Here is a 103,451-nt window from a genome sequence, read left to right as displayed (position 1 = left end):
GGGGAAAAGGCTGGAAAAATAGAAAAAAAAGAGAAAATAACTATAACGTATTCACCACAGCCCTATTGCCACACCATGAACTGTTTATCATCAAATCACCCGGTGTTAAAAGGTGCACCGGATAATTGTAAATAGTTTTTGATACCTTATATAAGGAGACAATCTGAATCCATTTCATCGAAGCAAGTCATTCACAACAGCACACAAAAACACAGAGCCAGTTTGACTTGTTTGCATTTTTGCTATTCAGGTTCTAGACATTCTCACGAGAGTCTATCACTCCGCCTCAACCTTTCCTGCTCACAAATACAAACATGGCAGGCGTGCTTGGGGAATGGGTAGCACCTCAGGGTGCCAGGATTCTGTACATGTACACTATATTGCCGAAAGTATTCGCTCACCTGCCTGCACATGCATATGAACTTGAGTTCATCCTGAAAAGCTTACCATATAGAAGCACTTTGTAGTTCTACAATTACTGACTGGAGTCCATCTGTTTCTTTACATACTTTTTCATGCTGTTCTTCAATGATCAGGACCACCACAGAGCAGGTATTATTTAGGTGGTGGATCATTCTCAGCACTGCACTGACACTGACATGGTGGTGGTGTGTTAGTGTGTGTTGTGCTGGTACGAGCGGATCAGACACAGCAGCGCTGCTGGAGTTCTTAAACGCCTCACTGTCACTGCTGGACTGAGAATCGTCCACCAACCAAAAACATCCAGCCAACAGCGCCCCGTGGGAAGCGTCCTGTGACCACCGATGAAGGTCTAGAGAGTCGTCATCTTCTAGACCGTTGAAGAACAGGGTGAAAGCAGGTTAAAAAGTATGTAGAGGAACAGATGGACTACAGTCAGTAATTGTAGAACTACAAAGTGCTCCTATATGGTAAGTTTTTCAGGATGAATTTAAGTTCATATGTGTGAAGGCAGGCGAGAGAATACTTTTGGAAATATAGTGTATGTATAGGTGGAGCCAAAACGTTCTTACTAAATTCCTGACTCATTACTACAATATTTGTATTTTTATTGATTGTTTCCCAGCAATGGAGTCAAAACTCCACTTAAACACACCTACGACGAACCAGCAACACAAATCCAAGCTTTATTTATTTATTTATTCATGTTATGGATGCCAGAAATGACCTTGTGAAGCTTGTAAGTCTTAGAGGACGTTTGTTCCAGTCAGGTCAGGTCCTTTTGTTCTTGTATATTGTGTAAACACTATGTGCCTCACACGGAGAACCACCACCTCGTCCTCGCAAGAATTTCCTTCCTACCGGACTTTCCATTAGCTGAGCGATCGTGACCAGCTGCATGATGGGTGAGGTGGCACGATTCAGACCCCTCTTTGAAACCAGTGTGACATGTTCGTGATGGCCGAGCTTATATGCACTTTAAGATGTATGACTTGTGTACGTTCGCCACTACTCTACAGTCAGAGTGCAGGATCACTGATGAATTCAAATCTGCTGAGTACGACACGAGGGGTAACGTGGACGTTTGTAAAGTCCCTAATGAATCACTGTTCAGCACAACGAGCCTGAATCTGTCAATGTGGGTCAAATAAATATTTTCGGAGCACACCGGCATGTTGGAGACGTGTGATTATTTCAGAGCAGAACTGCTGACCTCGGCAGGTTTACTGGTGCTCGGCATGTCCGTGATAAATGAGGCAAAGCGAGGTCAGGGTGGCACAGCTGTTCATTACGGGTCCGGGTCCTTTCTGTGCGGAGTTTGCATGTTCTCCCCGTGTCTGCGTGGGTTTCCTCCGGTTTCCTCCCACAGTCCAAAAACATGCAGCCAGGCTAATTGGAGACACTGAATTGTCCTATAGAGAGCAGCCGAGGTACCTAAGAGGAGTCACCGTTGAGCAGATATTTGACTTGTGGATCGTTCTCTGATGTAACTTCAAAAGACATCAGTTTGAACTCTGACCAGGTTGAGACGAACAGTTTGATATGACAAGCTTATATGACAAGCTTTGCGTGACTTATTGTAGTAAAACAGCGAGTGATGAATGTGATTAGTGGAGGAACTTATGAGCAGTAATAATGAAGAGGAGTTTAGTGCTCCTGTTTCCTTCTTTTACTACATTAAACCACGTTAAGCTTTATTTTGGGACTCTGGGAGAAGCTGATTCTGATTCTCACAACTTCTCAGAAGCTCGAGCTGTAACACCAGTTTAAAAGTGAAACGGAGGAATATCCAGATAAACACAGATATTATTCAGTTTGATGACGTTTTACTGCACCGCTCAAGCCAAGCGCTGAACAAAGCCAAGCGCTGAACAAAGCGGCAATTTACGCATCCTTACTTTTAGGTTAAAGTATTCACCAACCAAAAAGGACCAATTTACTAATTAATAATTATTAATAACATTTATTTAATGAATATTAATTAATTAATATCTCAATTAGTTAATTAATTAATGCTGAATTTCATTGCCTTGTACCTGTACTGAGCAATGACAAAGTTGAATCTATCTATCTATCTATATGTATGTCTATCTAGCTACATAACTATCTATATCTATCTATCTATCTATCTATCTATATATCTGTATGTATGTATATCTATCTACATAACTATCTATCTCTCTCTATCTATCTATCTATCTATCTATCTATCTATCTATCTATCTATCTATCTATCTATCTATATATCTGTATGCATGTATATCTATCTACATAACTATCTATCTATCTATCTATCTATCTACAGTACATAACTGTCTATCTATATCTATCTATCTAGCTACATATCTGTCTATCGATCTATAGATCCATCGATCTATAGATCCATCTATCTACTAAAGTGCATCGTCAGTCAATACCAATCATGCCTGTGTTGATGCCCAGCTGGCCAAAAGCACTGCTGAGACTCAAACCCAGATCTTATGGTGGGGTAGAGTAATAACCCACTCCGCCACCCGAGCACCCAGTTAATCAGAGTCGTATAGAAAGAATTCATCAAAGCTGCACATACCAAATACCTTTTATTTAGTGTATTACTGAACATGCTGACATCACTTGGATTTAACATCATTTCGCCTCCGGCGGCTCTTTCAAACACAGAAGCAGCTCGAGTCGGTGTGAGTAATACTACAGTTTTCATTCCAGCCGTCTTTTTAATCTGCCGTTTGCGAAGCTTCCCGGCTCTTAAACGTACATGCACGAACGTCTTATTAGCTTTACTCGTCTGATTGTCGAAAGGAATCAGTAGTGTCACAATTTGAAACGATAAAGCGGAGATGGATGAGCGACGGTACGAACGATCACTGACGTTTCTGATCGAGAAGCATCACGACGAAGCTAAGATTACATTTTTTTTTTTATTTTAGATTAATGAAGGAATAAAAAAAGCAGTGCTGGCTGTATCTAATACTACTTCGATCCGACGTTAACGTCGCTCATATTGAGCATTCTGGTCTCTCGGGTTGAAGTCTTTGGAATGGAAACCCTGTTTTCTAACTGTGAGAAGCACCAAACGCGACGTTTTCTGGGATTTTCTGCGACTTGACAGCACGACCACTAGGTCAGGATTCGTTAGCTCCCTTAATTCTTGCATTAAGAGAAGAAAAGATGTGTAGAAATGAATCATATTTCAGTCTGACAAATAAATACAGAACGATTTACAAAAATAAACATGAAGAAATTAAAAACTCATGTATTATATACAACAAATCTTAACAGCATTCGGGCAGCGAGGACGGTTCGTCCTGCGCATCGACCACATCACAGGACGGACGGCAGAAAGTCTCATCCTGCAGCTCTTACAATCGTCCACTCATCAACCAGCAATATGAAACAGCAACGCAATATGTGTGAGTAGCAGAATGTAAGATTATGAACCCGTCCACACGCCCCTTTCCTCTTGCCAACAGATCAAGGGCGCTTTCGTTCCTGATTAGTGAGGCTTGGCGCCGCCGGAACTGGGGGGAGCTGCGTTTTCGCCGGCACCTCTCGGCCCGTGTCCTCTCGCGTGGCCGAGGATGCAGTGTGCGCTGCCGCAGCCTTCGTCATCCTCTCCCTCGCTCTCTGTGGAGGACTCGCCGAACTGCTTGGGCTTTTCGTAAATGCAACAACCTGATGAGATGAGAAAGTGCCATAATAAAGCATTAAGACTTAGGATTTACCCTAGTTTACTCTAATTTTTCTAGCCATTTAAAGGTAACCCCCCCCACACACACACACACCTTTATGCCTATTTCAATGCATATTTGTCAATAATATTTCAATAATATCAAGAAGAAAGGAGAATTAGAGTAATAACACTGTAATCAACATGTGCTGTGCAGAAAATGAATACATTAAAAAATCTAAAGCATTAGAAGCTTACACTTCGATGACCTCCGGCCCAAGTGCTCGTTGTCCACCGTGTCACTGGACCACTCGACCTTCTTGTCGGTCTTCCTTTTTCGGAGCTTAATGGTCAAGCTTCTGCCCTCCTACAGAACAGAGAGGATCCACAAACAAGATTCATACAGGACATGAAGAAAATCTAAACTATTACGAGTTACTGGTAATGATTCGGCTTTGGGTATTTCACCCTTGCAGACCACACAGGGCAAGTTACACAGTTGCCCCCTTTCAACAGTTTTTACATTTGCGGCATTTAGTGGACGCTTTTATCCAGAGCGACTTACAGTCGTGACGGTATACAATCTAAGCAAATGCGGCTCAGCAGTGGCAACCTGGCAGTGGTGGGGCTTGAACCGGCAACTTTCTGATTACTGAACCAGTACCTTAACCACTAGGCTACACTTTTTAACCACCACTTTGTCCTGGTCAGGGTTGCGGTGTGTCTTCTGGTTTCCCCAGAAACACGGAGCGCAAGGCAGGACTACACCTCAGACAGGACGCCAATCCATTGCAAGGCGTTGGCCATCCCTCCTCCTTAAAAATAGGCAATTGTATTTGTATAGGCGCCTGGCCGGCCGATAGCACCTGCTGGGGTTTGAACCCCAGATCCAGCCTTTCACCTAGTACAGCATCAGATGGGTCTTTTAATGGTAAATTAGCAAAGTGATTAATATGAATATTGTCTTCGAACAGGGTTTCAGTTGATTTGTGTTCTAAGACCGTTGTGCATTTGTACTGGAGTGAGGACATGTTTACTGAAAGAAGGCAGCATTTCTGGAAGAGGCTAAATGAGGATTCTCTTGATGCATGCTCAATAATCCAGGTACACAAATCCACACAGTTAAAGCAGTACACCTGAGAGTACATCTCTCACCATCTTACAACGCCGTGATTGCAGCTATACCCCAATCATATGTGAAAGGCACACATGGCAATTTTACTTAATGGTCATTGTGATTTGCATATGGACCTGATCGCCTGTTCCATCGTTATGCAAAACAACTGCATATAAGGTTGGGCTATTCACCACCCGCTCAGACTGAAGAAGTCACCTGGATGAGGGACGAAACGTATCTCTACAACCAACTTGTGTCCAGATGAACTGATTCAACTTCGCGGACTAAATGAGGATTGTTTCCAGATTTATTGCCATTTATTCCTCAGCCTCATTAAGCGCAAGAAGGTCCTGGGTTCGATCCTGAGGTGGAGCGGTCCGGGTCCTCTCTGTGTGGAGTTCGCATGTTCTCCCCGTGTCTGTGTGGGTGTCCTCCGGGAGCTCCTGTTTCCTCCCACAGTCCAAAGACGTGCAAGTGAGGTGAACTGGAGACACTAAATTGTCCAGGACTGTGTTTGATATAAACTTGTGAACTGATGAATCGTGTGTAACGAGTAACTACCGTTCCTGTCGTGAATGTTAAAATCCTAATAAACAAACTGATATTTTCTTTGAACAGGGTTTATTTATTAGAATTTTAATGTCATGCTTTACACTTCTGGTTACATTCATGACAGAAACTGTCACAAGTCTTTAATGTCACACAGTTAGAGACAATTTTGTATCCCCAATTTACCTCACTTGCACGTCTTTGGACTGGAAACCGGAGCACCCGGAGGAAAACCACCGCCCTACCTGGGAATCAAACCAAGGGCCTTCTTGCTGTGAGGCGACAGTGCTACCCACCGAGCCACCGTGCCGTACGTAACAGGGTTTCAGATGATCTGTGTTCTGTATGTAACTAAATGAGGATTGTTTACAGATTTATTGCCATTTATTCTCCAGCCTCATTAAGAAGCAATTTTCTTCTTCTGCTAAATAAAGTATAACGGGAATATAAAGAGATATCAAAAAGATTGTGACTCACAGATGTAAGGGAGGTATCATGACACATTTTGGGTTTATTTTTGGATAGGGGGTGTCATTATACTCCCAAAACTGGAGATTTTTGTTCATACTTTGAATGAAGGATCAAAATGATAAGCAATAAATCATTTTCCAGGGGCGTCAGTATTTGTGGAGGAGACTTTACTGTTACACAGTGGAATGTAATGATGTGTTATGTCTTAAAAAGCAAATCCTATGGGTAAAAGTCTGATAAATTCACTGTTATCTTGTTTATTTCATTATTGCAGGAAGTCTGATGCTCTTGGATGTAGGTGGGACAGGCTAGGTATGCTATTAGCTAATTAGCTAGCCCGACTAATAGACTGTGCTGCAAAATCTATAACGACAAAAACACATATTATAACATTTCAGAAACATTTACAGATATAATAATTACCTGCTGTGGTGGTGGAGGCGTCCCGGTCTGAACTGTCTCTGTAATGGTCTCACTGGACGGACCCGCTACCTCCGCCATAGCAAACCTAGCGTACTACGCTATGCTAAGCTAAGCTAAGCTAACTGATGTTTACCGCCCTGTTTAGTAATAAAATAATAATTGTATTTATCGCAGTGCTGCTCGGTATACCGCACTAATGTAGTAAAACAAACAAACTGAACTGACCAGCAGCGTTAGACCGTTTCAATCAATCTGCACTCTGACCGCAGATCGGGGGGAAACTATTTGCAGACGGACCACTCCCGGGCTGCGTCCCAATCCGCGCACTACAGTGCTAAGTAGTGCACTACTAAAAGGCGTCCCTGATATATACGTTATACACTATCTAGTGGAGAAGTGTGTGATTTGGGACACATCCCTGATTTTTTACTGTTATCCGCTTGAGCTGGATGATTCCAGAACCGAATTCATTTCAAAATCGAATCCAATGTATCGACCCCTCAAAAACACATGGTAGGGAATACATGGTCCAGGTCCAAGATCTGCACGCATTTGTAAGTGACTGTATGCCATGGCCGTCTTGGGATCTTAATAATTTATGCAGCTTTCTTATTTTGAGGCTGATTTATTACCACAATTTTTATCCAAGTACGAAGAATCGACTCTTTGAAATCCACTCACAGCCAAGAACTTGTGTTATAGTGTATTATTTCGTACAGTTAAATAAATAAAACACATTACATTACACTAGGCATACGCATTATTTTTAAATAAAAATGCATCACACTAAACATTGTAGTTTAGGTTTATAAACTATTATAGATGCGAAAGTCCTATTGAATACATAATGCTTTATTCAAGAACTACCACAGTTATTGCACACAAGAGTTTCCGAATTAGAAGTAGTACCAAGACTTTCCTTCTATTACAAACTAAGTAAATAATGTGTGTAGTTTTTGATCAATGTGAAGTCTTTGGTCAAACCAAAAATTAAATCATTTGTAGAATTAAAGCATTAAATGTTAATCATAGAGCATCTAAATACAGTTTACGTTTAGAACATTAGACCGATTTGATCGTAGATTCTGGCTTTTATCTGTAGCTGGTTGCGTTATGTAAATTATACCATATGCTATAACATTATATAATAATATGTAATATATATCTAATAATTAAACAGAATTAAATGTTAATAAGTGTTTCGACTTTCTGAGATGCATGCATTCGCAGGGCACTTGAAGGTAGCACCAAAAGCTATTTCGCTTTCCAACATGTCTGCGCCCTGAGTAACAATCTCTCACTAACCAAAGGTAAATATTCATATTATTAATCTGTCCAATTTTAGACGTGAATTTTATGCCTCATGTTTATAAAAGTGATGCGTGTTGTGGGTCCTTAAAATAAAAATAAAATATCTCCATTGCTTGTCCTTAGTTTCATCACCTGATGTCCAAGCAACATGATTATTATGATCATTTGAATGTAAATGAGACAGTGAAGTTGTTTATACACTGAATTATGTACAAAACAATAAATACACATACAGCTGAGGATTAAAATAAATACACACAGCTGTGGGACATTATGTCATGCTTGCAATTAAAAAATAAACAATTATTTACTTATTTATTTGGTCTAGCAGGTTCTAAATGATCATTTTACTCTTGAGATAATATTTGACTAATATTGTGATATTGTGACTACAACTGGCTTATATAAATAAGGCTAGTTTGACACATCTATTAGGCAGCACGGTGGCTCGGTGGGTAGCACTGTCGCCTTACAGCAAGAAGGTCCTGGGTTCGGTCCCCAGGTGGAGCGGTCCTGTGGGTTTCCTCCAGGAGCTCCGGTTTCCTCCCACAGTACAAAGACGTGCAAATGAGGTGAACTGGAGATACAAAATTATATTATTATGTAACAAAAATGTGTAAAAAGTGTGGGACAGTAGTGGCCTAGTGGGTAGAGCGTTGGGCTATCAACTGAAAGGTTGAGAGTTTGAATTCCAGCTCTACCATGCAGTCACTGTTGGGCCCTTGAGCAAGACCCTTAACTCTCTCTGCTCCAGGGGTGTCGAATGATGGCTGACCCTGCACTCTGACCCCAGCTTCAAAACTATATATATATATATATATATATGTGTGCGTGTGTGTGTGTGTGTGTGTGTACATATGACATATAAAGGCGATCTTCTTCTTAGTTTGCGTTTCTCACACATCGTCTCTTTGTTTCCAGGCAATGTTGAGGCCCACTTGGCCCAGATGTTTAGGTCCGGGAGTTTTAACATGGAGAACCTGGAGACGTTCCTCTTCTTCATCATCGTCGCAGCCTTCACAGTCGCTCAGGTCTCAATCAGAAAAGGCAAAACGGAAAAAGAAAAGGGAAACGGCTATACTCAGCAGTGTACGTCACTCACACCGTGAACATTAACTTCAGCATGTATTCCTGTACTGAGAAAAGAACAGAAAACATGTTGATTTAAGGTTTAATGATAGTCAACGGCCAGGACTGATGCTCACTGGATGTTTATAGTTTCTCACACTCTTATTTAAAATCTTAAGACACGGTTGTGCATGAAAACCACAGAAGATTGGCAGATTTAAATTACTTTTTAATTAGTCAACCTAAAATCCTAATAAAATAAGTAAACCTTTGACCTTCTGGTCGACGATTCAGTAGTAACCAGTGCTACAATATGTAATTACACATATCAGGCTTACATTAATAGTAGAGACAATTAAACAAGAACTCATTAATAGTTGTTCGTCTGATCTTTACAGGATGTTGAAAACACTGGGGTGAAATGGTCAGTAAAAGAAAAAGTAACCTACTCTGCTCCTACCCTGCCTGGAGAAAAGAAAGGTACATCGTGTTGCTCTTATTACACTGTAATAACACTGGTGTGGTCTCTTATCCTACACTTGCTAATGTACGTCCTTTTTCTCCTAATCAGACACCACCGTGCCCCTTCCGCAGTCCTACAGCTCAGAATATGTGGAGTCGTGCTGGTATCAGTGGTGGGAGAAGCAGGGATTCTTCAGTCCGGAGAAGCATGTATGTAAAAGAGGCCGTCATCTCATTATTCATTCCTGAATCAGAGAGAGAGAGCTGATAAGTATCGAGTGTTAATTCATAAATTCAAAGCCCTTTTTCTTATCTGTAAAAATAATTCAGGCACTCTGAATCCAGGGTTAGAATCCCCACTGGTGCTATCATTTGGTCAGACATCTACATTCAGACATTATTGACTGTGTCTGTGCGGGTCGGGTGTCCAAGGCCCTCTGATGGGTTGGTGTCCTGTCCTGGGTGTGTCACTTTCATGAAAACCGGACCCACTGCAACCCTGACCAGGATAAAACAAGAAAATAAGTCAAGGAAAAATGACTTCACTTTTACCTTCAAAGCAGCTGATCATGTTTCGCGATCGTTTGTAAATGATCGAATAGTTTTGCTCTAGACCTTCAAATCCTCTGAGCGCTTGGGTGGCTCAGCGCTCGATTATCCACCAGATTCACTATCGGGAAGTGGATATGACTAGATTGGAAGATAAAGAGAAAAAATCTAGAAAAATGTACTCCTTTGTGTATTTGAGTGAGTGGTGAGTAAATACGTGTTCTGCAATTGCTTGGCATCTGCAATATTTGTTAAACTTTGTGCAATACCTTTTAAAATCAGGTGCATGTTTTATATCTTTACATTTTAATTTTTTAATATATGTATAAACACTATATCTCTGTATTCCTGAAAGCTGCTGTAACATGCTGTAACAAGCAAATCCCCCCCTGTGTGATGATAAAAGGCTATCTTATCTTATCTTATCTTATCTAGGGTGTTTCTGGGGGGCGTCACAACCCTGACCATGATGAATCCACCTCTACTGTATATTAAAACTCTACATTAATTCTTTAAACATTCCTTTTTTACTTAGAGTGAACTGGAACAGGCTGTTGATAAATACTTCTCCCTCTGTATCCCGCCACCCAACGTGACTGGCACCCTGCACCTCGGCCACGCCCTAACGGTGGCAATAGAAGACGCCCTGGCCCGCTGGTGACTAACATTTATTTCTGTATGCCGACGTACTAGATGTAGAATTCATGCTTGTCTATACTGGCTTGCTGATTCAATGATCAATAATGAACTTTTGTTTAGGCGACGGATGCAGGGCTACAAGGTGCTGTGGGTGCCCGGCTGTGACCACGCAGGGATTGCGACACAGGTATCCTTCCACTATCCTGTCTACTGTACACGACGGGGTCAGTCTGTGGCTACTTAACTCAGTATTTTTAACCTGTCTGATTTGTATCTGTTAGTCTGTGGTGGAGAGGAAGCTGTTAAGGGAACAGAGAAAGCATCGGCGGGATTACAGCCGGGAGGAATTTCTACAGGAGGTCTGGAGATGGAAAAATGAGTGAGTCCTTGTCTTATAATATATTCTGCAATTTCCCTTCAGGGATCAATAAAGTAATCAATCAATCAATCAATCAACCAATCACTATAATACACATACAAACATAAAGTTCATTGTTGTACTAGTGACAGTAGTGACGTTATTACCCCTCTCGGCTAGTGCAACACAGTATATGTTCATTTTGATTTGTTATTTAGGGCTTTAGGACTTTTATTTTGCATTGCATTACTACAACTATTTTTTTTTATTAATCAGAAGGTCACTGTTTCAAGTCCCACCACTGTCAAGTTGCCATCATTGGTCCTATGTCCAAATCTTATCCCATTTCAAGAACCAGTGGTATTAAAACAGAGCGACTTCTGTTTCATCCTTTTAGCCGCTCTTTGTTTGTGTTTGAAGTATGTCTGTGGGAATTTGTGCCCATTCAGTTAAAAAGGCTTTGTATGGCTGGGTGCTGATGTTCCAGTTCATTCCAGAGCTGTTCGGTGGGGCTGAGGTCAGTGCTCTGTGCAGGACACTGGAGTTTCTGTAAACCGAGCGTTTCTTCATGTTTCTTCAGTGACAGGAAACGGCCTTCCCTAAACTGTTTCTGCAAAGTTCATATAGGAATCATTATTTCACTCACTCACTGTCTTAAACGCTTATCTAATTAGGGTCGCAGGGGGTGCTGGAGCTTATCCCAGCTTTTTAATTGGCGCAAGGCACACAGTAACACCCTGGACGGGGAGCCAGTCCATCGCAGGGCAGATACACACACACACACACACACACACACACACACACACACACACACACATTCACCTACAGGGCAATTCAGTGTCTCCACTTAACCTGACTGCATGTTTTTGGACTGTGGGAGGAAACCGGAGCTCCCGGAGGAAACCCACGCAGACACGGGAAGAACATGCAAACTCCACACAGAAAGGACCCGGACTGCTCCACCTGGGGATCGAACCCAGGACCTTCTTGCTGTGAGGCGACAGTGCTACCCACTGAGCCACCGTGCCGCTACATCATATAATTTCCTTTCTATAATTGATTTATTACACCTGTTGTGGCTGAAACACATCACAAATAGTTAGAAGGGGCGTCCCAATACTTTTGTATACATAGTGTGTGTTGCCGTGTTGCACCCGCCCGACTTGTTTTCTGTACAGGAAACACAACGATCGTGAGAACATTTAGAAACTTTCATAAAAATAATAAAGCATAAATTGTCTTATTGCAGTCACATGTCACAATTTTGTCACCACAAGACCTGGAAAAGGTAATTCATGCACTTATTTCATGTCGCCTAGACTACTGTAACAGTTTGTACGTGGGTATAAGTAAGTCTTCATTAGCTCGGTTACAGCTTGTCCAAAATGCAGCGGCACGTCTGCTCACAGGCACAAAGAAGATTGACCACATTACCCCGGTCCTGGCATCTCTCCATTGGCTTCCTGTAAGCTACAGGATCCAATTTAAAGTTCTTCTATTTGTTTTTAAGTCCTTATATGGATTGGCGCCATCTTACATAAGAGACTTGCTCCAATTCTATTCTCCCCCTAGATCTCTTAGCTCATCCGATCAATTGCTCTTGGCTGTGCCACAGTCACGGTTGAAGCTCAAAGGTGATCGAGCCTTTGCAGTTGCTGCTCCGAGGTTGTGGAACAGTCTGCCTTTGGACATCAGGGCCGCTTCCTCCATTTCAGTTTTTAAATCTAGACTAAAAACGCACTTCTACTGACTAGCGTTTCCTGGATGAGTGTCATGGTCTGCGTTTCTGTTGTTCTACTGTTTTATACTTTGTGTTGCTTTTTATATGTGTGTTTTATGTTTCAACATGTACAGCACTTTGGTTGTAAATGTGCTTTATAAATAAATTACTTACTTACTTACTTACTTACATGGTAAATAATCCAGACTTGTGTTTCAATCACTGAATGTGTGGACCGGCTGTTGTTGTGTTAAATGTGTCTTCTGTTACAGAAAAGGAGACGAAATTTACAATCAGCTGAAGAAACTCGGGGCTTCGCTGGACTGGACCCGAGCCTGTTTCACTATGGATCCGGTAACATGGCATTCAATGATTTGCAAATGTTTTAAGTTGTATTAAATGCTTTTGGGTCTCCACAGTGGCGCAGTGGCAGGAAGGACCTGGGTTTGATTCCCTGCCTGGGTGACCATGGCATGAATTAAAAAATTAGAAGGGGTGTCCCAATAATTTTGTCCATACAGTCAGTGTATGTCGCTGTTTTGAACCCACCCCACCTGTTTACTGTAAAGCATGTATACCATAACGCCTGAACATAGTAGAGGGCGGAACAGTGGCTCGGTGGGTAGCACTGTCGCCTCACAGCAAGGAGGTTCTGGGTTTGATTCCCAGGTGGATCGGTCCAGGTCCTTTCTGTGTGCATGTTCTCCCCTCGCTGTGTGGGTTTACTCCTGGGGCTCCGGTTTCCTCCCACAGTTCAAAAACATGCAAGTGAGGTGAACTGGAGATACAAAATTGTCCATGACTGTCCGTCAACTACCTGTCCTGTCATGAATGTAACCAAAGACGTTAAAATCCTAATAAATAAATAAATAAACTATAAGTAACACCTACAATGTCTAGCACTGTTCCCAGACCCTGACGCTCACAGTCTGAGCTCTAATTCTACCCTGTCAGGTTTTTATTTTTCACTTTTGTTTTGTCTCCTCTGTGTTTTCCTCGACAGGGTTTCAGTAACGCCGTGACGGAAGCGTTCGTCAGGATGTGCGATTCAGGTCTGATCTATCGCTCGGAGAGTCTGATCAACTGGAGCTGCGCGCTGGAATCTGCCATCTCGGATATAGAGGTACAGCGAGCTGAAGTCGCAGGTCCAGTTTAATATGGACAGTGTGAAAACATCCGGTAGAAGGTCTTAGTGTTGGTCTGTAAAGACGTATTGATGAGTTTACAGTGGAGCAACTTCAGTGGCCGTCACAGAGGCCTGACCACAACCTCATTAAACACCTTTAGGATGAATTGACCCAGGCTTTCTTTTCCAAAATCAGTGCCTGACCTCACAAATGTGGTGTGACCTCTATGTGAGCTATACAAATGGGATTCTCACAAGACTTTAAAGTATGTCTGTGGGAATTTGTGTCCATGCAGTTAAGGTAAAGGTAAAACATGCCAGCACACCAGAGCTGACATTTCAAACTCGTCGGTTCGAAACTCAGCTGGGCGGCTACATGAACAACGACTGGCTGTTGTTCATACAGGGACGGAGCCGGATGGGATCTCATAACTGATGCAGTTACGACCTCCGCTGGCTGACTCCTAATGTGTTGATCAGGGTGTGCCTGTCTGTACACAAAGCTGGTCCGCATATGGACTCGCCTCGTGCAGGTGAAAAGATGCAGTCGGTACTGCACACGTGTCGGAGGGGGCGTGTGTCAGTCTCGCTCTCCTCAATCGGAGCGGGGATCAGCATCAGTAGAGAGGAAGCGTAACGCATTCGGGTAATTGGATACGACTAGATTGGGAGGAAAATTGGAAAAAATGCAGCGTTTGTATGGCTGGGTTCTGAGTTTCGGTTCTTTCCAAAGCTGTTGAGTGGACACTGGGGTTTCCGAGATTCATGTCTTTATAGAGCTCGCTTTGTGCACAGGGGCACAGTCATGCTGGAATAGGAAAGGACCCCTTTAGGACTTCCCTAAACTGTTGAAAGCAATTCCTAAACTTGTTAGCAATTGTTGTGGCTGAAACACATGAATTCAGTAATTAGAAGGGGTGTCCCAATACTTTTGTCTATATAGGTGGACTGGAAGCAGCTCTCTGGTCGGACTCTTCTCCCTGTTCCTGGCTACGAGCGAAAAGTGGAATTCGGGACCATGTTTACGTTCGCGTACCCGCTCGAGGGACAGCGTGAGCACTTCTCGCTTTGATCTAAATTCACTCTCCGTGTTTAATCAGCCCTGCCGTCCTGACTTTATTTGGTGTGTGTGTGTTGTTTTTGTCAGACGGAGAGGTCGCTGTGTCGACCACTCGTCCCGAGACCATGCTGGGTGACGTGGCCGTGGCGGTGCATCCCGATGATCCTCGGTATCAGGTAGTCATGGTGTAAAACTGTGTAACAGCTCATTATGAATCAGGACGTATAACATTAAAACCACCTCCTTGTTTCTACACTCACTGTTCATTTTATCAGCTCCACTTACCATATAGAAGCACTTTGTAGTTCTACAATTACTGACTGTAGTCCATCTGTTTCTCTACATACCTTTTTAGCCCACCCACAGGACCCCCACAGAGCAGGTATTATTTAGGTGGTGGATCATTCTCAGCACTGCAGTGACGCTGACATGGTGGTGGTGTGTTAGTGTGTGTTGTGCTGGTATGAGTGGATCAGACACAGCAGCGCTGCTGGAGTTTTTAAACACCGTGTCCACTCACTGTCCACTCTATTAGACGCTCCTACCTAGTCGGTCCACCTTGTAGATGTAAAGTCAGAGACGATCGCTCATCTATTGCTGCTGTTTGAGTCGGTCGTCTTCTAGACCTTCATCAGTGGACACAGGACGCTGCCCACGGGGCGCTGTCGGCTGGATATTTTTGGTTGGTGGACTATTCTCAGTCCAGCAGTGACAGTGAGGTGTTTCAAAACCATACCAGCACAACACACACTAATACACCATGTCAGTGTCACTGCAGTGCTGAGAATGATCCACCACCCAAATAATAACTACAGTCAGTAATTGTAGAACTACAAAGTGCTTCTATATGGTAAGTGGAGCTGATAACATGGACAGTGAGTGTAGAAACAAGGAGGTGGTTTTAATGTTATGGCTGATCGGTGTAAGCTTTTTTCTTGCTGTTTTATCAGGACGTCCACGGGAAGCAGTGCAGACACCCGTTTACAGACAGACTCTTACCTGTCATCACAGACACCATGGTGGACATGCAGCTGGGAACAGGTATCTCTCATGTGGAGGATGTTTTGTCATGTTTAGGTGCTTTAACTCTTTGTTCTAGTGAAATCAAACATTAGAATGAAATGTAATCTTCTGGGGACGGGGGGACGGGGGGTTCCCACCATTCTAAAACATTCTTGTCATATTAACAACTGATGGGGACACTGACGGACCCCAGCACAAAGCTACTGGGGGCGTGTCCCTCCTCAATATTGTTGTGATTACAGCCTTGGGTTGAAACCACTTATAAAAGAAAGTAATTTGCTTGTTCCCGGGTTGCTTGTAGGAGCTGTGAAGCTGACCCCGGCTCATGATCACACCGACTTCCTGCTCTCTCAGAGACACTCGCTGCCTCGCCTCACCGTGATCGCGGGAGACGGGACCATGACGTCGCTCTGTGGCCGCTGGCTCGAGGTACAAACATCGTTATATAATATTACGCATTCATTCATTCATTCATTCATTGTCTGTTTTTACCACCGCTTTAACCCGATCAGGGTCACGTTGGGTTCGATTCATTGGGCGACACATGATAGGTCATCAGTCCATCACAGGGAGGGCAGACACACACCCACATATCCACATATCCACACACACACTTTGGACAGTGGTAGCTCAGCGGTTGAAGTACATGACTAGTAACTGGAAGGTCACTGGTTCAAGCCCCACATCTGCCAGGTTGCCACTGTTGGACCCTTGAGCAAGGCCCTTAACCCTCAATTGCTTGCAACATATGCAGTCATAATTATAAGTCGCTTTGGATAAAGACGTCTGCTTAGTAGCTCCAGTTAACCTGACTGCACGTCTTTGGACGTGTGGGAGGAATTTTAAAATGCCGTTTCTATTTAATATTAGAATTACAGTTTGTTCTCATTTCCGAAGCAATTTCTTCACATTTGCTGATGTTCTAGAATTAAATGTGATGCCCAGCACACAGTGTGCTCTTACATTTTACATTTTCAGCATTTAGCAGACGCTTTTATCCAAAGCGACTTACAGTACTGTGACAGTATACAGTCTAAGCAAACAAGGGCCAGACAATAACAACCTGGCAGTGATGGGGCTTGAACCTGGACGTTTCGATTACTAGTCCAGAACCTTAACTTCTAGGCTACAACTGCATCTTCATCTGGTTTCAGGGAGTGAAGCGGTTCGACGCCAGGGAGCGGGTGGTCGGCGCACTGATGGAGAGGAAGTTGTTCAGAGAAAAACGAGATCATGCCATGTCGTTACCTGTTTGCAGGTAAGACGAGACCAGCTCTCTGACACTACAGGGAAAGAAAACAGGCTCCAGGTTTCAAATGAGCTGCTTTCGCTCTAGCTTGCATTTTTAAGTCATTGGTTAAATTGGCCCATGGGGGAACAAGTTGGGCTTTTTTCGCTCATTGCTGCTGTAAACGTGAGCTCTGCTGTCTGGAACGAGTTGTAGATGAGCACAGAAAGCATAACGTGACTCTCTGTGGGAATCTACCACTGGCTGGTGTAAAGAAGCATCCACAGACATCATACATGAGAGGCACGAGTGCTAGTCTGCAGCCCTCCTTGGCCAGCGTGGGAGTGGAAAAGAAAATGCGAAGAAAAGAATGATGCACTGGTTAAGGTGACTCAGAAGAGCTCGTGTCTCCTGGTCTCTTGGCCAGCAGGGGTCGCAATTGCAGCAGTTTTGATGAATCCCTCGTCCAGACGAGCCGATCATTGTTCAGACAGGCACCCGGCTGGCCAGTAGCAGAGCTTGTGGGCTAATGTGTTTTACCGCTGTACTACTCAAACGCCCCTGGCATTTTTTCAATAAGTAAAATAAATGGTAGATTGTACATTGTACAAGGTAAAGGTCAGTTCAGATAAATACTACAGGCAGTACCAGTTATCAAGCGGAACGTATCAGTTATTACACATGCAAAGCCCTCAAGGAATCAGGCCGATCAACCAACACAGACACATATATCACTAACAGAATGATAATCACAGACATTACGGGCATCAGACCTTTGATCACTTTTCAACTCTAAAATAAAGGCTGCTTACTGTAAAGGAATAAATGATATTTACAACAGGCTTATTATCGTGTGGCTAATTTAATTGTACTTTTGTTTCTAGTCGGTCTGGGGACGTGGTTGAACCCTTGCTGAAGAAACAGTGGTTCGTCCGCTGTGAGAAAATGGCGCAAAAGGCGATCGAAGTACGTACCTGCACTCGATTTAAATGTATTTCTGTTAATAAGCTTAATTATTTTGCTCGGTATAGAAATTCTCAATATTTATCTTCTCTCTATCTTAACTTCTAAGCAAACTTGACCCCTGTTTAAATCTATAGTATCCAGTGGTAAAGTATTAGTAAAGTATTCTGACCCCATGACATTTTGCCCATTTTATCGTGTAAAAATGGGAATTATTTCTGTATAATGCAGCTTAATGTCATATATCTTATATATCATATAGTAATGATATTTTATATAGAAGATATATGATATTATGCTACATAAGGATATTTACAATGCTGTAACATAAGGTTTCTCTCTCGTGCAGGCTGTAGATGAAGGAAAGCTGGAAATAATTCCTCACTTCTACACCAAAACGTGGAAGAATTGGCTCTCCAACATCAGGTCGGTTTTGTCCTGTTTAAAAAAGGTTTAGGATCAGACCCGGTCTTTATGCTCTATTATTATTCTTTATTTTCTTATTTTTAATCAGCATTTCATTCTGAACTCTCTCCTGCAGCGATTGGTGCATTTCTAGACAACTGTGGTGGGGTCATCAGATTCCTGCGTATCGAGTGACGTTACCAGACTCTGACGCCACACAGGAGGTACGAACGACTTTCGTACGAACGACTTTTTTTTTTCTTTCTATTTTATTCATGCATTTACTCCCAATTTAGCATAGTCAATTTGTCTTCTGCTGCTGGGGGATCCCTGATCGCCTATGCACTCTGCACAGACGCCTCTCTATCTGCTAATCAGGGTCCTTACACAGCGTTTGAAGACCCCACCCACATAGTCCGGTTATCCCGCCCTAGCAGAAACGTGTCTGCTGCAGGCACTGCAAGTTATGTCCAATTATACAGTGTATCACAAAAGTGAGTACACCCCTCACATTTCTGCAGATATTTAAGTATATCTTTTCATGGGATAACACTGACAAAATGACACTTTGACACAATGAAAAGTAGTCTGTGTGCAGCTTATATAACAGTGTAAATTTATTCTTTCCTCAAAATAACTCAATATACAGCCATTAATGTCTAAACCACCGGCAACAAAAGTGAGTACACCCCTTAGTGAAAGTTCCTGAAGTGTCAATATTTTGTGTGGCCACCATTATTTCCCAGAACTGCCTTAACTCTCCTGGGCATGGAGTTTACCAGAGCTTCACAGGTTGCCACTGGCATGCTTTTCCACTCCTCCATGACGACATCACGGAGCTGGCGGATATTCGAGACTTTGCGCTCCTCCACCTTCCGCTTGAGGATGCCCCAAAGATGTTCTATTGGGTTTAGGTCTGGAGACATGCATGGCCAGTCCATCACCTTTACCCTCAGCCTCTTCAATAAAGCAGTGGTCATCTTAGAGGTGTGTTTGGGGTCATTATCATGCTGGAACACTGCCCTGCGACCCAGTTTCCGGAGGGAGGGGATCATGCTCTGCTTCAGTATTTCACAGTACATATTGGAGTTCATGTGTCCCTCAATGAAATGTAACTCCCCAACACCTGCTGCACTCATGCAGCCCCAGACCATGGCATTCCCACCACCATGCTTGACTGTAGGCATGACACACTTATCTTTGTACTCCTCACCTGATTGCCGCCACACATGCTTGAGACCATCTGAACCAAACAAATTAATCTTGGTCTCATCAGACCATAGGACATGGTTCCAGTAATCCATGTCCTTTGTTGACATGTCTTCAGCAAACTGTTTGCGGGCTTTCTTGTGTAGAGACTTCAGAAGAGGCTTCCTTCTGGGGTGACAGCCATGCAGACCAATTTGATGTAGTGTGCAGCGTATGGTCTGAGCACTGACAGGCTGACCCCCCACCTTTTCAATCTCTGCAGCAATGCTGACAGCACTCCTGCGCCTATCTTTCAAAGACAGCAGTTGGATGTGACGCTGAGCACGTGCACTCAGCTTCTTTGGACGACCAACGCGAGGTCTGTTCTGAGTGGACCCTGCTCTTTTAAAATGCTGGATGATCTTGGCCACTGTGCTGTAGCTCAGTTTCAGGGTGTTGGCAATCTTCTTGTAGCCTTGGCCATCTTCATGTAGCGCAACAATTCATCTTTTAAGATCCTCAGAGAGTTCTTTGCCATGAGGTGCCATGTTGGAACTTTCAGTGACCAGTATGAGAGAGTGTGAGAGCTGTACTACTAAATTGAACACACCTGCTCCCTATGCACACCCGAGACCTAGTAACACTAGCGAGTCACATGACATTTTGGAGGGAAAATGACAAGCAGTGCTCAATTTGGACATTTAGGGGTGTAGTCTCTTAGGGGTGTACTCACTTTTGTTGCCGGTGGTTTAGACATTAATGGCTGTATATTGAGTTATTTTGAGGGAAGAATAAATTTACACTGTTATATAAGCTGCACACAGACTACTTTTCATTGTGTCAAAGTGTCATTTTGTCAGTGTTGTCCCATGAAAAGATATACTTAAATATCTGCAGAAATGTGAGGGGTGTACTCACTTTTGTGATACACTGTAGATGGCGCCCAGTCGACGGTGGCAACGCCGAGTTTCGAACCGAGGAGTTCAGAATCTCGGCGCTGGTGTGCTAGTGGAAAAAAAGTTTTGTATGTTCCTGGTATGTTCTGCATTGTGTGATGGTGTTAGCGTGTCTCCCCACAGGAGCAGTGGGTGTGGGGTCGTAGTGAAACCGAGGCCAGGGAGAGAGCTGCTGCCAAATTCGGAGTGAACCCTAATGCCATAATCCTGACTCAGGGTGAATATAATCGCTTATCACTTAAAATCAGCAAGTGTTTGTTTTATTGTATTGCAACATAATCAGAATACGAAACCACTAAATGGCCAAAAGTATGTGGACGCCCGGCCTTATTAAGGATTTTGAATGTTTCTCACACGGCCATAATCAATAGGTGTAAAAAATCTAAAATTATTATAGAATATAAATTATATGCTTCCATTTTTTTGGCAACAAGTTTAGGGAAGGTACTTTCCTATTTCAGCACGATTGTGCACAAAGCAAGTCACATAATAACAGGGTGTAGGACGTCCAGTGGCCTCAGCCTTCTCAGAAGAGATAACCTGGCACAAAACAAGATAGGCACCTTCCTAAATAATGCTAGTAGTCTTTGAAAAATTGGGCCTAATGAGCCCATGGTCAGGTGTCTACATACTTTTGTGCATCGTGTTAAATAGCGGTTTTTATGATAATGCTTGAGCTTATTTTAAATAACAACACATGATTTAATATCTAAAACGCGTTCTCCGTTAGATCCAGATGTTTTGGACACGTGGTTCTCTTCGGGTCTTTTTCCTTTCGCCATGCTCGGATGGCCTCAGCAGGTACGTCAATTCAATTCAGCACATTGTGCAATGCGTAAGACCTCACAAGTGCGCGGCGCCACATAGAAACATAGGTCCTGGGGATTCGTGTGGAGTTTTGCATGTTCTTTTTTTGTCTGTCTTGTCTGTGTGGGTTTCTTCAGAAACAAATCATGCAGCAGAAGGGCTGGCAGCACTAAATTACCTTTAGCGGTGTGTAATTAAGTGAGTGTATAGGTGCGTGTTTTTTATTTCTGCCATGTGTTTAGTGTTAAGTAGTGGCCCTGGGCCTACTGTGACCCTGACCAGGAAGAAAGTGATCAGTAATAAATGAATAAATGAGGATCCCTCTTCTGGAGATTTAATCTGCCTTTCTAATCCACAGACAGACGACTTGAAGCGGTTCTATCCCAATAGCATCCTGGAGACAGGAAATGACCTCATCTTCTTTTGGGTTGCCCGGATGGTGATGCTAGGCACTGAACTGACCGGACAGCTGCCCTTCAAACAGGTACCTTAGGTGTTGCTTTTTATATACACACTATGTGGACAAAAGTATTAAGACACCTGATCATGAGCTTGCTGGACATCCCATTATATTAAATCGTTCCATCTTCACTCTTCTGGGAAGATTTTCTACAAGACTTTGAAGTGTGTCTGTGGGAATTTGTGCTTGTAGACAGACAGACAGACAGACAGACAGACAGATAGAAAAACAGATAGATAGACGGACAGACAGACAGACAGATAGATAGACAGTCAGACAAGCACACATACAGACAGTCAGACAGACAGACAGACAGACAGATAGACAGGCAGTTAGATAGACAGACAGACAGACAGACAGATACCTTATTTATCCCAAAGGAAATTATTGAACATTAGTATGGGTGTCCACATACTTTTGGCCCTATAGTATATACAGTGTATCACAAAAGTGAGTACACCCCTCACATTTCTGCAGATATTTAAGTATATCTTTTCATGGGACAACACTGACAAAATGACACTTTGACACAATGAAAAGTAGTCTGTGTGCAGCTTATATAACAGTGTACATTTATTCTTCCCTCAAAATAACTCAATATACAGCCATTAATGTCTAAACCACCGGCAACAAAAGTGAGTACACCCCTTAGTGAAAGTTCCTGAAGTGTCAATATTTTGTGTGGCCACCATTATTTCTTAGAACTGCCTTAACTCTCCTGGGCATGGAGTTTACCAGAGCTTCACAGGTTGCCACTGGAATGCTTTTCCACTCCTCCATGACGACATCACGGAGCTGGCGGATATTCGAGACTTTGCGCTCCTCCACCTTCTGCTTGAGGATGCCCCAAAGATGTTCTATTGGGTTTAGGTCTGGAGACATGCTTGGCCAGTCCATCACCTTTACCCTCAGCCTCTTCAATAAAGCAGTGGTCGTCTTAGAGGTGTGTTTGGGGTCATTATCATGCTGGAACACTGCCCTGCGACCCAGTTTCTGGAGGGAGGGGATCATGCTCTGCTTCAGTATTTCACAGTACATATTGGAGTTCATGTGTCCCTCAATGAAATGTAACTCCCCAACACCTGCTGCACTCATGCAGCCCCAGACCATGGCATTCCCACCACCATGCTTGACTGTAGGCATGACGCACTTATCTTTGTACTCCTCACCTGATTGCCGCCACACATGCTTGAGACCATCTGAACCAAACAAATTAATCTTGGTCTCATCAGACCATAGGACATGGTTCCAGTAATCCATGTCCTTTGTTGACATGTCTTCAGCAAACTGTTTGCGGGCTTTCTTGTGTAGAGACTTCAGAAGAAGCTTCCTTCTGGGGTGACAGCCATGCAGACCAATTTGATGTACTGTGCGGCGTATGGTCTGAGCACTGACAGGCTGACCCCCCACCTTTTCAATCTCTGCAGCAATGCTGACAGCACTCCTGCGCCTATCTTTCAAAGACAGCAGTTGGATGTGATGCTGAGCACGTGCACTCAGCTTCTTTGGACGACCAACGCGAGGTCTGTTCTGAGGACCTGCTCTTTTAAAACGCTGGATGATCTTGGCCACTGTGCTGCAGCTCAGTTTCAGGGTGTTGGCAATCTTCTTGTAGCCTTGGCCATCTTCATGTAGCGCAACAATTCGTCTTTTAAGATCCTCAGAGAGTTCTTTGCCATGAGGTGCCATGTTGGAACTTTCAGTGACCAGTATGAGAGAGTGTGAGAGCTGTACTACTAAATTGAACACACCTGCTCCCTATGCACACCTGAGACCTAGTAACACTAACAAATCACATGACATTTTGTAAGGAAAATGACAAGCAGTGCTCAATTTGGACATTTAGGGGTGTAGTCTCTTAGGGGTGTACTCACTTTTGTTGCCGGTGGTTTAGACATTAATGGCTGTATATTGAGTTATTTTGAGGGAAGAATAAATTTACACTGTTATATAAGCTGCACACAGACTACTTTTCATTGTGTCAAAGTGTCATTTTGTCAGTGTTGTCCCATGAAAAGATATACTTAAATATCTGCAGAAATGTGAAGGGTGTACTCACTTTTGTGATACACTGTATATATAGTGTCCCTGTTATTCAAACTCACTCTCACCTTTTCTCTTCTGGATCTTTCAGGTGCTCTTTCACTCCCTGGTGAGGGATAAGCACGGGCAGAAGATGAGCAAGTCTTTGGGAAATGTCATCGACCCTCTGGATGTGATGTCGGGCGTGTCTCTGGAGGTACGCCCACACTCGAGTTCGATATGCAGCACTGTGTGAGTTTCTTGAGCTTACTGACCTTCATTATGAAGCTCGGTAAATCCTCAAGGGTCACAGAAGACACATACATGGACATACATGGGTACATGGACTCTGCCGACCCCACCAGCATGGGTTCTGTTTCACTTGCTTAGAAATCATCATTATTCATTCATTCATTGTTTGTTTTACCACTGCTTTATCCTGGTCAGGGTCACGGTGGGTCTGATTCATTGGGTGAAAGGTTGCCAGTTGCCAGTTTATCACTGCCAGTTTAGTAGCTCCAGTTGGCCTGACTGGATGGCTTTGCACTTGTGGTAGGAGCATCCGGTGTCAAATCAGGTATGCAGACCAGAATGATCCGATGTGGCGGCCCTTAAAAAATAAGAAAAAAAAAACCAATAAATGTTAAATACAGCAGATAACAATAATTGTGCATTTAGATGTGCAGACGTTTGTCCCCCGTGAACTATGTGTTATCTTTTAGAATGTGACCAGGCGTGTTTATACTTTTGCGTAACCCTAACCTTCATGCACACACACGCACAGCAAGCAGGTTTATAATCGTGTCATCTTGCTGTATGATGGAACTCGGGTGTGCACATACCTTTGACCATGCAGTTCAGCTTCATAACCTTGTAGCAGCATGTAATGTGGATAAAAAAGTAACCGTTACGTTGAACGTGATCAGTCTAAAGTAATATTTATCTTTTTTTTTTTTTTTTTGGATTGTTTAGAGGCTTGAGGAGAAAATAATGCAGAGAAATCTGGATCCACACGAAAAAGCAGTAGCTTTAGAAGCTCAGGTCAGTAACAGACGCTTCATTTTCTGGGGTTTTCCAAAAGTGTCTTTAAAATCTTCTCAAATTCATGTGCACCCCCCCCATTCCTGCAGAAGAAGGATTTCCCACAAGGTATTCCTGAGTGTGGTACCGATGCCCTGCGGTTTGCTCTCTGCTCCTACAAAGCTCAGGGTGAGTGGCGTCGTGTAAGCTTATATGTGACTTATTACCTTTGTTCCTAACATTAAATGTACGTTTACATCGGTGCTACTGACCTGGCAATTAACAGACAGAATTGACCGTCTCTGAGCTAGGGAAGGCCTGGCAAGGTGTCAATATTAATGTGATTCTTTATACGCCTGGTGCATTTACACTTGAGAGCGCGGGTGCTAGTCTGCAGCTCTTCCAGCTGGTAGCACGGCTGAGATTTGAACTTATAAGCTTCATATGTGCCAAATGGTGAGGCAGTGTATTGGACCGCTGTGCCACCTAAGCTGGCAAGTGGCCATGATACAAGCTAGCCGGCACCCTCCAAACTGTCCTGTTGTGAGAAAGTCTTGATGGAGGAAAGTGAACATTTGATGTTACCCCCTTTCATAAGCACTGTTTCTATTTTAGCCTCTTTGTCCATGTGTTTACCTTGTCAGGTGAGGACATCAGTCTGTCCGTGTCCCAGGTGCTGAGCTGTAGACATTTCTGTAATAAGATGTGGCAGACGGTGCGCTTCACTCTGAGAGCTCTGCAGGAGACGGACGCCACACTCATCCCACTCGCTGAGGTAACGTGCAAACAGTGATGCTGAAGCATCGCAGTCTAAACATACATCATAAAAATATCTGTCTATCTATATCCATATACACCGATCAGCCATAACATTAAAACCACTTACTGTCCATTTTATCAGCTCCACTTACCATATAGAAGCACTTTGTAGTTCTACAATTACTGACTGTAGTCCATCTGTTTCTCTACATGCTTTGTTAGCCCCCTTTCTTGCTGTTCTTCAATGGTCAGGACCCCCACAGGACCACCACAGAGCAGGTATTATTTAGGTGCTGGATCATTCTCAGCACTGCAGGACCTTTAAAATACCGTGTCCACTCACTGTCCACACTATCAAACACTCCTACCTAGTTGGTCCACCTTGTAGATGCAAAGTCAGAGACGATCGCTCATCTATCGCTGCTGTTTGAGTCGGTCATCTTCTAGACCTTCATCAGTGGTCACAGGACGCTGCCCACGGGGCGCTGTTGGCTGGATATTTTCGGTTGGTGGACTATTCTCAGTCCAGCAGTGACAGTGAGGTGTTTAAAAACTCCAGCAGCGCTGCTGTGTCTGATCCACTCATACCAGCACAACACACACTAACACACCACAACCATGTCAGTGTCACTGCAGTGCTGAGAATGATCCACCACCTAAATAATACCTGCTCTGTGGTGGTCCTGTGGGGGTCCTGACCATTGAAGAACAGGGTGAAAGGGGGTAACAAAGCATGCAGAGAAACAAATAGACTACAGTCAGTAATTGTAGAACTACAAAGTGCTTCTATATGGTAAGTGGAGCTGATAAAATGGACAGTGAGTGTAGAAACAAGGAGGTGGTTTTAATGTTATGGCTGATCGGTGTATGTATAGGTCCGACCTTCCCTCCCTCAATCATGCAGCAGGTGGATAGGCTGCTCTACAGTGTGATTTGTTCCCTTTTCTTTGTGTGTTTCTGCCTTGCCTGTAAAGTTTCCAGGTGGGCTCCGTACCCACTGTGACCCTGAACTCACTTCCTTCTTGTACACTTTTCTTTCTCTGGAACTAATTCAGCTCTCATTCTCAGACTTTTCCCACGTCGATAATGGACCGGTGGATCTGTTCGAGACTCCACAGTACCGTGCTTCAGTGTGAGGGAGGGTTCGAGAGCTACGAGCTCCACGCCGTCACGTCCGCTCTGCATTCCTTCTGGCTTCACAACCTCTGTGATGTCTATCTGGTGAGTATAACGGACTTATAGGGCCTGAAAAAATTCAGATCAAATACAAATGTGGAGGTGTCTGCAGCAGACACGTCTCTGCTAGGGCGGGATGGCCGGACTATGTGGGTGGGGTCTTCAAACGCTGTGTAAGGACCCTGATTAGCAGATAGAGAGGCGTCTGTGCAGAGTGCATAGGTGGAAAAGGGTTCCGTTAAGGGCTGCGCGGGGGTCGGAGGAGGCGTGAGCAGCAATATACCCACCTCGACTGCAATCAGGGATCCACCAGCAGCGAAAGACAACTTGACTACGCTAAATTGGGAGAAAATGCATGAATAGAATTTGATTGTACTGTACATGTGTAGCGGTGCAGGTCCTTTCTGTGTGGAGTTTGCATGTTCTCCCCTTGTCTGTGTGGGTTTCCTCCGGGAGCTCCGGTTTCTTCCCACAGTCCAAAAACATGCAGTCAGGTTAATTGGAGACACTGAATTGCCCTATAGGTGAATGTGTGTGTGTGTGTCTGCCCTGCGATAAACTGGCGCCCCGTCCAGGGTGTTACTGTGTGCCTTGCACCCATTGAAAAGCTGGGATAGGCTCCAGCACACCCCCGCGACCCTGATTGGATAAGCGGTTAAGAATGTGAGAGTGAGTGTAGCTGTGTATATAACAAATAAAGGCATTCTTCTTCTTCTTTTTACATCCTGAAGTAGACAACAAGGTTTCAGTTGACATACCTGATGTATCTTCATAGTTGATCTACTTTTATTACATGTTTTGTCACATTGTTTTTTTACTCATATTTCCCGTCTCTCCACAGGAATGCGTTAAACCGGTTCTGACACAAGGCACGAAACTAGAGAAGCAGATTTCCACCTCCGTGTTGTACCACTGCGTGTCCGTCTCTCTCCGCCTGCTTTCCCCTTTCATGCCCTTTCTCACCGAGGAGCTGTGGCAGAGACTGCAGCCCTACAGCTCGAACCCTAAAAATACGACCCAGAGCGTCTGCCTGCAGCCGTACCCGCAGGCCTCTCAGCTGGTGAGTGAGTAACAGCTCCGGGAAATTCTCTGCAACAAATACAGAGAAAGTAAAACAAAACAAAAGCCAGTCAGATGTTTCCTGATTCCTCTCTTGTTGTTCTTTCGCCCGCTTCGCCAGGTGCATTGGTATTTTTCTCAGGAAGAGGCCGAGTTCCTGCTGGTACAGGACGTGGTCCGGGTGGCGAGGTCGCTCAGGGCGCAGTGCCACATGACCAAAGAGAAGCCAGCGAGTGAGTCTCATGATCATGTTTGGAACGGCATTCCTTCTTTACCGCTGCGTAGCTGGAAAAGTTTGTGAACCCTGCGTCCACACACACACACACACCGAAACGCCGAGCCTTGCACAGTGTAACAGATTCAGTTCAGTCAAAAGAATCAAATATTATGTTTTTAGTCTAATGTTTCTTTCTCCCCTAAACTCGAAATCTTTGAAACGTAACACCCTTTGTCTCCCTTTGGAAATGTGTACTCTTAAACTTGGCGTGAGTGCGATGTAAGGGACAAGCGTAAGGGCGCATTCACATAAGAAGCTTTTGCACTGACTGTGCTGTTGTTTCCTATGGAGTGTTTTGCCGTGTTGGGCTCGTGAAGATTTTTTGCCCCATTACGTCATGCTTCCTCTCCACCAAAGTCGATCCCCGCTCTGATTGAGGAGAACGAAGCTAACCCGACACGTGGGCAGCAGCCGTATGCATCTTATCACCTACACTTTGACGAGTGCAATGCGGATCAGCGTTGTGTACGGAGAGACACACCCTGACAGCACTCTTTTCTCTCTGTGCAGGCGCCATCAATCAGCCAGCAGAGGTCGTAGTTGCATTAGTTATGATAGAGTCCTTATCCTGCTGTTTAATAACCCACCCATATCTGAACAACAGGCCAATCGTTGTTTATGTGATCGCTCAGCCCAGCCAGCAGGCAGAGCCGAGACTCGATACGATGTATTCTAGGTCCCAGCTCTGGTGTTCTGCACGTGTTTTACCGCTGCGCCACCTGAGCGGCCTTTTTTGGATTTATTAACTGTATTTAAATTGTATTTCGATGTTATTATATTATATTTGTGTTATTTTCAGTGTATAAGTGTCAAAACCAACCTCATTATTTTACACTAGCCTAAAATAGATGTAGTTTCACGGGACTGTCATTTCTTCCAGCTTATCATGACGCTGCTTGGTTCACCTGGCCTGTTCTTTAAATGTTGATTTATTAGTCATATTCGACTTTTGCTTCATTCCCATGTTTTATTGACACACTGCAGGGAAAGTTTTACGTGTGTGTGTGTGTGTGTGTGTGTGAGGTCAGACGTGTACATACATGTACGTGCTGTGTCTGTTGGGAGGGATGGGTGCAGGGATTCCTCATTAGAGCTGCAGCTGTGGCCTCTGCTGGCTGGTCAAAGGCGCCCACACAGAGATGGTGAATAATGGAGAACGACGCGTGACTCTGTGCATGTGAAAAGTATTAAAGGGGGTGTGTGTTAGGTACGGCCTTCCATGGTCAGGGTCGGGGTCTAGAGCAGTGAAGAAAAGATACTACTAGTGCTGTCAGTTAGGTGGTAGCCAGTGATGAGATGCAAGTACCGGAGAGATGTGTTCTCGCGTACGTGTCTTGGTCAAAAAACAAACTGGCTATAGACGTGAAAGACCAGCCTGACTAACACCAACATACAGGGCATTACAGTAGTCCAGTCTGGATGAAATAAAAGCATGTATAACCCTTTCAAAATCCTTATTAGATAAAAACGGCTTCACCTTGGATAATGAAAGAAGCTAGCCTTAACTACCGAGTTAATCTGTTTATCAAATTTGAAGTCCATTATATAAATCCATTATAACCCCCAAATTCCTAACAGCTGAGGTTTGAAATCTTTCCATAGGACCCAAGTCCGCCTGAGCAGTTTAATTAGCACCATTGGGTCCAAAAATTATCATTTCAGTTTTACTTTTGTTAACCTCTAAAAAATTCAAAGCCATCCAAGATTTTATTTCCATGAGACAATCCAGTATCTTCTTTAAGGAAGAATTATCAGTTTGTCTGAAAATGGAACTCAGCAGTAAAATATAAAAGGAGAATAGTAATGGCCCTAACATGGAGCCCTGAGGAACTCCACAGGATAGAGGTCACAGAGCAAAATATTAATAATTAAATAAACTTGTGCGCAAAGGCCCCTTTTGGGAGGCTTTATGTTACATCTTGTGTTGCCTGGGTTGCATAAAAAATCTGCATTGCGCACAGTGTTTCTAGGGACACCGGACACACCACGACCCTGATTAGTACAGAGTGGTTGTAAAACGCGAAAATAGAAAGCAGCTAATCAAGATGAAAAGAGCTGAAGGACATACAAACGAACCTCGGGTGTGCTGTGTGTACATTTTTGACCCATGTGGGTTTTTATTTTGGAAATCAGTGGTCTGTATTGCATTGTGGGGCCAATAAAGGTGCTAAAGTAGAAAATATTCCACTGATCCTTGAAGAACTGGAAATATTCTTGTTGTGTACGTACATTGCATGCTGTGTAGTTTGCAGAACACGTCCTTTTACATCAGTGAGATTTAGGTGAGAGTTCTGACTCGTGCTGAACTGATATCATTTGCTTTTTGTTTTGCATGTTTCAGTGTGGGCGGTGTGCACAGCAGACCAGGCTCAAACCCTCCACAGCTTCAGTCATGCTATCTGCGTCCTGGGTCGGATCTCTGACCTGCATCTGCGCTGTCCTGACGGGGAGGCCACATCTCTGCCGTTCCCTCCCGCACCAACTCCACCTGACGGGAGTCCTACAGGGGTGACCGACCACGCCGTCCGGTTACACCTCGATGTACAGGTGATAATATAACCTGCAGCAATGTGCTAAAAACACAAAGTGATTGACGATACTACTCACCAATGATGGAAAATCAGTGGGAACCCTGAGCTGCAATGAGACGCTCCCACCTAGGGGTGATAGGAGACAATAACACCCGAAGTGTGTTCCCTATGTCCAGTCTACTCCGTAACTCTGCCGTCACTGCAGAAAATCCAGCTTTACAAAGATAGGATGTTGGAAATGGAGCTGTGTTTTCATTGCTTTTGGATCTATCTCTAATTATTTATTCTTTATTTGCGACCCGGTAATAAATGACCCACGGACCGGTACCACTGGTTTAAGGCATAATAAATGCATAAACATTATGTTACCCCACTTACACTATTATTATTCTATAAGCATTTCTAAGACACATGCAGTGCAGCAGGTAGAATAAGGTCTAATTCCTACCTACAGTGAGCAGTTTTGCATGTTTTCCCCGATTTCACATCATTTGCTTTTGGTTATTTGGTTTTCCTCCCATCTCCCACAAACATGCAAAAAAGTGAGGTGTTTTCTGGCAGTTCCAAACCCACTGCAACCCTGACCGTGATAGTTCTGAGCTGCAATATTGTCATGCAGAATAATAACCTGCATACAATTGAAATGGATCAGTTTAGGGATTCCAAACTGAACATATGAACTGACTTTGAATGGAATGTGGATGCAAAACAATACAACTCATTGCAGTAAAAAACATTAAAACCACCTCCTTGTTTCTACACTCACTGTCCATTTTATTAGCTCCACTTATCATATAGAAGCACTTTGACTTTGTAGTTCTACAATTACTGACTGTAGTCCATCTGTTTCTCTACATACCCAGTTCTTCAATGGTCAGGACCACCACAGGACCACCACAGAGCAGGTATTATTTAGGTGGTGGATCATTCTCAGCACTGACATGGTGGTGGTGTGTTAGTGTGTGTTGTGCTGGTATGAGTGGATCAGACACAGCAGCGCTGCTAGAGTGTCCACTCACTGTCCACTCTATTAGACACTCCTACCTAGTTGGTCCACCTTGTAGATGTAAAGTCAGAGACGATCGCTCATCTATTGCTGCTGTTTGAGTCGGTCATCTTCTAGACCTTCATCAGTGGGCACAGGACGCTGCCCACGGGGCGCTGTTGGCTGGATATTTTTGTGACAGTGACAGTGACAGTGAGGTGTTTAAAAACTCCAGCAGCGCTGCTGTGTCTGATCCACTCATACCAGCACAACACACACTAACACACCACCACCATGTCAGTGTCACTGCAGTGCTGAGAATCATCCACCACCTAAATAATACCTGCTCTGTGGTGGTCCTGTGGGGGTCCTGACCATTGAAGAACAGCATACAGTCAGTAATTGTAGAACTACAAAGTGCTTCTATATGGTAAGTGGAGGTTGTTTTAATGTTATGGCTGATCAGTGTATAAATAACAATGATCGATTATCCACAGAGAGACTGTACTGACTGAGTGATTGTACTGTCGGACGTGAGCACAGTGTTTGTTTCTTACCGATGTTTATTTTCTCCTCTTATCTGTCCTAGAACTCTACAAACAGTGATAAACAGATCGTCCTGCTCTCTCAGCGCAGAGAAAAGCTTCTCGTCAAGCTCCAGCAGTTCGTCTCTCGAACCAGAGTGCACAACTACACAGAGAAGGTTCCTGAACACATCCAGCAAGAGACCGAGAATAAGGTGAGAATTCATCCGCTTGTGTTGAGCGCCGGTTTCACTCACCTAATAATCTCACAATTTGCAGAAGTCTTAATATGTTTATCAACAACAACAATTATTATTATTATTATTATTATTATTATTATTAGTCCCCCCATGTTCATTTTGGGTTCCTCCAGATGTTTTCTACTTCCTTCCACCTACCAAAAAATGTGTAAAAGGCATAAAACTTGCAGCTTTAGTGTGTGTTAATCACAAAGTCTCTCCCTTTAACCTCCTCACCCCCGAGATTGGACGCTTTGAAAACAAACAATATCCTGTAACAACACTTGTTCATTTCAGCCTTTTAAATGACATTATACAAAAAAAAAAGAAATTTTGCTTGGGGACTGTGAGTTATTTAGTGTCCAGTATACTGGACATTTGGAATTAAGAGCATGAAATGTGCAAGATTCTGAAAAAATTTACATATTGTTATTACCATTATAACATGTGACATATCAAGTATTGTACATTTATGGCATAATGTAATACATGTTTATAATATTAAAAAGCATATACTAGTTTATACAGAAGTTAAAATTAAAATTTTAATTATTTATATGAATATTTTAAATATTTAATTTAAAACTTTTAATTTTAAAAACTCAAACCTTAAAAATGAAAACTCAAACTTTTTAATTAAAACATTTAGCTTTGTTCATTTCCCCTTTTCTTATAAACAAACTTTCCTTTTATAGATATATTTTAAAAACAAGGAACATTACTAAAACATAAAACAGAATATTCAGTTTGTGAATATTAATTTTAAATTTTAAATTATCCACATATCTATCTTTCAATATAAATATTTTGAAAATAAATGATATCTAAATTATTCAAATCAAAACCTTTTGCATTTCAGCTTTGAGTTTTTCTTTTCTTTTTTTAACGGGACCTTGTGTGGAACTCATAAAAGCAGTTTCATTCAACTTGAATGCAAAGAAATACATTACATTTTAAACATCTTATGCTTGATTTTCTGGTGCTATCACTACCCACCACTGGCAAGTGCATCTGCCCCACTGCATCTAACATCTTGGCTTAGAATCACTTGACTCCCTATCACTATCCTGTTGATATTCATTCCACTACTCTCAACACTGCAGTCTATTACTATCATCTAGTAATTTAAGGACCTCATCTACTGTCAGCCCTTAACATACACGAAAAAGATATGTACAGCACGAAAAATGCAAAAAGTAATACTGATGCACATCTTCTAATTCATAGTTAGCATGACAAACTAAACAACATTCAATACGTTAAATCCAAATGTCCAGCTGGCTGGACATAAAACATTTGCTCGAAATTTAAGTATGTGTAAATACATATTCATCGCTTATATTGTTACCAATCATTACAAAAACCTTCTAAAAATACATCATTTCTAAAACACTTTGGTTATACGTGCACATTAATAGATAAAAACGTATGTTTTGTTCGGTCACGGAGGCAACAAGCGTCTTTCTCAAAAGCCGCCATCTTCGGGTCTTTTTTCAAGAAGCTTAAAAAAAATTCTCAATGTCTTTGACCAACCAGTAGAAAGACAGAGTTGTGTTGGAGTGTCTAAAAGTGAGTGTAACAAAGTAAAACTTCCTGTCGAGTTATAAAACCCAGAAAAAAAATGTCCAGTATACTGGACATTATACTGGACATTAGGAGTGAGGAGGTTAATATATTGGTGCCCCACCCAGGGTGCATTTCTGCCCTACGTCCAGCGTTACCACTGAAGCTGGACCTCCAGTGACCTCGACCGAAATGAAACAGACACTAAAAATGAACTGCAGCACCTTTTAACCAAAGTCCCGGCAGCACAAATGGATTTGCTTATTCATTTGTTTTTCAAATGCCCAGACGTAAAGCTGTCAGTAAAGCAGTTTAACCACATGAGAAGGAAATAACTTTGTTTTTCTTTTCTTCAGATTGCATCACTGGAGCAGGAACTAAAGAGCATTGACCTCCAACTTTCAGCTCTGGATCCTGTCAGAACAAACTCGGGTTAACTGAAAAAAACAGCACAGAAACGTGTTTAACTGCCTCTTCAGCAGGAAGTGATGGGTCTGTTTGCTGTGCCAGGGTGAAATAGGAGTTTTTATTTGTTTTCATTGTATGTACGACAAATGTTGAAATAAAATATTAACCATGTTTGTTTGCTTAGGATGTTTTACACTTTGGTTACATTCATGACAGGAACGGTAGTTACTCATTACACAAGATTCATCAGGTCACAAAGTTATATCAATCACAGTCATGGACAATTTTGTATCTCCAATTCACCTCACTTGCACGTCTTTGGACTGTTTCTCTACATACCCAGTTCTTCAATGGTCAGGACTAGGGATGCATCGATACAATTTTTTCCCAACTGAGTACGAGTACGAGTACATGTATTTTTGTACTTGCCGATACCGATACCAATACCTATTTAGAATAGCATTTTTTTTAAACAAAAACACACATGAGAAGTGACGAGAAGTTTAATGATACCACGTCCAAAAATGCACGTCAACAAGTAGCGAGTGATCAAAGTGTTTGTGCGCTGACGTGATGAAATCAAGGAGGAAAAATAAATGAATCTGAGTGGATTTGGCAACACGAATAGCACGGATTGTTCTGTAATGAGTTGGAGGTTAATAAATATTTTTGCAATGCAGTGTTGGTGTTTTGTTGTTATGTTTTGTAGAGAACGATCAGGTCAGAAATACTGTAAAACGTGTGTGTGTGTGCTGATGTATTCTGATATAAACTATATCATCCCCCTGTCCCACCTGTTTACGCTCCTCTCCGGCGTTTCCCCTCACACCGTATCCTGCGTTCTCGTTGGCTGTTCGACATGTCACTCACTGCCAGTCGCACAACTCAGATCAGAGATCTGACATGCTAGAAAACTGGAGCGGTCGGCGAGCCGGTCGGATCGAGTTGTTGTACAGTTCACACTTAGCGATCGAGAGCCGAGTTTCGATCGCAGAGCGAACGCCGAGTTGCTCCCGAGCCGGCAAATCTAGCGCCGACCGGTCGCCGAGCGAAAATCAGGGCAAAAATCGTGTAGTGTGAACCGGGCATAACGCAGCAACGTGCACTAGGCACACGGTATCGGATGTTCAGTATCGGAGCCTCGTTTGCGAGTTAATGAGCGCGGTATCGGGCAAATACCCCATACCAGCATCGGTACTCATGCATCTCTAGTCACCACAGGACCACCACAGAGCAGGTATTATTTAGGTGGTGGATCATTCTCAGCACTGCAGTGACACTGACATGGTGGTGGTGTGTTAGTGTGTGTTGTGCTGGTACGAGTGGATCAGACACAACAGCGCTGCTGGAGTTTTTAAACACCTCACTGTCCCTGCTGGACTGAGAATCGTCCATCAACCAAAAACATGCAGCCAACAGCGCCCCGTGGGCAGCGTCCTGCGACCACTGATGAAGGTCTCAAACAGCAGCGATAGATGAGCAAGGTGGACCGACTAGGTAGGAGTGTACATACCAGCACAACACACACTAACACACCACCACCATGTCAGTGTCACTGCAGTGCTGAGAATCATCCACCACCTAAATAATTACCTGCTCTGTTGTGGACTACAGTCAGTAATTGTAGAACTACAAAGTGCTTCTATATGTTTATTTATACTGTACAAAACATAATATAAATATAATAAATTAATAAAACTTATTATAGTTTTTAGCTTCTTATCGAATGGATTGATTCGGTTGTTAAGGCAACATTGTTGCCAGGGGAAACTAAAATGGGAGGGGCTTCCTTTTACATAGGCGGGCTTTGCATTAAAATGAGTCAACCCGGAAGTGAGCGGAGTACTGTTGTACACACATAGCGGTGTCGGATAATAAGCGCCGATCTTATCGGATTAAAAGCAGCGGATCTGATCGGATCTGGTTGTGTTGGGATGCGGGGTGGTGAGCGGGGTGGTGAGCGGGGTGTGCTCCTCTGGGTGAGGGTGAGGGATGGCAGGAGGACTGTGTGATGGCTGAGGAGCAGAAGCTGAACCTACTGAATCTATAGTGAATAATAACAGTCCTGAAGATTCTGATTCTGTCTGATCCAGTCCGATCGAACCGAACCGAACCTCTCCCTGCTGTGCAGCAGCTCCGGGATCCACATGATCAGCAGCAATGAATAAAGGTGAGAAATGCTCTTTATTTACACGACCGTGACACATTAAGGTGCAAAAATGAATAAATAAAAGGCAAAACATTGAAGTCAGCAGTGCTGCATGGCACATTTATGCAATCAACCCCCTGCCATGCTTTTGTGGTGTGTAGAAATGCTCAGCAGGCCCATGTGACCTCGATTTTGGATTAAGACTTTAAAAGACGCTTCATTATTGTAGAGTATCTTGGCATGCTTGACATACACCAAGAAGATGGTACAGGTTTGAATGCTTGACCCCCTACAGTAATAGTCAGTAATGTTGGCACTGAACATTTCTTTCCTGACAAAAGTCACCAGATCTGAACTTACACATGTCACACAGAACCAAAATCTTTCTCAACACCTTATGTTGGACTTTCTTCTAATTTCTTGACTATCTGTAGATAACTAGCAACAGGTAGCATTGTTTGTTTATTTATTAGGATTTTAACGTCATGTTTTACACACTTTGGTTCCATTCATGACAGGACACGTAGTTACTGCTTACACAAGGATCATCAGTTCAGGTCTTTAATGTCAAACACAGTTATTTGGATTTTGGATTGAGATGAAAGTATCTGAGTGACTTTGAAAGACGCTTCATTATTGGAGTATCTTGGCTTGCCTGACATACACCAAGAAGATGGTACAGGTTTGAATGCTTGACCCCCCTACAGTAATATTCAGTTATGTTTGCACTGAACATTTCTTTCCTGACAAAAGTGACACAGTCACCAGATCTGAACTCAGCTGAGCGTTTGTTGGAGTTTTCATTAGACGTGTTGGACAGAACCAGAGTTTTTTGATCAACACTACAGTATGTTGGACTTTCTTCTAATTTCTGGACCATCTGTAGATAACTAGCAACAGGTATTATTGTTTATTTATTTATTAGTATTTTAACGTCATGTTTTACACACTTTGGTTCCATTCATGACATGACAGGTAGTTCCTGCTTACACAAGATTCACCCGTTCACAAAGTTTAATATCAAACACAGTCATGGATTTTGTATTACTTGCATGTTTTTGGACTGTGGGAGGAAACCGGACACGGGGAGAACATGCAAACCACACAAGAAGGAACCTGGTTGCCTGGCCGGGGAATCGAACCCAGGACCTTCTTGCTGTGAGCAGACAGTGCTAACCGGTGCACCACTGCGACAACACATTTGTGAGTTTAAGATGCCAAGTAAACAGTGGGATGGTGGTAGCCTTGCCCTAGTGGATGGAGCTTTGGGCTTTCAGTCTGTTCAAATCCAGGCTCTGCTATGGAGCCACAGTGGGCCCTTGAGCAAGGCCCTTAACCGTCTCTGCTCCTTGGGCGCTGTACACTGGCTGACCCTGCGCTCTGACCCCAACTTCCAAAACAAGCTGGGATATGTAGAAGAAGAATTTCATTGTACAGAAAACATTTTTAAGTTATAATTTTGGATAGAAGATAAAAAAAAAACCTGATTAACAGTTAAAGCTAAAAGATTTGTAGGATTTGTAAAAATATACACATAAATATACACACAGTGCACATAATGCTTGGTTTCCTGAATCAGGTCCATGACTGTGTTTGATGTAACCTAGTGACCTGATGAATCGTGTGTAATGAGTAACTACCGTTTCTGTCATGAATGGAACCAAAGTGTAAAACATGACGTTAAAATCCTAATAAACAAACATTCACTTGGCAGAACTGGAATTTAACAGAATTGGGATGGTTTCTGGTTTAAACTGGACTGTTCAGTACAGTTCACATATTCTGTTAATTAAGTGTTGGTCAGGAAATTCAGAAAGCTTAAATGTAGCCAGACTTAATTCTGATACCTGTCGTTGTTCTCGTATTCATTTACTGTGCTGTCCACTTTCTGCAAGGCATCTGTTCCATTGTCTGCAAAACAGCTCCAGATCATAATACCCCCACCACTAAGCAATGTAGTAGGTACACTGTTGTTGTGTTTGTCAAAACAGACTTCTATTTATTGTGGCCAAACGACCCAACCTTTGTTTTATCTAACGACAAAACTCTAGACTCAAGGGTTGCGATTATTATCAAACATAGCAGATTTTTAAGAAGCCTCCACGCCCATTGCAATGTAAAGCTTTCTTGAATGTGGACAGTTTTTATCAGACCATCCGGGCAAATTTCCCAATAGCATAAGCTGACAGCGACACCAAGTTTGATGAAGTTCACTCGTTCACACAGAAGTGTGTGTTCCAACAACAGAAATCATCGAAAGTTACATCTCCAACACCTGATAAAAGGAGAAAAACCCCCAACTTGTGAAACCTGCCAAACACATATATCAATAAAACACATCTTGATAGAATGCCCAAAATACACTAAAGAAAGAGAACAAGCACACATGCCAGAAACTATCAAAGAGATTTTCACACAAGACAACACGAGAAGACTTTTAACCTACCTTGCAACCATAAAAATAAAAATGAACATATAATATGGACCAAAATATGAAGACACACACATAATACCTATTTCTGCCATTAAATGACACCAATGTGTTAAACATAGCGTTAAAACTTAAATAAATAAATAAATTAAAGTTACATCTCCATCCCTTCCTCTGGGAAAACATTCTTTAGGATTTTAAAGTGTGTCTGTGGGGAATTTCAGACCATTCAGACAAAAAAAAAAGCATTTGTGAGGCCAGGCGTGATGTTGAACATCTGGCTTGTAATTTACATTCACATTTTCAGCATTTAGCAGACGCTTTTATCTAAAGTGACTTACAGTAGTGTGATAGTATACACTGTCTAAGCAATTAAGGGCCTTGCTCAAGGGCCCAACAGTGGCAACCTGGCAGTAGTGGGGCTTTCGATTACTAGTCCAGTATCTTACCCGCTTGGCTACAACTGCCCTGCCCTGTAACTGCAATTGATGACCAGTTTATCCCAAAGGTGTTCAGCGGGTATGAAAGTCATCAAAGCGTGCCGTTACGGACCTTGCTTTGTGCACAGGAGGACAGTCAAGGTGGAACTTTCCCAAACCGCCGGCACTTATAAACCTGTCCTATTTAAGCACGACGAGAGCGTTCGTGATGTCTTTTCTAACTGCACCTGATAATCCCGGTCCTGGATTCCCAGTAAGGAAAACGACCCCCTTGCGTCCTTTCATTTTTACCATGCAAACACATGTAGTCAGGACACAGTGTGTGTGTGTAATAAATGACCCCACACACACAGACACACACACACACAGCTGCACACCTATTGTGTAAAACACTGTATGGTTTGTGAAATTAAGTCCTGACCTTCTGAAGCCTGATTGTCCTGAATGATGGCATGCAGGAGGGTTTTTAAAGGCATGAGCTTTGACCCCGGTGGTGCCGAGCAGCCTAGCAGGCACCTCCACGTTTACAGGAGGAGAATATACAAAAAGGAGGGGGGGGGGGTGTAAAAGAGGAAGGCTGGAAGTGACAACATCCCTCCCCTTTCTTTCCTCCCTCCCCTTCGGTCTCTCATCTGTTTCCCTCTGATCAGCTTCTTAAGAGCTGGAGAGAGACGTGGAACCAACCAGGCTGCACTTTTTTAACCCAGGTACTGACTCGACAAAAGCTCTTTATTTAAACTTCATCCCCGGGGTGCCATTACTTTTGCACGTGCGTCTGGTTTCCTGCGCGTTCAGCCTGATCTGCCGTTTCTCACTTTTCTTTTCAGAACTAACTTGAGAACTTGTTTGATCTGCTCTGCTGCTCTGGGTTTAACTGCAGCCTCGCAGGTTTCCTGTTCCTGTCGCTCTGTTGATTATTATTTGGAGTTTTTCCTTCGTTCTGTTTTGTAACGGCATCTTCTGGGCGGCATGTGGTTGTAATTTTAATCTGGATTCTTTTCCAGTCGTTGGCATAAGTGTGTGTACACTCCTCGTACTCTGAGTTCTAAGTGGAAGGGTGTGTGTGTGTGTAGGAAATATTGATGTTGTATTAACACTATCACCCTTTTTTATATATATATATATATATATATATATATATATATATATATATATATATATATATATATATATATATATATATATATATATATATATATATATATATATTGAACATTAATGATAGTTAAAGCTTTTCAAATGACGATTTAAGAAGTAGACTTTGTAAAGCAGTAGTTAATGAGTTTCTGCACGTCTAGGGTTAAATGTGTATCGACTCGTTACTGAAACGTGTTGATTATTCTGTGTTGGGAAGTGCTGAGCTAAATAAATAACACTCACTTGCCTGTTGATTGCAGTTGCATGTTATCACCAAGAAGGTTTTAAAACCGTAAAAGGTTTGTACTGCAGCTTTAAAGATCCTGCTTTTAGTTAATAAACGATACACTGGTACAGCTAAATGATGTACAACTATTATAAAAATTACAAATCACAGGTATCGGTGCTTTTAAAACCCTGATTGACTTTTTTTATTCATCACTGTGACAAGAATCTGATCTGATCTGATCGTAGGCTAAATTATGTCTGTACAAACATTAAAAACAAGCTTTATTAAAACAGCAGATATTTTGCAGATACAGTCTGTTAGTACACTAGCTGATTAAAAGTGGAAAGCAGTGAGACTCTTAAAGATTATACGGTGTGGTTGATTGTTGATGTACATGTGAGTTCTTTAACTGACTCTAAACTGGTGGGGTTGAGTGATAAGACAGTATAATAGTGTTGTTATAAGGTGGCAGACTGTAAATAGTCCTTAAGTGAGAGAGTGTGAGTGTGTATGTGTGTGTGTTTCCTTGTTCAACCTGTATTCTGGCCCTCCACCCTGTGTTTCCTGATGAGAATGGAGCGCTTTGTGAAAATGTGGTAATTAATAAGAATCAGAATTAATTAAAATGTGTGACTGTGTGTGTGTGGTGATAAATAAGTGAATATGTATGTGTGTAAAGTAGTGAGCTAATCAGTGTGTGTGAGGCTGTGGGTGAGATGTGTGTGTGAATATGTGGGTGAGGTAGGTAGTAAGGTAGTGAGTGTGTGTGGTAAATTAATCAGTGTGAGATGTGTGTGAGTAAGGTATTGAGGTGTGTGTGGAGGTAAGTAAATTAATCAGTGTGTGTGTGTGTGTGTGTGTGTGTGTGAATGTGTGTGTGTGTGAGGTTGTGGGTGAGGTGTGTGTAAATGTGTGTGTGTGAGATGTGTGTGTGAGGTTGTGGGTGAGGTGTGTCTGTGAGATGTGTGTGTGGTGTGTGTGAATATGTGGGTGAGGTAGGTAGTAAGGTAGTGAGTGTGTGTGGTAAATTAATCAGTGTGAGGTTGTGTGTGAGGTCGGAGAGTAAGTAAGGTAGTGTGTGTGTGGAGGTAAGTAAATTAATCAGTTTGTGTGTGAGGTTGTGTGTGAGGTTGTGTGTGAGGTTGTGTGTGAGGTTGTGTGTGAGGTTGTGTGTGAGGTTGTGTGTGAGTTAGGTAGTAAGGTAGTGAGTGTGTGGTAAATTAATCAGTGCGTGTGTGAGGTTGTGTGTGAGGTTGTGTGTGAGGTTGTGTGTGAGGTTGTGTGTGAGGTTGTGTGTGAGGTTGTGTGTGAGGTTGTGTGTGAGGTAGTGTGTGAGGTAGTGTGTGAGGTTGTGTGTGAGGTTGTGTGTGAGGTAGTGTGTAAGTGAGGTAGTGTGTGTGTGTGTGTGTGTGTGGAGGTAAATAAATTAATCAGTGTGTGTGGATGTGTGTGTGTGGATGTGTGTGTGAGGTTGTGTGTGAGGTTGTGTGTGAGGTTGTGTGTGAGGTTGTGTGTGAGGTTGTGTGTGAGGTTGTGTGTGAGGTTGTGTGTGAGGTTGTGTGTAAGTAAGGTAGTGAGGTAGTGTGTGTTTGTGTGTGGAGGTAAATAAATTAATCAGTGTGTGTGGATGTGTGGGTGAGGTTGTGTGTGAGTTAGGTAGTGAAGTAGTTAGTTGAATGAATCAGTGTGAATGAGTGTATGTGTGTGTGTGGTAGTGAGTAAATAAGTGAGTGTGTAGGAGTGTGTGAGGTAGCGAGTGTGTGGTAGTGAGTAAATAACTGAGTGTGTAGGAGTGTGTGAGGTAGCGAGTGTGTGGTAGTGAGTAAATAAGTGAGTGTGTAGGAGTGTGTGAGGTAGCGAGTGTGTGGTAGTGAGTAAATAAGTGAGTGTGTAGGAGTGTGTGAGGTTGTGAGTGTGTGGTAGTGAGTAAATAAGTGAGTGTGTAGGAGTGTGTGAGGTAGCGAGTGTGTGGTAGTGAGTAAATAAGTGAGTGTGTAGGAGTGTGTGAGGTAGCAAGTGTGTGGTAGTGAGTAAATAAGTGAGTGTGTAGGAGTGTGTGAGGTAGCGAGTGTGTGGTAGTGAGTAAATAAGTGAGTGTGTAGGAGTGTGTGAGGTTGTGAGTGTGTGGTAGTGAGTAAATAAGTGAGTGTGTAGGAGTGTGTGAGGTAGCGAGTGTGTGGTAGTGAGTAAATAAGTGAGTGTGTAGGAGTGTGTGAGGTAGCAAGTGTGTGGTAGTGAGTAAATAAGTGAGTGTGTAGGAGTGTGTGAGGTAGCGAGTGTGTGGTAGTGAGTAAATAAGTGAGTGTGTAGGAGTGTGTGAGGTAGCGAGTGTGTGGTAGTGAGTAAATAAGTGAGTGTGTAGGAGTGTGTGAGGTAGCAAGTGTGTGGTAGTGAGTAAATAAGTGAGTGTGTAGGAGTGTGTGAGGTAGCGAGTGTGTGGTAGTGAGTAAATAAGTGAGTGTGTAGGAGTGTGTGAGGTTGTGAGTGTGTGGTAGTGAGTAAATAAGTGAGTGTGTAGGAGTGTGTGAGGTAGCGAGTGTGTGGTAGTGAGTAAATAAGTGAGTGTGTAGGAGTGTGTGAGGTAGCAAGTGTGTGGTAGTGAGTAAATAAGTGAGTGTGTAGGAGTGTGTGAGGTAGCGAGTGTGTGGTAGTGAGTAAATAAGTGAGTGTGTAGGAGTGTGTGAGGTAGCGAGTGTGTGGTAGTGAGTAAATAAGTGAGTGTGTAGGAGTGTGTGAGGTAGCAAGTGTGTGGTAGTGAGTAAATAAGTGAGTGTGTAGGAGTGTGTGAGGTAGCGAGTGTGTGGTAGTGAGTAAATAAGTGAGTGTGTAGGAGTGTGTGAGGTAGCAAGTGTGTGGTAGTGAGTAAATAAGTGAGTGTGTAGGAGTGTGTGAGGTAGCGAGTGTGTGGTAGTGAGTAAATAAGTGAGTGTGTAGGAGTGTGTGAGGTAGCGAGTGTGTGGTAGTGAGTAAATAAGTGAGTGTGTAGGAGTGTGTGAGGTTGTGAGTGTTTGAGGTAGCGAGTGTGTGAGGTACTGGACGTCTGCGACGCTCCTAGGTCAGTGTTGGGGTCTGCAGCAGCGGAGGAACAAATGCAGTTACATTAGTTACAGTTAATTATCATTAGGGAATTGGATATGACTAAAATAAAAAGCTAAGCACTCAAAGCTTCTTAAAGCTTCTACTAAAACATCATGTCATTATCTAAGGAAGCGCTAGAAGAGCTGAGGTAAAACAAAAAAAACGAGGTTGTGATAGAGGGAAATGTTTCCCAAGCTGTTTTAGGGCTATAGGACTCCACCGAACCACAACGGGAGCCGTTATCTCAAAATGGGAAAACTGTCAGGATGATAATAAATAGGTGATGATAGCAGAACGATAGCTGGAGCGTACAGGAGCGTTTACGTTTCTCAACTACAGCACTGAAGCCGTGGTGGAACTCTGGTTCCTTACAGGACGTCCGGCACTGACGGGTTCTTTAACCGGATTAGCTGAGATTAGCTGCTCACTTGTATCTCAGATTATCTGTGTTGTTATTATTACACAGATAATGAGTACAGACGTCGTCTGGTTCAATTCTGTACAGTAAACTCAACTGCAAGGGCCTGTGGCCTGTGTTATGTAATACTTTTGGTCATGTACTGTACAAAAAGTATGTGGACGGCCCTCATTACTGAGTTCTTTTGCCAAATATAGTGCTAACATATCTAGATTCTTTAGAAACTCAGCATTGCCACCGGTCGGCTGGGCGCCATCTAGCGGGCATAATTGGCAGTGCCTGCAGCAGACACGTTTTTGCTAGGGCGGGATGACTGGACTAGGTGGGTGGCGTCTTCAAACACTGTGTAAGGACCCTGATTAGCAGATATAGAGGCGCCTGTGCAGGGTGCATGGGTGAAAAGGGTTCCGCTAAGGGCTGCACGGAAGTCGGAGGAGGCGTGAGCAGCAATATACCCACCTCGACTGCAATCAGGGATCCACCAGCAGCGGAGGACAAATCAACCAGCTAAATTTGGGAGAAAATGCATAAATAAAATAGAAAAAAACATTATTATTATTATTATCATTATTATTATTATTATTGTTATTATTATTATTATTATTATCATTTATTATTATTATTATTATCATTTATTATTATTATTATTATTATTATCATTATTATTATTATTGTTATCATTTATTATTATTGTTATCATTTATTATTATTATTGTTATCATTATTATTATTATTGTTATCATTATTATTATTATTATTATTATTGTTATTATTATTATTATTGTTATTATCATTTATTATTATTATTATTATCATTTATTATTATTATTATTATTATTATTATTATTATTATCATTATTATTATTATTGTTATTATTATTGTTATCATTATTATTATTATTGTTATTATTGTTATTATTATTATTATTATTATTATTATCATTTATTATTATTATTATTATTATTATCATTATTATTATTATTGTTATCATTATTATTATTATTATTGTTATTATTATTGTTATTGTTATTATTATTATTGTTATTATTATTATTGTTATTATTATTATTATTGTTATTATTATTATTATTATTATTAGGAGTGTCTGGTATTCTTTTTGGATCTTCAGGCTTCTTACTGTCTGATTAAATGTTCCTCTGACTGTACTAAAAGTTTTGTTGAGGTGTAAAAGCTTTTTTGAAGACGAGCAGCTCGGTGGAAGGAGTGACCGGCCGGTTCAGTGGTCAGTATCGACTCTCTCGTGCAGACCCGTGACTGACACCAGCAATGAATGAATGGACTTTGTCATTTCAAATATGCGACCCCTCTTCAACCGTTAGGTCAACATGAGAGACTAGTGGAAAACAGACCTGATTTATTTGCGATGAGATTGTGCTTCACACCGGGCGAGTCCAGAGTCCGAATGTGTCCGGGGTCCACATGTGACCTGCAGACTGATTTCATTTCTAGGCGGTTCACATCACCTCGTGTCCAGACCTTATGGGTGACTGGTCCCAGTACTACTCTGACCAGTATGAAGCAGTTAATGCAAATAAGAATTTATTTACACTGTGTTTGACCACTAGAGACTTTTAGTTTTACACCTAAATGTGGTTTAAACTCATTTTAGACTTCTTTTAGTGTTTTAATAAGCAGTCGTTTATTCATTATTGTTGTCTAGCTATCCTAACACACTAAAATTAACTGTCTCGCTGTGTCCAGTTTCACCAGGAGACATTAAACGCAAGGCAGAAACACCCTAAACAGGGCGAAAGTACATCGCAGGGGTTCGGCCAAGCACAACAAACTCCCCTCCCTCCCTGACTGGCTAGTGTAATAGGCCGCTGTTCCACCTGAGGGCTTTCGGGTATTAATTACTTCATTGTTTTTGCAAAGAGTGACCAAACGTGGCTAATTTTGAGATGATGAACTCTGGTTTGGACAGTTTTTGCTCGGGGTTTGTTCAGACCAGCTGACCGTACCTAAACCGTGAGAAGCGATTTTACATGCAAACTAACAGAAGGTTGTTTGAGGTCTAAACGCGTCCACATTTAACACCCACGTCTTTAGGCAGAAAGCTTTAAAATTTTTGGGGAAAGAAAAAGTGACGTCAAGACCCTTTTCATCACTTGACCATGATGAAGGTCAGCATGCCGGTAGAGATGTTAGTGTTAGTAAATAAATGAAACATACACGTGGACAGCGGTAGCCTAGTGCAGTGTTTCTTAACCGTCACGGCACCCTTTAAACGTATGCAAAATCTCAAGCCACCCCAGTCTAAAATGTATTAAAAAACGTCCACTCTGCATCCCTCGGACTGTTAACACACACACACGCACACACACGCACACACACACACCATAAGGTGTCATGTAGGGACACTTTTAATGGGAAACCTGAGCCTGGGATGATGCACACAATCTCCCTATTCTGGCAGGGATGGATGAGAGGCAGAAACGGAGCCCCTCTCAGTCGCTCCCTGTACTTGTTCTTGATGTAAGTTAGGCTCGAAAAGCTCAGTTTGCACAATTATGTCGTAGAGAAAGGTAGCAGAATTGCAATGGTGCTACTTGAAACCAGGACCTAATGCATCGTGCGGTAATGGGGGGGTTGGGGGGAGTCAGTATTAGGCAACGCAGTCACGTGCTGACCCCCGCGTTGACGTTGTAGCATGGGGAAAGTGGCGTGTGAGACAAATTTTGATGATTGAGGCGGCTAATGGTCTACATTTTCATGATAAGTTGACACTTTGGTATTTTACATTTATTTCATAGTATCAGTAACGTCAGGATATTTTTGACGGCACCCCTGACGAAGCCAGACGGCACCCCGGTTGAGAAAGGCTGGCCTAGTGGATGGAGATTTGGGCTGTCAATTGAAAGGCTGTAGTTGCAAACCCCGGTTCTGCCACGCAGCCACTGTTGGGCCCTTGAACAAGGCCCTTAAGCTTCTCGAGTTCTAAATGTTATGATCTGGTAAATCAGAGATTTTTTAAAGAATCATGTTAGATCCAACCAGAATATCTGTAATATAAGATGAGATCTGAACAAACCAAATGTCCAAAATGCCACGTACAAGGTTTTCTTTTTTTACCAGATCATAATGTATGTGTGTCACTCACATTGAGTGATTCAGCAGCTCCAGCACAGAGTAAATACAGTTAGAGTAATTAAAATAGGGTAGAATAACATAACAATATTGACCATATAACGGCAATTACTTTTATACAGCAGTATGACAAATTGTAACTATACAGAACAACACTACAGTATATACTGTACATGTGTGTGTGTTATATCTGGTGAGGTTTTTTTTATTTTTTCATTGCTGACTCTTCAGCGTTAGTGTTGCAAAGTTTGCATCCCAGTTTTTTCACCATATCAGCCGTCTTCATATGAAAAGGAACCCCGTGTGAACCCCCCCTCACAGCTACTCTGACTTTTATTTCCCTGAATTACAGACGAGATGGAAAAAGACTGAAACACTTTTCTAACAGTGTGTAGAAGTTCTGTAAGTCCTGGTCGTAGAGACTCCCAGTTCTGCTGGTTTGGATTTTCTCCTGTTGACCTGCTGTAGTGACGTAATGTCAGACTTATTTCCTGGAAAAACCGGGCAGCCTTGGTCACCCGGGCAAAACCTGCCGACTCAGGGAAAGTTTATGACCCCATAAATCCACAGGCTGATGGATGCCATGTTTGTGTGGCAGCGTGGAGGAGGGGTAACGTACTTTACGCCGAATTATACAGCGGCCATAAGAGACTTGTGTGGCAGGGACTCGTGTTTAAGCAGAACAGTGGAATGTGGTGAATCGAACACGTCCTACAGTAATACTAACGGTACGTTCGAAGTCCAGGACCACCAGTGAAGAAGCACCAAAAGCTAATGAATAGATCTACAGCATGTTATAGACCCACCCAACTACTGCTGTTTGTTTCTAATGGAATAAATACATCCCTTTTCAGATTATTCAGTGTGAAGTTAATGACTTCAACTGATAAAATGCAGTTCCTGCAGAGCGGCCGGCTGAAAGCCAGTGTAATTACAATAAATACAAACGATACGCTTTTAAATACATCCCAGCGATCCGTGCAAACAGGACGAGTGGATTTACGTGACCGCTGAACAATGGACAGCAACACAAAAGCAAGTCCGTGATCACAGAGGACCAGGTTTATCTTTACAAGAATGGTGTCCTAAATCAGCTCCACTTGCCATATAGAAGCACTTTGTAGTTCTACAATTACTGACTGTAATTTTACCCTCTTTTACCCTGTTCTTCTATGGTCAAGGACCCCACAGGACCACTACAGAGCAGGTATTATTTAGGTGGTGGATCATTCTCAGCACTGCAGTGACACTGACATGGTGGTGGTGTGTTAGTGTGTGTTGTGCTGGTATGAGTGGATCAGACACAGCAGCGCTGCTGGAGTTTTTAAATACAGTGTCCACTCACTGTCCACTCTATTAGACACTCCTACCTAGTCGGTCCACCTTGTAGATGTAAAGTCGGAGACGATCGCTCATCTATCGCTGCTGTTTGAGTCGGTCATCTTCTAGACCTTCATCAGTGGTCACAGGACGCTGCCCACCCACGGGGCGCTGTTGGCTGGATATTTTTGGTTGGTGGACTATTCTCAGTCCAGCAGTGACAGTGAGGTGTTTAAAAACTCCAGCAGCACCAGCACAACACACACTAACACACCACCACCATGTCAGTGTCACTGCAGTGCTGAGAATGATCCACCACCTAAATAATGCCTGCTCTGTGGTGGTCCTGTGGGGGTCCTGACCATTGAAGAACAGCATGAAAGGGGGGTAACAAAGCATGTAGAGAAACAGATAGACTACAGTCAGTAATTGTAGAACTACAAAGTGCTTCTATATGGTCAGTGGAGCTGATAAAATGGGCAGTGAGTGTAGAAACAAGGATCATACAGATACGGAGCTCGAGAGGTGTTTTTGCGACTCGTTTTGTTAATTGTTGCTTATTCGTTTTCTCTCTCTCCAGTCGTTTCCTCTCTTCGCTCTCTGCTTTGATGTCTCTGGGCCATGGTGCGTAAGAAAGGCTCCCTGATTTTATGCGGAGCGATCCTCTTCGTCGCCTGGAACGCCCTGCTGCTGCTCTTCCTCTGGGGGAGGCCGCCGATAGGTCGACTCGGAGAGGGAGGCGGGGCTGAACCTGGTACCGAGGAAGAATGGAGAGCCGGAAAAGCCAAAAAAGGCGCCGGCGGTGCCGGGCTGGCCGACGAGGTGATCCGACTGGCCGAGGAAGTGGAGTCGGAACTGGAGACGCAAAAGAAACTGTTGAAGCAGATCCAGAGTCACAGGTCGCTGTGGCAGCAGAAGAAGGACGACGGAGGGAAAGTGATGCAGGACGCCGGGTTTAAGAACGCCGGGCGAAAAGAAGCGCAGCACCCGCCCCGGACCCCCACCTCAGACCTCAACAAAGCCTCCAAAAGTTTGGAGTTTCCCGTAATTACAAGATCTCCACCGGACAACAAGCAGAACCAGGAATCGCACGTGGAACCGTTCGTGGAGAACACGGTGGAACTTCCTGCACCCGGTTCTCAAACCGTAATCCCCATCCTGGTCATCGCTTGTGACCGGGTCACGGTGAAACGCAGTCTGGACAAGCTGATTCAGTACCGTCCGTCCGTGGAGCTCTATCCCATCATCGTGAGCCAGGACTGCGGCCACGCCGACACCGCCCGGGTCATCGGCTCTTACGGAAGTCAGGTGACGCATATCAGCCAACCGGATCTCTCCAACATCCCGGTGCGCCCCGATCACAGGAAGTTCCAGGGCTACTACAAGATCGCCCGACACTACCGCTGGGCGCTGAACCAGGTCTTCAACTCGTTTGGGTATTCCACTGTGGTCATCGTAGAGGACGACCTGGAGGTAAGACTCATGCTTTAGCCCATGTGCTTCATCAGACGGGCTTTGGGGAGCGTCCCAAAATATTCGGAAACTGCTGATGATCTGAGATTTTAATGCAAAGCAGTCTTTAGCATTTACACAGAATGGTATGCAAAAGAAAAACATCCAGTGAGTGGCAGTTTTGTGGAGCCATGACCTCAACCCCATTGGACACAAGTCATTTGCCTGCTCAGCTCTCTGACTTAACACCCACATTCTGTTTACAGTAACGTTAATGAAGCTTAAACGTCCTAAAAATGCTCTCAAATATGCAGACTCTGTATGAACGGTCTGATTAAATACTACAGTAACGACACTATGAAAATTTCTTATTAATGATCTGTTTTCTTCTTTGCCCCTGTAGGTGGCGCCAGACTTTTTCGAGTATTTCCGCGCCCTGCACCCGATCCTGCTCTCCGACCCGACCCTGTGGTGCATCTCGGCCTGGAACGACAACGGCCGGGACGGGCTGGTGGACCCGGGGAAGCCCGAGCTCCTCTACAGGACCGATTTCTTCCCGGGTCTGGGATGGATGCTGCTGAAGGAGATGTGGGCGGAACTGGAACCCAAGTGGCCCAAAGCGTTCTGGGACGACTGGATGCGTCACCCCGAGCAGAGAAAGGAGCGCTCCTGCGTCCGTCCGGAGATCTCCAGAACCATGACGTTCGGGCGGAGGGGGGTCAGCCTGGGTCAGTTTTTCGACCAGTACCTGCGCTACATCAAGCTCAACACTGAATTCGTGCCTTTTACCAAACACAACTTATCACATCTGGTCAGGGAGCGCTACGACGAACACTTTGAGAAAGAAGTCTACAGCGCCCCCTTGGTGAAAGTAGAGGAGGTGCAGCAGAGGGGCGGTTTGAAGGGCGAGGGGCCGTTCAGGGTGCAGTACTCCAGCAGGGAGAGCTTTAAAGTGCTGGCGCGGAACTTAGGAGTCATGGACGACTTGAAGTCGGGGGTTCCGCGCGCCGGTTACAGGGGCGTGGTCAGCTTCCTGTATCGCGGCAGAAGGATTTTTCTGGCGCCCCCCGAAGGCTGGATAAAATACGACACCAGTTGGAGCTGAGGTGCTCAGCAGCGGTAGCAGAAGAGAGGAGTAACGGCAACCGTGCAGGAGGAGACGAAGCTCCTCTCAAACCAAAGAAATAAGGCGGCATGGTCGAGATGAAGAGAAGTTTTAAGGTGGAATTTTACGACTTAACCGGATGAAGGACGGAAAATCCTCGTACTGGGAACACAACGAAAGTCGATACCTCACGCACAGGCAGCAGTCGTGTTCCGACAAGAGGAGGAGAAGGAGCAAATTTCGTTTTGGCTGCTGAATTGACAAGTATTAGCTTTTCTGCTATTCCCGGTGTCGGTGAAGAGTTCACGTGATGTTATAACTGGTAAAAACGTCATGGATGCTTTCACAGGGACATCCGTCAGATAAAATGTAGGGGTCTGTAGGTCAGGTGGTTTTAATAGGGTGGCACAGCTGGTAAGGGGAGGTAGGTAGGTTGCTGACGACCTGGCTGGGCCTGGGGGAGCGAGGTCTCTCCGATGGTGGGCGCCCTCAGCTCTACTGAATTTTAATGTATGACAGTAGAATTATTATTTATATTATCAAAGGTGTGATTTTTATGTTACATTAATTCAAATCAACGTCAAGTGTTTTTAAAGGGAGTAAAAAATGTCCTCGCGTGGGCCGCTCAGGTGGCGCAGCGGTAAAAACACACGCTGGAACCGGAGCTGGGATCTCAAATACATCGTATCGAATCTCAGCTCTGCCTGCCGGCTAAGGCCGAGCGGCCACATGAACGACGATTGGCCTGTTGTTCAGATATGGGCGGGACTAAGCCGGATGGGGTCTGTCTCTCATGACTGGTGCAATTACGACCTCTGCTGGCTGATTGGTGGTGTCTGCACAGAGATGAGAAAAGAGTGTGTCAGGGTGTGTCTCTCCGTTCACAACGCTGAGCCGCACTGCACTCGTCAAAGTGTAGGTGATGAGATGCATACGGCTGCTGCCCACGTGTCGGAGGGGGCGTTGGTTAGCTTCGTTCTCCTCAATCAGAGCGGGGATCGGCATCGGTGGAGAGGAAGCATGACGCAATCGAGCAATTGGACGCGCTAAAAAGGGAGAAAAAAAAATGTCCCTGTGAAAGCAGCCAAGGAACCAGAACCAGAATCACGTCAGATCGGCTACAGGAACGACGCCGAGCTCTTAAAGAGGTTAAGAGAAGGTTTCCACGATTTAATCTTCTGATAGTGCACTACGTGAGCGAGGTTCGGTTCTGAGCCTCCATTTCAGAAGCACCAAAACTCTCGTGATCTTTGGTTAACGTACTTGAAACAGACTCGGTTCTCTCTGCTTAGAAGAATGTTGGGTTTGTCGCAGAACCACTGAGGCCAGACTCGCTCCACATGTCGTTCTGAATGCACATGTAGGATAGACGGAGTTTAAATGTGGTGTGTTTGTGGGCGTCTGTGAGAGAGTTTGACACGTTTTAATGTCTGTCTGAGTAAAATATAAAACCACTGCCTGATGTGTTCTTTATAAATTTAATACACTGAAAATAAATCACTATTTTGATAATCTGTGTTGAAGATCCGTTTCTTGTGTTCATCCGTTTTACATGATAGAAAATGAAGCTTTGTTCACTTATACAGGTAAAGGTGAAGCTGACGTACACAGCTTACGTATGTCTGATGATTTAAACACTGTCGATTTATTTATTAGGATTTTAACGTCATGTTTTACACTTTGGTTACATTCATGACAGAAGCGGTAGTTACTCGTTACACAGCGTTCATCATCAGTTCACAAGTTTTTATATCAAACACAGTCAGGATCGATTTAGTATCTCCAGTTCATCTCACTCGCACGTCTTTGGACTGTGGGAGGAAACCGGAGCTCCCGGAGGAAACCCACACAGACACGGGGAGAACATGCAAACTCCACACGGAAAGGACCCGGACCGCCCGACCTGGGGATCGAACCCAGGACCTTCTTGCTTTGAGGCGACAGTGCTACCCACTGAGCGAACACTGTCAAAAACTTAAATACATACAGTACAATATACACATAATAAGCCGATAGTCTGTTTAGGCAATTATGGTGTATCTACTGTATATATTATTTATATTTTCGGCATTTAGGAGACGCTTTTATCCAAAGCGACCTACAGTACCGTGACAGCATACTGTCTAAGCAATTGAGGGTTAAGGGCCTTGCTCAAGGGCCCAACAGTGGCAACCTGGCAGTGATGGGGATTGAACCAGCGACCTTTCAATTACTAGTCCAGTATCTTCAACACTAGGCTACAACTGCCCAACATTAGCCAACAGAGTTAACCAAAACTAATCAAAGTTACTAGTCAGATACTAGCTAGTGAATAAAGTTACTTTACTGACTAAAGTTTATTCAATTTCTGCACAGTCCTGATTTGCTTATAATAAACCATCATTTTCTATACGATATGCAACTAATCAGCAATCAATGCTTTAATAAAACGATGACCAAAAACAAAAACCTAAATTAGAAATGTTTCTAGAGAATCTAAATTCTATATATTTATTATTGATATTTGTATGCAGAACACAGTAGTGCAAAGCTGGTTAGCTATTTAGAGAGGATGATCTTACATGGTAGCTGCTTTGAGGCAATTTAGACAAGCCAATTTTTTGTAATGATAATAATAATAATAATAATAATAAATAGAGGCATTTATTTAAAAAGAACAGCTGAAGACATTATATAAAAATTCTGGCTCCATATTTTTGGACCAGCACAAGACACTACAAATCTAAAATGACTTTTATAGACATTAGGGGGTCTGGAGAATAAATGTCAAAGGATGACCGGCTTGTATTATAAACTCATCATCTGAACAGCAGTAATACTTGAGTTTTAGTCTGACGGCCCGGTTCAGTAGATCTGTTATCCAATCAAGTGGCCAACATTCTGAAACATGTTGAATTAGGACCGTACTGCACTGCACTAGAGACAGATGTTATACCAGATGTACACTATATTGCCAAAAGTATTCGCTCGTCTGCCTTCACACGCATATAAACTTGAGTGACGTCCCATTCTTAATCCACAGGGTTTAATATGATGTCGGCCCACCCTTCGCAGCTATAACAGCTTCAACTCTTCTGGGAAGGCTTACCACAAGGTTTAGGAGTGGGTTTATGGGAATTTTTGACCATTCTTCCAGAAGCGCATTTGTGAGGTCAGACACTGATGTTGGACGAGAAGGCCTGGCTCACAGTCTCCGCTCTAATTCATCCCAAAGGTGTTCTATCGGGTTGAGGTCAGGACTCTGTGCAGGCCAGTCAAGTTCTTCCACACCAGACTCGCTCATCCACGTCTTTATGGACCTCGTCATGTTAGAACAGAAAGGGGCCATCCCCAAACTGTTCCCACAAAGTTGGGAGCATGAAATCATCCAAAATCCCCTTCCTTCCTTTCACTGGAACTAAGGGGTCGAGCCCAACTCCTGAAAAACACCCCCACACCATAATCCCCCCTCCACCACACTTTACACTCGGCACAATACAGTCAGACAGGTACCGTTCTCCTGGCAACCGCCAAACCCAGACTCGTCCATCGGATCGCCAGACGGAGAAGCGTGATTCGTCACTCCGGAGGACACGTCTCCACTGCTCTAGAGTCCAGTAGCGGTGTGCTTTACACCACTGCATCCGACGCTTTCCATTTCATTCGGATGCAGCTGCTCGGCCATGGAAACCCATTCCATGAAGCTCTACACACTGTTCTTGGGCTCATTTGAAGGCCACATGAAGTTTGGAGGTCTGTAGCGATTGACCCTGCAGAAAGTTCCTCAGCATCCGCTGACCCGCTCTGTCATTTTACTTGGCCAACTACTTCGTTCCCAATCGCTTCCACTTTGTTATAATAGCACTGACGGTCGACTGTGGAATATTTAGTAGCGAGGAAATTTCACGACTGGACTTGTTGCACAGGTGGCATCACGGTACCACGCTGGAATTCACTGAGCTCCTGAGAGCGACCCGTTCTTTCACTAATGTGTGTAGAAGCAGTCTGCATGCCGAGGTGCCTGGTTTTATACACCATGGACGTGATTGGAACACCTGTAATCAATGATTTGGATGGGTGAGTGAATACTTTTGGCAATATAGTGTATCTGGCCAAGACATTTTCCCATTCTTAACGGTGCTTCTTTTTACTGATTAATCTATGCATTTAAACGAAAGAACAAAATGTCTAGTCATGTCATAATGAAACGTTTTAAAAATTACTGAAGTGAAAATGCATAAGTAGTGAAACCCCCTCATACTGAACGAGATCATTAACATGCTGCTGTGTGTGTGTGTGTGTGCTGTTCATAGATTAAGGAAATTACATTTTGTACAAGGTTTCGACCAGCTCACACAGCCGGCTGCCTCTCTACCCCCGACTAAACACTCCCCCCCCACCCCATCCGGTACCATTTGTTCCTCTCAGAGATTTCCATTTACACTTCTATCTCATCCTGTTATCGGTTGTTAAGTTGGGTACTGCTGACACATCTGGACTTATTTCCTTTTCTCACAGTCATGAGGCTTGTAAATGTTTTCCTCTCGCTGTAGTCGTTTAGAGTTCATGTCCAACGACAATTAATTCAACCGCTGAAAATGTTTCTGACTCGCCTCGACACTTTTAGTGCAAATTCTCAGTGATGTGAGAGTAAGGGTGTGTTCGAAGAAGAATGAAGGACGCCTTTATTTGTCATACACACACACACACACATGTACAGTACAACAAAATTATTTCTTCACACATCTCAGCTTGTTTTTGGTTGACGAGGGTCAGCCATAGTACGCAGAGAGGATCAAGGGCCTTGCTCAAGGGCCCAACAATGGCTGAACTCTCAACCTTTTAGTTGATAGCCCAAAGCTCTACCCACTAGGCTACCACTGTCCCTTATTACTACTTGTATAATAAGTACATAATAAGTACAAAGCTGCTCCATCCTGGTCAGTGTGGCAGTGGGTCTAGAGCCTAGCCCTGTAAAAACGTGACACTCAACTCATTTACCCACTCACTAGATTCATTACAAAAGGGAAGTACGCTACCTGACTACTGCTGAGATTGGGTTTGAATCTCAGCGGTCCTATCGGCTATTCAGGCACCTGTCGGACAAGGTGAGATGGCCAAAACAGCCTAGCCTCTAGTAGGTGCACTTATACATTGTCAGTGCGCTCTTGGTGCTGGTCCCATGCCTGGATAGAAACACGAGGGTGGTGTCAAAAAGGGCAACCACGGCTGTGGGGACATCACTTCAATTCCCAGGTGGGGCGGTCCGGGTCATTTCTGTGTGGAGTTTGCATGTTCTCCCCGTGTCTGTGTGGGTTTCCTCCCACAGTCCAAAGACGTGCGAGTGAGGTGAATCAGAGACACAAATTTGTTCATGTCTGTGTTTGATATAAACTTGTGAACTGATGAATCTTGTGTAATGAGTAACTACCGTTCCTGTCATGAATGTAACCAAAGTGTAAAACATGACGTTAAAACCCTAATGAACAAACAAACAAGTGTCGTACGGCGCCCCTGGAGCAGAGAGGGTTAAGGGCCTTGCTCAAGGACCCAACAGTGGCTGCATGGCAGAGCCGAGATTCAAACTCTCAACCTTTCTGTTGATAGCCCAAAGCTCTACCCACTAGGCTACCACTGTCCCTTATTACTATAGTAAGTACATAATGACTGACAGTCATTTACCCACTCCTGTATTTTTACATTACTTTTACATTTTCAGCATTTAGCAGACGCCTTTATCCAAAGCGACTTACAGTACAGTATACAATCTGAGCAATTGAGGGTTAAGGGCCCAACAGCAGCAACCTGGCAGTGGTGAGGCTTGAACCAGCGACCTTTTGATTACTAGTCTAGTACCCCAACCACTAGGCTACGGCTTGCCCCAAGTAGTACACTGAAGTACGCTAGCTCACTACTGATCTAAGGATACAGGGTTCGAATTTCAGCGGTCCTATCGGCTATTCAAGCGCCTGTCAGACAAGGTGGGATGGCCAAAACAGCCTAGCCTCTAGGAGGTGCACAAAACGTTTCATGGGCGGCTCGGTGGGTAGCACCGTCACCTCACAAGGAAGAAGGTCCTGGGTTCGATTCCCAGGTTGAGTGGTCCAGGTCCTTTCTGTGTGGAGTTTGCATGTTTTTGAACCGTGGGAGGAAACCGGAGCACCCGGAGGAAACCCACACAGACACAGGGAGAACATGCAAACTCCACACAGAAAGGACTCGGACCGCCCCACCTGGGGATGGAACCCAGGACCTTCTTGCTGTGAGGTGACAGTGCTACCCCGTGTCTGCGTGCCGCCCTTAAAACTAGTTAATATTTATAATGTTTTTAAGGAAAAGAAGGAAAACAAACATTCATACGAGAGCAGTTAGTTCTGATTTTAATTATGAAATTCAGTGTTGGATTTTGAACACTGGAAAACCTTTTCAGAAGTGCAGATACCAAAAAGTCCTAAAAGTGCATCAAGTAAAAATAACAAAATCACTAAAATGTTTCTTTATCTTCTTTAAATAAAAACAGAAAACGTGCAGGTTGGAGTCCATCACATTTTAACTGCAACTTCTTTTCTAAATGAAATATATTATATAAATATTTATTATTTATAAAAAAAAAAAACCAAGAACTCGCACCTAATGCACCTTTACTGGAACAACGTCTCACTCCTGCTCCACTTGAGTCATTAAACGAAGAACATTCAACAAACGGTGTATTGTTTCAAACACAGAACACACAACACACACGTATAGATGTAGAATCACATCAGGCCCTCATTTAAAACGACAAGCACTGTGTATTATTCACTACTTTACACAAACTGCCTCATTTGGGCAAAATAAAAGTACCTCAAGCAAATGCTGATCAAAGGAAACGAAGTGCTACGTCGCACTCGCACGGAAAACTAAACAGAATTTAGGATCTATGGATCCTTTCAAAAAAGGCAAATAAAATGATTTACAGACGCTCGTGTTGCTCGAAACTGAACAAACGAAACGACAGGAATGAAAGTTTTACTGTGAAAAGAATCAGAGAATCGTCAGAAGCGTGTAAAGACGTGTGTGTGTGTTCAAATTAAAAGTGAAGGGAAACGGTTTTACATCCTCACTAAACTCCACTGGGACGTCAGTCCGACACTACAAGCTACTGAACGCTGTTCTCATGCATCTTCTACATCCAGGAGCCGCCGTCTGTCCTGCACCGTGTTTACCGCGTCTGCTCAACTGCAATACACAGAAAAACAGTTTTTAAACCCTCGTGTTCTGCTGACGTTGACTTTACTGCCTTGCTCTGTGTGGGGTAAAATAAAATTACAAGAGTTCAAAATTAACCAAATTAACTTACGATAAAAAAAGAGAGATTTTGTAAATGTGTTTTTATCACGTTAAAAATTTATAAACAGGTCAAGCACTTTACTAACTCAGACGCTTCAACCCAAACCACACACTACTGTAACGCCGTATCTGCTTCAAACGCACTCATGCATGGACTGATAACAGATAGACAGACAGACAGATAGAGACAGAAAGACAGACAGATAAACAGACTGATAGATACAGGGGTTGGACAAAATAACTGAAACACCTGGTTTTAGACCACAATAATTTATTAGTATGGTGTAGGGCCTCCTTTTGCGGCCAATACAGCGTCAATTCGTCTTGGAAATGAAATATACAAGTCCTGCACAGTGGTCAGAGGGATTTTAAGCCATTCTTCTTGCAGGATAGTGGCCAGGTCACTACGTGATGCTGGTGGAGGAAAACGTTTCCTGACTCGCTTCTCCAAAACACCCCAAAGTGGCTCAATAATATTTAGATCTGGTGACTGTGCAGGCCATGGGAGATGTTCAACTTCACTTTCATGTTCATCAAACCAATCTTTCACCAGTCTTGCTGTGTGTATTGGTGCATTGTCATCCTGATACACGGCACCACCAGTGGATGCACATGGTCCTCCAGAATGGTTCGGTAGTCCTTGGCAGTGACGCGCCCATCTAGCACAAGTATTGGGCCAAGGGAATGCCATGATATGGCAGCCCAAACCATCACTGATCCACCCCCATGCTTCACTCTGGGCATGCAACAGTCTGGGTGGTACGCTTCTTTGGGGCTTCTCCACACCGTAACTCTCCCGGATGTGGGGAAAACAGTAAAGGTGGACTCATCAGAGAACAATACATGTTTCACATTGTCCACAGCCCAAGATTTGCGCTCCTTGCACCATTGAAACCGACGTTTGGCATTGGCACGAGTGACCAAAGGTTTGGCTATAGCAGCCCGGCCGTGTATATTGACCCTGTGGAGCTCCCGACGGACAGTTCTGGTGGAAACAGGAGAGTCGAGGTGCACATTTAATTCTGCCGTGATTTGGGCAGCCGTGGTTTTATGTTTTTTGGATACAATCCGGGTTAGCACCCGAACATCCCTTTCAGACAGCTTCCTCTTGCGTCCACAGTTAATCCTGTTGGATGTGGTTTGTCCTTCTTGGTGGTATGCTGACATTACCCTGGATACCGTGGCTCTTGATACATCACAAAGACTTGCTGTCTTGGTCACAGATGCGCCAGCAAGACGTGCACCAACAATTTGTCCTCTTTTGAACTCTGGTATGTCACCCATAATGTTGTGTGCATTGCAATATTTTGAGCAAAACTGTGCTCTTACCCTGCTAATTGAACCTTCACACTCTGCTCTTACTGGTGCAATGTGCAATTAATGAAGATTGGCCACCAGACTGGTCCAATTTAGCCATGAAACCTCCCACACTAAAATGACAGGTGTTTCAGTTATTTTGTCCAACCCCTGTAGATAGACAGACACAGACAGAATGATAGACAGACAAATAGATAGCTAAACAGACTGACAGAACGATATATAGATAGACTGACAGACAGAACGATAAACAGACAGATAGTCAAACAGACAGATACAGACAGACAGATAAATAGAACAATAAACAGACAGATAGATGGACAGACTGACTGAACGATAAACAGATTGACAGACAGAACGATAGATAGATAGATTAATAGAAAGATAGAACGATAGAGACAGACAGAACGATACATAGATAGATAGACAGAACGAGAGACAGACAGAATGACAGACAGACAGAACGATGAACAGACAGATAGACAGATACACAAACAGACAGATAAACACAGACAAATAGACAGATAGACAGAACAATAGACAGTTCGAGAGACAACGATAAACAGACAGACAGAACAATAGATTGATAGATAGAGAGACAGACAGACAGACAGGTACAAACAGAATGATAGACAGACAAATAGATAAGCGGACAGACAGATTGATAGATAGACAGACAAACAGACAGAACGATAAACAGACAGACAAATAGATAGCTAAACAGACTGACAGACAGACAGAACGATAGACAGACAGAACGATACATAGACAGACAGAACGAGAGACAGACAGAATGACAGACAGACAGAACGATGAACAGACAGACAGATACACAAACACAGATAAACAGACAGACAAATAGACAGATAGACAGAACAATAGACAGTTCGAGAGACAACGATAAACAGACAGACAGAACAATAGATTGATAGACAGACAGACACAAAGCTAGAGAGACAGACAGACAGACAGAAAGGTACAAACAGAATGATAGACAGACAAATAGATAAACAGACAGATTGATAGATAGACAGACAGAACGATAGACAGACAAACATATAGCTAAACAGACTGACAGACAGACACAACGATAGAGACAGACAGACAGAACGATAGAGAGACAGACAGATAGACAGATAGGTAGACAGATAGACTGATCATTTTATTAATCCCAAAGGGAAAGTCAGGTATTACAGCAGCTTAAGGTACATTAAGTAAAGTATATTAAAGTAAAACGTATTAAAGAAAGCAAGTATTACTGTACAAAACTGTGTGGCTGAATAAAGGAACAAAATCTCCACATCAGGCCTTTATTTAAAACCACAAGCACTGTGTATTATTCACTACTTCACACAAACTGCTTCATGTGGTCAGAATAAAAGCACCTCAAGACCTTAAGCAAACGCTGATCAATGGAAACGAAGCCGTGCATGAGTCGAGCCAAATTCCCAAAACACCCATTAATTTGATTGTTTTTATAACACCATGTTGTCATATCGTTTTCAGCCTTATATTATTAAAGAAATTAATGATTATTTCTGTATGATCTGGTGTGAGAGTTTCTTTGAATGTATTGCGCACATGTAGACTTTGTCTTTCACTGTTGTACTTTGGCCGATCGTGAGCAGGTAGGTCAGGACTTACTGTATGATGAGATGTCGATCTCCTCGGGAAGCTCACTGATGTTCACTTCGAACCTGTCCTGGACATCGTTCAGAGTCCGGGCATCGTTTTCGTCCGACACGAACGTGATGGCCAAACCCTTTGTGCCGAACCTGCCCGCTCGGGCGACCTGAGAACATTCAGAGCGTTAAAACCCAAACACTGAGACAATCTGTAATATTATCCAGATAAAATTAAACATAACATTAAAACCACCTCCTTGTTTCTACACTCACTGTCCATTTTATCAGCTCCACTTACCATATAGAAGCACTTTGTAGTTCTACAATTACTGACTGTAGTCCATCTGTTTTTCTGCATGCTTTGTTAGCCTGCTTTCACCCTGTTCTCCAATCGTCAGGACCCCCACAGGACCACCACAGAGCAGGTATTATTTAGTGGAGTGTTAGTGTGTGTTGTGCTGGTATGAGTGGATCAGACACAGCAGCGCTGCTGGAGGTTTTAAATACTGTGTCCACTCACTGTCCACTCTATTAGACACTCCTACCTAGTTTGTCCACCTTGTAGATGTAAAGTCAGAGACGATCACTCATCTATTGCTGCTGTTTGAGTCGGTCATCTTCTAGACCTTCATCAGTGGTCAGAGGACGCTGCCCACGGGGCGCTGTTGGCCGGATATTTTTGGTTGGTGGACTATTCTCAGTCCAGCAGTGACAGTGAGATGTTTAAAAACTCCAGCAGCGCTGCTGTGTCTGATCCACTCATACCAGCACAACACACACTAACACACCACCACCATGTCAGTGTCACTGCAGTGCTGAGAATGATCCACCACCTAAATAATACCTGCTCTGTGGTGGTCCTGACCACTGAAGAACAGCATGAAAGGGGGCTAACACAGCATGTAAAGAAACAGATGGACTACAGTCAGTAATTGTAGAACTACAAAGTGCTTCTATATGGTAAGTGGAGCTGATAAAATGGACAGTGAGTGTAGAAACAAGGAGGTGGTTTTAATGTTATGGCTGATGCAATGGATTAAGCAAAATGATGAGCCACCCTGTGCAGGTACGTATCCGAATCCTCGGGCATGTCGTAGTTGAAGGCAATGTTGACCCTCTCGATGTCCATTCCTCGGCCGAACAGGTTGGTGGCCACCAGGATCCGCCTCTGAAAGTCCTTGAACTGCTGATACCGAGCGAGTCTGCGGGTACCAATCACAGCGACAGACTGGTTAAGATGAGGCGGATACAAAAGCGTTAAATAAAGAGTTAGCGTCGGCGTAGGACACGCGTGTCAGACCTCTCGTCCTGGGGCATGGCTCTGTGGATGGCGATGGCCGGGAAGTTCTGCTCCACCAGCAGCTGGGCCAGGGCGATACACCGCTGCACCGACTTCACGAAGATCACCACCTACAACCGTTTACAGTGCCAATATGAGACGAATCTGCATCTGTGTGGAATAACCAAACCCACTCTGAGAGCTCGACATGTGTCCGAGATACCTGGTTGAATTCTAAGACGTCCAGCAGGTCGAAGAGCTTCCGGTTCTTCTCGTTGTCCTTCAGCTTGACGTAGTACTGCTGCAGGCCGTGCAGGGTCAGCTTGGTCTCGTCGTCCACGAATATCTCCATCGGCTGGACGACCACGGGGCGGGCGAGGAGGGGAGAGGGGTGTGTGAAGGGTTTGAGGGCGTGGTGGGGTGTTAGCAGCGTAACGTGGTTAGCGAGTTAACGGTAGGTTTGAGGGTTTCAGGAAGGAAGGGGAGCAGACAGAGGTGCAGATAAACAACAGAAAGAAGAGAAAGAGAGAGAGAGAGAAGGGACGGGGGTTAGAATAACCCTCCCCTCCCATCCCATCCCATACACACACACACACACACACACACACTGTACATCACATCTCCAACAAACAGAACGAATGCTACAACATTTTTCAACCATCTACCATTCCTGTAGCGTAATAAAAGACGTTGACCCACCGACCTGGCCAGGCATCCACACAAATGCAATTGGCTGTGCCTGGGGGAGAGCAGGGTATGCCTTTTCTAATCCTAATCTATGTTCTAAGTTTCTCTCGAAGACCGTATTCAGAAAACCGCTGTGATATGTGATCACCGGGACTGGTCACATGATGCTTAGTGCGGCTCTCCGTACGCTATACAGCTACGTGTGGAAACCCAATGGACACGTTTCGAGGAAGGGGGGGGGGGGGGGGGGGGGGTAGGAGATCCAGCTCTCCTTGATCAGATCAGGGGCTGTTCAAGAGAGCGGTTTCACAGTGGGGAATTGGATATGACTAGATTGGGAAGCTGTTAAGTTCCTGTTCACACTGAACACAGTAAATGAAAACAGGCGGCATAGGGCGTCCTCTGATATTCGTACAGTTTGACCAGTCAGCGGTGGAGTCTGCACGGAGAGCCACACTAAGCACTCTAGGGTGCAACCACCTCCCTCAGGCCAGGTCCATAAAACCGAACGCTATCCATGGTAGGTGAGGCTGAAAAACACTACGATAACTTACGGATGTAACGATTCACCACAAGACGGTTAATAACCGATTAAAAAATTCCACGATTCAAATCGATTTGACATGTAAAATCTCGCCTGATTGACGTCACTGGCGCTATACGCCTGGTTGCCAAATTCGGGGTTTGTCTTCAATTTCAGTTTAAAAAAAAAAAACGGGAAAAAATCGTATCGTGAACTCTGTATCGTGAATCGCATCGCGGGTAGAGTGTATCGTTACATCCCTACAGTTACATCATCTATAGTAAAAACTAAGTACAACAGCCTAAAAACACTCACACCGACACACCTTCCTCCACAGCTACTCAAGAGCGGAGCATTTAACGACGAGTGAACGATGAACCGACTAATTTAAGTGTAAATATTTCGTTTGGCGACGATGTTCACGTCATGGTTAAATGCTCATCGTTTCACTTACCTGGATGAACCTGATTTGATCTGCTGAGAAGAATCAGCAGCCTGAGACACTCAGACTATCCTAACAAGTCCATTATTATTATTATAATATCAGATTCAACCTGAAAAACGACCCTGTCGCTCAGTTCTAACATTTTACAGACCAATTGTACCGATTCCTGTCTCTTCCATCACTACGACGAGTCCTAAATGACAATTTAGACGGCAGTTCACTCACTCACTTAATCTCAGTCAATCCAGGGGGGGATTTAGAGTAGCCAATTCACCTATTGAATGGTTCGGGAAGGTGGGACGAAGCCGAATTCACACTGGAAACCTGCAAAGGCTGAATGAAATGTAAAACGTGTTGTGAGGATCCATCCCAGGTCCTCAGAAGCCCCACTAGGGCAAAAATAAAGATGCAAATGCAGACACCAAACACGATTTGGCAGATTAACTACATGGCCGAGCGTCTGTATGTAGACCCAGACAGGCTGATAGCACCCCAGGGGATTCAAACCCCGGATCCCAGAGTTAGTGGGCGAGCTTACTTTACCGTTATGTCACCCGAGCGCCTGCTATTCTTTCTTTTCCCAAAATCTAAAATGTTTTACTTGTTTTAAAGCCCTTAAATAAGTCGGAGCATCTGTAACCCATTAGGCCGCCTAATAAATCCTACATTCTCTGGCTGGCATAAATAACCAGCTATGAAAGAGTAATATATAATTTTTCTGTATATTAATGTCCATCAGGATGCTCAGATCTGCTGCTCCCGTCTTCATTCCATAAAGATGCCGACTGACTGGAATGGAAAACGTAGACGCCTTCAAATCCAGCCGATTTAAACCGCCGTCGGGTCTTCACGGAGAACTTCCCACAGCAGAACATTCGACACTTTGCTTCTTCATGACTTTTCTTTTAATAAACGTCCCTGGCAGGTTCGCCGTCTGCTCGGAGCCGCCGGTTTCGCTTGCTCGCTCGCCCGTCGTCTTTGTTCTTGTGCTTAAATTCGGAGGTTGTGACGTAAAAGTCCATCTTTGCTCACTTCTCTCGCTTCCACCAGCACAAAAAAGCAACTGCGGCAGTTTTTAATAAGAACTGCGAAGCTCCCGGAGCGCCGTGCGCATCATGGTCTTACTTAATTGGCTCGGCCAACTAACCCTGCGCCACCCCACCAGGGGCTCGGTGTTAATGAAAGAGCAGAAGGCTCGGTGAGCGCGAAGCTTCAGGCTGACAAACCTGCCTGCATCCAATAGAGCCGCCTAATGACCTTCTGAGGTCTAAACTTCTCTCAGTCTGTTTAGCTGGATGTTCAGAAATCGGGCCATTAAGGTTTTGCTCTGCATGATCATAAATGTGTGACAAACTATTTGATTTATAGAACATTAATTATGGGCACATTTCCACCACAGGAACATTTCAGAAACATAGGAAGCTCAGTTATGTTAGTCCTGGAAGAACCTGGGCTCCAGTAAAGACCTGGTCAATAAACAAAATAGTCCTTTAAGGTGTTGCTGTGATCCCAGAAATGATTGTAGGCTATTTCTAGTACTGAAAAGCTCAAATCTGCCTTTGTCTGGACTGTAAACCAAAACCAAAAACCAAGAGCTGGACATAAGAGGTGACGAGGTGTGTCTGGTATCATAACACCAACTGATCCCGTTCCACCTATTGATCGTGCTCTGCTCGAGGCGCCGACAGTAGTAGTGAAAATGGAAAGCCATACAGAACTCCGGAATAAAAACGAAATGCAAGAAGCACTTTTGTTTTGATGAGAATTGGCTACATCTAACATGTACATACGATGCGAGTAGCCTAATATGAGCTGCAAACAAAAAAGCTGCCCATTAGTAAAACTGCACAGTTTTTTTTTGTCAAGTTCTAAAGCCGTCAGCTGAGGTTGGTTTACAGCTGGTTTTGGGAGGTGGAAGAGGTGACGAGGTGTGTCTGGTATCATAACGCCAACTGATCCCGTTCCACCTATTGATCGTGCTCTGCTCGAGGCGCCGACAGTAACAGTGAAAATGGAAAGCCATAAAGCGCTCCGGAATAAAAACGAAATGCAAGAAGCCCTTTTGTTTTAGGAAGAATTGGCTACATCTAACATTTAGGTACGATCCGAGTCGCCCAATATGAGCTACTTCATCGTTTTATGTCAGGTTCCGAAACCATCAGCTGAGGTTGATCTACAGCTGGTTTTGGGGAGGTGGAGGAAAGAGGCACCTCGAGACCTCCGCACATTAAAAGTGCTGCATTAGTCTTTCATCATTAATTGAGTTTTTTATTGTTGCAAAAAACAACTAATTAAAAAAAGCCTTTTTTTGCATTTTTGCATTGAAAGGAAAAAAGGTGCGATTGGATTGAAATAAACGAATGAAATTAACTTTATGTATTTAAAAAATCTGTCTTTTTAATAGGACATTGCTGACTGGGTACTGATTGGCCAAGTCGGCAATCGTTGTTGCAGGAGATCAACAAATCAGAGTCGCCGTTTCCAATTCTCGTTGTACTGAATCATTTGAAAATGGAAACTGGTAAATTGTTTGCCCTTTTTAATGCTTTGGCCTGAAAATGTGGGTGCACTGCTGCCAACACCTCCCACTATTTAAAAAAACATATATAAAAAATCTATCTGATGTTAGAAGCATGATCTCGGAAGCGAAACGTATCAAATGATCAGACTTTAAAGATACTGGAGTGTTCGAATTGCTGCCCCGGTTTTGTATCGCGACTACCCTCTAACCCTAACCCTCTCTTCCTTTATATGGATTATCATATGGCGTCATTAAGTCCTTTGCATTACTAAATAGCTCCGCTGTAACAAGGAACGGTACAGGAGATCGTTTACACCAGCAGCGATCTCGCTGTATAACAATTCACTAGTTCGAGACATCATCGAACGCTAAACCACTATTAGGACAGACCCATGGAGCATGTTCTAGCACTCTGTTCATAAAGACTAAAGACTATACTACATATCTGTTGTTATTTAACACTGCTACAGCTTAGTATATCACATTACATATCTCATCTAAATATTTAATGCCAGGATACTTCTTAGTTTTTTTTTTATTATATGACATAATAATCTTTTTTTATTCTATTTATTTAATTACATAGTGTGTACAACATTACTTGTGCACTTAATTCTTTGTACTCTAATACTTTTGTACTTTAATACTTTTTATTATCTATCTATCTATCTAAACAAACGCTGTTTATATACACAGACTTAAAAAATAAAAAAAAATAAACACAACAATGATAATTACAGCCTAATCTATGTTTGCTTGTGTGGAAAATATGATGCCAATGCTTAATGTTTTAACAGGACCATAAATTCACATAACAGGGCCTTCACTGTTAAGTAACTGTATCACGGTTCCTCATGTTCCTGAAACTCTGGTGGAAACGTGCCTCAAGTAGCACATCTGTGGACAGGAATTTAAGCAGAACAAACTACCAGCTGGGAATGTGGCACTGCCAGTTTCAGGGATCCCTTGCTAGCTAGCAGCCTGGTATACTGAGATAAACAGAGAACAGCAGACTGTCTCTTCCTCTATTCTGACTACTTTCTTTGACCGACTTTCACCCGTTTCTTAAAGCTAGGGCGGCGACTGCTGCCGACGGGCGGATCAGAGGCACGAGCGCTCGTGGTGGTAGGAGGAGAGAAGGTGTAATTACGTCTTGCATGAACTTTCGGCAGACCGGGCGGATTTCTTTGCTCAGGGTGGCGCTGAACATCATGACCTGCTTCTCGTGCGGGGTCATGCGGAAAATCTCCTGGACGTCACGCCGCATGTCTGAGGAAAGACGTGAGAAATTATTCATCAAATGATTTCATTTTTTACTAAGGTGGAAATGTAGACGATCCGAATACATGCCACATACACTAAGCTAGCACTTTATTAGGTACAGTATGTTCGCTGTTTGGCTAAATGCATGTGCAAACACACCTAATGATTAATTTGAGGTGTTTCTGGACAGCGCTTTCATTCCTAGAAGCTTCTTACCCAGCTGTTCGAGCATCTTGTCACACTCGTCCAGGATGAAGTGCTTGATGTGGCGCAGGTTGAGGCTCTTGCTGCGTGCCAGGGCCAGGATGCGGCCGGGCGTCCCCACCACGATGTGAGGACTCTCCCTTTTTAGGGTTTCCTCATCCTTCTTGATAGGCAAACCCCCAAAGAACACTGCCACCTAGAGGGCACCGAGGGAGTGCACAAGACAAAAGTGTAGATATTAGTGTGTGATATTGAATAATATTTATTTACATAATGCTGGAACAATACACCACAGGGGTTCAGCCTATCATGCCCGGCTATCCGATAGCACCGCAGAGATCAGGGTTCGAATCCGGACCCCAGTGGTGCGCCAGGGCTCCGAGACTCCACCACCACCGGCGGGTGAGAATATGCGGTCCATGACTGTATGCACGTTATAGGGGTCACGTGATAGTCTTAGTGATAGGGCATTGGACTTTTGGCACCTTATTTCCTTACCTTGACAGTGGGCATGTACTTGGAGAAGCGCTCGTACTCTTTGCTGATTTGAAATGCCAGCTCCCGGGTGTGGCACATTACCAGCACTGACACCTGGGCAACAACAACGACCAAATAAATCAGATAATCTTAGCATTGCTGAGTGACACAAATTCCCACAGACACACTTGACAATCTAGTGGAAAGCCATTCATGCATACTAAAGACTAATAAAATTGTTAGGGTGCAAGAGGGGGGCTCTCATTTTATGCGCAAGGTTTCAAAACAGAATGGCCAGGGTTGATGTGAGCATTACCTGTCCGGTCACGGGTTCGATCTGCTGGAGCGTAGCCAGGACAAAGACGGCCGTCTTTCCCATGCCGGACTTGGCCTGGCATAACACATCCATGCCCAAGATGGCCTGAGGAATGCACTCGTGCTGAACTGTAAAAAACAAAGAACATATTTGCACCTCTGCATCATTTGTTTTAGGGACTGAATATATTTTTGAGGAGGTTTCAAAGCCTGGAAGGTCAGACAAGCAGTTCGGATGGGTACGTAAGATGAAGGTGGACGTATGTAGAGACATGTCTCGCGCTCCTCACCCTCAGACGGATGCTCGAATCCACAGTCCACGATGGCCCTGAGGAGCTCGGGCTTCAACAGAAAGTCCCTGAACCCTGACGAGTGGATGGACACGTAGGATCCCTTCAGCCCCTCTTTCCTCAGGGCCGCGTTGCCGCCGTCGCCGGCCAGGCCTCCGTCCACCACACCTCCTGCCGCGTCCACCTCGTCCTCCTCATAGTCCAGCAGTTCGTTGTCCACGTCGTTCTCTGCCATCCTGCGAAAAAAAGAAAGCCATTTAAGTACACCTAAGAAAACACTACAAAATCTTGGAACATGACTGTAGGTATTTACTTCCATTCAGCCACAGGAGCATTAGTGAGGCCAGGCTTGCAGTCAATCCCAAAATATGCAAAACAGGAGAGATTTCCACACCCACTAAGCACTCAGAGGTCATTTTGTGTGACCTCACTGCTGTCTGGCCTCTCTGCTGAGCTGTTGTTGCTCCCAGATGTTTGTACGTCACAATAATGCAAAATTAATATGAACTTTTATGAAACGTGCCTGTTGAGAATCCATGAGCACACCAATATGACCCATTCTACTGTCAATATCTATAGAGGTATTTGTTTACTTTATGCCCCTGATTTAAATAGCAATTTAAATAGCTGAAATGACCAAACATTATAAATAAAAGGGGTGTCCACATACTTTTGACCATGCAGTATACATTACATTGCAAAAACAACATAGAAGATGCTTCACCAAATTTAAGACTAAAATACTTGTGAAAATGCAGGAATTAATGTTTTAATATAAATTATTCTATTACATTTCAAATCGGAAATTTTAATAATAATATATTTATAACGGTACCTGACTTATCACAGCTTAGCTTTACCAGCTAGCTTATTAGCTCTGCCTATACAAGCCAAGCACTTTCTAGCATAAAAAGAAACATCACATTTGTGATTTAAACATGTTTTTCTTCGCAAATAGAGATTTAACACTTACTTAATTTATTTCAGCTTCTCTTCACCTGCTCGCTTGTTTTACCTTCGTCATTTGAATGCCGCAGCGCTACTGAAGGCCCCGACGAAGTTCTGGTCGTGTTCCAAATCTAGCCATCATCCCTACTCCCTATTCCCTGCAACATGTTCTCTTTATGTCCTGGAGGACATCAATCTTCCTTTAATATAATTTGCAACACAGTGGATTGAATTCTTAATAATAGATCAGCAGTCTGCTTAAAATACGATTTACAAAACAGTGAATATATGTAACTAGTGCACTGAGAAGTAAACAATGTGTGATTTGGGATGGTTAGATATGTCGCCTCTGTTCGTCTTTTTTCGGCTTTTTTCGGCTGATTCGGTTTGCTGAGTCGGCTCCAAAGCGAGTTACTAGTACAGTATTTTATTTATTCTTATTAAAGATTGGTGATATTTGTTTATTCTTGAGTATATATTACAAAAATGTATAAAAACAATTTATTGATAGTTCTAAACAACTTAATATGTTTATGTTTATTATAAAAAACATTAAAAATAATTTTAAAAACACCGATTCTTTTAAATACCAGAAAAATCTAACTCATAAGATTCTTTGGTTGTGATTTACTTTTCTACTAAGTGGCCTGTGTTTACTGTTGGTGAAGACTTTTGCACGTTCTCCCCATGTCCGTTCGAGATTTCTTCTCACCTCCCAAAGACATGCAGTAAGAAAAGGTATGGAAAGGTTTTTGGTTCAAGCCCCACCACCAAATAGCCACTCTGAGCAAAGCCCTTCACCTTCAGTTGCTTGTATTGCATTCGGTAAAATAAATACTAAGAACATAGGCTAAAAGCATCTGCTAAACGACACAAATTTAAAATGAATGCAGTAGGTAGATTGGCTGACTTCACCCTGGAGAAAATCCCAATTAGTTGAGACCTGTTTTAAAATGTGAGGGTGGACACATGCTTACACAGCAAGAACATACATAAAGGTGAACGGAGTGTCTATTTGCACCCGGGTACACATAGCATTCCTCACACAGTACAGCCAAAAACAAAAAGAGCAAACAAACTCAACCGCGCATGTCTACCAACAACTGCTCTGCTGTACATACATGGACATGCTAAAGGTCAAGGGATAGCAGTAAATTGATCATGAAGTGGCGTTACCTGGGGACGGCTTGGGAATGCCCATACCTATATAAGTTGTGAGGTATTATCTTGTGAGTAAGGCCAGTGTGCTCATGGCAAGGCGATGATTGTGGGTACCAGACGGGTGGGACATTTAACATCCCTTAATCCAGTGTCACATGTACTGGGAATATGTCATAGAGGGACCAGAGATCCTGCACCTACAAATACCACTGACCTGTGGGTGGCTATCCCGATGGCACGGGTCAACACCCCTCCAGATATTTCCGTCCACCTGTGGAACCAATGCCTGCTGCGCTTAGCCAGGCTAAAGGGGTACCTAACATGATACTAGTTCCTGTACCAAGACTTTTGGCATGTCAGTATATATTGCTATTTTACACCCGGGTGTAGATAATGTAAAATGTACATAATACAATCTGAAAATAATGTAAAAAATAGTGAAATTATTTGAAATCTTGTAATTTTTACACTTGGGTGTAAATAGTATAAATTGCTGTTTACACCAGGGTGTAAAGTGAAAGGACAGGGATCGAACCCAGGTTGCTGAGTGCATGCTGTGAGCAGCAATATTTCTTTAATAGGAGTCGGATCCTAGTGTTTGAACAAAAGAGCCGATTCAAAGAGTCGACTCGTTTGGGACACGAGGCTCGTCCCGTGTAGTGCCTGATGAAGTAGTTTTGTGTTGTATTTTGCTTAATTGTCAATGTTTACATCCTGATTTTGTATCTTAGATCTACTTTAACTGTTTCTACAATTCTGAGCAGTAAGTAAAGTCTTCAGAAATGTCGAAATATGGATTTTAATGTACATGTTTGTGTTGCTTGGACCCACGTGTTTATGTTGCTTGTTCGTGTATCTTATCATTTCCATTCTATTTCTACACATTTTACAGGACATGTCGTGTTTCGGAGGAGATATAAACTTCTGTCCTGAATGTGGAAATGTCCTTCCTATCCCAGGTCTGCAGGACTTCATTACCTGTCCTCGGTGTGCGTTTAAAGTCCCAGTTCTAGGTGAGAACTCCTTCCAAAATACATTCACAACTTTCACCTAGTCAGTTTCTGGTCACATTTTAGCCAAATCTAGTCTAATGCAATCAGAAAATCCACCCATGAGGAAACAGGTTTGAGAAAAATGATCTAGTGAGATCATTGCACACTGAGGACAAAGTATCTGGACACCCCTTTTAATTAATGAATTTATTTAAGCACGTCAGTCACATAACTGCCCCCCTGTGTACAAAGATCCATATAGAGAGATCCATATAGACTTGGTTTGGTCTGGTGGAGTCTTGTGCCTTCAGTGGCCTAGTATTAACTTGAAGGACACAGATTCCCCCAGGCGTACTCAAAAATCGTGTGGAAAGCCTTATTGGAGTGGAGGGGAGAATCTGCCTGGGTGGATGCACTGATAAATCGTGTGCACTTCTTCATTTATGCCACTGCATTAAAACTGTGAGCTTGTGTCAGAGACTGTTTCCTTTTCTGCATGTTGTAAACAATGTGACATCATTGGTCCAGTTTTCTCCAGAGAACAAAATGCATTGTCTTCAATGTTTTGGCATTAAACATCAGTTTTTGATGTTGGGAAATAGATATATACATTACGAATACACATTATTTAAATACATATGAACCCCATTTCTTGAAAAGTTGGGACATTTTGTAAAATGCAATAAAAATCTGTGATTGCTGAGCCACCACCCAAGGTGCTTTGGTTGATCCTGATACCCTCGCCTGCTTTCCATTAACTCTCCACTCTTATTTTGCTTTGTCTGTGTTTAGATCTCACAGGGCAGGTGATCAGGTCGTCAGTTGTGTTTAACTCGTTAGAGCAAAGCTCGTCTGCAGTCCAGAGTGATGAGAGCTCAGAGCTGAAAGGACCAGTGGTGAGTTACAGTTCTATATCAGGACCAGCAGTGCCTCACCAGTTTTTTAATAAATAATAAATTTAGTAATAATTAAATACATACAAGTACAAGGGTTATACACACAAGTCCCAATACTTCCACTATTGGGCCCTTGAGCAAGATCTCTTAATATTTAAAAATGGGTGTTTAAAGAGGTCAACAAAAAAACCTTCTTATTCACATGGTGGTTAGATTACCATTTGGATACTACCAGCATGGGTCAACTACAAAGTAATATAGCACTTTCTTAAGTGAGATTTGAGGCAATATGAGACAACTAACAGAGTTTCAAAAAGGCCAAATAGTCTGTATGTACTGAGCTTTTCAAAGCTAGAATTCAGTAACCCTTCAGATCTAGGGCCAAGACTCTTAATTTGATGTATGGAGCATAAAAACGTGGACCCCTGAGCAAAGAAAAAAGACTTCAACAAAAACAACTCAAAAGCTATGCATCCAACTACAGTTCATGATCCATAAAGACAAATATTCACAAGACCAAGTGCACCCTATGGTGCACACACTCTTCCCTGTTGATGTTTCCATATTTCACTGTGCTAAAACCTCTATAAATATTAAAATGTTCTGATTAACACTGAAATAAAGTCAAACACTTTTCAGTTTTGAAGTTATGGAGTGCAGACTGTGAAGTAGATCTTCATACACTATATATTTCTGTTTGGTTTGGATTCTGCTGAGGTGAATTCATCTTTGTGTCATTTTCCCCAACAGGTGGACAGAAGGTGTTCACGCTGTAATAAAGAAGGGATGGTTTACCACACGAGACAAATGAGGTCCGCAGACGAAGGCCAGACGGTGTTTTTCACGTGCATACACTGCAGGTAATGTTTTAAATCATTTATTCAAAATCCTATTAATTAGCTAAGTCTATTAATTTGCAAATATATTAGGTCATGATGGATAATAAAAAATATCCATGTGATTAATAATCTCACACTGAAAACTAATTATTGTAAGTTTATATTAAGAAAATATGAAACTAGTAGCAAAAAAGGTGGATTTTAAACACAGCACATTAAAAAAAATATGTAATATGGCCAAAAGTATGTGGACACCTTACCATGAGCTTATGTAGTTTCTTGCTTTAGTTAGAGTTTAGGCTAATAAAATATCTCAAATTAAACTTCTAGGTAAACTTATTGTGTGAGACTACTCATTTTCTAAACTGTTTTTTATTTTATTGCTTTTCACTTGCAGATACAAAGAAAAAGAGGATTCATGATGGGATTCATTTCTTCATTTCTGCTTCTTTTTTTAAACAAATGATGATATGTAAATGTAACAGAATAAACTTAATAAACCATATGAGCAATGTTTTAAGGAAAAAACAACTTAATATACATGACAGCTTGAAAGCATTTGGAAAATGCTCCTATTCGAGTAGTAAAATGACAACAGCACACATTTCTTATTCTGTAAAGGTTCATTTTTTTATCAAGTCGGGTGGATTTTGTGTGTTTTTTTTTAATTGTGTGCATTGTTAAGAACTCGCACTACAAGTTTAACTTACCTATTTAGTTTGGTCAAATCTTTAAATCAAACTATTTGTCCATTTAACACATCTATTCAAAACAATCAAAGCACAAGCTGAATTCATAGCATAAATGTATATAAAGAAGGTCGCTCAGTGAGTAGCACGGTCACCTCACAGCCAGAAGATCCTGGGTTCGATTCACAGCTGGAGTGGTCCAGGTCCTTTCTGTTTGGGGTTTCCTCTGGGAGCTCCGGTTTCCTCTCACAGTCCAGTCAGGTGAACTGAAGATACAAAATGTATTTGTGTTTGATGTTAAATACTGATGAATCATGTGTAACCTGTCCTGTCTCGAATGGAACCTAACAAATAAATAAATATAAAGAAGTGTCTAGCCTTGCTTAGTTGTGCCATAATTACTGATGGTTGGATATGCATAGACAGAACTGTTATTATTATTATTGAGGGTTTTTTTTTTCATAATTTACTAAATGATTTTCCTATGGCTTTCCTCACATTTTCCTGGAGGGAAGGCCATATGAGGTATTGCCTCTTTGCTGTTACAACACCTCCTGTTTGGACTTGGTGCCTACACAAATGGTTGAAGAAAACTTTTGTCTAGCATGTTCCTCTGTGCTTGTCATGGCTCTATGAAGACAGCAAAGGCAGTCCAGTGAAAATGGGAATCTGCTGGATTTTACAAGTTCGTGCAAAATCGGATAATCTGTAATATACCAACATGATCTCAATATTCCAAAGAGCATCTTGCGATGTAACTGAATGAATGGCGTGATGGGGTTTAGGTCAGGTTACTATTGCAGAAAGTTCGTGTCGTTGAAAAGCTTTGAGGTTTGAATTTGTAATAAAAACATTGTAATAAATGTAAGAAAAATATGGGGTGGCAGCAAGAAGGTCCTGGGTTAGATCCCTTCTGTCCTTTTTGTGTGGAGTTTGCATGTTCTCCCTGTGTCTGCATGGGTTTCCTCCGGGTGCTCCGGTTTCCTCCCACAGTCCAAAGACGTGCAGTCAGGTCAACTGGAGATACAAAATTGTCCATGACTGTGTTTTACATTAAACTTGTTAACTGATGAATCTTGTGTAACGAGTGGCCACCATTTCTGTCATGGATGTAACTAAAGTGTGTAAAGCATGACGTTAAAATCCTAATAAACAAATAGGAAAAATACTACAGAGAAGCATTTTAATTACTGTCTCACACTTTGTGCACATACCATGAATGGAAAGGGGTTTAAATTACTCTTTATTTTTTCAATATAATAATAAAAAGCATAATCATTGCAATTATTGAGCGCCCTAATGTCCCATTTACGGTTTACTGTGGCTGTGTTCCAATTCGCTTGTTAGGGTACTAAATAGCAAGCAAGTCACAATTACTTTGCAGTACGCTGTGTAGTCATGTAGTAAGTATTTTGAAACACAGCCTAAAATGCATTCTAACCAATCCAACGGGTTCGTTTTCATCACGTGACTGGTCCAACATGGCTTTCTGGGCTCCGCGTTAGAAAGTTACACAATAGAAAAATGTGATTATTTATGATGGTGGATCATTTATTTAGTTTCTGGCCGTTGGTTCCTTATGGTAAGATTATTTACTGCATTTCATGTATTATGCATTGTAAATTTTTCTTTTAGATGCTTATAATATTAGGTTTAGTTCTCTTAACTGATTTATTCAACACTATATAACATTAGCATTAGACTGCATGTTACAGCTACAGTTCTCTATAATGACAGTCATGCTGGTGTAAATCCGGCTTAATGTTTTGATCACGGACTAAATTTTGTTCACAACCGTATAAGATCCCTTATTACTATCAGAATGGATGGTCCTCTAAATAGCCAAAAGTTTGTGAACACCTGACAACTGCACATCACACCCGAAACCATGTGCATTACTATGAGGATGAACCCATGAACGTATGGAAATGCTTTCCATAAGATTTTGGAACACAACTGCAGTGATTTGCATCTGAGCTCTCTACCAAGGTCCTTAACCAGCATGTCAAAGTCAGACCCTGGGCTCTGATCCCAGTTACTTATTTATTTATTAGGATTTTAACGTCATGTTTTACACTTTGGTTACATTCATGACAGGAACGGTAGTTACTCATTACACAAGATTCATCAATCAATCCAACACAATTTTGTATCTCCAGTTCACCTCACTTGCACGTCTTTGGACTGTTGGAGGAAACCGGAGCACCCGGATCCACTGCGGTAAAGTTGGTTTCATATTCGCATATTCAGATTTCTTTCTTCAATAGCTTTTGAAAGATGCGTCCAAATAGTCTAATCTGTGTAACAGGTCATTGTTGGCAATCAAGACAATCAACTACTGACACTGTCACTCTTCATTACATAATAAAAACAAATTTTTATTAATAACTTCAATAGCTTTTAAATTATTCGTCATATTGCTCAAACAAGTTGTATTTTATCAAGTGTAACCCACATTACATACTACAACTCTTATACTGACACTGACACCCTTTATTACATAGTAAAAACAGATTTGTATTAAAATACAACTTGTTTTAGAGCGATCTGACGAATACTTTAAAAGCTATTGAAGTTATTAATAAAAATCTGTTTTTATTATGTAATAAAGGGTGACAGTGTCAGTATAGCGGGTGTAGTTTGTCTTCTGGCTTACATTTGATGATGTACAACTTGTTGTTGAGCACTTTGAAGAATTGTTTAGAAAAATTGTTTTTAATTACATTTTGTTAGCTTAATAAGGCAGATATTAAGTTGCCAATTTAAGAGGTGATGTATGTCATGTTGGTTCCACTCGATTAACAACTTATTTTTTAAAACATTTGTTCAAAAGCCACTGAAACGATTTCATTTTTAAAAAACCTCACAACAATAAACTGATAACATGTGGTCTGTAGTGTAAATATTGTGTAAAGCCTGTCTATTTATTCTATCATAATTCAAAGCGATGAGCTGTTAAAAAGCTATTAACGGATTTCCTAAAACAAAAACAAAAAAAGGTTTTAGTGCTTGATCACTATTTGCTGCAGTTTCTGTGTTATATGAGTGTTTAGACTCTCCCTGAGCTCTCGTAGCGGTTGTGGCACACATTGAAAGCAATGTATTGTTTACATTTTGAAAAACATCTATTTCAGTAGTAAACTGAGATGTAGTTGATTGTCTTGATTGCCAACATTGACCAGTTACACAGATTAGCCTATTGAAGAAAGAAATCCGAATATGCGAGTATATAAAACCAACGTTACCACAGTCCCGGATCCCACCTGGGGATCGAACCCAGGACCTTTTTGCTGTGAGGCGACAGTGCTACCCACCGAGCCACTGTGCCGCCCAAGATTGGTTTTTATTACACTTTACACCTGCATATGTATGTACGATGGTACAAGCATTTTTTTTTCTTCAGCTGCAAGAGTATTATTGAGGTATGGAGCAAATGTTGGCCATAACTAGTAGTAGACGTTCCAATTCATTACAAAGGAGTCGGTCCAAAACTCCAAAACCGTTTCTATTTCTTTTTCCAGCTCACTATGTGCACTGGGGTGTTGCTATGCTAAAACTAAGTCTGCAGCACACCGTCCTACCAAGTGAAATATCATTGATTGTTGTGGCATTGAGTTTTTCTTTTACTTGAATTAGGAAAATGGAAAACAGCCCTAGTTTAATTATAATTTATCTTATCCAATAAGCTGAACTGTCATTTTATGTGTACTGTTTTGGCATCTGCCACACAAATTTATGAAGTGTGAGATCAGGTTTTTACTGTTTCAGAGTCCAATAGCAGTGTGCTTTACACCACTCTGATAGACATTTGGCATTGTAATCTTCAGCCTGTCTGGGGCTTGCCATAGACATTTTATCTACAAAGCTCCCAGCAAAAAGCATATGTCTGCATCGGCTTCATTTTGTTTAACTGAGTAGGTATACAAGTTTTATTTCTTAATTATATTCCATTTATATTTTCCCAGTTGCCTGAACATCCTAGACTAATAAAATGAAACTCCGAGTGCAGCTGCAGTGCAAGAACCTTCATGAATATCTGCGAGAACTGAGTCCCGACATCCTCGACCGACTGTACAACCACCCAGCAACATGTCTCGCTGTTTACAGGTTCAACTTGTGCAATATATATACGAATAATTGTGCATGATTTTTATAATACTGACACTGTTTTTGTGAATGTGATTCATATTTATTTAGCTATCTTTTCTTACAGGGAGCTTCCAGCTCTGGCCAAGAATTATGTGATGCGCATGCTGTTCTTGGATCACCCACTCCCACAGGCAGCTGTGGCTTTATGGGTCAAAAAGGACAGCCAGAAGTGAGTTACACCCAGGGTCAGATCTGGTGCGGGAGTAGCTTTCATTACTGGCCTGTTAATTTGTATTTATTAGTTCATTAGGTACAGAAGTAAATTGAATGCATTAGGCAGATAAATCAGATTTATTATTGTTTGTCCCTCATCATCAGAGCTTACAGTTTTGTGTTTTTTTCTGTTAATTCTGATACGTATTTCTTTATAACTGGACAATTTAAATCCAATGTATAAAAAAAATCACTTAAAAAGTTTAAGGTCCCTCAGTGACTAACGTTCCTCATCTCAGCTCAGTTTTCACACGTTGGCTGCTTTGATTGCACATTAACGTCTCTAATGATGCGTTTACGTTTGCTTCCACGACCTGTAGCCTATAAGTCATTACTTTCTGCATTATTAGTTTAACCACTTTAATGCTACATTAATATTACAAACCCCCAAGTTGGGACATTTGGTGAAATGCAATAAAAATGGAATCAGCCAAGCCATTCAGTGCAAGGGGGTTAAGGGGGTTTGCATTAGGAAGTGCATCCGGTGTAAAAACTGTGTTCATTCAGATGTAAAGACCAGAATAATTCACTGTGGAGACACTTAAAAATGATAGTTGTCTTGGTGTCTTTAAAAATAAAACACAATAGAAATAAATGTAATATTATATACACTGATCATCCATAACATTAAAACCACCTCCTTGTTTCTACACTCACTGTCCATTTTATCAGCTCCACTTACCATATAGAAGCACTTTGTAGTTCTACAATTACTGACTGTAGTCCATCTGCCTCATGCCCTTCATGCTGTTCTTCAATGGTCAGGACTCTCCCAGTACCACTACAGAGTAGTCACTGCAGTAACACTGACATGGTGGTGGTGTGTTAGTGTGTGTTGTGCTGGTATGAGTGGATCAGTTTTTAAACACCTCACTGTCACTGCTGGACTGAGAATAGTCCACCAACCAAAAACATCCAGCCAACAGCGCCCCGTGGGCAGCGTCCTGTGACCACTGATGAAGGTCTAGAAGATGACCGACTCAAACAGCAGCGATAGACGAGCGGTCGTCTCTGAATTTACATCTACAAGGTGGACCGACTAGGTAGGAGTGTCTAATAGAGTGGACAGTGAGTGGACACGGTGTTTAAAACCTCCAGCAGCGCTGCTGTGTCTGATCCACTCATACCAGCACAACACACACTAACGCACCACCACCTAAATAATACCTGCTCTGTGGGGGTCCTGACCATTGAAGAACAGGGTGAAAGCAGGCTAAAAAGGTATGTAGAGAAACAGATGGACTACAGTCAGTAATTGTATAACTACAAAGTGCTTCTATATGGTAAGTGGAGCTGATAAAATGGGCAGTGAGTGTAGAAACAAAGAGGTGAACCAACTGAACTCCTTCGGTCTTTCACAGGGATCATGACCAGTGTGTGTCTGTGCTGACCGGGCTCCGACTGTGGCACAACCAGCAGCTGCAGGGAGGCCTGCATGGCATCGTGCTCAACCCGGTATTTAAGGACAACCTGAGGATAGCGCTGCTCGGCGGGTGAGACGCAACAAAGAGAGACTTTTTCTGCATCCATTATTGTTTATTATTTGTGTTTTTCGTATTCATGTGTCATTTTAGAGGCTAGCAAATATACCACGGTATGTTTTATGGTGCATTTTATTGTACAAATGTTATATATTTAGTCTGCTAGGTGGTTATTCTGCCCAAGCTTGAGCACAAACAACTATTGGTGCTGATTTTGATTGTACAGCAAAGGTTATTTTTATACCAACCAAAGCCAAGATTTGTCCAGAAGGAAGCACATGTTCGCCTTTACTCTACCTCAGCAGTAGTGCGAAGGAAGACTTGGCTTGGTGGTTACAGTTCATCATGTAAGCATCTCTATTACTGTGTCCTGCAGGGGTAAGCCGTGGGCGGACGACGTCAGCAGTCTCGGGCCTGACCGCCACGCCCGCGACGTAGAGAGTCTGGACCGGTACGCCATGGAGCGCTGGGAGGTGATCCTGCACTTTATGGTGGGCTCACCGAGCGCTGCTGTCAGCCAGGACCTGGCTCAGCTCCTCATCCAGGCCGGTCTCATGAAGAGGTAGTGTACTGTACCCCTCTGCAGACATGAAAGTGTGTCGTGCTTTGCCGTGTGTGCTCATGGTTCTGTATGTGGTCTGTTCTGTCCATCAGCGAGGCTGGAGAAGCGCCGTGCATCACGTCAGCTGGATTTCAGTTTCTGCTGCTTGATACGGCCTCTCAGCTGTGGTACTTTACCCTGCAGTACCTCAAAACAGTACAGGTCTGTGTATAACTGTAATAGATTAAAATATGTCCACGTCTATGAGCAATGTGAAACGTTATACTGTTTTTTATATATATATTTATTCTCTTCTCCAGTCAAGGGGGATGGACCTGGTTGAGATTCTTTCCTTCCTGTTCCAGCTGAGTTTCTCCACTCTCGGCAGGGTTAGTATTTAATTTTAGGAATCTTACCAATTTAAACACTTTTTTTCTGAATTTTACCCCCTTTACTTCCCAACCTAGTCATTTCCAGTTCCCCATTGTGAATCCACTGTTGCTTGCACCACATCTGATCTGATCAAGAAGGCCTGGATCACCACACCACCTCTCTGGGATGTGTCCAGCTTCTTCTCATCATCTGCTAGTGTCTGGTTTTTACACAGAGCCGTATCGGAATATATACAGAAAATTATGTCCATATCCAGGGTCCTGCACAGAGCCCTGACCTCAGCGCCACAGAATAGCTCTGGAATGAACCGGAACATCAACTGAGGCTTTCTTACAAATGCTGTTCTTATTTGACTGAAAGGGTACAAATTCCCATAGACATACTTCACAGTCTTGTGAAAAGATCACACAGAGGTCACTCTATTTTAATACCATTTGTTTTGGAAATGGGACGTCCAACAAGCTCATGGTCAGGTGTCCCCAATATTTTTGGCCATATCGTAACACCACCTGACACCTACTAGCTGGTCAAGGCGATGGCATGATCGGTGGTGGAATAGAGATAGTATAGCGTATTCCTCTATGTGTCAGAGACCTCTGGAATGTGCCCCTGTCCGGTGAAAAGTAGCGGTCAGCAGATGCGCACAGGTAACACGTAATGGCACTTGTGTGAATAATGAGATAAGAAAATGGATCGATTACTTCACCTGTAACACACATTTTGTCCTTTATGTGCAGAAAGTCTTTGTACTTGACTGATTTCTGTATTTCTGCTTGTTTTTAACGGCAGGATTATTCAGTGGAGGGCATGAGTGAGTCTCTGCTGACGTTTCTGCAGCACCTACGAGAGTTTGGCCTGGTTTTCCAGAGAAAGGTCAGTCGTCATGAAGAAGAAATACCTGAAACGGTTTCCCCTTAGGAATTTATATAGGATAGAATGTGTTCTGCTATCGGCAAAGTACTGTGACATATAGAAAGTGGAAACAAGCACTTAACCACTTCACAATACTTCAAATTATGCACAAAGCTCAAATATTCATTTAATGACGTGTGTACTTAGTTAATTAAAGGCAGTCCTTCCTGTGTGGAGTTTGCATGTTCTCCCTGTGTCTGTGTGTGTAGCCTTGTAAACACTAGGCTAATTGGAGCTGTCCGGGGTGTTTCCTTCCTTTCACCCAGTGAAACAGATCCACTGTGACCCTGACCATCACTTAATTTAGTTTCCTTTGATGACCCGCCCTGTATTGTTTACGTTTACAGCATCTAGTAGATGATTTTATCCAAAGTGACTTACAATTGTGACTGATTGTGATTGAGGGTTAAGGGTCTTGCCCACCGGTGGCACTTTGGTGGTGGTGGGGCTTGAACCTGCAGCCTTTATGTTACCAGGTTTTATAATGCTCCCATCGCCATACTTCACTGCACACAGGTCGGACCTAAACCCCTAAGTGGGTAGCACTGTCGCTCACAGCAAGAAGGTCCTGGGTTCGATCCCCAGGTGGGGTGGTCCGGGTCCTTTCTGTGTGGAGTTTGCATGTTCTCCCCGTGTCTGCGTGGGACCAAAAACATGCAGCCAGGCTAATTGGAGACACTGAATTGTCCTATAGGTACCTGACCGCTCCGATGCATAAACCAGTGCATTGTAGTGCCGGTCCCAAGCCCGGATAAATAGGGAGGGTCGTGTCAGGAAGGGCATCCGGCGTAAAAACTGTGCCAAATCAATAACGGGAGCAGCCGAGGAAATGGAGACTGAATGCAGGCCAGACTTTCTCGTCCAATATCGATGCCTGACCTCTCAAATGGTCTTCAGTCGCGTGCAAAACCCTCAATGCCCATGGTTTAGCATAGGACATCCAACAAGCTTATATTCTGATGTCCACATACTTTTCGCCACTGTTGTTCCTACAGCTTGTTTTAAAATATAGTGTGTGTGTGTGTGTGTGTGTGTGTATACATCATTCTTCAATTTATGTGCCTATTGTCCCACAGAGGAAGTCCAGAAGGTACTACCCCACTAGACTGGCTATAACTCTGGCTGCTGGTGTCACTGCCAACCCTACCTCCTCCTCCTCCACTGCCATGACTGGCACACCAGGAACCGGAGACACTGGTTTCATCGTGGTAGAAACAAACTATCGTGTCTATGCTTATACAAGTACGTCAGATCTAACCGTACAGTACTAGTAAAATACAAAATACGGCGTTTTATTACCAAAGACTAAAAATAATTGTGTGTGTGTGTGTTTTTTTTTGTTGGTCAGACTCGGAGCTGCAGATTGCTCTGGTCGCTCTGTTCAGCGAGATGCTCTATCGGTTTCCGAATGTGGTCGTGGCTCATGTCACCAGAGAGTCTGTACAGCAGGCTATTGCTAACGGCATCACCGCACAACAGGTTGGTCACCTTTATACAAAGTCGTATCCATGCTAGATGGCGCCCAGCTGACTGGTGTGTTAGTATCTCACCGCTGGTGTGCTAGTGGAATATCCCGCTGTGCCACCTGGGTGCCCCAAAATGTTTATATATACACACTGATCAGCCATAACATTAAAACCACCTCCTTGTTTCTCACTGTCCATTTTATCAGCTCCACTTACCATATAGAAGCACTTTGTAGTTCTACAATTACTGACTGTAGTCCATCTGTTTCTCTGCATGCTTTCTTAGCTCCCTTTCATGCTGTTCTTCAATGGTCAGGACCCCCACAGGACCCCCACAGAGCAGGTATTATTTAGGTGGTGGATCATTCTCAGCACTGCAGTGACACTGACATGGTGGTGGTGTGTTAGTGTGTGTTGTGCTGCTGGAGTTTTAAAATACCGTGTCCACTCACTGTCCACTCTATCAGACACTCCTACCTAGTTGGTCCACCTTGTAGATGTAAAGTCAGAGATGATCGCTCATCTATTGCTACTGTTTGAGTCGGTCATCTTCTAGACCTTCATCAGTGGTCACAGGACGCTGCCCACGGGGCGCTGTTGGCTGGATGTTTTTGGTTGGTGGACTATTCTCAGTCCAGCAGTGACAGTGAGGTGTTTAAAAACTCCAGGAGCGCTGCTGTGTCTGATCCACTCATACCAGCACAACACACACTAACACACCACCACCATGTCAGTGTCACTGCAGTGCTGAGAATGATCCACCCCCTAAATAATACCTGCTCTGTGGTGGCCTGTGGGGGTCCTGACCATTGAAGAACACGGTGAAAGCAGGCTTAAAAAGTATGTAGAGAAACAGATGGACTACAGTCAGTAATTGAGCTTCTATATGGTAAGTGGAGCTGATAAAATGGACAGTGAGTGTAGAAACAAGGAGGTGGTTTTAATGCTATGGCTGATTGGTGTATGTCACATTGTCTCTTTAGTTTGATTTCATAATAAATGATGTGTTTAGAACTGATGTATAATCTGGAGTTAAATGTGATGTTGCTCTCATATTTAGGGGCCGCTACAGCGGATCTCGTCCACATGCTTGACTAACGCAATCTCTCAATGTCTAGGCTGTTTGCGCCTGCCAGTAGCACCGCAGGATCCCCAGATCTCAGCAGTAGTGGTCATTTGTGTTTGGCGATGATGTTGTGTGATATGCCTCCTAAATACTGACCTAAAAAACACCTTTGCAATTTGTGGACTTTAATAAGACATGAGCTAATTGGAGTGCTGCAGGGGTCGACACCTAGCACACTTCCCCGCTCATGTGTGAACAAATGCTAAATAGTGAACCCGTGCATGCATCATAATGACGAGCCAGTAAGCCAGACGCTGTTTTAATAATAACGGCTTTACATCTTTAATCCCGTTCAGCCACGTTCTCAGCACGGCTGGTTTCACTCCAATAAATCTGTCTGCAGATATTTCCAAATATAGGATCTTAGTGAAGGCATGAAGCCCACGTTGGACTTTAAAACATCTGCTAATTTGAGTTTTGATATAAAAAAAAAAAGGCTGTTGGCAGCCAGTTCTGAATATTTATTAAGGAAGCGAATCACTTTGATTAAACCTTATTAAGTACAGAGAACACGCAGCTGATAAACAAACAAGTGTTTGGAAATTACATTCCAACGGCTTCACTGCATGCTGGTTTCGTTGAAGGTTTTGTCACGGCGTGCGTGTGCGCCGTGTTGTTTGTGCACTGAATGGCACAGAGCCGTAAAGGGAAGCTAATATTTACTCAGGTTTTGATTGTGGATGGAGCTTATGTGAAAAATCCTCATCACTTGTTCACCAATCAAACTGATTCTAATTTTTACTTATTTATTTCTTGTTTTTAGATCATCCACTTCATGAGGACCAGAGCACATCCTGTTATGCTTAAAGGGGTAGCTACAGATTATACTTTTATGTACTTTGTTTAGACCAAATCTAAATCCTGCCAATCTAAAAAAAAATCCTGCAGTACCAACAACTGATTGGAACACTGATGGTTCCCTCAGCGGATCGTTCGTCCGCATATTGATTTGGCACAGTTTTATGCCGGATGCCCTTCCTGGCACAACCCTCTTATTTATATCTGGACAAGTACTGACAGCACTCTGACAAGTGCCCTTCCAAACGACTAGTTAGTGTCTGCCACAACTTCCTTTTTGAACATTAGCCATCCATGTAGATGCCCGATCGACCAATAGTACTGCTAAACTTTAAACCCTGGATCCCCAGAGCTCTGCAGTAGTGGGCTACCGCTGTGCCACCTGAGTGCCCCCAAGCTAATGAGTGGAATATGTTTGTTTATAATTTTATAATCAGAGCAATTATATCTGAACATGCCCCCTCCACCCCAATATATATTGTGATTACGCCCTTGACTTTGTTTACTGTTTTAAATGAACAATATTTTTTGTTGTTTTTAGAATCCAGTACTTCCTCCAACCATCACCGATCAGATCAGACTTTGGGAACTGGAAAAAGACCGGCTCCAGTTTACAGAGGGTATGAGTTTGTTCTCCCGGGCCCTTTTTACACAGTTCTTTATATCTTTGCATTTGGCCCCTGAGCTTTCGGAAAACACAGTACAGGGTGGAAACTTCTGAGAACTCAAACATTTATAGCATTTACTTACACTTGTTGGGCAAGAAGGTCCTGGGTTCGACTCACAGGTGGGGCGGTCCGGGTCCTTGCTGTGTGGAGTTTGCATGTTCTCCCCGTGTCCGCGTGGGTTTCCTCCCACAGTCCAAAGACGTGGAAGTGAGGTGTACTGGAGACACAAAATTGTCCAAGACTGTGTTCGATATAACCCTGTGAACTGGTGAATCTTGTGTAATGAGTAACTACCGTTCCTGTCATAAATGTAACCAAAGTGTAAAACATGACGTTAAAATCCTAATAAAACAAACAAACAACCAAACTTACACCTGTGACTTGCTCAGGGGTCCAACAGTAGAAACCTGGAGGTGGTTGAGCTTGACCGAGTAGTAACCTTATAACAATAGTCCATTATCTTAAATGCAGAGCCGTCACTACCACAGAGCAGGCCAATCATATTACTGTCTGTGGTTTCAATGATTGTGTGTGTCCAATGATTATAGAATAAAATGCCTTTATTTGTCATATATAAATATACAGATGTACAGTACAATGAAATTCTTTTTTCGCATATCCCAGCTCATTTTGGAAGCTGGGGTCAGAGCGCAGGGTCAGCCATCGCACAGCCATCGCAAAGCTCTACTCACTAGGCTACAACTGTCCCTATATGGTCAGGTGTCCACATATGTTTGTGCATTTAACGTATGTTTTCTGTACCGTCGGCCTCTGTTAGCGTGTACGGCGTATTTTAGTGCTTTCCTGGCTGTAACACGTCTGAGTCACCTAATGAAGCATTTATAAAGTACCTGAAGAGGTGAATCATATGTGTGAGAGCAGGAATAACAACAGCGGTGTGGGTTTGAAACCCGACTGCTGATTCTCTTTATTTTATTCGACCTTTTGAACAGTACAGTTAATGAGATTTTCATTTGTTTTTGTGCCCGTGCGATGTGATATTGCTGTTACATGATCAGCGCTGCCGAACTGGCAAGATGATTAGTTCATCCAACTGGGTTCTTTTCTTGGCATATGGCTATAAAGTTCTGATGTTTTTTGGTGGATTCTGGTTCCCCCCCCACTGTCTGTCTGAGGCGCCAGCATGAGCAAACAAAGAATATGGAGGTATTGTGGTACATGCTGAGACTCTCTAAAAGTTTTCAATCACGGACGTTTCAAGATGCAGTCGGCGGCTTTAGACACACTTGAGACGGCATGTGCTAGTCTGCAGCCCTCCTCTGGCAGTGCCAGTCAAATTTGAAAAAAATTAAGCATGTGTAAAATTGGGAACAAAGAAATAAGAAAGAAAACTTAATAAGGGTGAATTTTTTCTGCTGAATGACCTCTAGATGTCTGAGGCACTCAGGCGTAGGTGAGAAATAATAATGGTTCTCACTGTTACATTCATTGTAATAGAACTAGAATAGTGAGTACAGCTGAAAGCTACTCATTTCTCTTCACACTCCTTTGTTCACGCTTGCTTTGTTTCTCTTTGTTCTAGGTGTATTGTATAACCAGTTCCTGTCACAGGCTGATTTTGAGGTTCTGCGGGATAGAGCTCAGGTCGGTACTTAAATTTATTCTTTGTTTTTCTACTGTGAATTTATTCCTTCCTACGAGCCAAATGTGGACATGCAAATTCAAACCATGCTTCCTTACACACAAGCACCACAAGGTAAATGTAGTCAGTGGTTAATGAAGGTCTATCACATCCCAATTTTTTTATATAAATACATTGTTAAATATTCAAATACCTGCTTTGAATGATATACACTGATCAGCCATAACATTAAAACCACCTCCTTGTTTCTACACTCACTGTCCATTTTATCAGCTCCACTTACCATATAGAAGCACTTCGTAGTTCTACAATTACTGACTGTAGTCCATCTGTTTCTCTACATGCTTTGTTAGCTCTCTTTCATGCTGTTCTTCAATGGTCAGGACCCCCACAGGACCACCACAGTGTGTTAGTGTGTGTTGTGCTGGTATGAGTGGATCAGACACAGCAGCGCTGCTGGAGTTTTTAAACACCACACTGTCACTGCTGGACTGAGAATAGTCCTCCAGCCAACAGCGCCCCGTGGGCAGCGTCCTGCAACCACTGATGAAGGTCTAGAAGATGACCGACTCAAACAGCAGCAATAGATGAGAGATCGTCTCTGACTTTACATCTACAAGGTGGACCAACTAGGTAGGAGTGTCTAATAGAGTGGACAGTGAGTGGACACGGTATTTAAAAACTCCAGCAGCGCTGCTGTGTCTGATCCACTCATACCAGCACAACACACACTAACACACCACCACCATGTCAGTGTCACTGCAGTGCTGAGAATGATCCACCACCTAAATAATACCTGCTCTGTGGTGGTCCTGTGGGGGTCCTGACCATTGAAGAACAGCATGAAAGGGGGCTAACAAATCATGCAGAGAAACAGATGGACTACAGTCAGTAATTGTAGAACTACAAAGTGCTTCTATATGGTAAGTGGAGCTGATAAAATGGACAGTGAGTGTAGAAACAAGGAGGTGGTTTTAATGTTATGGCTGATCGGTCGGTGTACATCCTTTAAAGCCAGCACAGTATTTTAACATTATTAAATTGCATGAACAAACTGTGGGAATAATGGTGCAAAAAACCATTTTATTTTATTTAAAATTGGGGTTATAATTTAAGATTGGGGTACTTTTGGTGGCACAGCAGTCCACAAAAAAGGGTTTAACTTTCAATCAGACTTCATACAGACACAAACTGGCATCAACGTTGGTGATTTCAAAGCTTAATAGCTCATCAGTTCATTGTTTAAATAATAAAAATGCATAAAAGCTTTCCTGTTCAGATTAGGATCTCCATATACAGCTTGTAAATAACGCTGGCTCCTGTGAAACTAAGGGTGGTTAAAGTGATGTTTTAAATCGTTCTAACTCTGTACAGACTGTAGCTTTTGCTCTCCACTGGAATTAAACTTCAGCTGTTGGAAATAAATGTAAATTATATTTTTAACCAAAAGCATTAATCAAACAATTACTTCATTTTCAGCTATTGGTTGATCACTGACATCACAGACAAAACTTAGAATTAATAATAAATAGCAATTAGGTTAATGCAGCGTATTGGAATAAATAACGCACTGAGCGTGCTCTATATGTGTTTATGTACATTACATTGACCTTCGTGTGTCTCCACAGGGCTTGGGAGTGTTGGTGTGGCAGAACGTAGCTCACAGAGTCATGGTGGTGTCGCCACACGGGCACAGTGAGGTTAAGAGGTTCTGGAAGAGACAGAAGAGTCACACGTAGAACACGGAGACTATGTTATCATAGCACACCATGGCACAGCCATATAAAATACTGTAATACTGAGCGGAAAGCTTTACATTTGCATTTTTTCTGCGTCAACTTCTAATGTCAACTTTTTCATCCATAATAAAATGTTTTGTTTGAGTGTATTATTATTTGTGTTTTTTTGTTCTTTTATAGTGTGTTAAGCAATGTAGTCAAAAGCAACTTGCATGTAGGTTTATACTGGAATAAGGAATGCACATACAGGGGTTGGACAAAATAACTGAAACACCTGTCATTTTAGTGTGGGAGGTTTCATGGCTAAATTGGACCAGTCTGGTGGCCAATCTTCATTAATTGCACATTGCACCAGTAAGAGCAGAGTGTGAAGGTTCAATTAGCAGGGTAAGAGCACAGTTTTGCTCAAAATATTGCAATGCACACAACATTATGGGTGACATACCAGAGTTCAAAAGAGGACAAATTGTTGGTGCACGTCTTGCTGGCGCATCTGTGACCAAGACAGCAAGTCTTTGTGATGTATCAAGAGCCACGGTATCCAGGGTAATGTCAGCATACCACCAAGAAGGACAAACCACATCCAACAGGATTAACTGTGGACGCAAGAGGAAGCTGTCTGAAAGGGATGTTCGGGTGCTAACCCGGATTGTATCCAAAAAACATAAAACCACGGCTGCCCAAATCACGGCAGAATTAAATGTGCACCTCAACTCTCCTGTTTCCACCAGAACTGTCCGTCGGGAGCTCCACAGGGTCAATATACACGGCCGGGCTGCTATAGCCAAACCTTTGGTCACTCGTGCCAATGCCAAACGTCGGTTTCAATGGTGCAAGGAGCGCACATCTTGGGCTGTGGACAATGTGAAACATGTATTGTTCTCTGATGAGTCCACCTTTACTGTTTTCCCCACATCCGGGAGAGTTACGGTGTGGAGAAGCCCCAAAGAAGCGTACCACCCAGACTGTTGCATGCCCAGAGTGAAGCATGGGGTGGATCAGTGATGGTTTGGGCTGCCATATCATGGCATTCCCTTGGCCCAATACTTGTGCTAGATGGGCGCGTCACTGCCAAGGACTACCGAACCATTCTGGAGGACCATGTGCATCCAATGGCGGTGCCGTGTATCAGGATGACAATGCACCAATACACACAGCAAGACTGGTGAAAGATTGGTTTGATGAACATGAAAGTGAAGTTGAACATCTCCCATGGCCTGCACAGTCACCAGATCTAAATATTATTGAGCCACTTTGGGGTGTTTTGGAGAAGCGAGTCAGGAAACGTTTTCCTCCACCAGCATCACGTAGTGACCTGGCCACTATCCTGCAAGAAGAATGGCTTAAAATCCCTCTGACCACTGTGCAGGACTTGTATATGTCATTTCCAAGACGAATTGACGCTGTATTGGCCGCAAAAGGAGGCCCTACACCATACTAATAAATTATTGTGGTCTAAAACCAGGTGTTTCAGTTATTTTGTCCAACCCCTGTAGTCTTGCTGGGTCAGATGTACAGATGAGCTAAACCTGCTCATTGGATGGATGGTTTCCCCATTTGTTCTCATGTGGTTTGTGATCCAAAATATGAAAGTTATGAAAAATTCTGAATAGTTTTCCACTGACTTTATATGCTCACTACAAATCGTATAATGTAATTAGGTTGTAAAGCTTAGACGGTATGATTAAAATATATTTGGGTGAAGGCAACAGTAAAGTATGATTTCTTGCATTTTCTGTGTTCACTAACATCAGACTATTTAGATCTGGCGACTGTAAAGGCATATTTATATCATTTTTATATTTATTAGACAATTAAGTAAAGCCTAGCTGCTGTTCATAAAGGCCATTTTCATCCTGGAAGACGCAACTACCATCAGGATAGAAATGTTTAAATGTTTTAGCAAAGTGATTACATAATTAGTCAGAATAACCTGGTATTATTCTGCTGTACCACTTCCCTAAACAGACAAGTGGACCCTAACAATGACAGAATAGTGCCTCCCTTAGCAGGACAGTGAAGGACATTGTCTCCTCACAAAGCTGCTCTTTCCCCAGCACACTACACATAGGGTTGCCAGATGTACTGTTTCTTTGTGGAATATTCAGTAAAGATTTTATATTCAATAATGTTGTTTGTTGCAACAGTAAACGCTGTGTGGACCAGGGTTCTATATTTGCAAATTGTGGCTTTCCCAATGGGATTGCTGCCCAGTCAAAGTGTATGTCCTGCCCTGCACCATATATTTTTAAGTGCAGCCGGACTTAGCATGAAACTGAACATAATGAAGTGGTGAAAATGAATAAATTCATTTACATTTTCTGCAATTAGCAGACACTTTTATCCAAAGCAATTTACAGTACTGTGACAGTATACTGTCTAAGCAATTGAGGGTTAAGGGCCTTGCTCAAGGGCCCAACAGTGGCAACCTGGCAGTGCTGAGGCTTGAACCAGTAACCATTCAAGTACTAGCCCAGTACCTTAACCACTAGGTTACAACTGCCCCTAGGTTTCACCTTAGATTTAAATGAGTAAGTTGACCCCATGTCCAACATGTACTTGAACCTTAAACAGTGTTTCTAGGCGGTACCATACTCATGACAGTCAATGAGATGGTCATTCGAAAACCATTAGCATTAATATGACAATACACCCTCTCTTTTTTTAATAATGTAAATTATGATTCATTATGAGAACTCGTGTATAATATAAAGAACATAACAATATAAGGGGGGAAACCCTGAACTGTTACTGTATGCCAGGAGAACATTTGTCTGTGTGATCAGATGAAAGTCGCGAACCAGCAAGAAAACTGTGATTAAGAAGCCGCTGAAACACAGGTGATACTGTGCACTGTCAAGCAAGCTTTATATCATCATGGGCTCCAAAATCAAGGGCTTCTTTTTGTTTTGCACAGTACCAAAATATCCAGTCACAGGAAATTATCAGTTACAGAATTTCATTGAAATTCCAAAATGAGACTAAATAAATAAATATGCATTTTTTAGCTGCATGTGTGGACTGTGTATGGAATTTTACCAGTATGGTAGGTTTAACTTTTTTGCTGCTGTAACAGCCTCAACTCCTATCATTTTATCATTGTACTTTTGCATATTGTTTTGCTCCAGTCCTAATACAAAGCCCCAACACTGTCTTTATTGCATAATGTGAATTATAATTTATTATGAGAACTGCTGTACAATATAAAGTACATAATAGAGTGGCGAGGGGACCCTGATGTGTTACTGTATGCCAGGAGGACATTTGTATTTACATTTACATTTACATTTTCGGCATTTAGCAGACGCTCTTATCCAGAGCAACTTACAGAAGTGCTTCCATAGTAAACATTACCTTACTCTAGTTTAAGTAGACAACAGTCCAAGAACACAAATCTGCTAAAACCTGTAAGAACCGAAGTTTTTTGTTTTTTTGTTTTTTGAAAGAAATGAAAGAGTAAGTACAAGTCAGCTTAAGTGCTTAGTAAAGAGGTGATGAAGGTTTTTAATAGTTTTTTAAAGACAGCAAGAGACTCAGATGTTCGGACAGACAGAGGAAGTTCGTTCCACCACCTGGGTGCCAGTACAGAGAAGAGCCTTGATGCCTGTCTTCCTCTAGTCCTGGGTGGAGGATCAAGTCGAGTGAGACTGGTGGCTCGGAGGTTGCGTGGTACAGAGCGGGGTTTGATCAGACCACGAAGGTAGCTTGGTGCTGGTCCATTTTTGGCTTTGTAGGCAAGCATCAGTGTTTAGGTTGGTTAAAGACCAACCTATGATTTGTATGATCAGGTGGAAGTCATGAACAAGCAAAAAATGGATCAGCAGTGATTTAGAAGCTGCTGAAACACAGGTGACACTGTGCACAGTCAAGCAAGCTTCATATCATCATGGGCTCCAAAATCAAGGGCTTCTTTTTGCTTATCCAGTCACAGGATAATATCAGTTACAAAATGAGACTAAATAGATAGATAGATACTTTATTAATCCCAAAGGAAATTAAGGAATAAATAAATATGCATTTTTTAGCTGCATGTGTGGACTGTGTATAGAATTTTACCAGTATGGTAAATACCATCAACTCCTCTTTTTTGTCATTTTATCATAGCACTTTTGCATATTGTTTTGCTCCAGTCCTAATACAAAGCCACAACACTGTCTTTATTGCATAATGTGAATTATATTTATTATGAAATTTTACCAGTCTGATAGGTTTAACTGGTTAAATGCCAGTGGGTGAGAGTGAATGGGTGAGAATGTGGTGTATGGAAATGAATGGGTTAGCTCAGTGGAGAATATGAGAAGGGGAGATTCCTGGCACTCCTATACTGCCTGCAAGTAAAGCAGGGGATGAAAGCAAGCTTAACCCAGTCAAATAAAGGTAATAAACATTTTATTATACGTTTGAATAATGTTTTATGCTTTATTTCTGAATTATATCTTATAGAAATATGTCCATATTGTGCAACTACACCTGGCTAACGGTCTTTGGCATTCCTGTCAGAAACAAACAGCTACCTCATATGCTAACGCTTGTTTTGCTTATTAAAATGACCGAACCTCTCATTTATATTAAAATAGCATCTAAATGTATTTAATTGGGCCAATTTTGCGTAGTTTCTGCAAACCCGACCGAACTGTGTGCTCTTTTAGGCTACCTATGGAGCCGGGGAGGCTGCGTGAGAATCCTCCCGGATCTGGTGAGCCCGAGGCCGGGGAGTGGAAAGAGGAAAGGCCCGGTGTAGATCCGGAGGAGGAGAGAAAGCGCAGCGGCGGCGGTGGCACAGCAGCATCCCAGCCAGGGTGTGCCCAACCCGGCCGAGTCAAAGATAAAACCGCGACCGGGGATGATGATGAGGAGGATCAATACGAGGATGAAGAACTGGACCCCAGAATCCAGGTTATTATCTGGAGCATAAGTATTATTATTTATTATTATTACAGATATTCTGCACATAATGCTTTTTTGTGTAATGCATTAAATAAAATAAAACAACATTAAACCAAAAGGAACAAGGTCAGGACTGGTGTGGTTGCTGTTTTTTTTATTTATTTTTTTTTTTTATATCAAATTCCACTGGTTCAATGGGTTGGCACTGGTCTTCATTCTACTGATCAGTGGGACCAGGTGAAGCTTCTGCCTGGTTGGTATAAAAACCTACAGCCATACTGACCCTATGATAAGACTGGACATCCCTGGTTCGTCGCCTCACAGCAAGAAGGTCCTGGGTTCGATCCCCAGGTGGGGCGGTCCGGGTCCTTTCCGTGTAGAGTTTGCATGTTCTCCCCGTGTCTGCGCGGGTTTCCTCCGGGAGCTCCGGCTTCCTCCCACAGTCCAAAGACGTGCAAGTGAGGTGAATTGGAGATACAAGATTGTCCATGACTGTGTTTGACATTAAACTTGTGAGCTGATGAAACTACCGTTTCTGTCATGAATGTAAAATGTGAAAGTGTAAAACATTAAAACGTTAAAATCCTTATAAACAAACTTATCTAACAAAAAAAAATTCACAGTAAATTGCATATTACTCAGGAAACGGTTCATTTTACGGTCCGTGACGTGATTTTCACAGCCGTAAATTAGGTAGGTCCTTGAGCAAGGCCCTTGACCCTGTCTGCTCCAGGGGCGCCGTACGATGGCTGACCCTGCGCTCTGACCCCGGCTTCCAAACAAGCTGGGATATGCGAAGAAAGGATTTCATTGTACTGTACACGTGTACATGTATATATGACAAATAAAGGATATCTATAAGGTATAAAAATTTCCAAGACCTTGAACATCCCTTGAGACCCAACTGGGAGTATTTTTGGGACGTTTCAAACTCATAGTGGGATAGTAAGCCCAAAACTTGTCTGTAGGCTTTAGCACAAAGTAATAGTATGAAAATATAAATTTATTTGAACAGTTCTTTCTTAACTAACTTCCTTTAGTAAAATCAAAAAAGTGGAGTCATACAGTGATCCTCACCATGTACCGGTGACCACACTGTCTCTGAATTCCTCTGTTGTTCACGCCGACGCCTCATTCTGCCCGCCCTCCCTCAGACACGGCCAACAACGCTGCCAAACTCATATTTCAGACTTGCGTTTCGGTGTTGGAGGCTAGTGTGTTAGACTACTGTGCCTTCTGAGCTCCCAGATACAAAATGTGTATGCAATGTGTATGACCATACCTATTTTAGCAAAGTTTTATAAACAAAGACTAAATGACAGCACTCAGGACTGTGTTTGGGTTTGTTTGTAAACACACAGGCTTCTGCCTGCATTGTGGAACTAGTATCTTATTTACAAACCACTTCTTATTACGGCTGATTTTTATAGGAGGAACTGGAGCATCTGAACCAGGCCAGCGATGAGATCAACAGACTGGAGCTTCAGCTGGATGTGAGTTAAGATTCCGGTCGGAATTCAGGATTTTTGTTTTGCCTTTCTGTTTTTTGTGGGTTTTAGAGCTGGGCAGTACATAAATAACTCAATAATAATGCAAGATTTATGATCTCATTATGATCTCATGATAAACATCCTGTGAATGATGTGGGTATGATGCACCAGCATCCTTCATGCTGCTGCTAGAACAATATTCAATAAGGAGGGTGGTTCAGGCATACCCATTAGAATATAAAATAGATGTATTAATCAATTCTTTTAATTCTTCATCATTTTCATTAACTGCTTTATTCTGGTCGCGCCGGTATTGGTTCCACTGGGAAACACTGGGACAATCTATTGAAGGGCTTTGGAGGTCCACGCCTTCAGACATAGCCAGTCATGTCTGTGTTACTGTTCGTTTGCCAGATATCACCACTGAGGTTTGAACCCGGATCTCAGAGGTGGTGGGCTAGCATAATAGACCGCGCCCGTATTGGTTCCACTGGGAAACACTGGGCGTAAGGCAGGAAAACCCTGGACAGAGTGACAATCCATTGAAGCGCTTTGGAGGTCCACACCTTCAGACATAGCCAGTCATGTCTGTGTTACTGTTCGTTTGCCAGATATCACCACTGAGAGGTGGTGGGCTGGCATAATAGACCGCTGTGCCCGCAAAAGTGTCTGTTGGTTCTCACATCTGCAATATTTACTATTTTATTTGTTAAATGAAGTGAATGATTAGTCATTGTGGATTCAAATGTGTAGGAATGGGTTGTTTTAAACTTTTCCACTTGATCTAACATAATTTGGATCCTATTTAATCCTACTAAAGGCTGTCAGACCTACATTTTATTGTCCATTTTATTGTCTACTCAGGAGGCGAGGTCCAGCTACAGAAAGATCCTCACCGAATCAGCGCGGAAACTCAACGCTCAGGGCTCACAGCTCGGTGCCTGCATAGAAAAAGCCCGGCCTTACTACGAAGCACGCAGACTAGCTAAAGAGGTGCGTAAAGCAGAGGACAGGACGCCGGTGTCCTTCCTAAGGAATTTTATTTAATAACATTTGTTTAATCGGTGCACAAATGCAAATTCTGGTCCTGCATCCTTTAATAAATAATCATTACTATGTTCATGGCATTATCATTGCCTGGAGGAAATTATCTAGAAAATATCCCTGAAGTCCACGATCATTACGGGCCAAGACAGTTCATGCGTTCCTTAATTCGATTAACCCCGGTAACACCAGATATGATTTGCAGATCTCTTTTCATTAGCATTGTTAACAGCCAATCTCAGACGTGTAATTGGCCTGGTGAAAAACACTCAGCGCGTGCCACCGGCTGTAATTGAAAACAACTGAAACGGAATTGGATTGTTAAATTGAAACAGAATTCGAATTGAAGTGTTGACCAGGTCAGGCTATTACAGACTGGACTCTTCACACAATGTAAATCGCGGATTCCTAAAGCTTTAATGCCCATTGCAACGGACACGATTTCTTACGGTACTAATGCTAGAAGCCAGCGGGTCCATGAGTTCCGTGAGTCTTCTTTTATAATACTATAAAATAGCATAATAAATATAATAGTGTTTGGACTCTCCACGTCGGCTCACTCCACAGCCTTTCAATTGGGTTATTGTTCGGGGACTTTTCTTATCCTGGCAATAACATTGTTTTGAGCTTATCAGACCTTTTCCGGGGATTTGAACATATGTAATAAATCGCTCTCCTGCTGGGAAATTAAATCATGAATCGAAAGGCGCTCGGGTGGCACAGCGGTCTAATGTGCTAGCACACCACTCGCAAGTTTAATCTCGGCAGAGACGCTGACCTGGCCGGGCCGGGCCGGGCATCCACACAAACACAACCGGTCATTTAGCAGACGCCTTTATCCAAAGTGACTTACATTACAGTTACAGTATACAGTCTGAGCAATTCAGAATCAGAATATCTTTATTGTCATTATACCAGGTGTAACGAAATTAAGGTGCAATACTCTCTAGTGTTATAAACAATACATAAAAAAAAAAAACTAGAATTTACAAAATACCAAAAATTTGCATTCACAAAATTTACAGAATTAACAATAATGACAATAACACAATAACAATAACACACAAAAAATACTTTTTGTCAGTAACAAGCTGGTGGAAAATTGCACATTACTCTTTGTAAACATTGCCCGAAAATTGCACAGTCCTATGTGTTATTTAAATTGCACAGTCCCATGTATTTAATGAAAATTGCACAGTCCCATGTGTTATTTAAATTGCACAGTCCCATGTATTTAATGAAAATTGCACAGTCCCATGTGTTATTTAAATTGCACAGTCCCATGTGTTATTTAAATTGCACAGTCCCATGTGTTAGTAAAATTGCACAGTCCCATGTATTTAATGAAAATTGCACAGTCCCATGTGTTATTTAAATTGCACAGTCCCATGTGTTATTTAAATTGCACAGTCTTATGTGTTTGTAAAATTGCACAGTCCCATGTGTTAGTAAAATTGCACAGTCCCATGTATTTAATGAAAATTGCACAGTCCCATGTGTTATTTAAATTGCACAGTCCCATGTGTTATTTAAATTGCACAGTCCCATGTGTTAGTAAAATTGCACAGTCCCATGTATTTAATGAAAATTGCACAGTCCCATGTGTTATTTAAATTGCACAGTCCCATGTGTTATTTAAATTGCACAGTCCCATGTGTTATTTAAATTGCACAGTCCCATGTATTTAATGAAAATTGCACAGTCCCATGTGTTATTTAAATTGCACAGTCCCATGTGTTATTTAAATTGCACAGTCCCATGTGTTATTTAAATTGCACAGTCTTATGTGTTTGTAAAATTGCACAGTCCCATGTATTTAATGAAAATTGCACAGTCCCATGTATTTAATGAAAATTGCACAGTCCCATGTGTTATTTAAATTGCACAGTCCCATGTGTTATTTAAATTGCACAGTCTTATGTGTTTGTAAAATTGCACAGTCCCATGTATTTAATGAAAATTGCACAGTCCCATGTGTTATTTAAATTGCACAGTCCCATGTGTTATTTAAATTGCACAGTCCCATGTGTTATTTAAATTGCACAGTCCCATGTATTTAATGAAAATTGCACAGTCCCATGTGTTATTTAAATTGCACAGTCCCATGTGTTAGTAAAATTGCACAGTCCCATGTGTTATTTAAATTGCACAGTCCCATGTGTTATTTAAATTGCACAGTCCCATGTGTTATTTAAATTGCACAGTCCCATGTGTTATTTAAATTGCACAGTCCCATGTGTTAGTAAAATTGCACAGTCCCATGTGTTATTTAAATTGCACAGTCCCATGTGTTATTTAAATTGCACAGTCCCATGTGTTATTTAAATTGCACAGTCCCATGTGTTATTTAAATTGCACAGTCCCATGTGTTATTTAAATTGCACAGTCTTATGTGTTTGTAAAATTGCACAGTCCCATGTATTTAATGAAAATTGCACAGTCCTATGTGTTATTTAAATTGCACAGTCCCATGTATTTAATGAAAATTGCACAGTCCCATGTGTTATTTAAATTGCACAGTCCCATGTGTTATTTAAATTGCACAGTCTTATGTGTTTGTAAAATTGCACAGTCCCATGTGTTAGTAAAATTGCACAGTCCCATGTATTTAATGAAAATTGCACAGTCCCATGTGTTATTTAAATTGCACAGTCCCATGTGTTATTTAAATTGCACAGTCCCATGTGTTAGTAAAATTGCACAGTCCCATGTATTTAATGAAAATTGCACAGTCCCATGTGTTATTTAAATTGCACAGTCCCATGTGTTATTTAAATTGCACAGTCCCATGTGTTATTTAAATTGCACAGTCCCATGTATTTAATGAAAATTGCACAGTCCCATGTGTTATTTAAATTGCACAGTCCCATGTGTTATTTAAATTGCACAGTCCCATGTGTTATTTAAATTGCACAGTCTTATGTGTTTGTAAAATTGCACAGTCCCATGTATTTAATGAAAATTGCACAGTCCCATGTATTTAATGAAAATTGCACAGTCCCATGTGTTATTTAAATTGCACAGTCCCATGTGTTATTTAAATTGCACAGTCTTATGTGTTTGTAAAATTGCACAGTCCCATGTATTTAATGAAAATTGCACAGTCCCATGTGTTATTTAAATTGCACAGTCCCATGTGTTATTTAAATTGCACAGTCCCATGTGTTATTTAAATTGCACAGTCCCATGTATTTAATGAAAATTGCACAGTCCCATGTGTTATTTAAATTGCACAGTCCCATGTGTTAGTAAAATTGCACAGTCCCATGTGTTATTTAAATTGCACAGTCCCATGTGTTATTTAAATTGCACAGTCCCATGTGTTATTTAAATTGCACAGTCCCATGTGTTATTTAAATTGCACAGTCCCATGTGTTAGTAAAATTGCACAGTCCCATGTGTTATTTAAATTGCACAGTCCCATGTGTTAGTAAAATTGCACAGTCCCATGTGTTATTTAAATTGCACAGTCCCATGTGTTATTTAAATTGCACAGTCCCATGTGTTATTTAAATTGCACAGTCTTATGTGTTTGTAAAATTGCACAGTCCCATGTATTTAATGAAAATTGCACAGTCCTATGTGTTATTTAAATTGCACAGTCCCATGTGTTAGTAAAATTGCACAGTCCCATGTGTTATTTAAATTGCACAGTCCCATGTGTTATTTAAATTGCACAGTCCCATGTGTTATTTAAATTGCACAGTCCCATGTGTTAGTAAAATTGCACAGTCCCATGTGTTATTTAAATTGCACAGTCCCATGTGTTATTTAAATTGCACAGTCCCATGTGTTATTTAAATTGCACAGTCCCATGTGTTATTTAAATTGCACAGTCCCATGTGTTATTTAAATTGCACAGTCCCATGTATTTAATGAAAATTGCACAGTCCCATGTGTTATTTAAATTGCACAGTCCCATGTATTTAATGAAAATTGCACAGTCCCATGTGTTATTTAAATTGCACAGTCCCATGTGTTAGTAAAATTGCACAGTCCCATGTGTTATTTAAATTGCACAGTCCCATGTGTTATTTAAATTGCACAGTCCCATGTGTTATTTAAATTGCACAGTCCCATGTATTTAATGAAAATTGCACAGTCCCATGTGTTATTTAAATTGCACAGTCCCATGTGTTAGTAAAATTGCACAGTCCCATGTATTATTTAAATTGCACAGTCCCATGTGTTATTTAAATTGCACAGTCCCATGTGTTAGTAAAATTGCACAGTCCCATGTGTTATTTAAATTGCACAGTCCCATGTGTTATTTAAATTGCACAGTCCCATGTGTTATTTAAATTGCACAGTCCCATGTGTTATTTAAATTGCACAGTCCCATGTGTTATTTAAATTGCACAGTCCCATGTGTTATTTAAATTGCACAGTCTTATGTGTTTGTAAAATTGCACAGTCCCATGTATTTAATGAAAATTGCACAGTCCTATGTGTTAGTAAAATTGCACAGTCCCATGTGTTATTTAAATTGCACAGTCCCATGTATTTAATGAAAATTGCACAGTCCCATGTGTTATTTAAATTGCACAGTCCCATGTATTTAATGAAATCACCTTATATAGAATTATTTAGAGTTCGTACTGCGGTGGGGTAAAAGCTATTTTTGAGCCGGTTTGTCCTTGTTTTGATGGTTCTATACCGTCTGCCTGACGGTAAGAACTCGAACAGATGGTGGCCGTGGTGAGACTCGTCCATTACAATTTTGTTAGCTCTTTGAACACAACGAGACCTGTGTAGGTCCTCCAGGGAGGGTAGAGAGCACCCGATGGTTTTCTCCGCAGACCTTTGAGGGTTAAGGGCCAGAATTGAGGGTTAAGGGCCTTGCTCAAGGGCCCAACAGATTTTTTGGACTGGTCCGGGCGTCTGCACGAGTGGGAAGGAGCTTGGCGTGCTTAACCATTGCTCTAACATCGGATGTGGTCCATGCAGGGGTTGACGCCCTACCAGGGTGTGTCTCTGCCCGAGATTTGATATCTAGGGTGCAGAATGTGTCATCATGGTGACCTTCAACTTCAGGCAGTCCTGTTGCTCATCTTTGCCTGCACTTTTTTCCACTCTGTCCCTCTGCATCGATCTTCTTCGGGTAGTATTTTGGCCAGACCTGAGCCAGACACCATGTGACATTTTCGCACTCAATTTGCACGCTGAAATATTGCCTGCTTGTTTTTAAGTTTCCACCTTTTATTGATCGTCCGGGGCCTTTTCATTTCGCCTCCCGCGATGAGTCAGCGGAACTGATTTCGGCGTGGGCGTCCGGGTCTCTCGAGTTTAAACCGGTTAGCTGCTCGTCCTCATATCGCCGTGTGATGTATGTACGCGTGCGGGGTTCGGAGCGCCCGTCCTGTCGCGCGGAGCAGGATTTACGGTGGTATCTGTGCCCGTCTTACCTGCTGTATTTCTCGGTGAAAGATCTGCCCGTAAAGTCGCATCCTCTGAAAGATTGGTGGCCGTCCAGCTGACGCGGTTTTGAGTGATATTTATAATGTATATATCTACAGGCTCAGCAGGAGACGCAGAAGGCAGCGCTGCGCTATGAGAGGGCTGTCTCCATGCACACGGCTGCCAGAGAAATGGTCTACGTAGCTGAGCAGGGTCTCCTGGCTGACAGGAACACGCTGGATCCAACCTGGCAGGAAATGCTAAACCATGCAACAGCCAAGGTACAACAAGCAATAATAGAATCATTAAGAGCTGAACTATAGCGGGGTGTTCTTTAGAGATGGACGGGGGTTTTAAATATTTACAA

The 103,451-nt window shown here is 42.6% G+C and overlaps 7 protein-coding genes across 8 annotated transcripts in view; 5 read left to right on the top strand and 2 right to left on the bottom strand.

Annotated features, from left to right (window-relative positions):
* Window positions 1-2,986: 2,986 nt before the first annotated feature.
* Window positions 2,987-6,952, bottom strand: ppp1r11 (protein phosphatase 1, regulatory (inhibitor) subunit 11). Its single transcript, XM_062989501.1, has 3 exons — window positions 6,645-6,952; window positions 4,343-4,451; window positions 2,987-4,089 (listed from the first exon to the last, which is right to left on the bottom strand). Exons 1-3 carry the CDS (start codon window positions 6,720-6,722, stop codon window positions 3,911-3,913), a joined length of 366 nt encoding a protein of 121 aa, XP_062845571.1. The 5' UTR covers window positions 6,723-6,952; the 3' UTR covers window positions 2,987-3,910.
* Window positions 6,953-7,872: 920 nt separating this feature from the next.
* Window positions 7,873-34,701, top strand: vars2 (valyl-tRNA synthetase 2, mitochondrial). 2 transcript variants are annotated; one of them, XM_063009904.1, is made up of 31 exons: window positions 7,926-7,954; window positions 8,391-8,527; window positions 8,877-9,044; window positions 9,422-9,503; window positions 9,595-9,695; window positions 10,570-10,691; window positions 10,794-10,860; window positions 10,955-11,052; window positions 13,024-13,105; window positions 13,755-13,874; window positions 14,821-14,929; window positions 15,025-15,113; window positions 15,888-15,978; window positions 16,262-16,389; window positions 17,115-17,218; window positions 18,073-18,154; window positions 18,501-18,577; window positions 18,693-18,780; window positions 20,824-20,917; window positions 21,431-21,501; window positions 21,866-21,991; window positions 24,102-24,206; window positions 24,962-25,030; window positions 25,120-25,198; window positions 25,654-25,784; window positions 26,837-26,989; window positions 27,786-28,004; window positions 28,125-28,236; window positions 30,622-30,827; window positions 32,386-32,535; window positions 34,479-34,701. In XM_063009904.1, exons 3-31 carry the CDS (start codon window positions 8,880-8,882, stop codon window positions 34,557-34,559), a joined length of 3,201 nt encoding a protein of 1,066 aa, XP_062865974.1. In that variant the 5' UTR covers window positions 7,926-7,954; window positions 8,391-8,527; window positions 8,877-8,879; the 3' UTR covers window positions 34,560-34,701. The 2 variants fall into 2 exon arrangements, with proteins under 2 accessions (XP_062865966.1, XP_062865974.1); XM_063009896.1 differs by lacking the exon at window positions 8,391-8,527 and having other exon boundaries at window positions 7,873-7,954.
* Window positions 34,702-40,175: 5,474 nt separating this feature from the next.
* mgat1b (alpha-1,3-mannosyl-glycoprotein 2-beta-N-acetylglucosaminyltransferase b) lies at window positions 40,176-52,910 on the top strand. The gene is made up of 3 exons (XM_063009886.1): window positions 40,176-40,257; window positions 49,422-50,314; window positions 50,697-52,910. The coding sequence occupies exons 2-3, from the start codon at window positions 49,463-49,465 to the stop codon at window positions 51,396-51,398; spliced, it is 1,554 nt and encodes a 517-aa protein (XP_062865956.1). The 5' UTR covers window positions 40,176-40,257; window positions 49,422-49,462; the 3' UTR covers window positions 51,399-52,910.
* An 8,746-nt stretch (window positions 52,911-61,656) lies between these two features.
* Window positions 61,657-70,712, bottom strand: ddx39b (DEAD (Asp-Glu-Ala-Asp) box polypeptide 39B). The gene is made up of 10 exons (XM_063009875.1): window positions 70,626-70,712; window positions 69,653-69,888; window positions 69,364-69,491; window positions 69,069-69,161; window positions 68,583-68,766; window positions 68,254-68,372; window positions 63,151-63,282; window positions 62,949-63,058; window positions 62,706-62,850; window positions 61,657-61,815 (listed from the first exon to the last, which is right to left on the bottom strand). Exons 2-10 carry the CDS (start codon window positions 69,885-69,887, stop codon window positions 61,657-61,659), a joined length of 1,305 nt encoding a protein of 434 aa, XP_062865945.1. The 5' UTR covers window position 69,888; window positions 70,626-70,712.
* A 1,686-nt stretch (window positions 70,713-72,398) lies between these two features.
* Window positions 72,399-74,993, top strand: polr1h (RNA polymerase I subunit H). Its single transcript, XM_062989488.1, has 5 exons — window positions 72,399-72,524; window positions 72,654-72,774; window positions 73,546-73,649; window positions 74,400-74,509; window positions 74,886-74,993. The coding sequence occupies exons 2-5, from the start codon at window positions 72,657-72,659 to the stop codon at window positions 74,908-74,910; spliced, it is 357 nt and encodes a 118-aa protein (XP_062845558.1). The 5' UTR covers window positions 72,399-72,524; window positions 72,654-72,656; the 3' UTR covers window positions 74,911-74,993.
* A 1,694-nt stretch (window positions 74,994-76,687) lies between these two features.
* Window positions 76,688-90,415, top strand: gtf2h4 (general transcription factor IIH, polypeptide 4). The gene is made up of 14 exons (XM_063009864.1): window positions 76,688-76,759; window positions 79,143-79,284; window positions 79,391-79,495; window positions 80,901-81,032; window positions 81,397-81,582; window positions 81,675-81,783; window positions 81,882-81,950; window positions 82,744-82,827; window positions 83,943-84,108; window positions 84,215-84,345; window positions 86,222-86,269; window positions 86,798-86,876; window positions 88,468-88,529; window positions 90,156-90,415. The coding sequence occupies exons 2-14, from the start codon at window positions 79,169-79,171 to the stop codon at window positions 90,264-90,266; spliced, it is 1,398 nt and encodes a 465-aa protein (XP_062865934.1). The 5' UTR covers window positions 76,688-76,759; window positions 79,143-79,168; the 3' UTR covers window positions 90,267-90,415.
* Window positions 90,416-94,557: 4,142 nt separating this feature from the next.
* Window positions 94,558-103,451, top strand: part of sh3bp5lb (SH3-binding domain protein 5-like, b) — a 15,877-nt gene continuing 6,983 nt past the window's right edge. The window contains exons 1-5 of the mRNA XM_062989477.1: window positions 94,558-94,643; window positions 94,916-95,162; window positions 96,584-96,646; window positions 97,508-97,636; window positions 103,213-103,365. Of these exons, the coding sequence (XP_062845547.1) occupies window positions 94,923-95,162; window positions 96,584-96,646; window positions 97,508-97,636; window positions 103,213-103,365 (585 nt within the window). The 5' untranslated portion in view covers window positions 94,558-94,643; window positions 94,916-94,922. The remainder of the gene's footprint in view (window positions 94,644-94,915; window positions 95,163-96,583; window positions 96,647-97,507; window positions 97,637-103,212; window positions 103,366-103,451) is intronic.

The sequence above is a fragment of the Trichomycterus rosablanca genome, chromosome 2 (assembly GCF_030014385.1).
Source record: "Trichomycterus rosablanca isolate fTriRos1 chromosome 2, fTriRos1.hap1, whole genome shotgun sequence".
NCBI lineage: Eukaryota > Metazoa > Chordata > Actinopteri > Siluriformes > Trichomycteridae > Trichomycterus > Trichomycterus rosablanca.
This window is presented reverse-complemented; position numbering and strand designations above follow the sequence as displayed.

Excerpts from the sequence above, each read along its gene's own strand:
- ppp1r11 (XM_062989501.1), bottom strand. The coding sequence starts at position 6,722 with ATGGCGGAGGTAGCGGGTCCGTCCAGTGAGACCATTACAGAGACAGTT. Across the intron at positions 4,452-6,644 it reads CGCCTCCACCACCACAGCAG|GAGGGCAGAAGCTTGACCAT; the intron begins GTAATTATTATA and ends TCTGTTCTGTAG. Across the intron at positions 4,090-4,342 it reads GGGCCGGAGGTCATCGAAGT|GTTGTTGCATTTACGAAAAG; the intron begins GTAAGCTTCTAA and ends TCATCTCATCAG.
- vars2 (XM_063009896.1), top strand. The coding sequence starts at position 8,880 with ATGTTGAGGCCCACTTGGCCCAGATGTTTAGGTCCGGGAGTTTTAACA. Across the intron at positions 16,390-17,114 it reads TCTGTGGCCGCTGGCTCGAG|GGAGTGAAGCGGTTCGACGC; the intron begins GTACAAACATCG and ends ATCTGGTTTCAG. Across the intron at positions 28,237-30,621 it reads GACCAAAGAGAAGCCAGCGA|TGTGGGCGGTGTGCACAGCA; the intron begins GTGAGTCTCATG and ends TGCATGTTTCAG.
- mgat1b (XM_063009886.1), top strand. The coding sequence starts at position 49,463 with ATGGTGCGTAAGAAAGGCTCCCTGATTTTATGCGGAGCGATCCTCTTC. Across the intron at positions 50,315-50,696 it reads TCGTAGAGGACGACCTGGAG|GTGGCGCCAGACTTTTTCGA; the intron begins GTAAGACTCATG and ends TTGCCCCTGTAG.
- ddx39b (XM_063009875.1), bottom strand. The coding sequence starts at position 69,887 with ATGGCAGAGAACGACGTGGACAACGAACTGCTGGACTATGAGGAGGAC. Across the intron at positions 62,851-62,948 it reads GCCATGCCCCAGGACGAGAG|ACTCGCTCGGTATCAGCAGT; the intron begins GTCTGACACGCG and ends TGGTACCCGCAG. Across the intron at positions 61,816-62,705 it reads CGGATACGTACCTGCACAGG|GTCGCCCGAGCGGGCAGGTT; the intron begins GTGGCTCATCAT and ends GAATGTTCTCAG.
- polr1h (XM_062989488.1), top strand. The coding sequence starts at position 72,657 with ATGTCGTGTTTCGGAGGAGATATAAACTTCTGTCCTGAATGTGGAAAT. Across the intron at positions 72,775-73,545 it reads GTTTAAAGTCCCAGTTCTAG|ATCTCACAGGGCAGGTGATC; the intron begins GTGAGAACTCCT and ends GTCTGTGTTTAG. Across the intron at positions 74,510-74,885 it reads TTCACGTGCATACACTGCAG|ATACAAAGAAAAAGAGGATT; the intron begins GTAATGTTTTAA and ends TTTCACTTGCAG.
- gtf2h4 (XM_063009864.1), top strand. The coding sequence starts at position 79,169 with ATGAAACTCCGAGTGCAGCTGCAGTGCAAGAACCTTCATGAATATCTG. Across the intron at positions 79,285-79,390 it reads ACATGTCTCGCTGTTTACAG|GGAGCTTCCAGCTCTGGCCA; the intron begins GTTCAACTTGTG and ends CTTTTCTTACAG. Across the intron at positions 81,033-81,396 it reads AGGATAGCGCTGCTCGGCGG|GGGTAAGCCGTGGGCGGACG; the intron begins GTGAGACGCAAC and ends TGTGTCCTGCAG.